The sequence below is a fragment of the Eupeodes corollae genome, chromosome 2 (assembly GCF_945859685.1).
Source record: "Eupeodes corollae chromosome 2, idEupCoro1.1, whole genome shotgun sequence".
Lineage (NCBI taxonomy): Eukaryota > Metazoa > Arthropoda > Insecta > Diptera > Syrphidae > Eupeodes > Eupeodes corollae.
Window position 1 is genome coordinate 120320930 of NC_079148.1, and position 144179 is coordinate 120465108.

A 144179-nucleotide genomic window follows, 5' to 3' on the forward strand; every position below is an offset into this window, starting at 1 on the left:
GTAGGGCGAGCTTAGGTTACATGGCTTTTGTGTCGTTTCGTTTCTTCGTTGAGCTCCTCATCTTTGGAGTTGTGTGTTAGGTGGTTTTGCAGTATACTATATGGGGTCGTGGGTGTTGTTGAGGCGGTGGCAAATTAAGATGTTACGGGAATATTATTTCTGCACAAAAATATGAGTGAACATTCGAGTTGTTTATGGCAGAACTTTAAATTAAATTTGTGTACCCCAGATTGTCCTTTTTCGAGTGATACACATTTGTAGGGAAGGAACATGTAAGTATGTGTATATATAAGTGTATTGAATACGTTGTGAATCATTTACTTTCGATATGGTACAAGATCAATAATTAGTTTAAACTTCAAACTAAGCATAGACGCAAGTTTGTCAATTTAATTGTACCTACTGTCAATAATTACTTCAATTTTCCGAAATATTAGAACATAAAAGTACCTACAGAAAAGATTCTCACAAGTTTCTGCTCGCTTGAAAGTTTCTAACTCAGAGATTTTGCAAATCGAACTATGTGTAATCAGGACTTCCGAAATTTAAATTTAACGGTATTGTAATAACTGAAAGCTTTTACGTCTTTAAAAAAGTAAATGTAATGTACTGGCCCTAGACGGATCTCCTGTGGTATTCCGTAGTTATGAAATTATTTTTGCCATTATTCATTATTTCTTAGTTCTAATGACAATTAAACTCTGATCAACTAAACAGTACTTATACTCAATTGAGTCTATAATTTTAGTATCGCTAAAAAAATTGTGTGCTTTCATTTTGTATTTTCCACTGTTTGAATTTTTTTTTAACTTTTCCTTTTTTGATAATTGAACTGTCATCGCCAAATGTAGACATAACTTTTTTTCTGAAGAAAAAGTCCAACTTTACAAATTATCACATGCAATCATTATTTAACGGTTTATTAGCAACATGATATAAGGTTAATCAAAGTTCAATCCCAGAGGTCAGACAGTATCTTCTATAACATTCTGCTGATTAATGTTGCTGAAAATTACCAATTTGCATGATTTATTATTGGTTTACGGATTTGTCAGTATGGTTTTATACATATACCTTAGCATATCCACTTCCCTCCGATTGTTACTTAAGTAAATATTTATCATGACTTTTATCCACATTCGAAACACACGAGTGTGTGTGTTTTTGCAGTATTCCCACCTTTAACTCCTTCACAAATAAAATTCAAAATAAAATAAAAAAAACAGAGAAACGTCTTGAAAGTGTGAAAATATTTTTATTGAGTCTTCTCGATGGGGGGGAGATTAAGATACCGAACATTTGTCAGCACCAATTGGTTTGTCTTTTCGATAAGTTTGTCGTTGTTCTTGCTTCTTGTGAACTTATGATGGGGGAAGAGCTTGATATATGTGGTGTCGAAGTGTCAGGAACTCTAAAAGGTATACATATGATAGTTTGGTTTTAATCAGGTGTGTATAGAAACTTTAAAACATTTATGAAAGGGTTGCAAAAATTTCGACCGTGGGAAATTTTTGGTTTGTATAATTTAAATCAATCCTGATCAATCTTATGAATGATAATAATTGAGCATTTATTTTTAAGTTAGAAGAAATTTGTACAAAATATCAACACAAGGGTAGGAGTTGAAGCACACCTGAGTAAATATATATTTAATATTGTTTTTGGGGGTTCGCAAAATTATTGCGAATATTTCAATATCATTGGTGATAAAAAGCGTGGGAAATTTATGATAAGAGTGATTTATTTATGAATTGAGCTTAGGGGGAGTCTTATGAAAAGTTTTGAAGAAATGAAGATATTGATTTGTAAAAAATAACCTAAAAGAAAAGTTTTTAGTGGAAGTTTTTGTTATTGTATTGTTTATAGGAACCAGCGCAATCTTTTTATTTTTTTCAACCCAAAATAACGAAAGCTGTCATACTGGTATTCTAGATTTTTAAGAGCAATAAATTGGTATGAATGAATTTGTTAAGTACTTTTTGAATTTTGATTTCATCAAAATATGAGGACCTGTTTTTAAGATATCGAATTTTGGAAAAACAAAATGTTGATCATCTTATTTAGGCACTATAAGGACCTGTAAAGGAAAAATTAATATTTAAAGTAGATCAAGCGTTCCTGAGAAAATTAAAAGAAACAAATTTTCAATGCGGGTACCCTCTTTAACCAATGCTTAAAAATACAAAATGAATGGAAAGATATGAATACATCGGACTATTTACGAAATAAAGGGGACGACTGGGCCGAAAGCTCTGCTAAATAAAAATATTTCGCGTATTTTTTAAACTAAAAAAGAGGTTGAGATGCGACCCACACACACTAATAACTTTCCATCCCTTCGGTCGATTTGTCTTGCTTAAAAGTTTGTAGGTTGTTGTTGAAGTTGAAAGTTGAATTATTCTTAAAAATTTTGAAATCAAAAACAATATTTTTCTTGTAAAGAAATAATTTATTTTAAAAATCTAGTTTTGTTAAAAAGATTTTTAGTCGACATTTTTTTTACAATTTAAGAACATTTCTTAAATTTTTACAAATTAAATGAATGAAATTAATTTGAGAAATATCAAGAACCGAACATCAATTTTTACCAAATTTGCTTACTATTTTTATAGATTTTATTTTTTATTTATAAAAAAACGGACTGTTGGATTTTTATAAAAAAATGACTCAATATCGAAAACGATATTTTCTGTGAAATAAAAAGAGTTTGAAGACATTATTTTTAATTTTTAAAAGCTTTTGGGTCGTAAGTAAATTTTGACCTAGTTTTAGTATTGTTTTTCTGTTAGGTTTTTGTTTTTTGTAAAAAAAACTGCCAATTCGATTTTTCTCAAAATTTTACTGAATATGGACAACATATAACATATTTCTATAGATTCAAGTAGTTTAAAGCCAATTTCTCAAAGTTTTGAGAAGATATTTAAGTCGAAATTCAATTTTCACCAATTTTGAGTAATGGTTTTTTATTTTTTATAAAATAACTGACATTGGATTCTTCTTAAAATTTTACGAGATATTTAAAACTTTATTTTTCGTTGCACGAAATTGTTCTGGACATAAAATCATTTTGTGTTCGAAATGCCAATTTTTTTTTCAATTTTTTGATTTATAAAATCAAATCCTAAAATCTTTTATTTCGACTCTAGTGACCTTAAAACGTCGAGAAATGTAAAAATTTTCAATTTGATAAATCGGAAACAATTCAATAACTTCCCATGGGAAGTTAAAAACATATAAATGTGCCTGCAAAAATGATTTATAATTTTTTTTTCGAAAATCGTTAATGCTTTTTTTAAATTAATTTTGTATAGGAATTTTTTTAAATTTAAGTTTCCAAATAGTTTAAGTCATTAGATAGTATTAATTTACGTTTACGTTTAATTTTCGTAAATATATGATGACCCATATCCAAGACATCGAATTTCGAAAAAAAATTAATATATTTTTTAAATCCAAAAAATGACATTTTAGATCATCAAATATTTTTAAGACAGTGAGCGGCTCCCGGAAATTACGCCAACATTTTTTTTTGGCAAAAACGCCAGAAAATGTTTTCTGCTTCAAATTGGTAAAAGAATTTTTTGTGGAAAATAAGAAACATTGGAAATTGTGCCAGACAGAAATGGAAAAAAAAACAGAAACCAAAATGGAAATTAGGCCAGAAAACCAATTGATATATTCTGGTCTAATTTCCTAATATCAGTTTGGAAAAAAAGCCAGAATATGTTGTGCATTTTAAAAGTCGCTACTTAGTCAATATTGTAGACATTTTATCACAACACGAAAAAACAGCCCCTGACATTCACCCGCGGGGGGCCGAAATTTTATTTCTGGCTTTTTTTCCAAATATTTCTTTTTTGCCTTTTTTCCATTTCTGTAAAAGGAAAAAACGCCAGAAATTTTTTAGGAAAAAATGTCTGAAATTCATAAATTTTGCCAGAAAAATTTTGGAGTTTTTCCTAGGAAAAAAAGCCAGAATTTTGTATGAAGAATTTTCTGGCGTTTTTTCCAAAAAAAATTCTGGCATAATTTCCGGGAGCCACAGTGAGCTTGTGCAGAAAAAAAATATGGAAATCAATTCTTTATATCTTGGGAAAGCTTAAAAACAAAATAACGGTTCTATGTTAAATACCCTTCTGTAGCAATACACAATTTTTTTGTATTGAAAGAAGGTCAGGACAGACAGATAGACAAACAGACAGACGGATGGAAACCACCCACATTTTTCGGCTTCTCAACCATCTATGTAAATGAAATGTTTGATTAAAATTCTCGAGTTAGTTGGTCTCTTATATTATTCGAATCAATAACGCTAGTCGTTTCAATTTAATTTTATATTAAATATTTTGACGTGATGCAATATTGATATAAATAAGAACTTGCAAGTTTTCGAACTACTAAAAGTTTTAAAAACTGATATCTATCTGGAATATCTTGAAAATAAATAAAGGTATTGACTTTATGTTCATTTCATTGCAAGCAAAATATTGTTGTTAACTTTTGGTTAAAAAAAATCCAACAGACATTTTTTTTTTAATAAAAAAGGAAGTCTCACAAAAAGAAGTAAAAACTGATATGAAATGGTTTTCGACGCAAGTATTTTCAGAAGAAAAGGATAATTCAATACACTTTAAACTTTTTTGCAATCTTGTATGTAGATAGACACGAATGGGAAATTATCGACGCAGGGGTTTTTTTTTTTTATTTTTAATATTGTTGTCAGAAATAGTACTAGAACTTTTTAAAAATTTACTAGCTTTTCAAAAATTTTAAATATTTTCTTCAAACCTTTTTTATTCCACAGAAAATATTGTTTTCTTTATTTAATAGTTTTTTTATAAAAAAATCATCAGTACGTTTTTTCATAAAAAAATTAAGTCTACAAAAAATAGTACGCGAGTTTGGTAAAAATTGATGTTCGGTTCTTGATATCTCTCAAATAAATTTCATTCATCCAATTTTCAAAATTTTAATACATGTCACTAAAATTGGTAAAAATTTGTTTTCTATTTAACAAAACTAGATTTTCAAACTAAACTATTTCTTTACATGAAAAATATTGTTGGTGTTTTAAAAAAATTTAAGAATAATTCAACTCACAACTTTTTTAGCAAAAATCGAAAACCTTTTAAGCAAGACAAATCGACAGACGGGATGGAAAGTTATATCAGTGTGAGTCGCATCCCAGCCTATTTTTATATACATATATTATTTTATAATATGCAAATTTGCAATTGCAACTCAAGTATTATGAGAACAAAGAAAAGCATTAGCTTAAAACTTTTTACAATATTGCACAAATAATGGTATTAAAACTTTGTCATATTGACAGAGTGGTACGGCAATTTAACAGTGTGCCTTGACTGACACAGACATCTCTCTTAAAATCATGGATTATGGATTATGGTTCTAAATGTCAATATTATTAATATATTCAATTTGACAAATTCGGGGAAAGATTTAAATGGAAAGGTAATTAATTATTAAAAGATTATTTGAATCGGTTCATGATGTCCTGAGAAATTTCAAAACAAAAATAACGGTAATGAAATTAAATTGGACCTTTACTAAACATAACTTATTGTCAAAACACTCGCGTTGCCAAAATATCAGCATTAAGGCTATCAATTCAAGGAGTGGATGGTATCGCGAATGGCTTAAATTAGCAGAAAATTGTAGAATGAATTTTGTTTGTAATGTCGAGGACCTTTCCAAATTAAAAAAGGACATGTATCAAATTATTTCCAAGGTAGATGAAGCAGCTGGAAACAAGTACATGGATGAAGCTTCAAACTCCTTACATCGTACAGTCTAATGCCACCTTAACCACAATCTGCAGCAGTTAAACTACTTCCGTGATTAGCTTAGTATCAGGGAAATAGCTATGATGGTCAGACGAGCTGAAATTCTAAACCTGAACAATGTACCTCACAGAGCAGATCTTCCAGTCATCTGTAATATATGCAACAGGATGGAGAGGGAAGACGTTACTCTAAGAGAAACGAGAAGATGTATCTTTTTAAAAGATTTTCTAACCATTGAGGAAGTCATATTCAAATTATATCAAATGAATGTTTCTAAAATATATCAGTTCTGTACAATTGCTTAAGATATCGAAATAGAATCTTACAAGGACTTTTTTGATGAAACACCTTTTTTATTCTTATTATTATGTGATAATTGTTAATTAAAATAAATTAAAAACCGCTAATTATAAAATTTAAAGTCAAATTACAAAATAATATTGTAAAAGTATATAAATAATCAATTCGGCAGAAGGCACATAGCCATGTCTAATGATTTTGTTTTATATTCAAATGTTATATTAATTATGAATAAAATCAATTCTAAAAAAAATAAAATCGTTAATGCTTCTTTTTCCGCCTTTATTATGGAGCAATATACATAAAAACATATTTTTTTATAAAAACATATTTTTTTTATATTGGAAGAAGAGATGTTAAAAATCAAAGTAAAGATACAATTTCATACAAATCAATCGGGCCAGAGACAATTTCACACAGCTACCACGTTTAGAGCTCAAGTTAAACGACTTCAAACTTTCAAAAACATAGATTATTTTGTTAATATTCCTCAATGTTCAAATGAACACAAAAATATCACCAAAAAAAAAGCTCATAGCCATTCAGGTAATTCATTCCAGCCTCGGCATCAACGGAGAGGCGGCGCGAAGCGGCGGCGTTGCGTTCCCTTCCACTATGGACTGAACACAGATGGATTGTGGAAAAATGTACGTAGAAAAATATTGAATTCCGAATTGCATATAAGGAAAGAAAAAAACATGGCCACCAAAAATATGATCGTATTTAAAATGGAATTATTTGCCTACTTTTTGGAGGTTCTTTTCAGTGTATTTTTAAACTTATTTTTAAAGCCGATTATATAATTTTAGGCACTTTTGGTTGCCGGTTTTATTTTCACATACTCTTAGGCTGCTATAACTTGTTCATAATTTTGTCAAAAAAGGTGAATAACTTTTTGCCAAAATAGTATATTTCAAGTTTTTATTAGCTTCCTTCAATAGTTTTTAAGGAATCAGTTTATTTTAAGGAAAATAGCTATACTGTTGTTTTTTTTATTTTAATTCAACCTTCCCGAGTGAATCCACAAACAACAAAAAGAAAATAAAACCAGGAAATATGTATAGTTTTGTTTTGCTTATGCATTTTTATATTTAAATAATAAATATGCAAAATATATATTTTTTCTCATTTAACATAAAATAATATCTTGCTATCAGCACAAATATTTAAAAAAAACATAAACTCTTGGCAAGGAACAAAACAAAAAGAAAATGTCACATTTAAATTTAAGAAGAAAAAAATAAATTCCATTATTAAATTAATAATAATACACAATAAACTAAAATAACTTATATTCTAACAATTTGGCATAATTTAAAAAAATTACTATCATTTTTAAAAACAGTTTCCAAATAATTTTGTTTTTAATAAAATGAACTACTTAGGACAACTTTACTAATTTTATGTTTATTATTATTGTCAAAATTTAGAAAAAAAACAATTTTTTATTTAGATCCATTCAACCGAAAGTTTTAATTTTTTGTTGTTGTTGTGTCTTAAACAAACATAACATATTTTTTGCGAGGGTAGTTATTTAAATAATATTTGCATGAATGTTCTAAAAAGAAAATCTGTTGAAATTACTTAATATAACAAAACATTTTATATCTTTTTAAGAATGTATTCATACATACAAATAAAATAAATTATAAAAAAATAATAAAAACTGACTTTTATATTCACAGATAAAGTTGCACATTTAAAATGTTAATACAAACAGTTTTTTTTATTGTTGTTTATTCTTTAAATTTGTTTGGTTTTTGTTCATTCAAAAAAATAAAAATATTTTAAGCCTAAAATTTGGTATTTTCCCCTTTTTTTGTTGTCTTATTATTTTAAAACTATTTTATTGGTACAGCCATGTTTAGTTTTTTGTTTAATTATTTTTTACATAATTAAACGAAATAATAATACAAATTAAAAATGAACAATCAAATAAAACAGATGTTTTCACAGCTTAATTTTGCATTTTCATTAAAATTAATTTTATATACACATACATGAATATTAACAAAAAAATATAAATTATTTTATTTTAAAATGAAATTATTTATAACGAAAATAAAAAAAAATAATAATAAACGAAACAGTATTAAAATAAAACTTAATTTTTAGTGTTTTATTAATGCGGTATTTATAGGTAATATCATTATATTTTTTTATAATTTTAGTTGTCCAAAAAAATACATATTTATAATAAAATCACGTAAATTTAATAACAAATTTTATTTATTTTGTTTTTTCTTATAAAAATAGTTTAACAAATACTTAGTTTGAAGTCCAAGGTACTGTTAATTTATGAAATAAAAAACAAACATTAATTAAACTAAATAAAAATAGATGGTACACATTGAAAGAAAATTTATGAACGGTGAGTTATTGTTTTTTTTGCCACCAAAATGGGTGACATTGTATGAAAAGTAGCGGAAATTATTATCAACCGATTACAAACGTCTTTTACCATCAATGATAGAAGGCACTTTTTTAAGAAGTTGAAATTAAAGTAAGTTTCAAAATTAGAGAGATGTCCCTTCTTAGTTTCTTAGGCTTTTAATTAAATACTTCTGAGCTTCTTAAGCTTTTAGTTAACTACTACAATCCTAGAAAAATTTAAATAAGTTATGGTGAAATTGGTTTTCAAAATTAATCATTATTATTTCGAGCTACAAAAAGTATTTAGATTTGATAAGCCACCTCAAGTATCAAAAGTTTGGTTTTCCCAAAATTTTATTTTTGAATCATTTACTTTTACTTTGATTTCATAATGTTAATGTATCATTCAGTCAAAAATTCTTAGCTCAAGGAACTTGTCTGGAGTAATTCTTAATACTTATTACTTCGAATCTCATAATATGAAATGTTTATAATCAAGACATTTGTAATGTAGTACTGATTTTAAAGTTGTTATCGGTTTGGTTAGCTATTTAATTAAATTACTTTCCTCAAGTTTCGTATTGATCTGCGTTTTTGTGAGTACTTACTTTAAATAATCGAAGGTTATTCCTAAGAACAATAAAACCAAGCATTTTTACTAAAAAAGTACTCGTTTTAGAGAGTACGAAGGAGATAAAAGCTGAATACTTGAATAGCGTAAAATCACGTTTAAGAGATCAAGCTTTAAAATGAAAAAAGTCCTGGTAGTAATAATGACCAAGAAACAACTTGAAATGTTTGACATTTTCAAGTACTTGATAGAAAATGTGACATATTCTTTTTTCTTGAAAAAAAACATGCTTATAAAATCTAAATCAGAAAATCTCTGGATTTTGAAACAACTTTAAAGAACAAACAAAGTTATGAATAAATCAGTTCAAATGAAGTTTTTGTATTTTCAATGCATATTTTTTTTTTGAATAATTGAATCAAACTGTAAAAAGGAAGACGTCTTATTAGAGGTATTAAGTTAATTGAAGATTTTATTTTGTTTTTTTTTCTGTTTAACTTATTGCTTTGGTATTAACTTAAAGAAATTCGTTGTAAATATACAATACAAAAAGAGTCTCAATCCTGTATGAAGCACGTTTTCTTTAATAAGTGTTTTAAGTCTTTTAAACACAAACGTCTGTTGCAATTACTGCATTTGCAGTAAGTAAAAACTGAAATGCTTCAAACCCAATAGGATTAAGAGAATTAAAGTCTTTTGTGAATAGAAATATACATTATATATATATTTTTTAAATATTTTAAGTCTTTTCGAATATTTTTTTCTTTTTTAAATTTGCATTCGGTTCCAGCCGAACTAAAACATTTTAACAATAAGCATTATTTTAAAACTTCCATTTCATAAATAATTTTCAAACACTTAGTACACCATCGTTATCATCAGTAAAAATAATTAATATTATTGCTTTACATAAGCTACTATCTATTTTCTTTTTTTTGTTTTATAAAATACTTAAAATTAGCAATGTAAATATTTATAGTGCTTGTTTTTTTTATTTTATTTTTTGAATTTGTACAATTATGTACTGTTTTTTGTTTGTATCAACTTAATTTAAGCATTTATGTTTATAATTTTGTTTCTACAACTTAAAACTAAATATTAATTTTATATGTAATTATGTATGTTTTTTTTTCTTTGTTTCTTAAATGAAATGTTTTAATATTTTTTTTGTGTTTACTTAGAGTAAAATATCTACTAATTTTTTTTGTTTTTTAATATTTATAATATTTATACGTGTGTATACTGGTTTAACAGTTAAATAATAATAATAATAATTTACTGGCCACCACCAACATGGCTGCCATGGAATTCTGCATAGAATTCTTCAATACTGACATATGTGCCCGTTAGAAAACCAATAACACCAAATGACATTAAGAAGCAATTCTTCCATAACCTCCAATTGTATGTTCCATAGCCGGGTTCTTCATGATAAACAGCAAGTTCAATTATTGATGGTACAATAAGACCTAGTGTACTTAAGCACACAGCACCAATAAGGGAGATGAATGGTCCAAGATTTGGTAGAGCAGCAGCAATAGCACCACAAATTATCTAAATTAGCAAAAATTCAAATGTTTAAAATTTGCTTCTTTTTCATGTTCAAATTTGTGTATCAACCAAATTTAATCTTGAAAGGTTAAAAGGTTTTTCTTTTTTCCCGAATTTGTAATATAATTTATTCAACATTTAAATTATACATAATGTACTGCATTTAACAATACGGAACGTACAAAAAGAACAAACACTTAAAGAAGGCACGTATACGCCACAGTGTACTATTTTTGATTTAATCACTTTCTCAATATTTGGTTGATATTAAGACTATTTCAGTAAATGTTTGTTACCAAAAATGTCTTATATACTTACAACAAGAACCACTCGCAATGCGTACTCAACGACATTTTGACTGTCAGCTGAGATCTTTGGTTGCAACCCCTTCCAGATAATACCCATTGGCACATAGAATTGTAGAGTAAAAGTGAAGAAAATTGCAATAGCAATCATTACTTTCACAGATTGAGCCAAGCTATAATAAGAAAATAGAATTAGTTAATGTTATTTACAGATATGAAAATAACTAAATTGGTTTTTAGAGCACGAAGAAAAAGTCAATATTTTTGATTATTGTGTTGATAGAGTTTATGAAGTTCTAAAAAAAATCTAACTAATGATTTAATTTGTATTGAAGTTCTTTAAAAACTTTTCCAAAAACCAACAAACAGCTTAGGTTGCTTAAAATACTCACATATCTTCAACGGGCAAATTCAGCGTAATACTGCCTTCGGTGTCATCACCATATTTCAAATATCCAAAGAATCCAACCAGAGCATACATACTAATCACAACAGCCATTCCAATATTCAACACACTTGGGCAACCAATGAAGTGATTTGGGTTCTTCATGTCGTTCTCCAATGACATAACTACACCAATACCTTCCAAAGCAAAGATGACAGTTCCGAAGAACAACGGCCATTGCACAAAATCACTAACACCCTGTCGCTCGGACACTTCGGGAGTATCAGTAAAAATGTACGTGAATGTAATGATAATTCCAACAAATATCAACACATTAGCAATCATCGAAAATGGCGTCAAATACTTGAGATTACGAATTAGACACATGAAGATTAGTGGCACCGTGAAGACAGCAATGTAAATACGAATATCCAAGGCATTATCGGCGCCCATATAATGATCGACAACTTGTTTGATGTTTTTCGACACAAAAACTAAGTAGATGCAACAACAACCAATTAAATCGATGACAAGGAAAGTATTTACAATGAATCTTATGAATCGCGAATATTTATTCAAATTTGGCGGTCCATCGAGGAAGGCTTGTTCGGCTACATCGGCAAATCCCATCGATGGAATTTTCCGCCGCCGACACAGAATGTGTGCGCATTTGACCAGGATGTGTACGCAATATGTGCAAATTGCACCAACTGCAAATGTGGCAATCAAACCGAACCATAGGCCGCCATTCATGAAGGCCAACGGCATGGCCAATATTCCTGAGCCCAAGGATCCCTTGAGTAAGTGCATGAAAGTTTCGAGATCGCTGTAAAAGTAAAGAAAAAAAAAATAAAATTTATTACTTGAATTTGAATTTAAAATAATATGGTTTAATATAAATATATTGCTTTTAGTTAAATTGTTATTAAAATAATTAACCCACTTAAGTAAAATAATCTAAACATCTACTTTCATCACTCTAAAGTTTTTGAGAGTACTCAATATTAAATGTGACTCAATTTGATGTATTTATTTTAAAATTTGTACTATTCTGATGGATTAATACTGTTATTTATCTTACGCTTAGGTCCTGGTTTAAAGACAATTTTGTATTTCAATTAAAACAAAGTGAAAAACTTTAAAAATTTAATAACCAAATCGCATATGTATAAGTTTTTTCTATTTTCAATGAACTTCTTATAATCATTTCACACAAACATAGCTCAGTTTTCGTTTTTTTTTCATAGTCAAATATTATGTTTAAAACAAACTTCTGGTGATATTGAGTTTGATTTTAAAGATATTTTTGGTCTTTTGAGTGCCAATTAGAATAGTCTGAATCTGATAAGGGCTTTAAGTTAGTAAGTTTCCATGCTTAAAACATATTTTCTATTTTTGTTTTCAACTAATAAAATACCAAATCGTCGTCGTTCTTTGAAAACTCAACATTATCCGCAAAAATGAAATAAATGCACCCAATTCATGCAAATGCCAAAATTTATATTTTCTCAAAACATCCTTAGCTCTACGATGCACCACATTAAAAATATAAAGAATTAAAACTCCCACAATCTATTAATTTGTATATTGATTTCAAACTTTAAATGCAAATATCTCAAAACACCAAAAATTTGATAGAATGGCGACGAAATATAAATATTTAACTCTTTGAGGTTTTATTTATACACTTTTTTAAACCAACATAAAATAAACAAAAAAAAAACAATAGTCTTCAGCAAATAAAAAAATAATGAAGTATGTATAAATTTATTTCCATAATTAACAAAAAAAACTAATATTTGTTTTGTCTGGTTCTTTTCTATACTATTTTTAAAACTGACAAAATATTGTCAAATCCTAATTTTTATTTTCATTCAAAAAATACTCATTCTTTGTTTATCTAATCTTAAGGAAAGACAGGTAAATTAGTTCAAGACATATTTACAATCCCATTAAAGTATGTAGATTCTTGTAAACAAGAAACGTAAATGCATGACTGGATCGCATGAACTTGCTCATGTATCCAAAGAGTCTGTTTGAAAATATTTCCTTTATTTTAATATTTCAAAATTTACCTGCAAAACAGGTTATCTTTCAAAAATTTAATTGCCATTTGATTTAAAAAAAAACTACATTTTTTTAATTTTGTATTTGAAAATAGTTAGAGCGTTTGTTTTTAATAATTTTGTATATAATTATGTTTAAATTTAGGTCGAGAAATATTTTTAGTACGCAGATATTAAAAGATTATTAATACAAGTTTTACATTTTAAATTCGTAAAAAACTGATTACCCTACCCGTCTTCGAGGTATCGTATTTCAATAAAAACGTGTAATGTTTTTGTTTAAATCAAAAATAAAAACAATTATATTTTATTGAGACAGTATTAAAGCTTGTGCAGAAAAAATTATTGAAATTAGTTCATTATTTTTTGAGAAAACTTACAATCAAAATAATGGTTCTATAAAGGGTAACCTCCTGATATAATACAAAAATATTTTTATATATTGAAAAAAGCCAAATTAAGAAACAAAATTTAAAAAAAAATTTAAAAAAAATTTGTTGGTTCCTTTTTGAGAAAATTCGACTTTTCGATTTTTGGGCAAAAAACTTAGACACTACTGTTATTTTTCCTCTTAAAAAAAAAAAAAAAACAAAACAAACGCCTAACGCGAATCGGCTTAAAAGCTTAATTTTCAAGTTTGAAGGGGTGAGGACAGGTGGACGGAATAGGGGGCCCACTTTTTTGACTCCTACACCATCGTAAAATCACGCTTGGTTAAAGCAAATACTTGCTTTATCTTCATATGTGTCGCAAGTAAAAATAAATGTTAAGTTACAAATTGAGTGAATTAAAGAAAACAATGCAATTATTAAAATTGATTTTACATTACAAGTTAATTTAACTTTTTATCTTTATTATCATAAAAAAAATTATAGAAAACACAAAAAGTCTTGGGTTTTTACTTTTTAATAAGAATGGTATTGAACTTTAAAAACTTTGACTTTTCTGTATTCTTATTTATCTATACGCAAAATTCTCAGTGGTTAACTTATTTGTATGCAAGATAATTTTTTATTTTGCGTTGCCATTCTTTTCACTGCAAATAATATGTATTTTTAACTAAAAATTTTATTTTCTAATATATAACTTGAAAAGAAATACTTTAATTTAAATGCAATATTGATAAATGACATTTGACGAGTAAAACCGACATCTGTTTTTAAAATGGTTCCATTTTTCTTCAACAAATGTTGAAAGTTTTGAAGCCATAGTTTTCCACCTTGCAAGTAAAGTCACATGACTATATATTTCTTGAAGAAGTGATTACAATACTTTGAAGACCTCCGAAAAAAGCCTCAATACCAATGCTCCAGAATCCATAGTGGACGTAGTGGATATTTTGCTAATATACTTTTTCCATTGTCAATGGACTAATCAAATAAAAATTCATTAGTTTCTGTTAAAATAAGTTATGTTTTTGTAATATTAAAACAAAATCTCTTATTTAAAATACTTCATAATTTTTTGGCAGTTTTATCTACTGGCACTTTAAGGATAAAATTGACAACCTATTTGAAACGATCAATTTGGTAAAATGAAGAGATATTTATTTAACTTTGAGCTAAAAAAAATCAAACCTAATAAGCTGCAGGAAACTAGATAATAATTATCAAATAAAATTGGGTGGCGCAACAGTCCGTTGAGAACTAGGACCTAGAGACTTACAACTCTTAACCATTCCTGTGTGTGAGTAATATAGTCAGGAATGGAGGGGACCTACAGTTTATATGCCGAATCCGAACGGCTCATTTGAGTAAGCTCTTTTTCATCACAAGAGTTACTCTTGACGAATTTGTCAATTCCTCGCAAGAGGCAGTGAAAAGACTTTAGATGGCATAGGCAGGGATCAAACCCAAGACCTCTGGCATGACAGTCCAACGCACTAACCACCCTGCCGCGGGTACTACTAATAATTATCAAGTACTCGCAGTAAAATAAAAAGATGAACGCTCACTGTTATGAACTGTTTATCTGTAAAACAAATCAATGTAACAATAACAATGTTAAAACCTTCCGTGATAAGCAACTATGAAAAACAATTTCCCACAAAAAAAGTATTCAATGACTTATTTATAATCAACATACTCTCTGGTTTAACAATACAAAAATTAATTATAATTAAAACATTTTTTTTTCCAATTTACGGGTCATAATTAAGAACCATTTTATCAACATCGGATCTGCCTGCCTAAAGTAAACACGAATTTACGAAGAATCTTATATAAAATTAATGAGTAGATAAATGTTCATGAATACAAATTTGTCTAACCACATAGGTTTAGTAATAAAAAAAAATTATTCAAATATCATAAGGTACATTAACCTGTTCAATTCAAAAATACAAAAGAGGCTGGGATGCGACCCACACTGATTACATTCCACCCCGTCTGTCGATTTGTCTTGCTTAAAAGTTTAAAGGTTTTCGTGTTGGGTTAAGAAAGTTGTTAGTTGAATTATTCTTAAAAAAATTAAAATTACCAACAATATTTTTCATATAAAGAAATAGTTCAGTTTGAAAATCTAGTTTTTTTAAATAGATTTTAGTCGACAACAAATTTTTACCAATTTAAGAAGCATTTGTTAAATTTTTACAAATTTGATGAACAAAATTAATTTGAGAGATATCAAGAACCGAACATCAATTTCTCCCAAATTTGCGTATTATTTATTGTAGATTTTATTTTTTCATGAAAAAACCGACTATTGTATTATATTTATATAAAAACTACTGAATACCGAATACAATATTTTCGGTGAAATAAAACAAGTTTAGAGAAAATATTTTAAGTTTTGGAAAAGGTATTTGAGTCGAAAGTAAATTTTAATAAAGTTTTAGTATTGTTTTTTGTTTTAGGTTTTTATTTGTTGTAAGAAAACTGTCAATTAGATTTTTCTCAAAATTTTACTTAATGTTAAAAACTTAATTTTTCGTTGCACAAAATTGTTTTGGAGATAAAATCATTTTGTATTCGTAAAATTTTCGAGGTGACAATTTTTTTTCAATTTTTTTTTTTTGTTGAAAAAACCGTTAATTGGATTTTTTTTCAAAAATGTACTTATTTGGTATCACGCTACAATATATATTATACAATTTATTTTAAGTCTCTAGCGTCATTGGTTTATGAGATATTTTGAATTAACCAAAATGTTCACCTTTTTTTTAAACTGCTATGCTAAAAAAACACAAACGACATTTTCTTGAAAGCCTTTTCTTCATCTTTCTGCTTATAATCTGTATAACAAAATTTTTTTTAAGTCGATATCTCTAATAGTTCTTGAGCTATAGACGACGAAAAAAACGTCGCGACCGTACGTAACGTACACAAGCACGCACTGACATCTTTCTAAAAATCTTTTATTTCGACTATAGGGGCCTTAAAACGTCGAGCAATCTCAAAATTTTCAATTGGACAAATCGGACCCATTACAGTTACTTCCTATGGGAAGTTAAAAATATTTTATACTTCATGCAAATGGTTAAAAAATAGAGTGGTTCACTTAGGTGTATACGCACTTTTTTCATTGTATTGAATTTGTATAAAAATGTTCATCCACTTTTTTTACAAGTGCAGAAACGTGCACTTAAATTTAATGATAATAAGTACACCTAAGTATTATATTTACGATTTTTGGTGATTTTTAAAAATAAGGCCAAGACAAAACTTTTCTTTTGTAAGATAAAATTGTACCTATTTTGTATTTAATTTCTTAACATGTTTTTAATAAACTTTAATTCAAAATTTTAAATTATATTTTATTAATTTTTAACTATAAGTCAAATTTTATTTTACTACACAAGTCTGTCAAAGAGTGTTATTCTTGAGTTTACAGGCTAAGATTCTCAGCTTTAAGGTACAAGATTTCTTAGTTATAACTCTCTAGATCATATATTGACATATGGTCCAACCATCAATAGTAGTTAAACTTAACATTATAATTAATTTGAAATAAATGCTTTTTACAATAAAATCATTTTTTTGTAAGAATGGAAACTGTAACTTTTTCTTGTAAACCTTTAATGGAATGTCCTGTATTAAGTCCTGTGAAAAGGTCATGCATAGAAAGTTAAAGACGTCAATACGTTTACTAAAAACATAAATCAAATTCTAATGCGCAAAATGTATATTTTCCTAATTGAAACTTTCTAAACAAAGATGTTTGTGTGTGCACAAACATGTCTTTGAAGTATTTTTCAAATTTTATGACAAAAATTAAAATCCCAGACATCAACAAAATAAAAATTGACATTTTTGTTTCTCCGCCAAAGCCCTTGAATTCTAATATTATGTATAATTGGAAAAAGAAACATCCGGTTAAAATTGATTTTTGCTTCCTTCTGGCTAAGTCCCATACACATATTATGTCCATTTCTAGGTCATTGTGGGGGAGTAGATGCAATATATATGAACATAAAAATAGGTTTTAATAAATAAAAACAAAACGCGACAACAAAATATATAATAACAATAAATAACAACAAATTTTTAAATGCCGCTTTTATTAGTGTTCATGGATATAAAGATATTTTATATAGCTACGTTAAGACAATGACAAAATTTCTACCAATGTTGATTTGACTTTCAAAAATTCTCCAATAAACAATATCAGAAATTTGATTTCGTTTGTGTTCTTCTTTTTTAATAAAAAAAAAGAGAAAATCTTTTAAAAAGCTAAATCATGCTTTAAGAATTTTTTTTAAACAAAACAGAAAATCTGTGCACACACAAACAAAAATGACGAAATAAAAACATTTAGTAGGAAATAATATTTTGTTGATTTTATGCCAAAAATATATATTTTATAGATGCGAAGTACTTTTTCACCTTGGATTGTCAAAAAAATTATTTGAATATATTTTTTTTGGTTTTTTTTTTAATGCAATCATGCGAAAAATATTGCTCATTAATTATAATTGATTTTTAATTTAAATGCGAATATTATAAGAATTATACCCTTAGAAAACCTTAGAAAATCCCAATTGACACAAAATTAAATTTAAATCACTCCTAAAGTCCCTAAGTATACCATAAACCCTTACAAAAATTATATAACTTAAATGAAAGAAATTAGTAAATAATTTAAAATACAATTTATACTTACGAGGTGGGATGATCGACCTTGCGATTCTCGAAGGGATTATAAGTATCTTCCGGATCATCGGTACCTTTTTTTCTTGCTGTTACCACTAGCGGTAGCGTTGATCCTGCCGCTTGTTGTGCTGGTATATCCGAAGCCGAACGGAATCTATCCGAAGAATTATACATTTCAAACATTTTGAGTTTGGATTTCTTTTTTTGTTTTACTCAAAAAAAAATTATTTTTTTTCTTTTTGATCGAGCACAAATTTGTTTTTTTTTTTTATTTTTTAAACTAATTAAAATAATTTTAATTTATTTATTTTTTATTTTAACTTTTATACTAAACGAACAAATAGAAAGATTGTAAATAAAATAATTCACAACATACTTTGATTGGTCGAAATTCGCGTTATTCTTCGCTCCGTTATGCTTCACTGTGTCATAGCCCGTAATCACTGTGGGGATTTTCTGCGAAAAAAATTAAAAGAGTGGAAAATTTTTAGGAAAATTGTTCTTTTTTTTTCTTGAGATTTTTTTTTTAGATTAAGTTTTATTTAAGAAAAAATCGTTCGTTTTTATTTTTTTTTATTCACCGCACATTTTCTCTCAAGTTCTTCGCCGCGGCCAAAAGGTGTGTGTGCGTATGGGAATAAAAGAAGACAGAATAAAGCAGAGATATAAAATCAAACACACACCAGTCTCAAAAAATTGTCAAAAATAAATTCGCATAAGATATGTGTATTAGGAATAAAAACAAAACCAAAAAATACAACAACAACAACAAAAAACTTTTACCCAAAAGGCTTTCAAGTATCGGTAGTTGTTGGTTATAGTATAAGTTTGGGGGTTGGGGGTTAAAATGATAAAGGAGTGGATTATAGGATCAAAATTTCATTGAAGAGACAAATAATAAAAATCGAAAACTCTCAAAGTTTGTTTTTGTAAGCAAAACATTTTTCAACTTACTCACTCACTCACTCCCTCCCCCACTCACCCCTCCATTACCTGAAATTGTGGGGGATGAAAGATGAGGGGGAGAAAGCTTCTATTTTTCGGATTGTATTAGGGTTATATGATGTGAAATGTGTAGTTTATAAATCTCGAAGATATAGCATTCGCTCTTCGGCTTTTTGCTGAAGCTTTTGTAGTGGGAAAATTTAATTTTATTCAACTACATTATTTTGTCTGCTGCCAATTTATACGGTATTCGTGTATATGGACGTATCTGAAGACATAGAGAAAGATCAGAGGTGATGGATGTGGCAAGTTGGTATTTTTGGGTTAATTTTAGAACATTAGATTTTATATATGCGTTGCTCTTTATTTTTTATTTCTTTGCTTTTTATGTGTTATTTTCTTTTGATATATGAAGGTAGGTAGGTACATATATGTATGCACATAGGTAAATTAAATATGTGCACAATGAAAATGTAAACAAGATCAAAATTTTTGTAGAATGAGAAAATGAAAACAAAACGATGAAACAGCACGAGACTTGATGATGAGTGCATAGTTTTTTCACTTTTCATTAACTTTCAACAAACCGTATAGAAAAGAGGAAAATAATATACATATGTATTTCATGTAGATTTGCAATTTATATACATTTATGATGGAACCAATGTTGTGAAACATTAGTTGTGGTTGATTAAATTTTAAATCATAGTAGAAACATTTAAGTGCGGAAATATACTTGGAGAATAATTTGCACGTTAATTGAGTTTAACAGGAAGATGTTTTCTTATACTTGCAAAAATTATTAAATAATATATACTAGCTGAAATATGTTCGATTTTTTGTATATAATAAAAAAAGGATTAGAAAGGATATAATGAAGAAATGTTCAGCCTGGTTAAGTATTCCACATTCGTGATGTTTGGCTTAAAAATTAATCTCTGTGAAAATCGGATTCAATGGAAAACTGATGAGCATTTTCTAATAGTACCGTTATTACGGTTAACATTTTTTAAGTTAAGGTATGTCTCTAAGCATTCTTTATGAAAATAGCGATACAGCAATGATAGGCATGGCACCTTGCTGTGGTTATCAATAGAAGCAAATGTTTTATGTATGACAACGATTGGATATCACTTTAAAAACTTTCTTTTCAATTCCATCAAAAATACTTAATTTCGTCTTTGGATCACCATCCCAAATTTAAGAATTACCATTTACACTAGTCTCGGACGGATAAAAGCTTGGTAAATTATAGCCAAATTAGAAGTGGTAGGAAACTTCTTGCACCATCGGAGAAAACTTGAACGATGTCAAATATATGATCACTCCATAAGAGATTGTTTGTGATGCACATACCTAGAACAGAGCTGTGTAGTCACCTTAATGTAAGTATCATCCATTTAAAGTGACATAGGAAAAGGGTTGCAATTTTGCGGCAATGGATTTTGAGGAGTTTTCGAATCATTAAATTCTTCCTTAGAAGTAGAATTGTAATACCAAAAATTGCATTCATTTGAATTATGATTAATTCAATCAATTTTATAAGTGCTCCAAATAGTTTGTTTATTGTGAGCGTAAACCAAAAAAACAATATTTGTTGGATAATTTCAATTTGAAATTGTTGTTTCTTCTTCTCTAACCCGAAAATATTGTCAAAATTGTGTAACCTATATTCGAAAACAAATTGAAATCATAAAAGGACTCCCTTTGAAATTTTGCATTAATAAGGATGATAATATGGCTGTTCATATAGTAGCAATCTATAAATGGATTTTGTCCAAAACACTATCTTTAATATTTCAATATAAATAATGTTAAAAAACTATTTTTCATTAGAAATAAAACGAAAACATCATTTTATCAAAAAGGTATAACAAAGACTTTTCATAAATGAGTCACAATCAAAACTCATCTAAAATTATAATAACCAACAAAACCATGACCCTTCCCAAACTAAATCAAAATAAGCGAAATTTTATTCAAGGCTTTATACACACATACAAACATACTTTCAATTGAAAAAAGACACAATTTTCATCCCCATAAAAGAAAGTGAGAGATATAAGAGAAAAAGAAGTAAAACTAATCTAGGACACGTCCTTGTATACTTTTGAAAAACAAAAACAAATCACATTCATAACTTTTCAACGAATTGTTCATGTTCCAAACAGTTAAAAGCTTCGCTCCAATTACAATATCCTTTATTGAATTCTATTTGTCTAGGTTTGGTTGTCTCCTTGATGTAATGTAATAATATAACAACAAAGGAAAAGAGTAAAGAAATTCTCAAACTGCTTGAATTATATACAAAGATGGTGATGACGAACGCCGCCAACAACGACGCGACATCTGACCTTCTTCCACAAAGTTATCTAACCCAAAAACAAGCATCTATAGCGTTTGTGATTACACCTAGACATAGAGTTATCAATATATAGCTACCGAATTCGCATGTAGTATACAGATACTCGTATCTTTTATAAGATAACTCATCCGTATTGACCTTATTCTTTTTTGTTGGGTGTTTTTTTGGTATGTGTGGGTTGTTACTTCCCATTTCATTGAGAGCATAACATTTGTACGTCACCATGAACTTCAACCCTCTTCAAGGACACCCACCTATCAAACACATCACCCACTAGATAGAAAATATTTAATTGTTTTCTTCGTAGGAAGTATAGAATAGGAAAACTTAAGACGTCATTTACGAAACCCCACATTCTCGCATCTCACACGTTCTCGAGAAAAGAATCTTCACGCACACTTTTTTACATAAATTGCGGCCTTGGACAACAAAATTCTCTCGCTACATACTCGTCGTCGTCGACGGCGGCGTATAAACGTACAAAGATAAAGAAGAATCTTAAGTTCACAAAACTAGATACAATGCCAAACACACGCAATTCACAATAGAAGATAGATATAGGAGTGGATACATTTTCCGATTATGCGAATTAAATTGCGTATAGGAATTTTCATCTTCGAACCTAATTCAAGAGAACAAAAAACGGTTCTAACTTGGCACGAATTTACGTCGAAGAGGGATTTTTGAATATTTTCTTTCTCACAACATGGCACACCACTTATATACATTTCTATAACACACAATCCGTGAATAAATAAAAATCCCACGCACTCCTTATTTTTGTATCTTTTTTTTTGAGATTCTTTAAGTAAAAATTTAAATTAAAAAAAATTGAAGACAATTTCGTCAAAAGAAAGCTTTTTTGTTTTTTTTTTTTGATTTTGTAAATTTTCAAGTTGAGGGATTTATTAACCTTATCCTTGTCCTTGTTAGCGGCCATTTTTTTCGACGCCAAAATTGCCGCGACGGTTTTTCGATTTCCGTTCGATGAGGATGTTGCTGCGGTTGGTGAAGTTTTGAGATTTAGATCGCGATTCATTGTTGTCGTTGTATTGACAGCAGACGCAGCAGCCGGTGGTAACTTGGGACTTTTTTGAAAAAACCCGCGATCGGGTGTTTTCAGTTCAATCGACGAAGTCAGTTTGACTATTTGACTGTTATTCGAAAATGGTCGAAAATTTTAAATTTCTTTCGGATTAAATATTATTTTTTTTTCTTGGTGAACTATCATATAAAATAGCCACCTACCTTCCGGGAATCCTGACCTCAACTGCTGAAACCACTGCCTTTGTACCGGTTCGGATGCCTAATAATGTTTTTTTTTTTATTTTTATTTTTCGTTCGTTTTTCAGATGCAGCCACAATTAATGACAGTGCCAAGTTAGTCTCCCCCGTCGTCGTGGCGGTGGTGGCAGAGGCGACGGCGGTGGACATCGCCTCATCCCCCCACTAGCTAGCGGGAGACATAAAGTATCTCAGTTTGAATAAAATAGTGTAACTTGGCAATTTGCGCTGCTCTATAATAGTGACATAACCAGCCGTTTATAGATCGCACGCGGAGTAGGTGTAGCTATACATATGCATACGAGATCATGATGCTTGCTCTAGCTTTTGTTGGTCGTATAATGGACCACAGAGAGTGTCTCTTTGTATAGGCACTATAATATGCTCTATCGTCGACTTGTGTTCCATACATCAGCTAGAGACAACGGACCGCCGGCCTACCTCTCTAATCAATTTTCTCAATGATACATACAATTTTGTTTTGTTGTGTTGTCTTTGTTTTAAGTTTTTATGGTCTTCCTGGACGCATGTTGACATTTTGCAAATATAGATAGGGGTTTTAGTCAGCGGCATAATGGAGGAAGCGACTATGATCGGAAGCTGGACATAAGCTGTCAAATCAGCAAGTGTTGTACTTTTTGAGTTTCTGATATACATTGTTTCTTCTTAAACACGGCTATTACAATCGTATAAATGATGTATTAAGTAAATCCGTGTTAGGTCCAGTGAACGCTCCAGCTGTCACACTATGTCAGGTTGTCCCTAATTGGACATTTGAATAATATTCCACAAACGGGGTTGTACAAATCGGCTTAAGGTTCATAGTTTTTGGTACACCAAAATTCAAATAATCAGTGTGCTTGTTAAATGCAAAATTAAGAGTTTTTAAAATTTTACGACCAAAAACGAGTGTAACAGAAATTTTCGAAAGAAAAAACCAATACAAATTAAAACTTTAACAACAATTTTCATAAGAGATCAATTTTTGAAGTGATATCTCGATAATCGCATTGGAACATATAATTCCTTTGAACCAGCATTCTCTATTGCATAAAAACATTGTAAACATTTCAGAATTTTGAACGATTTAAATCTCACGTTAAGGGTTATGAGAAGATTGTTTACAAAATATTTTTAATTTGATGTTGACAAATACAAACGAGAGGTAAAAGAGCGGCAACAAATGTCGGTGGATAAAAAAGGTTCTGAATCAGAAATAGACCTCCAAATGGCACACTGCCAACCTCTGCGGTTTCAAGATCTAGAAAAACCTTAAAAATCTTAAATAATCGTAATAAATTGGATTTTTTTGAATATCCCATTTATAAAACGTATAAATTCTAGCCTTAAAAAGACTTTTTCCCTTTCACCCTATAAATATTTAAATATTTAAAACAAGGTTTGCCAATTTTGGAAACTAGTCGCAACTATCGATTAGTGTATTGAAAATTATTAATTAAAATGAGTATCCCATAAATTGGGTCTTTATTTTAAAGAAATTCCGTGACCTTACGAAACTTAAACTTTTCTCTTGAAATAACCGTTGAATGACAAATTCGTTGACCTTAATCGAATATTATTATTTATATTATAATTAAAATTATTAAAATTAGGGGTTGCAGTAGCCCAATGAGAATAAGGGTCTAGTGAATAGCGAGTAAAGTTGTCAGGAATGGAGAGACCTACAGTTTTTTTTTAGCCGAATCCGAACGGCTCATTTAAGCAAGTATTTTTTATGACAGGAATTACTACTCGTGAAAACTTCAAACTCAAAAATACTATCTTTAGAAAAAAAATATTTTCATTCGAATATCCTATTTAAAGCTTTAAAAATCTATATCCCAAATTAGGAATTTAAATTCTATAAATTATAACTCCTATACATTTACCCTAAGAAACGAATTTAAATTAAGTTCAGAAACAAAAAAAAAGACTCAAAAACTCATTGACCTATAAGCAAATAAAAAGAATTACAAACAAATTATTTAGTTTGTTTAAATTAGCATGATTTTCAATTGAAAAATTACATTGTTTTTTATTACTCGTACACTATGTACCTAGCAACTATTACAGGCGTGTGAGTAAATTTGTCACTTAATTTTCAAATCAAACTAATGCTATATTTATGCAAATAAGAATACAAACAAAAATGATCATCACACGGTGGGATGCCGTTTAAAAATGATGATCGCCCGTGATTGATAAAATCCTTGAATAAAATTTACAATCACTTTATAGTAGATGAACACAAATTTATTTGTTTGCTTCTTGATTTTTTTGTTTTGTATTTTGGCAGTGAAAGCAGTTTAGTGGGACTAAATGATAACAATTTGATTACATTTTAAGGCAGATAAAATGAACCATAGCAATTTTGAAAAATCATTCCCATGAAGAGCTACACTCAACATCAATTGATTAATACCGTTATTTATGTAAGTTTGTCAAAAACAAAAAATAAGCAGTGATTTAAATTAATTAGATTTATTTAAAGCCAAATTATATAAATTGTTTTGTTGTCTAATGAATTTAATTCTGTGATTTTGTTGACCAGGAGAATTCAGAAACAATAATACATTTTCGACACCACTGATAATTTTAATATTTTTAAGGCTAACATGAACTGTTACAATACCTATCGGCAATTTATACTACAACGCACCTGAATAATCTAAAAACAGACTCTAAACAAAACAAACAAAAAGTTAAGTGTCAATAAATCAACCGCGCACACTTCTAAAATTAGTTACATAAAATAAAAAACAAAACAAACAATTCATTTTTATAGTTAACAATTGATTTGTTTCTAATTGTTATGAAAGTAAAAATAAAACAACAACAAAACTAAAACATTAACAAAGTTAGTTATTGAATAAAAATATCATACGGAAATGCAGTACCCCTACTAAATCACTTGAATAAACTTTAATTGAAATGTTTTCATCACACAATGAAAAATTGAAATAGAAAAAAATACAATATCATTCATAGGGGCTTATAGGGTTCACTAGACTAGTATGCAATGCCAGCACGAAAAACCAATCAGGTGGAAAAACTCTCTCCCTCCATGTGGCTGTACATATATAGTTAATAGTTACCTTCAAAATAATTGGATATAAAGGTGTATTTTAAGTATGTATTGTAAATAGAAAACAAAATTAAAGCTTCCGTGCACTTTACACTTTGTTTTTTCTTTGAACAAAGTTATTTTAATTTATTTTATGACTAATAATTATACTAATTTAAGATTTTTAAACAAATATAATGACTCTACATCAATGAGATGACATAACTCATAATGGCATTGACAATTTGTTTGTCATTAATAAATTACTATTTTCATAAATGAATTTCACTTGTGAAATTAAATAAATAATTTTGAATAAAATTTCTGAAGTGTACTTTTGTCCAAATCAGTTTTTTTTAATGCTTTTACAAACTTTAAACTAAAATTCATAGTATCGAATTATTTGTAAAAATTAAAGAAAACTTTAAACTTGTTTTCTCAACATTCAGTATTAAGGCACGTTATAATAATAAATTAGAGTCCTTCGAAACAAAACCGTGACAAAAGTCATAAATTAAGTTTGTGCTGTTTTATATTTGAATTTCCAAATGTAAAAACTTTATTAAATTTTTGTTAATACAAATTTTCTATTGTTATTTTTTCTGAACTGCAAGACGATTTCTGTACTGTTCTTCAGAAAAAAATGTATCTCAGAGTATTTTTGCGGATATACAGAGAATTAACTTGAATCATAACCGGCTAGTCATCAGACTATTTGGCAGCCAAAAATGTTGATGTTGACGAATTAAAAGTCCAGATACAACAGTTTTTACCAAGTGATCTGATGTCTTTTAAATCATGAAAATGATAGTGTACATTTTCGAATTAAATTTTAAAATTCATTAGAAGCCATCACATAATCTTCGATTAAAGATTTATTCACCTACTAGTCTCCTGCATAATTTGAATCCACCTCAATTATGCAACGGTTAAAGTTTGGTCATCAAAAAGATGACCAGAAATATTCTTGAAGCAATCATTTTAACTGGAAAGTTTAAAAGAAAATTGGTCTTGTTGCCACGTATTGCAATAATACTGTCAGATTCTACCATACCCTTGAGAAGGTTATAGTTCCCAATTGGTTTAGACTTTTAAAGTGTAGGAAAACCGTCGAATCCATTTGTGTTAGCGAACGTTTCCGTCTTCGATCATAAATACAAATTTCATTGAAATAAGGGGTATCGGTACTAAGAAATCAGTCATAAAGGTCGCCATTTCACCAGGAAGAGGCCAAAGGTGGTTATGACCAAGATACAGGAGTCCTGAGTCCTTGAACAACGGATCCCACAATCCATGGCTCTTGGATCAAGATAATGTCTTTCCCGTTTATTGCCAGACGGAGAAGAAGTGAAGCCGAGGCCTTTATGGAGTGTCATAGATTAATCTATACTAGCTGCAGCAATTTGGCTACAAATACTGTTTTGTTCTGATCCTCTGAGTCTGAGGATGAACCCAAGAATTCGTCTTCGGTCAGAAGAATCATGTTTAGATCGTCCTTAGTCTCCATTAAGGATGGACTGTCTTCGACTTTCTTAGAGGCTGGAGTCGTGATTGGAGAGGGTATGGGCGCATCGTCACCCTCTGTTGGTAGAGAAGACGACATCCCAGGCCCACTTACCACGAATTCACCTTCGGTTGTCGTAGGAGGCCCGCTATCCACGTTAACCTCATCTTTTTTATAAATACGAATTTTTATGGATTCGAAGCCATAGGTTATAGAGCCATTGGTCAGCGGTAGAGGAGCCAAGGATTCGTTATTCAGTACTACAAGTGCACTCCTATAAAGACTCTTCACTTTGTTTAGCTTGGCTATCTTCAAGGAAGGGATGGTTTACAAACTTTGATCATCTCGAGAATGCCCTTGATACCTGCAAGTTCGATTGGAATCCAAATTGGGGTTTTAAGTCTGCTAGAAAAGTCTTAATTAGCGACAACCTCGAGCTTCGCACCTGGCCAAACTTCACCTAACCGGCTGACAATGAGCTTGTTTAAGTCACAAGACCTCTGGTCGTCACAAACCATGAGTTTGACATGACCCTGATGCCAACCTCCATCTTCAGCTCTCTCAAAATGCTTAAAAAGCCATCCCAGAGCTTAACCTTAACCAGCTGCCAACGATCAGCCGATATTGGGCCATCATTATCACTCCTTTCAATGACCGCAACCAGGACTTTGCCCTTCTTGACGTCACTGAAGCTGGCTTCTTTCCTGATGGGATGAAGGGGAGTGCTGGTGTTGTGCACACGAGGCCATTTCAGTGTCGGTATGGCCCCCTCAAGAGACCTTTTATGTTTAGTCGTAGTCTTTATTGGTCCTTGTTGCAGCAAGAGCACTGTTAGCCCTTTAGCTGGTTAGCTGCGGTGTCCTTTTAATGCACCAGAGGTCTTTAAGATTTTCGCAGCTTGCCGCATTTGTCTATATAGGTGTTTTGAGAGTTTCCCCTTTCATTTCTGGATGTACTCTCATTGGTAGTGGTAGGGCCATTATTCACAACCCTGCCACTTCTTCGATTAGGTATCGCTACCTTCCTACTCTCGTTGCTACCAACCTCAGAGGATGGTCTATGGGTTGCCATTACTTCCTTCTCTGTTGGATTGTATGCCTTGTTTAATTGGGAAGGGGTGATGATTCTGGAAAGGTATAGGGATACGTCCTTTAGTTTCAGGACTCATCTGGAAAAAATTCTCGAGAATCATTGACCTTACTCAGCTTCTACAACTCGACAAGTTCGACGTTCACGTAGTAATGAACTTTAATAATTCTGAAACATTCTTTAGGTGATTATTATCAACCGTCGTTTTACTATCAAAAGATAAAAAGTACGTATACGCCTTAGTGCACCACCTTATATTGACTGTTTCAGCTCCATTCTGAGAGAGAATTTGAATACAAGGTTTATGGAACCATTTTGTGGCCACTGTTAATACATTTAAGTGACATTAAACCGAGTTGATATTAATAAAACCATGAATTATTTTAATTTATGCAGAAATTAATAGTTCGGGAATAATAGCTAAAAGAAAACGATAACCTTCAAACAATTAAAATATGAAACTTTATGATTGGAATCGACACACATTTAAACCCTTTATAATGAGCAAAAGTCTAGACACTTTTACGGGTAGTTTGAGTTTGTGGTATAGATGTGGTTGTGTTGGAGGGGGAAGTGCAAAGTTTATTATATTAATTTTGGTACAAAATAACCACATGGCAACTTAGAATTCTAAGTTTACCAAAACTGATATAAAACGTCAGACAATTGTACTCTTAAATGTCATCTGAAACATTTTCCTGGATAAATAAACCTATTATTGAAAAATAAATTATTTTGTTTACTAATTTCAAGTTCATACTTGGAAAAGTCACACATTTTTCTTATGCCAATCTTTGAATTGAGGCAAATTCTGTTTCATGTTCCTACTCTTAAGGTGATGTTTTTTATTTAAGAAAATCAATAAATTCCTTTCGGATAACATATTTTTTAAATTTTGATTTTTATAAACAAGTGTCTAAGCTTTGGATTAAATAAAAGAATTTTAATTGAGAACACATGTACTCAGTACATACACTTTGAGTTCTCGTGTTTTTATATCAAAAAATTTTCGACAATAATTTTTCTTCCGACAAAAAAAAAATTAAAAATACAATCTTCTCACGATTAATATCCACCCACAAAATACCATCAGAACAGTCACATTAAAATTTTTCATTTTTCACCGTGGGAAAAAACTTAAGTATCTTAAAATTAATTTTATATTTTGTTCCAAAAAAAATGAAAAATAATTTTAATTTTAATGTCAAAGACAACGTCTCTCGAAATAGTTTGCCAAAAAATAGAAAATCTAAATAAATAAAAATAAAACAAAAACAGAAAATCCAAAACAAAACTAAATAAGCATTGCAACTTGCGTCAAACAACAAAAGTGCACATTTGTTAAGAACAAAATTGCATCTCCCAGTTTTATTTGTTCTATTTCATCCCCTTTCAGTAAAATTTGTTTTGGGGGTTAAGGTTAACGTAGACGCCTTTCAGTGATGTTGATCACAGAAACTGATGTATGAATTAGACGCCAACGCCAACGCTAACAACAAAGACAACAAACGACGACGAAGACGACGCCATCCACCACTATCAACCGCTCTAAACGACAACAACAACCACGACCGTGAGTGCCAAAGAAGAGTCTCTCAGTGGTTGTTGCATGCGGCTTCCGTATGTTGGCAACATGATTCGTCTCGCATAGTTTGTTGCAAACTATGTATTTTAGCAGAAATTAAATAAAACAAGTAAAACAAATATAACGGAAAAAATCTCGGATACCTCCTTTTGATTGAATCGGCCGATTTCGATTCCGATCATGCTTCTCGTGAATGCTTTTCCATTTGTTCGAAAACTTAGGGATCTGTTTTATTTATTTATTTCGGTTCTTTTTTTGATTTTTCTTTTGAGGACTCATGCATCTTAATTGATTGAGTTGAGAGATATTTGTAGCTCAAAATTTTCCATTAATGACTATTCGATGTATCATCTCAATTGTCTGCCAAAATTTAAAGACACTCGCAATGATCGCGCTGTGATGGCGTTCATTGATGATGAATTAAACGAAAGAGGGGTCATGGCTTCTTATTTTTTTGTTTTATAAAAGAATCTTGACTCTTGATTAAACAATTTATGCAACAAAAAAAAAGTATTGAAATAAGACATCACAGAGAAGATAATAAAATGTTTTAGATATTGATAAAATGCTTTAAGAAATACCGACAGAACATTTTAATTAAACATTTTTAGCGCCTTATAAAGAATGGTTTAAAAATATATAAATAAATATTTTTAGAAGGTTTAATTTAGTTTAATATTTGGTGACATAGCCGCATATCAAAGACTGGAAAAAATACAATAGCTTCACATTTCTCTTTCAACTATCTGTGTGAATTGTACTGTCTTATTTAAAGCCTTAGTAGTTGTCCCTCAAGCAACAATAATATTAAAGCTTACACTGTTTTTTTTGTTTCGGATTAATCCATGGGTGGATGGACACAAAAGAGGCCAGGCAGTCTTTGAAGTGTTAAAACAAATTGTAAATAACTGGAGTTGTAGTCAAACCAATTTAATAAAAAAGAGGCTGGGATGCGACCCACACTAATAACTTCCCATCCCGTCTGTCGGTTTGTCTTGCTTAAAAGTTTGTCTATATGTACTCGTATCAATTTTTACCAAATTTGCGTACTATTTTTTGTAGGTTTTAATTTTTATGAAAAAACCGACTGTTGGATTTTTATATAAAAATTACTGAATATTGAAAACAATATTTTCTCTGAAATAAAATAAGTTTGAAGCCAATATTTTTAATTTTTGAAAAGCTATTTGAGCCGAAAGTAAATTTTTACCAAGTTTTAGTATTGTTTTTTTTTAGAGTTTTATTTTTTGTAAAAAAAACTGTCAATTCGAATTTTTTAAAAATTTTACCAAATGTTAAAAATAATATTTCTTATAACATAAAATTAGATTGAAGCCAATATTTAAAATTTTTGAAGAGATATTTGATTCGAAAATCAATTTTTACCAACTTTTATACATGTTTTTTAGGTTTCTATTTTTTGTAAGAAACTGTTAATTTGATTTTTCTCAAAATTTGTCCCAATATTCAAAACAATATTAATTATAAGAAAAAATTAGTTAGAACCTATTATCTCAAAATTTTTAAAAGATATTTGAGTCGAAAATCAATTTTTACCAACTTTTGTTAATTTTTTTTTCGGTTTTTAATTTTTTATAAAAAAACTGTCTGTTCGATTTTTTTCAAACTTTAACTAAATGTTAACAACAAGATTTTTTGAAAGATAAAAGTAAATTAAAGCCAATATCTCAAAGTTTTAAAAAGATATTTGAGTCGAAAATCAATTTTTACCAACTTTTATACATTTTTTTTAGGTTTTTATTTTTTGTAAAAAAACTGGCAATTCGATTTTTCTCAACATTTTTCAAAATGTTGAAAACAATATTTCTTATAAGATTAAATAAGCTTAAAGCCTTAATTTCAAATTTTTGAAAAGATATTTGAATCGATATTCAATTATTACGAACTTTGAGTAATGTTTTTTTTAGATTTTTATTTTTTTTTTTTAATCTGTCAATTCGATTTTTCTCAAAATTTTATCAGATATCAAAAACATTATTCCTCGTTACAGAAAATTGTTTTAGAGATGAAATCATATTTCAGACAAAAAATTTTGGAGTTGACAAATTTTTTGTTTTCAGTTTTATTGATTTATAAAAAAACCGTTAAATTGTTTTTTTTTTTTTCAAAAATATACCTGATTGGTATCACGTTACAATATATTATATAAAATTTAGTTCAAGTCTCTAGCGGTTATGGTTCGTAAGATATTTAGGGTTAAAAAAATGTTCACCTTTTTTTCAAACTGCTATGGTAAAAAAAACCACCCACGCAATTTTCTTGAGAGCCCTTTCTGCATCTTTCTGCCTTATTATCTGTATAACAAAATTTATTTGAAGTTTATATCTCTTCTGGTTCTTGAGCTATGGAGGACGAAAAAAACTTCGCGAACGTACGGACGTACGAATGTACGTACACACGCACGCACAGACATCTTTCTACAAATCTTTTATTTCGACTCTAGGGACCTTGAAACTTCGAGAAATGTCAAAAATTTCAATTTGACAAATCGGACCCATTACAATAACTTCCTATGGGAAGTTAAAAGAAGCGTATACGCACTGTTTGCCAGTTAATTAAATTTAATTTAGATTACAACATTTTTGAAGCGAATTAGCAAGTATCATATTTGTCCATTACATAAAACAGCTCAAAATTTAATTTTGTACACATAATATTGGGGTTTCCAATGAGAGGTTTAATATTGATATATACAAAAGGACTAATTTTATTTTAAAAGAAACCAATGTGGAAGTTTACTTTATTCTAAAAAGAATGTTATTTAATTGACTGCTTAGTAACCACTATAGCTATGTATGCAGCAGCATATATTTCCATCTTTAAGAAATTTAAATTTCCTTCTTTCTCGTGCTCCAAAAGAAGAAAGATCTTGAGAACCAATTATAAGTTAATATTCGGAAAATCATAACAATTCTTATAAAATAGATTTTTGTGTGTATTGTGCAATTTTTAGTAATAACGTAAATTTGTATTGTCAAATGATAAAAGATGACACCTTTAAAAGTGATATTTGCCGAAGAAGCGGGCTATCAAAACGAAACCTCTTATTGGAAAACGTAAATTTGATACTGAAAATTAACAGTTTTCAAGAATTTGAACTATAAAACGTGATTTTGTTCATACTTTTACAGTTATATGGTATAAAACTACCTATAAGTCATGTGTTATGCCAAATCCATATGGATATGAAGAATTATACCGTTTAACAACGAAGCAAAAATCTTCGTCTTTTCAGCCTTTCAAAAATTCAAATTAAAACAATTTGACTTTCTTTATTTTCAAGAAGAAAACAAAATCGTGTAATATAGCCGTTATTATGATCAAGTTATTGTCACTAATTTATAATGAACACATCATATGCATACAATATTAAATTCTATTCCTAATAAATTGTTCAAATAAATTCTTAAAGAAAAGTTGATTGAATTTACCTACTGCAATATAGTATTACCCATAATACATTCAAATTAATTTGAATTATTAATATGGGTTTGGGGCTTGAAAAAATTGTTATAAGTAAAAATACTCATACAAAATATTCAAATTGACATTTTTAATAACTTAATTGAATTAAAGATTTCTGAACATTTTTTTTTTAATGTCACAAAGTAATTTCTAAATCCTTGCACTTCAACCTTTTCCAAGGCAATTTAAATGAATTATTCTACTTTGTAGATTCTGAGGAATCTTCAGTCGGTTCAATCGAATAAATTAATGGAAATTGTATTAATCAATAAGAGAAAATCGTTATATCAGTGACACCTAGTTTTATGAAGTAAAATTAATTTTTCCCATAGACTCATCATCGGAATTGAAATGACCTAAGAACAGCCCACTATGGATTTGTTTTTTTTTTAATTCCATGAAACTTAGTTTAAGAATATTATTCATCATATGATGTACACTTGAATGTTTACTATAATTATTCTAAATACGTATGATGTATACAACATTATTGACTGAAATTATAATTGCAGACAATAATTTAAGAAATACAAAAATATCTCAGACAGTAATTGAAGTAATGCCGCGTCAATTGCGCCGCCACCGCCGCCGCCGCTACCTACCGATAAAATAATTATTATTTCAATTGCATAACTACATTCAACTAATGAGAATACTAATTAAATTACATTTTTATCTTATTTAAGTACCAATCCATCCATTTTACAGATACCTATAGATTGAATTTTCTGAATAAATTTAATATTATTTCACATTTGAATTAGTAATAAATAGCAATTTAATGTCGTAATGAATGAAAAAGGATTTTCATTGCAAGGTGTGCAGTGCAAGCTAAAAAAGTGAAGACAAAAAATCTCCTCCACACGAATAAATAAACTTAACTTCCCCATTTACGTCAAGTAATAAGTCAAGTGCAGCAGCAACAGCAATTGACAGTGAATATCTGTTTCTGTATATTAATTGAAAAGTTCTGTCTCATTCAAAAAATTTAAAATTCATAGATACAATTCTATTTTTATAGCTTGAGTTCGAGTGGTGTTGCGAACCTTTTAATTCTCATACTGAAGTTTTGACCACAATTTAATGAAAATATTTTATTCTACTGCGTTTCTGTCACGTCATTCATTGCTAATTTTAACTTTTTTTTTGTATCCAATTGATAACTCAGTAGTTGAAATGAAGTAAAGTGGACACGTGATGGAAAATGTTGTGCCGCCTATCACCCAACATTCAAACACGAGATATATACACATGTTTATACTCTCACGCATAGATACATATATTTAGATACACTGAATTCTGCTATAAACATGAGAATTGAGCGTGCAGCAGGGTAGAAATTACTTTGATTCATGTTTATCCATAATATTTATAGATTGATAGTTTTAGAATGACAGAGCGAAGGTGGGAAAGTCTAGAAGGAAACCGACCACTATTTAAAAGCTTTTTTATAGAAACTCAACTAAATACGACGTAACTCCTTACAAGAAAAAGTTGTCATAGTTCACACAGTAAGTGGGAAACCTGGAAGTAATTTTATTACGTAAGTTCAACCAAAACATGTTTATTTTATGTATCAACATTTTTTTTAAATAGTGCAATCAATAAAATTTTATTTCAAATCTGGAGTTATAAATATGTATACAGTATACAAATTCATCAACATGAATCCAGACACGTAGAAGTTGAAAGGACTCAAATATATTTTTGATTGTATTTATTTTTTGTTGCCACTTTATAGCATCATAATACATACATATGTACATACTAGTACATGTCTCGTATCGTAAAACCACATGAGAAAATATATACAAAAAATTAGTATACAAGGATGGCGTCATCGTAATGTTTAAGTTCTTTTATTCGTTTTCCTTTGTTTTTTTTCTTTAGTTTATTCTGAACGAAGAAGTGAAAGTGGAAATTTTATTTCCGATACGGAAGCCAAAACAGATAATATCCTTGGTTCTATTTCCTTTTTAATTAAAGCACACAGCCTTCGAGAATAATAAGGTTTAATCATGGTCAATATCCAAAATCGATTCAAGTTAAATAAAAGCAATTAGGTAGTTAGGTTTCTTTTTTCTTCTTACAAAAAATATGAGTAGATACAAAATTCAATGATAATTCGTTAAAATTAAAGCAGGCATAATTAGACACCTTTTAAATAGTTAAATGAAGCTTAACAGTAGTATATCCAAATCTAAAGTAAGATAATATTAAATTTAGAAAGAAACACTAGAAGTTTGTGTTTTAGGAATACATTTTCGAAAACTTAAAAAAAAAATTAGAATTCTATTTTTCCAAAAAAATGATTAAAAATATACTTTATTGCAAACACTAAAAATGAGTTTTAAAATAAAAATGAAAACTAAAATTTAAAAAAGAGACTTTTTATTTGTATTCTTTTATTTTTTCGAGATAAGACAAACATTTTTTTATATAGAAATGCGAGATGCATATATTTAAAAATTGGAGTTAAATCTGCCTTCCTTCGGGATATCAAAGGCATACAAAATTAAATAAGCATTATTTCATTTTTATTTCATAAAATTCACCACTAATATATGTTTTTCACATGATATTTAAAGCAATTTATTTTACTTACAAATTTTTGTTTTTGACTATCAATTGATTTTTTTTATAAATTTTTAAAAACAACAAAACATGTTTCTTCGTATTCAAAAACTATTCTGCAGTAAACACTTTTTTTATAGATGCTTTACATAAAAATAGTTACTAAAATAGTTGTTTAGTTACAATAAAACCCGCTTAAGAAAAACTAAGATTCAAAATGTTAGTTTAGTTTATTCATCAAACAAAGTTACAATAGGTACTTTAGTGATTACTATAAAATATAATACATACAATTTAAAATTTTAAACATTACCAGCAGCAAAGTTATTTAGAATAAACAATAAATTTGATTAAAATCAATAACTAATAACATTGAAATCAATCATGTTGCAAACAGTATTTGATTTTTCTTAAACAACTGGATATTGGTTCATTGGAAGCATACACAGTTCTATGATATGGAACATTAAAAAACGGTTGGTTTCTAAGCAATCTCGCAGAAACATTAATCCCAATTAGAGATAAAATTTGTGAACAATCAATATGAGTTGCTACTATGTCACGAATGAACATAACCTCTGTGAACTTTCTACTAATGTTAAGAGGCAAAATACCAAGTACTTTACACCTCGTTTCATAGATAGGAAGATCTATGTCCCTGTGAAGTCTTTTCACTACAACTCTCCCAAATCGTTTTTGGATCTTTTCGATTCTAAGTTAATGAAGAAAATATGAAGGATTCCAGATTACACTGCCGTATTCAAGATTACACCTTACAAACACAAAATATGAAACTTAACATTGAACTGCCTTTAGCAACTAAAAAATCTATATGCTTTCCAAAGTCAAGTTTTTTGTCAAAAACCACACCAAGGTCTTTTTAAAAGATTATAACGGAGAGTGGCATATGATTGATTTTATAGATAAAATTAATTGAACAACGGTTTGGAGAAAACTTTGGCTTTGGCATTTGGAAATGTTCAAATGTGAATAGTTAGCTAAACACCAGTTCGATAAAAGATCAAGATCTTGTTGCAGAAGAAAACAATCATGTTCAGATTTTATACAACGAAATACCTTAAGATGATTGGCGTACATCAAGCACTTTGAATTTAAAAACGTATCATAAATATCGTTTATAAACAACAAAAAAAGAAGAGGACCAAGATGGCTTCCTTTCGGGACACCAAAAAGCTTTAGAAAAGTCAGTATAGACAACATCATACTGCTAACCTTTCTCAAGGGTATTCAAGACTAAATTACTAAAAAAAGTGAGGTTAGTTGCAATGGATCTAAAAAAACCATGTCGGTATGGTAAAATCATTGCTTTAAGAGAAGGAGTTAATTTGTCATAGACTTACTTTTCAAAAAATTTGGGAATCGAGCAATTTTACAAATTAAACGATAGTTTAATACATCTTGCCTACCATCCTTTTGTAAAAAGGTGTGATTGTTGATCGTTTCCCAGTATTTAGAAACTCGCCATGTTCAATTGAACGATTAAAAATAATTTTTAAAGGAACAGCCCATGCATTAGCAAACATTCGTAAAATTATTGGTGATATTCCATCAATATCACGCCGCTTATCACCCTTAGGCTTAGACAATGTAACTCAATCTCAGAAGTGGAAATAAAAACTTTATCTGAATTACTTTTTTCATTTTGTTGGTTTTTTTCTTAAAATTTTCGACACAAAAATATAAAATTTTTAGTTACTATGAAACCCGTTTAATAAAAACACCTGATTATTTTCATTGAAAAAAGCTCACTTGAGCAGAATAGAACAATTTTATTAGATACTTTCATTTTTCTTAATGAAGTAATATTATTAGTTTTATTTAATTGTTATTTTTAATAATTTAAATTTTTGTGTTATAATTGTTTTATATTACACCAAAAAAATTTGTTTTTTTAATTTTAAATAGAATTTCCAAAAGAACCGAAGTTAAATTTGTGTCGCTTATGGACACTTTTTTAGTGAGTTTTAAGAGGGATGAGTTATAGTTTAGCCCCACTTAAATGAAACAAAGTTTGTAAAATTTTCGAATTTGTCTTCTGAATGTCATAAATAAACCTTCTAAATATCTTAAATTAAAGTAGTTGTACTAATAGTTTACTTATATTGTCTCATTCATTTTTTTTGATGTGAAGGCTTAATTGAAAACCCATTAAGATAATTTTATTTTCCTTAGAAATTTAGACTTATTTACCCATTCTTAGTTAAACTTTAAACAACATTGCTTATCTTTATGCCTTTGCCTTGATTTACAAAAAGTTCAAATCATTTGAAACCTTTAAAAACGTTTTCCTCTTAGAGGAATTTATCTACCAACTTGTTACTGACCTTGCACCTGAAAAAGTTTCATACAATCGAACAATCGTGTTTGATCATGCATATTGGCTTTCTGAATCCATTAATTTTCAAGGTAAAAGAAAATAGTTTCACAATTACTTCTAACAGTTTTTTTTTTGTTGGAAACCAAAAACTTAATTAGCTTCAGAAATGCAAAAAGTTGGAAATTTTCAGTGTACCTTATTTATTGGCGCCATATGAACCAATTATTTTAAACAAATAAAAATAAGTTTGATATTGGCTATTTTTTTACTGTTATTTGATCTTATAATAATTTATGTAGATTTCAGCAGAAATAAATATGCATGTGCCAAACGTGTGTTCACTTTAAATATGTCTGACCAGACGTTTGACTTATATTTCTTTTTCTCCCTTCCCTTTATGGGATATGAAGTAGTTTTGAATAATTATTATTAAAAGACAAGGTTTAAAAAAGGGTGTGCTATATAAAATTATATTATTCTTAACTTTGAACTGTGGGACAAAATTATAGGCATTATGGGAATAATTTGAAATCGTATTTTTTTTACGAAATTCTGCCTTGAGGGATACAAAAATACCCAATATAATATTTACAATGGTTTCAGCAGTTCAAGTCTATTAAAATTAAACATACAGAGGAGTTTTTATCGTAATAAAAAAATCCTAAAATCCTTGGATTTTAAACTTAAAAACATTACTGGAGTTATTTTTTTGTTAGGGAAAATTGTAATTTCACAAAATGAAAATATGTATCGTTTTTAAAGGTTCCTATGGAATCTAAATCCATGGATTCTTAAAGAGATTTTTGTTTTATGTATAAGTACGTTCGGGCGTTATTCATATATCAAAAACCATCAAAAGTATTAACTTTTTTTAGAAATAACATCAAGATGTACAGAAAAGATTTCCAATTAAATCCGTTCAGTGGTTTTTTATACCTAATACTATTTAAAATAAAAAAAATAAAAATGTAGTTGGTCCCAAATGCTGCTATCGTCTTGAATTAAATTTTACAGAGCACATTTTAATCAACTACACAATAAGTACGCATTTAAAAAAATGAAGAAAAACAATTTGTGAAGTAGAATTTGAAAAATAAAATGTAAATTGTTACACATTGTCAAACTGACAAAAAGATCTCAAAATTGGTAAATCTTGGAGGCAAAAATATGTTGACTTCAAACTTATTTAATTTTACGCAATATACTGTTTTTAACATAAGGTGAAATTTTGAGAAAAATTCAAATTTTAACAACGCCTCGACATCAATTCGTTATAAAATTGCAGTTTGTAAGATTCGAAACGTATCTTAGCTGTGGCTCTTCTTTAAAAATTTAGTATTCAGTCTGCAGACAGTATTTTGCCCCACTGTGAATATAGCTTTTTATTCGCGCATGGTTCGTCTACTCTGATGTTTAAACAGTCTATATGTGTTTATGGTCAAACATCAGCAATACAAAATAAAATAAAACAAAATACCCATAAAAATTGTAATTAAATTCAAACACACGACACAAGTTGATCATTTTATTTTTTGCTTCGTTTTCCTTTTTTTTCATTTACTGAACTCTTTTTTTTTTCTATCTTTCAGACCATTCCCGGACATCAGTAATATAAACCTTAAATAAATATGCGCAAACGTTTGAAGCTTATAATATTCTATCATATTCTGGAGGAACAAGAGGGAAAAGGGCAAGAACACAAATTCTACTGGGAATATTGGCCAAAGTGGGTTCTGACACTGAGTAGAGTAGAATACGTGTAGTGATGGAATTTTCCACTCCTTAACTTCTGTATGGGCAATTCTTTTGTTGAGCCGCGAAGAATTGAAGGCATAATTTGTTTGTATTTTTTTATTTTATGTTTTTGCAGCTGATTGGTGTTCTTTTTCTCAAGACATTCGATAGATTGAAATGAAATTATTTCAAATGAATAAATATGATATACTATATTTTAAAATTTGTATGGATGTTTTTTTAATGTGGGTAGTAGTCACACGGAAGATATGTAGTTGATGCATGAAGAATATATTAAGATATCAAATTAACTTGGTCTTATAAGGGAGTGGCAAGTTAGGACACTTAATAAATTCGAAATTGGGAAAATGCATTGATAAAATGGTATTTTAGTTAACTTCTTTAATCCCACTCGTATTGATTGAATTTTATTTTATGAAATGTAAATCCTTGAGTTAAGTTAGCTTTTGTATCTTCGCGAAAGTAATGTCAATAGCCAGCTGTTATTAAGTACTCTAAGAAATATTAAAGTTTCCAAGTTCTCTACTGGATTTTCATAGTATAGTCTGTACTGTATGCTTCTAGATCTTTTCATTCACAACTTCGATTAATGTTTTCTGGGGATTTTTTAAGTTCATGATTTGATTAAATTACAAATGTTACTTGTGACGAAAAAAATGGGACCGCTTAAATTTTCAAATGATATTTTTGTCATGATGTATAGAGATGTTTTTAAAAAATAAAATCAATAAAATAGTAACGGGTTACGAAATTTACTGTTTAAAAAGTATATGACTGGAATTTGACATTTGTAAAACTAAGTTCTTAAACCAATTTTTTTTTGTCAGTTGAAAGTCTGACATTTACAAAAATTGGATCGCTTAGCTAAGGCACAACTCATACAACTTGTTAAAACCTTCTACAAAAATAGTGATTTTGCAACAGCCACTTATTGTACTTTAAGGGGAGATTAACATAATCGTCCTACTACCCAAGCAATTGGCTAAATTGTGAAGAAATTTGTGGAAACTGGATTGGTTAAAGACAATGTAAGGCTTGTGTATCATTTCTCTCGTACTATTGAAAATATCACTGCTGTAATTGAAAGTGTTGCCGAAGGCCCGAATGGGTCGATTCCTCGTCGTTCTCAGGAATCAGGATTGTCTCCCGTATGGGACATTTTGCATTCAGATCTACACCTATGTATATCCATATTAAGTCCAGCTCACACAATCACTGAAGCCAGCTGACCATTCACAACATCGTAGATACGTCGAATGGGTGCTTCAACAACAGGCGATTTTTCAACAAAATTTACTTTAGCTACGAAGCACATTTCTCACTGGGTGAGTATGTTCATAAACAAAATTGTAGTACTTGGCGTTCTGAGAATCTTTAAGTATTTGAAGAGAAGACATTACATCCACAAAAAGTCACGGTTTGGTGCGCTCTTTGGTCCAGACGTGCGATTGGACCTTACTTCTTCGAAAATGGCGATTGAACGACTGTCACAGTCCATTTGGAGTGTTATCGTTATATTGTAACTGACTTTTTTTATTGCTCTCAATACAACTTGGAGAGTATGTATTTTAACAAGACGGTGCCACATGCCACACAACTCAAGCGAATATAGCGCAACTTTCCATTGAGGGCTTAGGGACGCAACCATTCCTGTGTGCGAGTAATGTTATCGTTCTATGCTCGAAGAAGAAAGTACGGATATATGGACGTTTAGAAAGCTTGAGAAAGTCTCTTGTTTTACGAAATTGCGCCCTTCAATAGTTTATATTCCTTATGTAACAAAATACAATGACTACAAAAGTTTGCACCTTCATAAAATTCAATAGAAACAAATTTTTTAAACAGTTTCAAATCTAAGCTTTTTGAATTTTGAAATTGTCATCTCATTAAAATATATAAACTTACAATATATTTAATTTCTATTTCTTTTTATAATTTGTTCACTATCAATATCAATCTTCAATTAAAAACTATAGTTAGTATATATGGAGATATCACCAAGGGGGCTCTTCAAACCCTTTAAGAATGTTCTAAAGTTGCATTGATTGTTTTTTTTTCTTCCTGATAACAGGTCATACGTTTATGTACATACACATTTAGAAAGCACCTCAACTAAATATTTTTCTTTAGTACTTATCATGCTTTTTATGAGTAAGGCTTCTATATAATTTAGAAAATAAATATAGGTACCTATTCATACTATCATCAACAGAGAAAAAAAAGACGATAAATAATGAACAGATTGTCCCCAGATAAGACCACCTTTTAGTGCAAAAATACTTGCCACTCTCATAAGTCATAATATTCTTTCCATATGAACAACACAATCAAGTTATTTCCGGAATTAATAGATGGCAATTTGTTAATCAAATAATTACTACCATCACGCCTACGATTTCATGCTTATTCTCTTACCCTATCTCACCCCTAGGCCACTCATTTTATTGACTTTGTTCGTAATTTTTTTTATTTTTCCATTCAGAAAATATGAATCAGTTGAGGTATTGGAGGTATTTGGTTATCATAAACGCAAAGCAAAAGATAAGAGATAAAAATAAGAATGAATATATATTTTTCTTTTAAAAAAGGTGTAAATGTATATAGTATACGTACACTAAAAAAAAAAACTACGATAACGGTAATTAATTTTGCGAAAAGATTTTGCACTTATGAAAAAAAAAGAATATCTTTGACTTTTTTACGACGTAATTTCTTTTTACTAATTATACAAAGTATACAAAGTTAAGAGAAAATATTTGTTTAAATTTACAGACGATGAATAATATTTTGTATTAATTATTTCAATCATGATTTTTATGACCAAAATTGAATTATTTTTGGCTTTCAAGGCAGAAAGAAAATGTAATGGAAAAATATCTCTTGTAAAATTAATTTTTAAATGTTGTTCTTACGAACAAAAAACTATCTATAGAGATATACTTTAATTTGTGAATGCGAAGCACACAGATAACTTTCCATCCGATTTGTTTTAAAAGTTTGTAGGTTTTCGTGTTTTGTTAAAAAAATTGTGAGTTGAAGTTTAAAAATTACCAACAATATTTTGCATATGATGGAATAGTTTGATTTGGAAATCTATTTTTGTTAACGAGATTCTTAGTGTAAAACCAATTTTATTAGCATTTCTTAAAAGTTTTTACTTCTTATACAGTGTCCGGCAAAAAGATCTCATATATTTTAAAAAGCAATGACAAATAAATAAACAATTTAACAAAAAAAATTGTTAATATTTTTAAATTAAATACTATGCCATTATACTTGGTTACATAATTACTTAGTTTTAAACATTACCATTTTATCTATAAATAGTTTTAAATATAAAAAAATATGGGAATTTTTTTTTGCCGGGCCCTGTATTAAAAAATACAATTTGGATGAATAAAATATTAATTTGAAGTCAATGGGTTCTATTATTCTAAAGATATCGAAAACCGAACATGAGTTATTACCAATTTTGCGTACTATTTTTTGAAGATTTTTATTTGTATGAAAAAAAAAATAGTTCGAAGCCAAAATTAATTTTCACTAAGTTTTAGTACCTATTGTTTTTATTTTTTGCAAAAAAAAATTGTCAATATTTCTTATAAAATCAAATTTTTTAAAAGATATTTGAGAAGATGAGTAGAAACTTACTTAAGCTTCAAATCTTACCAACTTTTCGTAATGTTGTGTTTTGGTTCTTATTTTTTGTAAAAAAGCCACCAATTTAATTTGTATCAAAATTTTGAATAAATGAATGTTGAAAACTTTATTTTTTGTAAGATAAAATTAACTGAAACCAAAATCTCAAATTAAAAAAAAAATATTTGAGTCGAAAATCAATTTTTACCAACTTTTAATAATTGTTTTTTTTTTAGTTTTAATTTTTTTTGTAAGAAAAAACTGTGTATTCGATTTTTATCAAAATTGTACCGAATGTTGAAAACAATGTTTTCGAAAGATGAAATTAGTAAGAAGACATAACCTCAAATTTTTGAAAGACATTTGAGTCGAAAATCATATTTTACCAACTTTGAGTAATGTTTATTACTTTATTTTTTGTTGCAAGACATTATTTTGGAGATAAAATCGTGTTTTGTTCGTAAAATTTTCAAGGTGACGAATGCTTATTTTTTTTATTTTTCAGTGTTTTTTAATTTTTAAAACGAGAACAGGTGATTCGATTCATTCTGCATTATTATCGGTATAAAAAAATGTATTTGAAGTCGATATCTCTACTGATTCTTGAGCTATGGACGATGAAAAAATGTCTCGCATTTGCGGACTGTCTCTAAAAAATCATTTATTTCGACTCTAGGTACCTTGAAAATGCCAACATTTTCAGTTCGAAAAATCGGAACGATTGCAATAACTTCTTATTCCTAAGTTTAAAAAAAAATTTACACAAAAATGTATCGGAAATTGCTGTGCTTAGATCATTAGGACAACATTTTTAAGAAGGAAATTGTTAGAAAACGAAAACCATTAATTTCGCCAAAGAACCAACATGACCTTCAAATGTAATTAGATTAATTAAAACGAAATACCAACTACTGTTTTTTCGTTTTTTTAATTTTTTTTTTAACTTCAAATCATTTTATGTTTTCAACTTAATAAATCGATTTAATATTAACAAAACAGTATATTTTTTTCATTGAAATATTAGTCAATAGAAATTTGTATTCAATCAAAAGAAACCCAAAAAGATGCAATTGGACAGTGTTTGTCGTACCTTAAATAAGCTTATTTTTACAACGGAACATGATATGAGCAATATCAACCAAACTCTGAAAGAGAAACGACATACCTTGACTCTTTTATAACTAATTTTCGTAGAAAAAACATTTAAGCTTGGAAAATAATACAATATTTGTAGGTTTTCTTATTAATTTTAAGACTACAAAGACTTCAAATCAGTGCAAAAAGTTTGAAACGATTGCAATCAACTTCTTACTGTTAAAAAAATGACAGAAAAATTAATACAATATTTTGAATACAAAATAACAGGCAACTAAATAGTTTTAATACACAATCTCCTTTATGGTTTTCAAAGATTTTATTCAAAAAAGTATTTCGTTCATAAAATTTTGAATTCTTCCAAACTGAACAGGGTACGAAGTCTAAACTTGAAAGGTCCAATTTAACAAATTTCACAAGTGAGCAACGAAAATCGAAACTTCTGCCTGAACTTTAATTCCATAAAACCTAAAATGTATGCTATGTGAAGTATGTATGTATGTAGTTCTTCATGTAACATAAAAAAATCTTTTGATTTATTTGCTGCAGAATTATGTTTCAAATTTGGACAAGACATGAAGCCAACGTACGATAAGTTCGTTGTATCAAAAAGCCTAAATGAAAATTAATCTTTACACAAGTGTACTTACAAACAACTTTAAAAATGACTTGAGATATTTGCATTTAGTTTAAATATTTAAGTCGTAGGATTATTTTTGCTAAGTGCTACTTAAATAATTAACATATTATTACGTCAGTACGTTTACTTAAGATAATAATATTCATTCTAATTTTATTACTTCCAAATTATATTTTAAGAAAAATGTAATAAAAACATGACGTAGTTGATTTGTAAAGAGGAAATGACTTTGCAAAAAAATGCAAGAAATATTTAAATAAAATTTATAATTTCCATTCGTTTTACGAACAATAAGTAAAATTTGTAGGTAATGAAGATTGATCAATTTTATACTTTTCTGAGGCTTATTTTTCATGCGCACGAGCCTTAATTAATAAAATTGATAAATAAATTATATTTACTCCACGACTCTTCCTTAAATTGTTTTAATCAATTTTTCTAGTTTAATGCTGTTTATCAATTAAAGGTCTCGTCAGAATTATTTAACTTTTACTAAATTCAGAACATGAAATCATTGATTGATTGCAATAGAAATCTATGGAAAATAACTGAATAAATATCAAACATTATGATAAATAAAACCGACAATAGACAATATTATGGAATGGTAATTAATATAACCTTGATAAAATTATCCAATAAATATGTATGTCTAGTCTGGAGTTATTTTTCCTCCACACTTTGAATTGATATCCCTTGCAAAGCTCAATGGAACGAAATCAGTTTAAGCTTGTTAGAATTGCAGTTTGTTAAGCAAAAAAAATAGCTGGACAAATTTGATTGAGAAAAAAACACTCAGAGGGAATGTATCTCTTTGTCAATTTTTCTGTAATGTTTTTTAAATGATTTAATGCTTGAAATTTCTATTTCAATAGGTGATTTCTCATACGTCAAATCAAAATTATTTTAAGGTAAGTGCAACCATTGTATTGATGAACAGTAAAACCCGGATGAGTGCCTCACCTTAAATGCCCCATTTTAATAGGAAATAATGTGTGCAAGGCAGTTATAAGAGAAACGATAAGTACTCGTACTTCTCCCTGTGTTAAATTAAAACAAATTATATAAAAATGGTTTCCATACAACAAAGTTATAAAAGTTATAGAGGAAAAGACATTTTTTTTCTTTTTTTTCAGCTGATTTTGAATGTGTAATTAAAAGAAGTTTTTGAAAGGAAAATTCGCTGAAATTGTACAAAATTAAAGGCACTTGAGCGTTAAAAGTCCTTAACCGGAAGTTGAATACAATATGAGTCTAATTTAAAAAAAGACTCAAAAACAAGAATTTTGTTAAATGGGCAAGTCACTTATCTGGGATTTACTGTACCTGCAATTTTCATTGCTTCAAATTATGTTGCAAATAATATGACTAACGTAGTTCATTGAAAATATAAGACAATTTAAATACCTTAGACTATAATGTTTAGTTTTTATTGGAAGTTAATATTTGTATATTATTTTATTGTATTGAAAACGGTTTATTCGATTTTGATGAAAAATGACTTGAGATATTTGCATTTAGTTTAAATATTTAAGTCGTAGGATTATTTTTGCTAAGTGCTACTTAAATAATTAACATATTATTACGTCAGTACGTTTACTTAAGATAATAATATTCATTCTAATTTTATTACTTCCAAATTATATTTTAAGAAAAATGTAATAAAAACATGACGTAGTTGATTTGTAAAGAGGAAATGACTTTGCAAAAAAATGCAAGAAATATTTAAATAAAATTTATAATTTCCATTCGTTTTACGAACAATAAGTAAAATTTGTAGGTAATGAAGATTGATCAATTTTATACTTTTCTGAGGCTTATTTTTCATGCGCACGAGCCTTAATTAATAAAATTGATAAATAAATTATATTTACTCCACGACTCTTCCTTAAATTGTTTTAATCAATTTTTCTAGTTTAATGCTGTTTATCAATTAAAGGTCTCGTCAGAATTATTTAACTTTTACTAAATTCAGAACATGAAATCATTGATTGATTGCAATAGAAATCTATGGAAAATAACTGAATAAATATCAAACATTATGATAAATAAAACCGACAATAGACAATATTATGGAATGGTAATTAATATAACCTTGATAAAATTATCCAATAAATATGTATGTCTAGTCTGGAGTTATTTTTCCTCCACACTTTGAATTGATATCCCTTGCAAAGCTCAATGGAACGAAATCAGTTTAAGCTTGTTAGAATTGCAGTTTGTTAAGCAAAAAAAATAGCTGGACAAATTTGATTGAGAAAAAAACACTCAGAGGGAATGTATCTCTTTGTCAATTTTTCTGTAATGTTTTTTAAATGATTTAATGCTTGAAATTTCTATTTCAATAGGTGATTTCTCATACGTCAAATCAAAATTATTTTAAGGTAAGTGCAACCATTGTATTGATGAACAGTAAAACCCGGATGAGTGCCTCACCTTAAATGCCCCATTTTAATAGGAAATAATGTGTGCAAGGCAGTTATAAGAGAAACGATAAGTACTCGTACTTCTCCCTGTGTTAAATTAAAACAAATTATATAAAAATGGTTTCCATACAACAAAGTTATAAAAGTTATAGAGGAAAAGACATTTTTTTTCTTTTTTTTCAGCTGATTTTGAATGTGTAATTAAAAGAAGTTTTTGAAAGGAAAATTCGCTGAAATTGTACAAAATTAAAGGCACTTGAGCGTTAAAAGTCCTTAACCGGAAGTTGAATACAATATGAGTCTAATTTAAAAAAAGACTCAAAAACAAGAATTTTGTTAAATGGGCAAGTCACTTATCTGGGATTTACTGTACCTGCAATTTTCATTGCTTCAAATTATGTTGCAAATAATATGACTAACGTAGTTCATTGAAAATATAAGACAATTTAAATACCTTAGACTATAATGTTTAGTTTTTATTGGAAGTTAATATTTGTATATTATTTTATTGTATTGAAAACGGTTTATTCGATTTTGATGAAAAATTGAGTGTCTTAAAAATTTTAAAATTGATAAAAAGCTCTTAAAATATGTTTACTGAAATACTTTTATATTTCTATTGGAAGTTATTGTAATTAATTTAATGTTGTCGAGTTAAAATTTTGACATTTTCCCGCATTTTAAAATTCCTTAAGTATTAATTCAGAGTTTTAAGAAAGATTCCTCTATTATTGTGTAAGAACCAATACAGACATCGACTTTAAATATTTTTAGGAAAATTTAATCGAAAAGCAAAAGTAATTTAATAAAAATAGTCAAATAGCTTTTTTTGAAAATAAGTACGTACAGTTCTCTAGAAATTATTTAATAAAAAATTATTTTATTATGAAATAAATTTTCCTTGACAAAAATACCATCAATTAACAACAATAATATTCTTTAGTGGGTATTCCCATGCGAAATATGAATTATCTACCCTAAATCATTTTGTTTAAATACATATAATTAATTTTAAATATTTGTATTTACTACATTCAACTAATTTATAGATAGGTTTTTATTTTTTCCCAGCATTACTAATTACACTATATACGTACTCTATTTTTGTTCATAAACTAAATTAGTTGCGGCTTCATGAATTTCACAACCAATACCCAATATGTTTATAGAAAAATTAGATTTAATTAGATTTAAAACTCATTCAAATTCCTAGCAAAAAAAAACACATGATATGAATAAGTTCGATTCTATACTTATTTATGTACTTTTACGTAGAATGCCGATATTATTAGCAATTTTTAATATTCTAGGAAGCTCTTCAAAAAATAATGAAATACAAGAAAAAACTTTCAGTTCAACAAAAAAACATGACAACCTATCAAAACTTATAAAGACAAACATTTCAATGAAGATATCATATTATAATGAATCTAGAATATAGGACATAAAACCAAAACCACCTTCCCCCTTCACCCTCTTAACTAATAACCATTCATAAAGTACCTACTCAATCATGAAAGAAGTAAAAATATACAAAAAAAACAACAACAATAACAATAACCGCCACAAAATCCATTAGCAATTCAAATTTCACTGTCTATATTCTTTTTCTCGTTCTCCTTTAAATAAACCAAAACCCTCAAAGGTCGAAACTCTTTACAACAGAAACAAAAAAAAACAAGGACTTCATTCTTTCATAAAGCACAAATTATGTTCCCACATTTCGTCTTGTTCGATGAAAAAAAGAACAGAAAAGAAAAAACAATAGAAAGAATATCAAACAGAAAAAATATAATAAAATAAAAAGAAATAACCGCCTTTTAAGCTCCATTCATATTATAAAAAAAAGTAAGCACTAAAAACATAAATAAATAAATAAAATCAACGTCAAACCAATAAAATTTTCTTAAACGCAACCGCAAACCTTCTCTTTAATATATGTACGTAGTAATAATTTGCTTACAACCAACATTTTTCAGTTTACTTTTTTTCTTAATTTAGTTTTTTTACTTTTTTTGTAAATGATTGTTTTTTTTTATATTTCATTTCGACATGAGTGGAAAATTCCACTGGCAAATTTCAAGCTTAACTTCTATCTAGAACTATATTCTCAAATCACACACAAACACACACACTTAAATGTAAAAATATACACACTCTCAAACACACTTCACACGAATTGCACTTTTCATGAATAGAAGACGACAACTTCATATGGGATAGGTACTTAACGTATACAATTTTTCTAGATAGGGGTTGTTTTTTTTGCTGCCAAACATTTCGTCCAAAATAATTCATATCCCTAGTAACGGACAAACTTAATAAAAAGAAAAAAGAGAATGACATAATTGTATGTGGGAACATCGTCCTTTTTTGAAAGGATATTTATCACGCAACATTAGAAATAAACTCACGGTTGTTGTTTTTTTTTTAATTCAAAAGCCGCTATGTAATTATCTCAAAAACTCCAACACGAGTTTTGATAATATTTACATAGGTACACCACAGTCACGAAAGAGGTGATGATGGCAGGGAGAGTGGGGGTTGGGGGAGGGAAATGTCATGTTAAACTTAACAAACGAACAGAAAAATTTAAAATATTATGTCTACTCACGGTGTATTCTGTTGGCGCCAGAGGCGTTCTTGAGTTACTTTTGTGAAAACTCATTTTTCTTTCCAAAAGAGATTCAATCCACAGATAATTTTTAGGTTAGAAAATGTTGATAAAATTTAAGTATCCAAGCTTGAAATTTTAATTTCTATCACGGTAGGTTTATTTCTTCGACAAAAAATAAAACTTATTCAAAAAAATTAAGTACAAAACCGTAACGAGAACAAATCTCAAAAACTTTTCTAAAAATCGCGTTTCTTACTTCGAAAAATGTGTTTAAAAAAATATATACTTTCTTTATTTATTAATTTAATTAAAATTGAATATAAGACTTAATAAAAATAATTATTAAATTCCTATAAAATTAATTCAATAAAATAAAATCGTTATAAATATTTATATATATATTTTTCTTTTATTGTTCAAATTGAAACGTTGCGTTCAGTGTATATATGTTTTTTTTTTTGTTGTTTTAAACTTCGTTCGTGCAACACAACCGAACAGTTTGCAATTCAAAGCAAGAATGCCAACATTGCCGATTTGTTGGAGAAAAAATATCTGAAAATCATTCGCATAACATACTTAACTTGGTTTGGTATATTTGCTAGGTATACACTTCACAGTTGAAACATCACAGTGAAGTTACATAGTTTAGATACGTTTAGGTTCGGTTTTTGATTTTCGGTTCGGTTTCAGTTTGCTTTTGGTAAATGAATAAGATAGGTATAGTAGATAGATATATGAATTTAATGCGCGAAAGTGCTGCCGCCTGTATGCTGATGGCTGACTAATCAATTCCAGGCAACCATCAGCAGTAAATCTATGTATAAGCACCTATATACATTTTGGAATCTTTTTGTTTTCTGTTCGACTTGAACTTAGAGTTGAGAGAAGACTGTTTTGTTTTTATTTTATAAAATTTTAAATTCTTTTCTTATATAAATTTATAAAAAAAAATTGTGGATTTTTTAAACTGACTCAGACTGTGGTGTTCCTTTGTGTTTGATTCGGTTTGGTTCGGTTGATTGTGAATCTAGATACTTTTGTTTAGACGCAAATGCTTAGATGTATGTGTTTATATACATTTGTGCGCATGTGTTGTTTAGAAATAAAATATACAAAAAATATAAAAAGTATCTCAACAGAGTGCTATGAGTTTTTAGTTTCTTCGTTTTTTTTTTGTTTAGTTTGTTATAAGTTTATGAATATCTAACGAAGCATTAGTTTACGAATGTGGAAATGGAGAAATGCTTACTAATGCGTATAATCTTTATTTTAGCATGAAGTTTTTCTCTTTTGTTTATTGTTGTTGGTTTTCGTTTTTGTTGCATTTGGTAGGTGTTTATAATTTCTGTTTGCTCGCTTAGCTGAAGCTTAAAATCAGTTTAATTTTTTTTGTTTTCAATTGAATCTTTATTTTTTGTTGAGATTCATGCATCTGATACATTTTAAATGCACGTGGTTTGGTTGTTTTTTTTTGTATTATGTCAGTATTATAAAGGTCAGCATCAAAAAATTTGTATCTTGATTTTATCCCAGAGCATTATTATGATGATGATGATGAGATGGTATATTAAAAGTGTATCTCAACTTAAACAGCTGCTTTTTGTTTACAAACGATTATGTATTTACAAAATATCAACTTATCTATCTCTTTCATCTTACTATCTTTCTTGATATGTTTTTTTTTTAATTTGTGAATGAAATTTTGTTGGTTTATTTTGTACTTATCAATTTTGTTTACATAAATAGGTAGATAAATTATAAAATGTTTTTGTGTGTGTTTATTTTCTTATACTCTAATTTCGGTTGTGCTCTAAAGATAGAAAAAAAACACCCATCGAATGGAATATTTTTGGCTATCCCCAAAATATTTTGGTTTATTACTCTTTTTGGTGTTTTTTTTCCCTCTAATTTGAGTCATTATATAAGATGTTTCAAAAAAGAGTAATTTCATAAAGTTATTACAGAAAGAGAAGAAGAGTTTTTTCAGAATTTTTGGTTTCGATTATTTTGTCGTTATTGTTATTTTGTACATATAACAAGAGACGGTTTGAAAATGCATGCCAACACGTTCGTGTTGTTGATTGTAGTCAAGTTAAGCTCAGGTTTCCAAAACGAGTCGAATATAGTTCATTAAAAATGTGCCATTCCTATAGATACCACAAAAAACAAATAAGCGAATATACAATGTTTGTAATGAACGGGAGAGTTCAAAACATTCCCTTGGTAAAAAAAATGTTTATGTCTCTGTAATAAAATAAAACAAATCTTAATGCGCAAATGGTTTTTAGGGAAGTCAAAGTGCAATTTACACATTGTATTGTACTTAATTCTTTAATCAAAGGAGATTATTATAAATTTAGTTTTTTTTTTCAAAAAATAAAAAGATTTAATAGAAACAAAGACTATTCTCGATTTTCCCTTTTTCATTACATATTTGAACTATACAGCAATTTTTTGAAACTTTATCCATACCTTATCTGATCTTCATGGAATAAGGCTTTTTTTAATACCTCACAGCAGAATTACCGATGCTTCTAAACTTGGTTTTTCGATAGAGATTATTTTCCAAACTTAACCCAAATAAGCTCCAAAAATTTGATCATACAGTTTTTTTTAAAACGTTTTTCTCCAATTTTTTCACTTGTTCAATGTGAACATACAATTTTTAACTTCCTATAGGAAGTTATTGTAATGGGTCCGATTTGTCAATATGAAAATTTTGAAATTAAAAAAGTTAAAAAAGTCACAAAATTTCGTTTGTTTTTTAACTATAACAGTTTAAAAAAAAAGGTTAACATTTTGGTTAACCCTAAATATCTCATGAAGCAATGACGCTAGAGACTTATATTAAATGTTATATTTTATATAGTAACGTGATACCAACTAAGTATTTTTTTGCAAAAAAAATCCAGTTAACGGGTTTTTTTATGAATCAAAAACAAACAGTGAACAGTAAAATTTGTCACCTCGAAAATTTTACGACTTAAATATGATTTAATCTTCAAAACAATTGGAGAAACGAAAAATAATGCTTTTAACATCTAGTAAGATTTTGAGCAAAATCGAATTGACAGTTTTTTTATAAAAAAATAAAACTTCAAAAAAAAGAAAAACATTACTCAAAGTTGTTAACAGTTGAATTTCGACTCAAATGTCTTTTCAAAAATTTGAAATTATGGCTTTCAACTAATTTTAGCTTAGAAGCAATATTGTTTTCAACATTCTGAAAAATTTTGAGAAAAATGGAAGTGACAGGTTTTATACAAAAAATAAAAGCCTAACATAAAAACAATTCTACTTAGTAAAAATTTTCTTTCGACTCAAAAAGCTATTCAAAAATTAAAAATATTGTCTTCAAACTCTTTTTATTTCATAGAAAATATTGTTTTCGATATATTCAGTAGTTTTTTTTGTAAAAATCCAACATTCCGTTTTTTCATAAAAAAAAAAAAACTTCAAGAGATAGTACGGAAATTTGGTACAAATTGATGTTCGGTTCTTGATATTTCTCAAGTTAATTTCATTAATCCAATTTGTAAAAATTTAAGAAATGCTACATTGGTAAACTAGATCAAAGCTAGATTTTCAAACTAAACTATTTCTTTTTAAGAAAAATGTTGTTGGAAATTACTAAATTTTTAAGAATAATTCAACTAACAACTTTTTTAAACCAACGCTACAAACTTTTAAGCAAGACAAATAGACCGACGGGATGGGCAGTTTTCAGTGTGGGTCGCATCCCAGCATATTTTTAAAATTTTGTTTCAAATGCACTTCATCCTTTTGTTGTCTTCTCTTCAAATTAAGTGTACTTTTTAGAAACTGTGTGACATATAATTGAAAATCTCTTCCAAAACATTCACCTTTTTCAAAATAAGGCCCTTTTTTATCATATTATTCTGGAACAAATCTCCTTTTTCGACTATTGTTTAATTAGTTTTTTATTAGTCAAAGCTAGAAAACTAGATACAGAAAATCAATGTAATCTAGGTGCCTTTTCTCCAAATTCCAAATTTCCTAAAGAATTACCCAAATTGTAAGCGAAAATTATCCCATTTATTTAGTTTTAATTTAATGATTTGAAAAACATAACTTTGAACCTAAACCATACAATTTTCTAGCTTTAGCAATATTTCAACTTTCGGTCTTTATTTTAATCAAAAAAAGTAAAACCTCGCCTATATAGTTTTCTACTTTTTCTTTATTATTTAAAAAAAGTCTCCAAAAATTGCTATTAAAATAAATTTAAAATTTGTAACAGTATTGGACAATATTTAAAAATTCCCCGTTTTCATAATTTTTCCTATTTCAATTTTGTTTATTGTTTGAATACTGAATGAATAGAACTTACATACAAATTTTAACACATTTAAAAATATCACAAAATAACCCAAATATTTGTTCTTTTCATTTTCAATACTTCTTTGTAATAATTGTAAGCAAAGTATAACTTTTAGATGCTAAATACTCAACAATATGACCATTATATGACTTTATTAGCACATTTATATCCCCATTTACGTCATTTTTATAGAAAAAAGCAAGCAAATATTTGTTATAATATATTTGCACTATTAATTAATGCATAAATAACACATTCTTTTTCTCCAGTCAGAAAAAAAAATATCCATACACTACAAAACCTAACCTACCACTATTTTAGTTTGAAAGATTGTTGGGACTTCTGTGAAATTCCTAGAATATATTTTTTACCGCTATGACTTGTTGGTTTAAAGTATTATCTATATTCATTCATTCACTGTCTAATGCAACATGTTAATGGATTTTGATGAATACGATAATGATAAATTAATTGTAAAAATTTAAAATTAAATAAAAAATCTATTTAATCGATGTGATTGGGTATACTTTGAGTGTAAATATGGAAGACTTTCACGACTTTTAGAATCATTTAAAAATGTTTATCCATGACATGATATATTTTCCAACAAAACCAACAATTCAACAATATTTAACACTTAATGTAGAAATGCGCAATTGCTAGAATTTTTCAATGCTAGTCGTCATCATCTTAATGTACTTTTAATACATATATCTACGTATACACGACAGTGAGTATGTTTTTTGTTTTTATTTTTCAAATTCATTATAATCACACAACAACATGTAAAATACTCGTAGTCTAAAAGTTCATATGACTACGAGTAAAGTTTTAGTTAGCTTAATGGAAATTATTAGCTGGCGCTTGGCGCCTACAATTCCGTAAAATCGATCAATAAAAAATGTTCTTACATGTAGCTAGTATACAAAGACTCAATGTTGCTTTGGCGAATTGGATAAGTAATAAAAGCTCAGTTTTAAAATGAATGATTTATGTACGTGCTGTTATTTTGGTTATATTCCCTTAAAATTAATATTTAATGTAGATTTAGCGAATTTTAAGAATATATATTTTTGGTATTTAATAAAGGTGACTTTATGGCACGTACTTATCCTTATCATGGCATTACTTCGAAAAACTTGAATAATTCCTAATTTCATGTACTAAAACATAGAAACATTTTAAAAAATTCACAGAAAAAAAACTTAGAAAATTTATTTTTTGTTTAAAGTTTCTTTTTACCGATTAGAGCCACAAAAATATAGATAGCCAGTAATACTCGGTTAGGTGTTTATAATGTATCAATCTTTTTTGACAACAAATATTCTATGGATTTATTAGAGAGAGTATTTTTAGGAGACTATCTTAAACGCTTGGATGAGCCTGGTTGAGCAACATCGAATTCCTTAAGTATTGGTAGAATTGAAATTGTAGAATGTATTTATGGTGAGGAAACTAGCCCTTTAGAGTTAAAATCGGCAACACCTTAAATAGTTAACGATTTTGGGTGTTTTTGTTAATTTTTGCCATGTTGCTTTAAGCCACGATGACAAAAACCTCTATAATTTATAACATTATCGTTAAACTTACTTAAACTTACTTACTTAAGGTGGCGCTACAGTCCGGGTTGGACCTGGGCCTCAACCAGCATGTGTCTTCAGCCAGCTCGATCCCTAGCTAGCTATCTCCAGTTTCCCACGCCAAGTTGGTTAAGATCTTTACCCACCTGCGGCGCCACCTGAGTCGCGGTCTTCCTATACTGTGCCTTCTCTCGGAATTGGATTCGAAGACCTTCCGGGCTAGAGCTTTGATTTCCATTCGCTCTACATGACCTAGCCATCTAAGCCGTTGGACTTTAATTCTGCTTACTAGGTCAGTGTCGCTGTACAGCCCGTACAGTTCGTCGTTATATCTTCTCCTCCATTCTCTATCTATGCGTACGGGACCAAAAATCATCGAAGAATTTTTTCCTCGAAGCATCCTAAGACGCTCTCGTCTTTCTTTGACAGCTTCCAGGCCTCAGCGCCATAAATGAGAACCGGGATGATGAGTGTCTTATAGATGGTGATTTTAGATGCTCGAGAGAGAACTTTACTTCTCAATTGTCTTCTATGTCCAAAGAAGCAGCAATTTTCGAGAGTTATTCTGCATTTTATTTCAACGCTGGTGTCGTTGTCTGTGTTAATATCGGGTAGACAAAGTCCTTAACTACCTCAAAGTTATAGCTGTACATGGGTTGCGTTTTGTCCAAGACGTCGTTGTTCAATGTCTTTTTTTGATGACACCATATAATTGTCCTTGCACTCATTGACCACTAAACCCATTTTCTTCGCTTCCGTTGCAATGCTCAAAACGCTCCACTGACATCACGCTTTGATCTTTCAATTATGTCAATATCATTTGCGTATCCGAGTAATTGGATTTACCTTTTGGAAGATTGTGCCTCTAGTTTTGACGGTTGAGTTTTGCACAATTCTTTCCAGAACAATATTCAAGAAGTCGCATGACAGTGCATCCCCTTGCTGAAATCCTTTTTTGACATCAAATGCATCAGTAAAATCTGTTCCGACCTTGAAAGAGCAGTGTGCATTCTCCATCGTCATTCTGCATAAACGGATAAGTTTTACAGGGATACCAAAACTAGACATTGCTCTGTAAAGCTCTTTCCTGTAGATGCTGTCATACGTGGATTTAAAATCGATAAAGAGATGGTGGGTATCGATTTGAAGCTCCTGGGTTTTTTACAAGATGAACATTTGGTCGATAGTGGACTTTCCTGGTCTGAAGCCACACTGATAAGGACCTATCAGGTTGTTGACGAACCTGACGTCATAATATGGCAGAGAAGTCCTTAAACCTAGACAAAAATCGTTATAAATCCCTTATTGAATTCAACTCAAAGATTGCATTCATTCTTCATGCATTCTTTGAATTCAGTTAAAGTCTTTGCACTCCTTAAAATAGTTATAACTATATTTTTAAAACCGTTAGGTCTACAGACACAGTTGTAATTATTTCATTTGCCTTAAGAATGCACAAAATGTAACCAATAAGTAGGACTCGACATTTTCGCAGTTTTTCGGAGTTTTGGCCATGGTTCATCGCTAGAATTTGGAAACTTAGACTATTAATTAGGCTAGCATCATACGAGAAACACAGTTCTACCTGATTTAAAGCAAGGTCTCCCCTTACTCAAACGGAAAAATGAATGGTCTTATAATAAAAGGATTTTTTTTGAATCTTTAAGAAAATCAACATTCATATTCTTTCTTTCTATATAAACTCTCGAATTGGTCAACTGCGGATTTCGAAATAATTTCAAATAAAGTTAAGAAAACGGATTTTATATGTATTATATTTGTAAGAATCATTAAAGAAAAATAAAATAAATACAAAAATAAGGCCAACAGTCCATTAAGGGATTGATTATTAAGAAATCTACAGTTTAAAGCCGAATCCGAACGGCTTATTTGAGAAAGAACTTTACATGACAAAAATTACTCTTTTTAAAAACTCTTCTTTTGATTTCGAACAAATCAAAGATTGCATTTAACGTATTTTAGTTTCAAGTGGTTTCTCTAAAACCTGTCCCATTTCTTCCTACCTCGAAAAAGCCTTGAACTACGCAAAAAAAAAACAAACCTAAAACCTTCCTATGACAAGTAGTTTTTATATCTAATCTTATCATCTGATAAATTAGTATGACGTTTCTTATAAGTACAACGATGATTAATATAGTTCAAATGTACGTATATTTATCAATTTTTTTTTATTATATGTACTTGGTTAATTTCAATGAATTACGAAATCAACCCTCATCATTGAAATAAGATCAAATTTATTTTTCCAGTTGAATAGACCAATTCGTTTAATCAACATACCTTCTGTAGGTTTACTCAAAATTCATTCATGTTTATTCTTGTTTACATTTTATACCTATGGTTTCTCCTTCTGTTCTCAAACTCTTGTGAAAGAAAAAAAGTTTGTTTTGAAAACCAATACCTAAGAATTTTTAAGGGGATCTAATAAAATAAAGGACGAATATTTTTGTTTTCCTTTCGTTTACTTTGTAAACTTGGAAGCTCAACTTTTCTCAATTTTATCATTTTGAGGCGTTGTCCTCTGAGAACATCTTGTGTGAGGTCTTGACAGTTATAATCATCATAAGTTTTTATAAAATTTAAGATGTTAAGCGTTCGATAGAGGTTAATGATAAACACTCAAAAAAATTATGAGACAAGAGTTTGACAGGTGTCAAATTTTAGATCTAACATTCTGAATGAACGTAATAAATTAATCTATATTTTGTTTTAAATGATTCGAAAAAATATTCTATTCCATTTTTAAAAGTGTCACTTAAAAATTATGACTGAAGATCCTCTTAACGTTTAAATTATATAACAAACTATCTAACTGCCCTCTTTGAAGAAAATTGTGATTGCATCTAATTTCTTGTATAAATTTCAATGAGACAAAGGAAATAGAGACAAAATGCATTTTTAATTATAAACCAATACAATTATTTGTTAACACTCAAAAATTGTCTGGATTGAATAAATAATTTAATTTTATGGCATGGCGTCTAAAAATCTAAAAGCACTCGGAAATTAAATATCAATTAGGAAAACCTATTATACATTATCTTTTATACAAAGTTGTAATATTAAAGCTTTTTAAATTTAAAAAAATAATTATTTAAATGTTATGGTAATTGAATAGATTGTATTTGCTGTTGTAGAGCTCTTGATAATAATAGAAAATTTTAATTGCTCTTATGAAATTATATATATTTTTTGTTGCTAATTGTTAAAATTGTAAATATATTTGTGTGTGCATTGACAAACTGATGAATCGAAATTTTGCACCTTCCCAAAGGCATTATATCCTAAGACAAACTATTTCATTACTAAAAAAGGAACGATACATGTTTTAACAATTGAAATTATCAAAATTTACTTTAAAAATTAAAGAAATCGGTTTAAAACCTAAAAGATTGATTTCATGAAGTTATCGAAAACATAGGGCCATACTTTCACGAATTGTACATGTAAAATTTCGTGAAGCGAATATGGTGCTTCAACCTTAGCCATGTCAGCCATTTGACTGATCTCGTTATTGTTAATTTATAAAAAAATAATCATAAATTCATGAATACTTAGACGGTGTTAATGTTTTAGAATTTTGGCAAAACTGTTCTAACGTTCTCTTGATAGAAACGTGTTGGCCAATTAACAACTTTGAATTTCAACAGTGAACAGATGATATATTAAAAAGTAGGTATACGCCATAGTGTACTATTTTAGTGTTAAGTTCAGATGTCTTGGAAAATTATAAATGAATTGCTTAAAGAAAGAAACTAAAAACTAGTTGTACAAATTTTGATCAAATTTATAAATCACCGAACAAAAAGAAACAAGTTCAGGCACACTTCTAAGACAAATATCGAAAAATAGTAATGAGATTCAAGTAAATCAATTCAGATTATATCAAGAAAAAGTAGAACATTTTGTATCTATATAAAATATTGACAACAATAAGATTATAACAAAAAACATCTTAGATCCAAAATGTTATTTCCGTTTTCTTATACAACACCACAAACTTTCCTTCCTCCCTAAACTTCAAGTTAACATCAATCTAGTTCAAACCAGTTTTGGAAGCAAATATTTGGAGCGATGAACTCCAAAAAATACGCTTACGGCTCTTTTGTTCCATTGAGAAAAAAAAATAAACAAAAGAAAATTGATGAAAAAATAACAACAAAACAAAACAAAAAACTATTTGCATATGTCTACCTTTCTATTTTTGCTATGTTTTTTTTTAATGTTAATTTTGGCAAACAAAAAAAAAACATAAACAAAAGATACGTTTGTAATTTGCTGAATCAAACGTTTTGAACAGCTGCGTCAAGAAAAAAAATATCTAGCTCTTTGGTAACTCTTTTTTCTTTTGGGGTTTAACTCTATTGTTAGTTGGAGGAGATTTAAATTTTGCCAGTCAAAAATTGTTTTTATTGTTACACACTTGTTTCAAATCCTTAATTAATCAAACCAAGCACGTGTTTTGTTTGTTTATTTCTTTTGAACTTCATTGATGATGTTCGAATGAAATTTTGTCAATAAAAATCTTCAATTAATCAAATCGAAATGGAATTTAAATTATTAATAATTGCCACTACCCAATTTGTGAAATTGTGAGAGAAATTGCGTAGTTAAATATTTATATTGTGTATTTTTATTTAAAAAAAGGGCTATGGACATTATAAGTAATCATTGAACCGTGTGGTTACTAACAGTAGGGTAGGTTTTAAACCACGGATGAGATATTTTGGTTAAGTGCGAAAGTTTGCCAAATACTAGCACTTTTTTTTAAAAAAACAACACACCTGCAAACCTTGAAGAAAAAAGTAAACAAGCATAAATTTAAAGAATTTTTTCTAGTAATTTTGATATTTAGAAACCCAAAAGTTAAATGGATTGAAAAATGAGTCTTTCTTATTTTAATATTAGTAAAACAACTTAGTTAATTATTAAAAAAAACTTTAAAGTTTTACTGAATTTTCTTTACAAAATCTGCAAGGGCAAACATTTTCAATGAAAAAAGATCATATTTTGAATCTAAAAAAATGATTTGAAATTTATCGAGTCTACAAAAAAGGACTCTCTTTCCACTGTATAACCAGTCAAAAGTCAAACTTAAAAAAAAAAATTTGATCGAGACATCATTAATCATTATCATACCATTTTATGTTGTATGCTGAACAAAGCTTACGAATACAGATTTAAATCAAAACAGTGTATAAAAATAGATTTATTTTATAAATTAAGAGAAAAGAACCTTAATTGATTTCAATTATTAAACTACGCAAAGGTAAATAAATGAAAATAAATTTAATAGACTAATAAACTACAAGCAAGATCAAAATAATCACATTATGTTACGTTTTTGTTTATGAAGTACCAATTTCATTCTTAAGAAATACTTGAGTAGTTATTTTCTTAATTTTTATTTTTATTTGCGATATATAAAAACTACATACACAGCTGGTAAAAAAAAATAGGTATGAGAAAATTGTTGATATCCACTCTTGACTTGTTGCTGATTAGCGGCTGGTTTGAATGCAAGCAATGTAACCAACATTTTTTTAAAAGAGAGAACAGTTATTCTCTCTATGAGCATGCTAAACTTTTTGCATTTAAGTAATGTAATGTTCTAAAAGTTGGCCATAAAAATAGGTGTGCTCAAAATAAAATCCAAGTTTCTTATAATATTCTTTATTGTATGGTATAAATTCTTGAGGTGGGTTGTTTAAAATCATTTTATTAGCTTTAAAAAAAGTTTTTCATTCGTTACTGTTTGAATATGGGTTGTAAAGTCCACTGGAAAGGAAATTAGTTTGTCGACTTAGAGATTAGGCCAAGACCTACAAATTTATTGCGGAGGTCCTAGGCAGATCTCAAAATTTAATAACAAATGCTCTCAAGCCCAGAGGAATCCGCGAAAATAGAGGCCGGCCGGAAAAAACATCAGCTACCACTGACCGCCTCATACTATTTCTAGATAAATCTAACACTTTTATTTCGTCCAGGACCAAAGGTGCTCAAATTGATAATGCTTCAGTGCACGCTCGATCTGAAGAAGGCTTCAGAGCGCGAATATTCCAGGAAGAATCGCCGGGAAACTTCTGTTCCGTAGGGCAAGCAATATAAGGTCCAGAAAATTATTTGCCTTAAACCATGCTAATTGGAACGAACCAGAGTGTGTATAAAAATGGCGGAATATCTTGTGGAGTAATGAAACAAAAGTAAATTTGTTTTTATCGGATTCTGGGAAAAACTTACCAAGATAACAATCCTAAACAACTGCATTACTTGTGAAAGATTGGTTTCGAGAGAAACAAGTATCCGTTGTCCCATTGCCAAAGCAATCACCTGATCTCAATCCTATTGAGAACTTGTAGAATGAGCTTAAGCGTTAGTTAGGGGTCAAGATTTCACTAATGGAAACCAATTTTAGAAAGCGGTTCAAAGAGAATGGAATTTCATACCCCAGCAAACATGCCGAAAGTTAGTAGAGTCAATTCCGTGACGACTTTAAAAAGTTTTGAATAATAATGAAGGATACTCAGATTAAAATTAATATTTAACATAAAAAATGAATTAAAACAAAAATTAATTATCACACTATTTTTTTGACCAGCTATGTACATGTATGGCAAGTCCAAACCATTTTTGGGTCGAATGAGTTCAAACTTTAAAGTCAAAGTTTCAATTAAATTCGCAATAGGCATTTTTCATTTTTTAGACTAAAAATAACAGGTACAAACTCTTTTTCCAAATGTCGAAAATTTTAATTTTTTTAAAAACGAAGGGTATCCCCCATAGCACCGTTATTTTGTTTTTATGTTTTCTCAAGAACTAATCAACCGATTTCAATAATTCCGTTTCAGTATAATCTCTTTTACACTGTTTTATAATTATTGATGATAAAAAATGTCATCTTTATTTTGTACTAAAAAATATTACATTTTTTCAAAATTCGATATTTCAAAAATCATTTATTAACGAAAATCAAATGTAAAACGTATATTAATAAACTCTAAATAACTTAATTCTACAAATATTTGTAAACTAAAATTTAAAAAAGGTAGTACATTAATTTAAAAAAAAACCTCTCTTACGACTGTCAAAAAAAATTGTTTAAATCAGTAAATAAGTTTTATTTAAGTTTTTGAAGACAAACTTATTGTATTTAAAAAGTGCACATTATATGCATTTATTTTTGCATACGTGAATTTCCCAATATATTTCTTATAAGCAAAATTTTCTTTCCTTTGAATTTTCAACTCAAAACTAAATTTAAGAAAATTAACCGATTTTAAGGTATTGAAATTCGAATAAAGGCAATTAGATTTATAAGTGAAATGCTTTAAAAAAATAATTGTCAAGTGTATAATTTTTAAATTTTGACAGTTGTTTGTGAACATATTCTTAAAACAATAACAACAACAACTTTCAAAATAGACGCCATGAAGATGTTTATAACAATTGCAAATGTAAAATATTTTATGAAAGTTTCTTTTTGTTCAACATTTGGTGTGCTTATTCTTTCTTTTAGAAAACTTACTCCTTCCTGTGGTAAAATAATTTCAACAGAAGAAAGAAAATTTTATTCAAATTTATCAAAAGAACCCTTTGCCTTTGTGTTTATTTTTAAAAATGTTAATATTCAAGGATTTTTTAAAATTTGTAAGAACTTAGTTTCCGTTTAAAATTAAGAAGTGAAAATCAAAAACTTGTTTCATCAACATAACAAAAGTGGTAAAAAAAGTTGCAAACAAAAAAATTTGAAAACAAACGAACAACAAATTTTTGCAATGAAATGAACCCAACATAAAATCGACCTTCATCTCAAATCTTTCGTTTAAACATCGCACATTCAAATCGTCACAGGATCCCTCGGGCAATGTTATTATATATTCTCGTAGATGGACTTTGTCCAAGAGATGGGGAAGACGAAATGGGATCCCATGGTTGAAGTGGAACCACAAAAACTTTTATTGCGTCGTAGTTTTTTAAAAGAAAACGATCAAATAATATTCAATTATGGAACTCGATCCGGAACAGTGCGCCATTACCGCGTGCGTGCAGAATTTCGTATTTTATTATTATTTTTTTTCAGTTTTTGTTCGTTTATTTTTTGTTTTGCTTAAAGTGTTGTTTTCTTTTATTTTCATTTCAATTTTAGCAAAATGCTTTCAAAGCAATTTAGCGCTTAATTTTTTACGTTGTTGTTATTTTTATGTTTGAAAGAGGTTGTTTAGTTTTGTTTTATTATATTCATAGGTACAAATTGTTGAATGGTTTTTATTCATTTTATTTTATTCTCTTTTAGTTTTCTTTTGGAATTTATATATAAATGTCCATCATAATTATATTTTATTTATTTAGTGGTGAGAGTATGACAAATTATGGAGCACCTATTTAATTGTTTGATGAAAACAAATGGACATGCCAGTTCAAGTTTTTGTTTATAGTCTGTTCGGGTGACTTTCTTGAGAATTAAGAATTGCTATATTTTTCTTTTTGAATAGACTTTGGTTTTCAACGTGCGATTTCATTGCAATTTAAGTTATTTGTTAAAAGGCATATAACTGAGAATAAACGGCAAGGATCCAGTCTGCCGTAAAATATCTTCTTTGTATTATCAACAAACTGTTGAAGCTTTTTTAAACATAATAAGAATTAACCATAAAGCGATTTTGAAATCAAAAACTTGCCAAATTATTCAAGTCCTTTTGACTTTTGAAGATAATTGTATATTTTCTAATTAAAACAGAACCTTTCCAGGATCTCTTAGTTATTTAAGTAATTTAAACAAAACGATGAACATTTGAACTGCAAAACAATATTTTCCAGCAAACTAAATTTGAACAATTTCTTAAGACTTATTTGTATCCAAAAATGAATTGCTGAAACATTTGAAATGAATACAATTTTGAATTCCAATCTTAGACATATCATAACATAAAAATTAATAAAACCATATATTAGAAGAAATGATCTATACATTAATATTTTCAAAAATTCCAAAATAATTAATTGTAATGGATTTTTCAATTTCTTTTTGTATTATATATGAACCTTAGTTTTAGAAAATTCTTTGGGGCATTTCGATGATGATAAACCTAATTTTACATATTCAAATTTTTATTCGGTTTGGGAAACAAAAATCTTGGATCTAGGGTTTAAAACAGCAGCATAGGTTCTTATTTTATCTTTTCATCAAAGTTTATTAGAATAGAATAACTAGATTGAATGTGTTTCTACCTAACAATATAGTTTTAAAGTTTCAAACTTTATTTTTTTTTCAGTGTACAAAGCTTTCATCGAAAAGTGCAGCTTTTTGAAATAAAAAGGGCTTTCAAAGCTTTTATCATGTACAACAACCATGGATAAAACAAACTCAACACAGGAAATTCGTCTAGTGGTGGATTTTTTATTTGAACAATATACGTTAAAATATTTTAATAATTATGGCGTTATTTTTTGTCTTATTAATTTAATCTTTCGGTTTAAAAAAACCTTATGATGGGAAAATTTATCAATTAATTGATCACATATTTAGTATTATACATATTGATATGGACTTCAAACTAAAATAGTATTGAAAAATACAAAGTTCAATTGATATTATTACAATTTAGATTTAATTAAAAAAAGTTTATAGTTGTTCAGTTTTTAGGTTGATCCAATCTAATTAAATTATAAGATTAAAAATTTGGTTAAAAAAATTAAATAACAACATTCTTCCGATACATTTGTTTTTCATTTTTAAAACACTTTGTTTTTTTTTATCAACAAAACAATCAATCAGTAGTTATTTTTTTTTTTCAAAGTATGGGATTTCATCCAAAATAATTCCTTTCAATTAAATTACGATCAACATTTAATTACAACAAATTAAATTATGTTTATCAATTTTTGTTTAATTGCTTTTATCATTTCATATTTAACAGAGTTCCCTTTTACAATTACTTTTTAAAACATCATTAATTTTTATCTAAAATTGTCATGTAGTTGGTTATAAACATCATTTAAACTATCATCATAATATATATAAAAATAAAAATGAAAATTGAAAGCAATAATTATTATTTGACGACAACTGCTACCGGGTTTTTTAAGTAGGTATTATCTTAATCAGAAGAGAAGAATTTCATTCATATTATGTATTTGAACTTGAGTATTGTATAAATCTAACGAAAGATAAATCTGTATAATTAAACAAGTGCAATCTTCTTATAATTGCAGATAAATTATAACAAAAAAGTGCTCATACGCCCCAGTGCACAATTCTCAACTTATATGCCATAACTGTGTATAATCATGATGACCTTCAGGTAATGAATTCACTTGACGCGAGCGATATACAATTTTAACAAAATTACGGCACATGGATGGAAGCATGCAAAAACATCTATTTTTTTTTGTATGACTAAACATCAATCAAAATTCAAGATAGTGATAAAAATGTTGGTATTTTAAAAAATGAATGTAAATTAATCATAATTTACATGATAATTATAATGAATAATCTGCAAATCTGCATGAATTTTGATTGTGGAAAAAATAAATTAACGTAATAAGAAAAAGTTTAAAATCAAAAAAATTGTTTTGTGACAAAAAGGAACGAGAGAAAATGAATTGATATTTCGATTGCATCTGAAATTAATATTGGAAGGCAAATTTGTCGCCCTGAAGTCTTCCTTATTAAATAATTTATAAATTAATTCTGTAAACTGTTTAGAATAAATAAATAAATAATTTTGGAATTGTAGCTTCAATTGGGGTATTCGTTTATTTGTTTTCAAATTTATTTACGAGTTCACCACTGCATCAAAAAAGAAGCAAGCTTAAATATAAATTCAAATTTTTAAAAATTATACAAAATACATTTTTGTTTGTAGTTTGAAGAATTTAGTAAAAAAAATCAAAACCTTTAAAAGTAAAAATCGTTCTAACTTTTAAACATTTCAAAAATTCTTTTATTTTTGCATTGTTCTGTTTTAATTTTAAAGGTTGGCTATAAATTTAAAATTGTGTTCCCCAAAATGTGAAACACACATAATAAAATGTGAGCAAATCAAACACACACAATCAAATGTGAGCAAATCAAATACACACAATTTTAAGAAGAGTTTTTACGTAAATAACATCCAACGGAGAAGAGCTCAAGGAAGTTATGGGTTATCCATTTTACGGTTTCAAACGCATAGGGCTGGAATTCGATATCTGTCGAACTAAGTTGTTAAACCAATTAAATTTTTTTAACTTCCCATTGGAAGTTATTGTAATGGGTCCGATTTGTCAAATTGAAAATTTTGACATTTCTCGACGTTTCAAGGTCCCTAGAGTCGAAATAAAAGATTTTTAGAAAGATGTCTGTGCGTGCGTGTGTACGTACGTTTGTACGTCCGTACGTCCGTACGTCCGTACGTCCGTACGTTCGCGACGTTTTTTTCGTGGTCCATAGCTCAAGAACCAGAAGAGATATTGACTTCAAATAAATTTTGTTATACAGATAATAAGGCAGAAAGATGCAGAAAGGGCTCTCAAGAAAATTGCGTGGGTGGTTTTTTTACTATAGCAGTTTAAAAAAAAGGTGAAAATTTTGGTTAACCCTAAATATCTTACGAACCAAAAACGCTAGAGACTTGAATTAAATTTTATATAATAGATTGTAACGTGATACCAAACAGGTATATTTTTTGAAAAAAATCAATATAACGGTTTTTTTTTTAATCAATAAAACTGAAAAAAAAAAATTTGTCACCTCCAAAATTTTACGACTGAAATATGATTTTATCTCTAAAACAATTTTGTGCAACGAAAAATAATGTTTTTGATATCTGATAAAATTTTGAGAAACATCTAATTGACAGTTTTTTTTATAAAAAATAAAAATCTAAAAAAAAAACATTACTCGAAGTTCGTAAAAATTGAATAGCGATTCAAATATCTTTTCAAAAACTTGAAATTAAGGCTTCAATTTTATTTTATCTTATAAGAAATATTGTTTTGAACATTAGGACAAGTTTTGAGAAAAATCGAATTGACAGTTTTTTTAACAAAAAATAAAAACCTCAAAAAAAATTTATAAAAGTTGGTAAAAATTGATTTTCGACTCAAATATCTTTTCAAAACTTTTAGATATTGGCTTTAATTTACTTTTATCTTTCAAAACATCTTGTTGTCAACATTCAGTTAAAGTTTGAAAAAAATCGAATTGACAGTTTTTGTACAAAAAATTAAAAACCGAAAAAAAAATTAACAAAAGTTCGTAAAAAATGATTTTCGACTCAAATATCTTTTAAAAACTTTGAGATAATAGCTTTTAACTAATTCTTTCTTATAAGAAATATTGTTTTCAACATTAGGACAAATTTTGAGAAAAATCGAATTGACAGTTTTCTTACAAAAAATAAAAACCTAAAAAAAAAGTATAAAAGTTGGTAAAAATTGATTTTCGACTCAAATATCTCTTCAAAAATTTTAAATATTGGCTTCAAACTAATTTTATCTTATAAAAAATATTGTTTTCAACGTTTGGTAAAATTTTTAAAAAATTCGAATTGACTGTTTTTTTACAAAAAAATAAAATTCTAAAAAAAAACAATACCTACTAAAACTTGTTAAAAATTTACTTTCGGCTCAAATAGCTTTTCAAAAATTAAAAATATTGGCTTCAAACTTATTTTATTTCAGAGAAAATATTGTTTTCAATATTCAGTAATTTTTATATAAAAATCCAAAAGTCCGTTTTTTTCATAAAAAATAAAATCTACAAAAAATAGTGTGCAAATTTGGTAAAAATACATATAGACAAACTTTTAAGCAAAACAAATCGACAGACGGGATGGGAAGTTATCAGTGTGGGTCGCATCCCAGCCTCTTTTTAGTTAAGAGTCTGACATTTACGCATACGCAACAATTGAAACCAGCTGACAATTCACAACGTGTCGCGTCGTAGATATATACGTCGTAACAATATTGTCGTATTTAAGGTTCTAAGAATCCTCAAGTAATTGAAAAGAGGCCATTACATTCACAAAAAGTCACTGTTTGTTGCGCTCTTTGGTACCAAGGTTTATTTGGACCTTACTTCTTCGAAAACGACGACGAAACAACTGTCACTGTCGATTCGGAGCGTTATGGTCATATGATAACCGACATTTTTTGCCTGCTATAGAAGAATACGACTTTGAGAATATGTGATTTCAATAAGACGCTGTGACATGCTAGATAACTCAAGCAAATATGGCTTTATTGAAAGAGACATTCCCTTGCCGCTTAATTTCTCGTCGTGGCGATATTGACTGGCCACCAATATTTAACACCGCTGGACTTTTTTTGAGGCTATGCGAAAGATTAACCTTTAACACTTGAACACTTAAAAACCAACATCTGCCAAGTTATGGCTGAGATACCGCCCAATATGTGTCAAAAAGTGGTCGAAAATTACCTCAAAAGAATCGATGGTTGCAACAATTCACGTGGTAATCCTTTAAATGATGTACATAATGTCAACTTTATAATAAAGAAGAAATGTTATGAAAAAGAAAATGTTCTATATATCTTTCAATTGCGTTTACTTTTGAAAACGCAAAATGGATAACCCTGAGTGTAAATAGATATTAGAGAATTATTTATACTGCAGTCAAAATATATAGTACTTTGTTTGGTCAAAATAATGTAAATTCTGTATTTTCAAATACTGAGCATAAGCTGAACAGGAAAATCGTTGTTATAATGTACAAAAATCGTCCTCTTTTCTTTTTTTAGTCTTTTAATAGAATTTTGAAATACAGCAAGATGTCACAAAATGCAACTTTTATTTAAAGAAACAGAACTATACACAAGTACATTTTTAAAGGTTTTTGAATTGTGGGGTTAAGTATTTTGAGATACAGTATTCTGAGATAGAGTAGTTAGTTTATACAACAGTAGAGACCAAATCAATACTCTACTTTGAGTTAACAGTATTTTCATATTCCTAATTAAAATAACATTGACCATCTTCCGTAAACAAAAAACTATATTGAACATAAGGCTCAAACTCACCAGGGTTGCAAATTTCTAAATTGGTTTTCTGACAACAAAAATTGCAAGCTAAAATGGTGACTTTTAGCTTATACTATTCTTAAATTTTAATATTAATAAACTTTGACAGGGCAGCGCACAGAATTCTATACAGACATTTTTTTTAGTATTAAATATTTTTTAGAAACGATCAATGCGGGAACGTTTTTCTAAGTTTGATTAAATCAACAAGAATACAAAGCACATATTTTAAGCTTTGATTTATAACATGAATGTATTATGTATCTATATTAAATAAGCATTAATGAATACAATACATACAAAATCTTTTACAAGGAAAATACGTCAAATCATGTCTGGGAACGTTCCCAAAATGACCATTCACGAAATGACGATTTCAAATAAGAGCGCCCTTTGATTATACGGCGGCCATCTTAAATGCGAACTGACTTTGTCAATGGGAACATATTTCTTTTGTTTCTTTGTTATTTCGAGTCCTAAAAAACAATTTCATCAATAATTAAATGTAATAAATACGTTCACGGAATGAAGGTCTATTGATGTACGCTCTACGAATAATGAACTTAACATTTATATATAAATTATTTGACGAAAAGTACTCTGACAGCCGGCTTTGTTATTGTTCTCTTCCTCAACTGACGTTTGACACCGAATGGCTGGATTTACTTGAAATTGTTTTTGATCGATTATCGATATGTTCACTGAAATGACTTGTGTGGTATTGGACAAACTATTTTTGCATTTTTATGGTAAAAAGTTAAAAATAAATAATCTTTTAGTAACCTTTCTAAAACTACATTTTGTATAAAGTATACGGTCTATTGAGTAATTTGAGTAATGACCGCGGTTAAATACCTTACATTTTTCAATTATATTTTGGACTTCTGTTGAAGATTGTAAATTAGGACGCGTTCCCGAAATGATTTTTTATGCTTGTATATTGATTTCATTTAAAATTCTCCTTATTAATAAATTATATTGTTTGATGGACACACAAAACAGGTTAGTTTTAGTATTTTATTCATTTTTTATGTTTAGTCTGACATATGGGAGTGGAACATTGATAGATTTTGAGATTGTTATAATTTTTGACATATCAAAGCTCAATGTGATTTTATTTAAGTTGTGAAGCCTCCTTTTATTCTTACTAAAATATTTCTCCAAAAAATGGTTATCAAATATTAATATAAAGTTTAAACTTTTTGGATTCATGGTCAGCATTTTGCTAATAGAGCTATGTTTAGTTTGAAAAATAGTGTCGTGAAGACAAAAATAAAATCATATGCAAACAAACTTCAGTTTAAAATATCTAAATCAAAAATTAAACAAATACAAGGGCAGAAAGAAGTTCAATATTATAAAGTAAGAAACATTTTTGAACCGAAGCAATACATTTGTATAAACTTTTTCACACCGTGTTCAATATCACATTCATTCAAATATCTATTGTATTATTAATAATATTTACAAAAACTTTTCAAACCTACCTTTAGCTATTTAGGATGCTTTTATTTGAAGCATAACTGCAAGGAAGAATTAAATTCGTGTATATAAAGTTTATAAGAAAAAAAAAATGTCTTCAATCAGCAAATTTTTCATTAAAAACAAAAATGTTTTCACCTAAACAAGATTTATACACTGAGACCGCCACGATAGAACTAAATTGGATTTTTTTTAAGTTTGCAAATTTGCACTTAAAAAAGCGTCAACGGAAGCATTGTTTTTCTGGTTGTATTAATTGTTTGTTGTTGCTTTTTTAATGATTATGTATGTATATTTTTCTTGGCTTTTCATTTCCCAGGTAAGTTAATTTAGAATATAAATTTTTATTCAACGGAATACTTTGTGCATGGAATCATAGCAACTTAGGTGCAGCAGAACGAATTAATGACTAAGATACAAACAAAAAATCTAGCTTTGCATCTTATGATGTGATTGTTTCAAGGTAGTGCATTGTTGTGTCTTGAAGAATCTTCATTATGTTGCATTGAAAGACTAGACACTTTTTATATCAAAATAAATTGATGGTCGAAAAATAGATTCAGTTATATTCTTCGTCCAGTCAACACATGTGTGCCCTTTGATTATAAAAAAAAAAAATTTTGATAAATACCCAAATTAAATGCACGTAACATAAACTTGCTCCTGCATCTAAAAAAAATATTAGGCCCTGTGAAAAAATGAAAACAGAAAAAAAACGGTTCAATGAGGGATACTTTTTTTGAGCAATACAAACATATAGTTATTCTATTAAAAGAACTATGTATATTAAAAAATAGAAGCAATTTCATACAAATCTGTCTGCCCGTTTTTGAAAAAATGTTGATTTTTGACCAAAAACTTTTTATAAGGAGCCTTATGTTATTTTTGGTCTTAAGACATTTGCAAAGAACACTTAACGCAAATCTGCTATAGACCTTCACTTTCAAGTTGGAACTTAATAAGCTATAGAGACGATGATGGACAGGCAGGCGGACGGATTCACCAGATTTGTTCGAATTACCTTACGTCGAGATGTCATGTTTTATTAAAATCTTGAGTCCGAAAATTTTAACCAATCAATGCAATATTTTTCATAAAGTTCCTTAAGTCGCAAGTAGGAAATTATTACAATAAGCGGGAATCATTTGAAATTTACAATGATAGCCCCCACAATATTTTTCAATCTCGAAAATAATTGCTTTTAATCGAGACTAAGTATAGTGAAACGGAATAACCCAAATCTTTATCGATGGGCGCCTTATATTTCGATTAGACAACACCTTAAGTGGGAAGATAAAAAAGAAACCTAGTCGGAAGTAATTACAAATAAAGTAGAATGGATTTATAAACAACCACTTTCAAGGTTTCAAAAAACAGACGGTTTATAGCCAAAGATATATGTACATCCATTTTTTCAGTGATATAGGAGTTTTACTGAAAGGGTCCTGATTGCCCTAAAAATACAAAAAACACATTTTCTATTTTGTATACAAATAATAAAAGCAATGGTAATCAATTTAGTGGTAATAAATAATATGACTATTATTTATAACCCCGCCTTGAATTGATTGAATTGAATTTCAGTACAAACGACTATTTGTTTTTGTTTACTATAAATTACATTTTTATGAGCTTATGACTATTTTTGTAGGATATTCCAAAAATGTGTTGTGAATGACAAGTACACTAATTAACAACTATAATGCCATAAATTGAAAATTAATATCAGTTAAGTACTTAGAAGAAAACCCGATTAGCCTGATAAAAATCACAGTTTTCATCACGTTTATTTCATAACCAAGTGAAATATAAATTAGATTTTGTTTATCATAAAATTTGACATCGCAAATAAAATGCATTGTTTTATTAAAAAATCATGACTGATTTAACAAATGAATTTTTGTAAAAGATATTTGATTTAGAATCAAGGTGTTTTCAAGGCAAATTAACATTTTCTTTATTTCTTCTTATTTAAATATAAAATGTTTCTTAATTATTATATGCTCGGGCAAATTTGTTTGAGGGAGCAGAAAAGAGAAATTACTTTAAGCTAGGAACAACAAAACAAAAAAAAAATAAAAAAAAATGTGATGCGACTCATACTGATAACTTCCCATTTCGTCTTTGTCTTGCTGAGAAGTTTGAAGGGTTGGGTTAAAAAGTTGTTAGTTGAATTATTCTTAAAAATTTTAAAATTAATAACAATGTTTTTCAAGTAAAGAAATTGTTAAGTTTGAAAAAATAGTTTTGTTTAATAAATTTTTAGTTGAAAACAAATCTTTACCAATTTGAGTAGCATTTGTTAATTTTTTACAAATTGGGTGAATGAAATTATTTTAAGAGATATCCAGAACCGAAAATCCATTTTTACCAAATTTGCGTACTGTTTTTTGTAGATTTTATTTTTTATGAAAAAACGGACTGTTGGATTTTTATAAAAGCAACTACTGAATATCGAAAACAATATTTTCTGTGAAATAAAAAAAGTTTTAAGACAATATTTTTAATTTTTGAAAAGCTATTAAAATTTTTACCAAGTTTTAGTATTGTTTTTTGATAGGTTTTCATTTTTTTGTAAAAAAAACTGTCAATCCGATTTTTCAAAATTTTCAGAATGTTGAAAACAATATTTTTATAAGAAAAAATTAGCTCGCAGCCATAATCTCAAATTTTTGAAAAGATATTTAAAAATATATTTGAGTAGAAAACCAATTTTTACCATTTTTTGTTAAATTTTCTTTTAAGTTTTTATTTTTTGTAAAAAAACTATCATTTTGAACTTTATCAAAATTTCACCAGGTGTTAAAAACTTTATTTTTCGTTGCACAAAATTGCTTTGGAGATGATATCATCTTGTTTTCGTAAAATTTTTGAGGTAATACATTTTTTTTGGTTTTTTTGATTCATAAAAAAACCGTTCATTGGATTTTTTTCAACTTGTTTGGTATCACGTTACAATATATTGTATAAAAATTAATTCAAGTCTCTAGAGTTTTTGGTTCATGAGATATTTAGGGTTATCCAAAATGTTCACCTTTTCATAAAACTGCTATGGTAAAAAAACCACACATAACAAGAATAACTCTTGAAGGATTTGTGAATTCCTCGCAAGAGGCAGTAAACGCGAAAACAAAAGCCGTAATATTATCAAAAATTGATTATCGCCTTGTCATATATGGCAAATGTGCAAAATCTAACATGTTCAATCATCAGCCAACCTCAAAGCTTTTAAGACAAGTCCTATAAAAAATGTTCTAGCTGAAGGAGGTTTTTCGTCGATAGTAGAACGAAAAGAAGTCGTTTCATCAAGACCTGTAGGAAAAATACATGAATCGTATGACCTCCAATTCTTTTGGACTCTACGAAAAGCTTAAAACTCTTAAAGATACCGAAAAAACCATCAGCCGTCTACATGCGAGAAAAATAGACATTGAACCAAAAAAAAAAGATGTCGAGTGTAACCCTTCTTTGGTTATTCCCGAGTGAATCCATTAACACTGCCCTTGCTCAATTTAAAAGAGATTTAACTCCGACAGCATTTTCGCGAATTAATGATTCTTTTAATCAGTAACGATTGGAATATCCTCTTTACTGATGGTTCTAAGTGTAAGGAATGTACGCTGCCACCATTTTCCATCTGTATCCTCAGCCGAAGCCTTAGTGGTTTTAAAAGCCACGCCATTTGCCTACAAATCCAAGAAAAAAAACAGTGATATGCACGGACAGTCTTTCAACTTCAGCTGCAATCGAACTTCGAAAACGTCAACAATCGATCATAGTACATTGGTAAAATCAGAGATAACGTCATCAAACTTGGAAAAACAATAAAGATTTTTTGAGTACCAGATCACATCGTAGTAAAAAAAAAACAATGAACACGCAAACCATGAAGCCAAAATAACCGCTGCAACTTTACAATATCAAAATACCAACCTACCGAAAACGATGTTTGAAAATTGAAACAGTCACCTTATAAATAAAGATCCCCCACCCATTTACCATCTATGCCAACTCAATATCCAGGTCACCATCAACCATTTAAATACACACTGCCCAAAAATCAATGACATTTGTAATAAACCTTTAAAAAACAATTTAAAAAATCTCCTTTTGGTTCCTTGCGAACAAAACATACAAAATATTTTCAAAATTTTAAAATAATTAAATATACTAGTATATCAGAGTATTTAACTCTTATTTATTTACAACATCTGCGGTGGTGGTTGGAGTAAGTCGAACCTACTATTCTTACTTACTCCGACCGCCTCCTTGCAGCTGGCATCTTCAAACATCATAACGATAAAAATACTTCTTACATTATTTCAGCTAGAAACCCTGGTAGCTATTAGCTCTTAAGTATTATCTTGTTCATGTATGTATAGTTCAATAAATAATAATAATAATGATATATGGTCAATGAAAAAGGATTTCCCAACCTAGGATCATGTAAACATTTCAAAACCTAAAAACATCGAAAAGTTTTATTTTTATAAATTTCCAAATTAAATTATGTCTTAAACACAAAACTTAGATTTTTTTAAATTGACTTCCTGATTGTGTACAAGATACAGTGAATCGTTTTGAAAGATATACAACATTATTGCACATTAAAACACCTCGTGTTTACTCTTATAATAAACGAATCTTATTTTTACAACATGTTTATTAAATTGTATTTTATATTTTGTTTGAACAAAAAACATGTGTACAGTAAATAATAAGGGATTTCTATATCATTGAACTTTCAAATCATCGTAAGTATCTATAATCTCAAGAAGAAATTTCATAAATTCTTAATTGTTTTAACTTTTATTTTAATCAATACTTTTCAACATATTAACGGCAGATAAACCTTGAAATACTTTTGTTTTTATATAATTAAACCTTCCTTTGACAAATAAAAATAAAAAAAGTGCTCCAGATAAGATTAAATCATCAATTAAATTAAAAAACAAAAAAAAACACAACACACACAATTCGCTATATCACATTGTTGATTTTATCTAAAATTGTATTTCATCTTTCTTTATTGACAATCAAGCACGGATTTTGATCTTAACAATGGCAAAGTGTACAGTCTGGGTCTGGGCCTTTTGTGTAAATATGAATAGTGAAATGTACATAAAGCGAAAGAATTTACTGATACACAAAAAAGGTTTGTGACTTTATGAGATATTGGCAGAGCGTGTCAATTGACAAAAGAATTTAAATATTTTTAACTTCGGCAAAATCACCACGATCACACGTTTTGGAGAGTTTTTATTTTTGAATTTTTCGTGGTGACATTTAGACGTTACAATAGATTGTTTTTAAATTTAACAACAAAGTTCAACTTTTTAAATAATTAAAACCAATGTTTCAAAATGCATTCCAACACATTTAAACTATTTGGACATTCCGATAATAATTACAAACAAAGTGAAATGTAATGCAACATTAATTATTTGTTAAATAAATCAAATACAAACATTTCACTTGTTTTAACTTTTTTCTTAAGTCTTGACCACTTCTGATTTAACAATTTTGAATATTTCATAAATTTTATCACTTACTGGAATCTCAGCTGATGGTGTTTCTGACATTGTATTATCCAAACGAGTATTGTTTTAGGGAGAATTAAAAATTTTAACAATAATTCGATTCAGCTAACAAAAGTAAACTGAATTCAGCTGTTGCTGCCAATTTTGGATTTGTATAAAATCAAGTGTGGCGTTTGAGTGTTTTTGTTTTTGCCTCTTATTTTTATTTTTGTTTTAAATTTAATCAAAATTAATCACTCATACATAAAAGACACCACATATTGAACAGAAATTTGATAAAAAAAATTTAATTGATCAAGAATAACAGCATTGTGAGTGGTTTTAGCATTAGAAACTTTTTGCACTTTTGTGTCTTAGGTTAGGTAGGAGCTCAAAGACACTCATAATAAAGTTCGTAAAACCTGTTGCAAGTCTATTGAAATACAAATTAACTTAAGCCATTATGTGCTCGATGCAAATACACTTAACGTATGCTTTATTTTGATTTTTTTATATAGAGAAAAATAGTAATTTTTAGAACTGAATTCAAGGACAAGAAATGCAACACTGTTGTTTTTAGAAAATATAATTGTTAAATACGAAGTAAGCCACGTTAATATTTTTATCAATAGAGGGATTGAATAAAACAAAAAAAAAGTTATAATTCGTAGATAAAGTTGTTGTTATCGGGCATTCTTGTTTTCTTTCAAATAAATTTTATGATTTGTTTAAGAAGTCTCATCAACTATCTTGTCAATAAGACAGTCGGGCGTGCAGGTAAATATTGAAATAATTATATTAAACCAAATTTCTTTAAATACCACGTTCTGTCTTAAAACTTTTCCTAAACAATTTAAATTTTTTCTAAGTCTAACAAATTAAAGAATACTTGGGTGAATTTATTTAACTTCTATTTCTAAAAGATATTTATTTCGAGAATAATTTACTATTATTGAAAAAAACGCGTAAATATAAACATTTTTTACGTGTGGGCCTTGACCAATTCTTTACCTATAATAAATAAGACAAACAACTTTGATTTCACAATATTTTCGTCTCTAAATCTGTAGATTAAACAGCTTAGTAGATTTTAATTCAACATACACAAAATTAAAAAAAATGCGAAACACACTGAAAACTTCTTTTTGCACATGATATTTTTTATAATAATTTCAGTTTTCATTGAAACATTTAAGAAACATTTTATAAAAACATTTAAATTTATTTTTAATGCAATATTGTTTCTTTTTCTCAAGATGTTTGAGTAAAACAATTTTTTTTATAATTTTGAGTATTTTTTTTTATTAAATAAAACATGTCATTTTAATTTTTCAAAAAATGTACTATGTGACAAAAATGTTTTTGAATTAGAAGGACTAGAAAGAAACAATTTTATATAGTTGAACACATTCATATTGCTTTGAATTTATTGTGTGGTAGTGTGACTTAAGTACTTCAGCTATTTGGCTCTGCAAATCTTGGAAAGAATCGGTGTTGGTGCTGAGTCGGGAAATCGAGCAAATGGCAAAAATGTGCCAAATAGAGAGAGGCTCCCTACAATTGGTACATTCATCAGGTAGGACCTGTGAGAAATAGTGCTAACTGGAAAAAATGAAAATTTTTTTGTTATAAGGAATGCGGCGGTGTGATGGATGGTGTTGTCGCAGAAAGTTATGTTATGTTATGTAAGGATAACGAATTGCATTTTTCGCTGCCATATCTGCAACCTCATTTCCTTTAATGCCTGAAGGTGCTGGTATCCATGCTAAGGCTATGTTATTATAATATTATGGACGATGCTCCGGATATTGTTTAGGGCAGAACAATTATTCGTTGCATTGTTTAGTTTACTAAGTACGCTCAAGATATTAGTTAAAGGATCAGTGTTTTGACTGCCCATGTTTGTGCGATTGAGAGAGCTTTGAGTATTGCGGTTACTTCTGCAATGTAGCTACCACCTGAGTCAGTAATGAAACCTTGGCAAGTGATGATTTCCCAATTGTCAGCGTTTATTTCGACGCCTGCAGTTGAGTTGTTGGCCTTGGATGATCCGTCAATGTAAAGCCTTCTCATAGGCTTGATAGTTTCCAATAGTTCTCTTCGAAGAATTTTGAACGACAGATTGAGAGTTGTTCTTTTTATAGTTAGGTTGGTATTGAAAGATAGTAGGTGTCTTTTCCAAGGTGGAGGATAAAAGGTGTTTCGGTGTACTGGAGTATCTATGGGAATACATTCGCAAGCCTTCATAATGCTTAGTATTTTGCTGAGAGATGATATAGAGTTTTTCGTGTTTTGTTTTTTTTTTTATAGAAATAAGTTATACCAAATTAGAGAACTCAGAACAATAAGAAATACCAAAATATTCACTTTAAAAATCGTTCCGAACGCAATAATTTCTAATTCTAAATTTAAAAACCACCTCAAATATTGTATTTTATTTTACCACTTTAATACATTCAAAACTTACCTTTGACAAACTTAAAAGAATTTAGAATTGGGCACTATATTTCGCAGTGTTTAATAACTGTGCAACTGTTTCAAAAATCCTTACTTTTTATTTTAAAAATGTGTGATTTGAACTCTTTTTAAATATTTTAAGATCAGTTTTGCCTTGATTCCTTCAAATCTTCTTAAACACAAAACAATTTTTGAATAAAATGTTCAGTTTTTTAAACTAGAAACGAAGAAAATATTAACGTTAATTTCTTACGTCAAACAAGGCCAAATGAAAGTTAAATACGTTTAAAAGCTCTTTACATAATCAGTTTGTTTTATTACAATTATGATGAAGATAAACTTTTTTTCAAAAATGTATCCTTTTAAATGAAATAGATTTCATTAAATTTTTACTCAAAATCCTTAAATCCATAAAATTAAATAAAAAAAAAAATCAAATGGGGTGGCGCAACAGTCCGTTGTGAACCAGGGCCTAGTGACTTACAACTCTCAACCATTCCTGTGTGCGAGTAATGTTGTCAGGAATGGAGGGGACCTACAATTTTATGCCGAATCCGAACGGCTAGTTTGAGAAAGCATTTTTTCATGACAAGAATTACTCTTGAAGGATTTGTCAATTCCTCGCAAGAGGCAGTACCCGCGAAAATTAATTTTTTTTTTAAATTAAGGTGGCACAGGCAGGGATTGAACCCAAGACCCCTTGCATGACAGTCCAACGCACTAACCATCATGCCACGGGTACTAAAATTAATTAACCTAAATTAAAACAAACAAAAAATAAGTAATACAAATTAACAGAACAAAATATAACTTCCTTTCTAAAGTAGGATGAAGCAACGTAACGTGTGGAATACATTTTTTTACTGATTCATAAGAATCTATTTCCTTTGAAACAATTGTTACAATGTATCTAATTTGCCCTCTTAAGTGATTTGGATATACGCTTACGCAGTATTTCTACTCAAAACCTCTTAATTTATTTATCAAATCAAATCAAATACTTAGTAAATATTTTTCTATTGGTCATTTCAAAGCTTTCCTTGGAATGTTTGTTGAATTTTGCAATAAGTAACCCATAATGATGATATAAAGATGCTGTAAGATTCCTCTCGTACACCTTAAAGCCTCCGTTCTTGCTCTTGTTCCAACTTACAGTGTGGATTTCACAATAAATCCGTGCAATTTATTTGTTGTTCCAAAAGCTTTAAAGTACAGAATAGAAGTATCAACCGTTCTTCACCGTATTTCGCTTATGTTTATCTATAGAATGTGATATCAACTCTTTGATTATCAAAAATGAAAATGTTTTTAAATTCAGTTCAATTGGAAAATTGTCATAGCTTAGCTAGAATATACGTAGGTCCGGTGTACATAGTACGTAGATTGTCTCCTTGGCTAAAATAATATAATGTACATTCGTACGTAAATCGGCGTACGACCTTAATGGGATCCCCAACTCGACAGTATATGGGTAATTTTATTTAGGTATACGACAAAAGTCAAACACCTCAGATTTTATGGAACATCGTCGGTCGTCGTCGTCGTTTATGTTGTTCTGCCATTGATATGCAAAAAACATACAAAATATTCAAATTTGTGTGGGCAAAAAAATTGAGGAATAAAAACCTAAATAAAACTAGATGATCCACGATATAAGCTTTTGAGGCTATTAAGTAATTCAATTGAATGAAATAAACTTACTGTCAAGTGGTGTCATGTTGTGATGTTATTTACTCAAATCCGTACAATTGTACACTTGTAGCACAAATGTCAGAGGACTTGTTGGTTGACGTTGAGTGACAACGGAATTTGTAAATCATTTTACCGGGGGCTTGTTTTATTGTAATCATATACCTACTTAGCTTCTATTTTGAATATTTTTGACCTTTCTCAAAGAATATAAATCAACATTTATTTTTTTAAGCAACTTACACACTTGAGCTTTCGATGCTTAAAAAATTTCATGCAAAAAATCACCTTAAAATTGGGTTTAATCCAAAACTTGATATTTGTTAACTGGCTCAACTCGAACGACAATTATATCCTTCAAACTTTTGCATGTATTTATTTCGTATCTATCATTTATGAATTTTTAAACAGAAAACAGCCTGATGCAAAAGGTTGTTTTCTACTCAAACTATATGACTCAAAATAACTCCCCATTGATGAAAAAAAAGTACTCATTTGAATAAACATCAATGACATGCAATATAATAATATGACCTTGTCTAGTTAGACTTACTTTAGCCTTTAATATCTAAAATACTTCCACTTACGAGTAATGAACATTATGAATGTGTAATACAGTCATTTCCCTCTAAATCGATTGTACCTAAATAACAGAGTTCCTTTACAAAAATGCTTATAAAATAAAAATACAAAATATCTACGTTCTTACTTCGGCTCTGAAAAGCATTTATATAACCTCTTTCGCACATTGACATATTTTTATAGCAGTTGAATAATATAGGGTGTTCTTATGAGAGTTGTGGAAATGTATGCATTAAAATTTAAAAAAGAAATGTATTTAACAACTCACAAATTGTATGTCTTTTAAAGTTTGTAAATTATTATTTCATTTTCATGTTTTTTCAGCAAAGACCAGAGATTCGAATTGTGTTTAAAGTCAATTTTGGTGTTCCTCAAGGGAGTCTCCTTGGCCCATTGCTGTTTTTTATTATTTTGGTTTTGTTTTTGTTTTTTCCAAAGTTTACTGAAAAAAAAAAGTCAAAACACTTCCTTGACATTATTTCTAACTGAAATTCTATACGTTTCAATTAAACACCCTATTTATTTTATCTATTTTACTACATATTGCTAGATTTTTGACATTTACTTAAGTGTTGAAATATTTATTACTGGTGATTGATAGCACGTGTGTTGTTTTGCATATAGCCAAAGATAGCAATGTGTACTTAGTCTACAACAAAAAATATTCCTAAGAAAGAGGGTACATTAAGGATTCGTAAAAAAATGTAATTAAAGTTGTGAGGTCTTAAAATATTTTTTTTTATTTTAAGCTGGTTTAAATTTTACCATTGAAGATCTATTTCGTAAAATTGTATTAAGATACCATTTATTGATAAAAAGTTATAAGGGTCTGACCTTTTATTTTTCGAAATGTTGACAATAATATTTCTTATAAGTAAAATTAGTTCGAAGCTATAATTTTAAATTTTTGTAAAGATAGTTGTGTCGAAAATCAATTTTTAATAAATTTTGTTAAATTTTCTTTTAAGTTTTTATTTTTTGTAAAAAAAAACTGTCAATTCAATGTTTGTCCAGATTTTACCGAACACTGAAAACAATATTTTTTATAAGATATAATACCTTTGAAGCCATAATCTCAAGTTTTTGAAAAAATATTTAAGTCGAAATTCAATTGTTCAGAAGTTTGAGTAATGATTTTTCTTAGGTTCTAATTTTTTATAAAAACAAATTGTCACATTGATTTTTCTTAAAATTTTACCAGACGTTAAAAACATCTAGCGTCATTGGTTCGTGATATATTTAGAGTTAACTAAAATATTCACCTTTTTTTAAACTGCTATGGTAAAAAAAAAACCACCCACGCCATTTTCCTGAGAGCCATTTCTGCATTATTATGGAATGTAACATAAATTTTGTTTTCAAATTTCAATATTTATAACTTAAAAAACCTTAAAATTAAAATGTACGTTTTCAGAGCAAGAACGTGTAACCCAGCCCTTCATAAAGTATATGATCGCAGAAATTAAAACCATAAAATAAATGTATAAATACAATAAATGAATATGATAAAAAAACTAAAACAAATAATAAAATATCTATTTCACTTCGTCTAGTAGGTTTTGTGTACAATAAATCCAATTTATTGCTTTTGCTTAGTATATTAATCTATGGGGCAAAGTCGTGAAATGTGCAATGTGATGGGACAACTCATCATTTTAGAGGTTCAAAAAATGTAGGTACCTTGAAATTGAATTTGAACTTTTGAGTTATGGTTTTAGGGTAAAATGGAGCAATTAATCTATAATTTAAATGAAATAAATTCGTTTAAAATACCATTTGAGATGATTATTTGTTTTAAATAAAATTATAAATAAAATTGTATTCGAATTTAAAAAATCAATCAATTTATATTTTACAGAGTAAAATTTAAAAAAAAAGTGACAGATGAGTTTAAAAATATGTGTATGTGGACTTGGAATATTAAATTTGGGAGCAGTTCCTGAAACATTGTATATTTCAGTATTTTACTATCACAAAAAATCATATATTTATATAAAGGTAACATTTTTACGAAATTGGAACCGTATATTTATTTATATGTAATCTAAAAAGTTTCAAGATTTTTCTTTGCTTTAAAAATAAGGTAATCTATTCAAATTTGCAACCCTTATTTCAATATTCAAAAATTAACCACGTCCTTTTCTAGGTTTTGGAGTATCTTTGAACCAAATTTCATTTAAATCGGATTAGTAGTTGAGACATTATAGCAAAGCACACAGATTTACCTTCGCATTCATACTTTTACTTTTAGTAAGGTTGTTTAAAAGTCAAAACAATTTATTTTTCGTCATGATTTAAAGAGCTTCAACTGTATTTTTTTTTAAATTGTTTCTACCGATGATGCATCATTAACTTCGACATCTACATCTCTTCAGGGCATATGTCTTGAATTCATAATCACGACTTCAATCGATTAAGTGTTGGCATTTAGTGGCAGTGGCGGTTTTGTTTAAACTTTTCATTAACATTATCTTTTTTCGAACTAAGCCATGAATGCTAATGAAGCTTAATAGTAGCTTATTAGATGTGGTATGACAGGTGATTTTTATGAAATCAAAATTAATTGCTATAAGTAGATCATAATACATACATATTTGTTAAAAATCATACAAACAAAAACGTACTGTATGAAAATTGTTCTGGGAAAAGTACCAATTACGAAATGAATGAGGCAATAATTATTTGACTCATTTTTGTTTTCTATGAGCTATGCCAAGATTGTTGACTTTGATAGTGGGAGGTGTTTTGCATTTTGACATTCGATATTTTGTTTTCATAGTTTTGAGGAAAACAGGAAGAGGAAATTATTTACATCAAATTCGATCGTTATTTATTTAAGGAAATCAAGTTTTAAGGACAAAGTTTTCTTGACAAACTCGAAAATTAGTCACTTTTTTCACATTTAATTTTTCCAATGAGACTAAAAATTAGAGTGAAGAAGACTTGAGTTTGTATTTCAGGAAAATTAGATAGTAAGATGTGCTTTGTTGGAAAAATATTTCGACAATGCTACATTTTAATACAGAACTTCATTTACACGTCATTAATGCTTACTAAATAGTCCTTTATAATGTATCAAACTCTTTCAGAAGGAATAATGTAGTGCATTAAAAGTCAACAAATTTAATATAACTAAAATCCAAAATTAATTTTTTCGTCTAAATGAAAGTATGTTAACTTCAAATAACCCACCTCCCCCCCACCCTGAATTTTTATCTCTGTGGCATGTCTAATTTTCCTCCACTATTTTAAACGTTTAACCGGACATTTCTTTGTTAAAGCATTTGTCGCATTCATTGGAAAATCAGGCCGTCCAAACATTTTTATAAAATCTTATAACTATATAGGAAGTTTTGTTATGTGAAACATTTTTTGTAGTTAACGCTACGTCTTAAAAAAATCCCCTTAGGTTTTTCCCCCAAAACAACATCGAATCACCACAACGATCCACGAACATAAATTCCAATGTATAACCTTGATTAAACCCCTTTTTTGAATTGCAAAATCATTTCTCATAAATATCCTTCTCTCAATTATATCAACTTGTGTTCATTGCTCCTAATGTTGTAAAATTCTCAGAAATATATTTATTTGTGTACCTGTCTCATGAAGACAGCTTGAAAGAAAACAAGTTAATTTTAAAATCAATACAAACCCTGTCCAGTGTCTACATTATCCACTTTGAACTGGTTTACCAAAATAAAAATAACAAACCGTGGCGAGAATTTTAATGACCGAATAAAACAGGGTCTGACAAATGAAGATCGGTAGGTAACCTTTCTTTCGGAAGTGCAATTACATGATTATGAACCTTTCTCAAAATAAACAAAACAAAACCAAAACTTTTTCACGTTTTATAACGAATTTACTTTTGCAATATATTCTTGATATTTACACCACCTCTTATATACATAGGTTCATTATTTATTATTTACTGTTATATGTAGAGGCTTGTCGGGTTATCGGTTATGGTCAAAAAGGTTTTTCTTCTTTATTTTTTTATTTGACAATCAGTGTGGGAAGTGCAAAAGAAAGTAGGTAAGTAAGTATTAAGCTATACCCTACATAACATAACCAGTTTTGATTACATTGAGTATAAATTACGCAGTTTCTCACTCACGACCTAAAAGTTAAATAAAAAGAAGGAACCTACTTAAAGGACAAGTTGTGTGCTTGGAAAAGGTTGCAACATCAGATTTTAATTAATAATGGCACCTAAAACGTACATATATGAATTAAGAAGGAAAAAACGGCATCAAGTATTTGGGTCCTTTCGATCGTTCTTCTTTTGATGGATTTGAAAATCTGGTAGAAAATTATCGGAATAGTGAAGTATAATAAAACTAAACATAAGTCCAGTAAAATAAAATAAAGTTCAGTAAATCATTATTATGACCACATTCACATCATGTAATAAAATAAAAAATTAAAAGTTGATAATATTTCTCTTATTGTTTTAGTGAGAAACAATAAACGCATATTAAGTTCTTAAATTATACACCAAACACAATTCACGAACTGGATTCTTTTGATAAAAATGTTTCACATACGCCACAGTATACTTCTCAAAGCTTCATAGCTATTATACATTTTGTGTTTTGTAGTAAAACTGAAATAGGAGATTGGTTTTCGCGAAGTGTGGAGTAATTCTGAGTTGAAATTGTGCCAAAAGATACCGCTTTCACTTCTTTTTGACAAAATAAATAAAATGTGTACATTATTTTGAAGAAATTAAGATGATTGGACTTGATGTTTCAAAGCATTGAATAGAATTAAGCATGAAGCTATTTTATCGAAAATGCGTGCTTTTGCTATTATGAATCTCTTCTTTGTTGGATTAAAAACAGCATTGGCCAATTAAGAATTTAAAACTTGTAGAATTAAATTCCTTAAAAAACTCAATGCTGTCTTGTGTCGTCAGAACTGAACTTACTCCTATCTTTAATACTCGTTATGATATTTAAAACTATATTACTAATGTTCCCCTCTCCTCTCCTCTCCTCTTAAATCCTTCTATTTGCGTAACGCTTAAACTGTGTTAAAATAAGCATATTAAGAGCGTATAAATTATAAAAAAGGTCTAAGTTTTGACACTTACTTAAAGATGTCATATACATCAAACAAATCAAATTGCCATCTTTTATTTGTGAGACATAGGAACTACATATATAGCATGTTTTGCATTCCTAAACAATTTTGAACTCGAGATTTTAATCAAACATGACATTACAATGTAAGAGAAGTAGAACAAAATGGGTCCCCCGATATCGTACATCTGTCTTTCCTCGCGTCTACAGGCCAAATAATTGGATTGGGATTGGGATCAAACATAAATATTAAGGTTTAAAGCAGATTCGCTTAAAGGTTTTTTTTCATTTTCTTTTTAAGATCAAATATAATGATAACACATTTTTATTAAGAAGTCGAAAATTTTAATTTTCTCAAAAGCGAAAGTATAGATTTTATTATTAAATTGTCTTTACAAATTTGTTTCCAACTCATCATCTTTCAATTGAAAAAGAAATAATTTTGTATTGCTCCAGAAGGGTAGCTCCAATTGAACCGTTATTTTGTTTTTGAATTTTTTTATAAGCTCAAGATCCGCTTTTAGTAATTTTGTATATTGTCAACAGTTTTGTTTTGGATTTTTAAAAATTATATTACATTTTTTCAAAATTTGAAAACTCCAAAACGGGTAGCAATTTTTTTTACGAAAACAAAATATGAAATGTATATTAATATATTCAACATTACTGCATATCAAAAATAGTTTTAAACAAAAATTGAAAAATTGTATTTATAAAAAAATAATTTTAAAAAAACACGCTCTAACGATTTTCAAAAAAAAAATCTGAAAAATTGAGTTTTTTTGAGGAATCATTTAAATTTGTGAAGACATTTTTCCAGGTATATTTTTAAATCTTAAATCATAGGTACTATTTTAAAATAGACTCTTTGAATACCGGAACAAGTTCCTGCATTTTATATTTATCTTAACGGTCCAATTTTTTTTAAATTTAATATTCCTTTAATATGACTAAAGTTTAAAAACTTACCCTATAATACTCATATGCCAAGTTAAAAAGAACCCATATGCTCAAAACGATACTTTATCATTTTAATTTATTTATTGCTACTAAAATGCTTATCAAAATGTTCATAGCTTCACTTGCTCCAAAGTATAACACGTGGACGAGTTTATCAAAAAAAAAAAAGAACTAACTAACTTTACCCTCACACTATATCATCGAATTTACCAATTTCCTCTCATTATAAACGTGTGTCTATATGGGATGCGCAATATCTCCCTCATCAGTACAGCAGCTTCATATAAGTAACACTTATAAAATTCCACAAGATTCTCACATTCAATTTAGTTTCATTTATGTATTTTGCATATACATAAAACCCACTTATTTTTCTCACTGTGGCCTTTACTAGGTTCTAGATAAACAAAAAAATAAATCTCGGACTAACAGAAGTAGTATTTACCATAATTTGCACAACGCATTCTAAAAACTATGCGGTGAACTAATTTAAAAGTAATTGAAAAAATTGAGTTTGTGTACCATCCATGTTCATTTTAAGTTCCTCAAAATTAACTTCCTATTCATACCCCAAATATAAACAAGCCAAAGCAAAAATTTAAATAATTTATTTAAAAGCTATTTTGATGGACTTTGATTAAACCGATTGTCAAAATTTTAATTTAACGATCGTAGGGTAGAAACATATACGAGAATGAGCATTCGTCACTTTATACAATAACTCATGTATTTAGAATTTATTTTGCTAAAAATAAATTCTGGATGGCAAAATTTGATGCATAAGACTTTATTTAATAAATCCCATTTCACATGCAGAAACAATTTTCTGGATGCTTCCTTTAAGTTCCCTAAAAAACATTTCTACCTTTCACACGAGGAAACAAAAATTACTAGTGAATATTTTCGAAAGATTTCCTATATTTGCACTTTTAAACTAAAAGTTTTTGCTAACGTAGCTTCCTTATGATACGATCTTGTTGGCTTCCTGTTTTGTTGCATCTTTTTTGTATCTAATAACATTCTAAGATCACAAGCAGAAGACCTCAAAAGATCACACCTTATGTGACATACACAACAAAAAACAACTTAATCAAAATGTCTTGCAAGCATTATAATATTTAAATTAATTCACACTTCCTCCATTAAAAAAAAAAAACTATTACATTGTACTTTGCGTCAGTAAAATTGATAATACACCTACAATATACAATTATCACATATAGGATAGACTCAAGACTGTGATGATCGTCGCCAACGACGTGTGTCCAGTTTTTACATACAATACTCTCTTTTGTAGATTTGCAAAATTAGTCTCCTCATCTTCTATGTCTATAGGTATCAAACTATAAAAATCCGTGTAACAATATTCAGAATCAGAACACAAAAATCATCCCTCAAAAAAACATATTTAAAGCAATAAAGTGGCACTCGCCTACCTACCCACAATTTGTTGTTTAAGCTTATCATCCACCGCATCCGTATTAAAATAAAAATCACTCCAGATGCCCTCAAACTTAAAAAGCATCTGAAACATTCTCATAAATTCACACCAACAATAAGCCCCTATCCTGTTTATTAAGTAAATCGAGCAACATAAAAGTATCTCAACATCAAACATAATGTATATAATCATCTGAAGTGTGTTGCTGCAGACAAAAATGCGCCAATCTGTTGTGCCAAGTGCCAAGTTGTGCGAATGTAGCTCATATCTTTTAGCTCTTCACGTTCATCACAGGTGGAAGAGTGCTCGGAGTCGATAGCATTTTTTTCATTTTCTGTTGGTTCGGATCGGATCGTGCGGATACTTTTGCTAGTCCGGAATATTATATTGTGACTTGTGAGTTGTGAGTTATGTTTACTTAAAAACTAGTATCCCTTGTATTTAAGGTGTTAGTCGTTAACGGGCGGCCAACGTGATCACTTCGTTCAGATATAATATCGACACAAAATTTGTTGCTCAAAAAATAATTACCCAATTTCTGATAATTCGTTACTTACATTCAATGCAAATCACGTTTATCTGAGCGATTTAATTTTTTAATTAATTCATCTCTTCTTCTGTTTCTGTTTTTATTGTTGACACGATATTTCGAAGCGCGATTAAGAAATTTGAATTTTTTTTAAAACCAAAATTTCAACCGATACCAAAAATAGTAAAAAATCAACAACAAAAAAAAGTAGAAAAGGAAAATTACCTGCACATTGTGGAAAATTTTCAACAAGTAGTGTGTCGTAACGGTTTTAATAGTGTGTGATTTGTGCGTTAGCGTCTTAGATTGAGTGCAAAGATACGCATTTAAGGAGAAGATCAATAAAAAAAATATAAAGAAATAAATACAAAAAAAATACAATATCAGCAACAAACCAAGAAGACACTAATTTCTCTTTTGGATACAACTTCACTTAAGACCAACCGGCTCCCCCGTTGTTGTTGGATGAAACAATTTATTTCGATAAAAGGTATGTTATGGGGACATTAGATACATGAACTCAAAGATACTTTGTTTCTTGTTTTATTTTGTTTCTTATTTATTCATGTTTCAATGAAATTGAAAGTAGGGTCGGTGCATTGCACATGAGATAGGACCAAAATGGGACATTATAAAAATCAATAAGTCATAGTCATATAATGTATATAATATCGATTCGATATATTTATCAATGTGTGACGTAGATACGAACGTATATTTTATTGGGAAAAAAAATATTGCCAACGTTCGCAGGAAAATAGCTACAATAGGCGACTATAGATAAAAAAAAAAACTTTATATAAAAATTATAGAAATTTTTTGTGACAATCTGTTCTTGTTTTTTGATAACATGAGTCCATGATTAAGTGCTTTTTGTATTAACATAGGTTCTGATTGAGATTGATAGGGATAATATAAAGTACTCGTATTAATAACAAAATCATTATAAATAATATACAACAAAAAACATAATACTTAGTTATAGAGATAAGTTTGAAACCTAATTAAGATTAAGGTATAGATATTCATATTACTGTTTCGAAGAATCTTTAATTTGAAGATTTAGTATCTTGTTTTTTAATTATAGTTATAATTTAAATGCTATAAGAATTGAATACCTCTAGAAATTTAATCTGAAGGCGAAATTAACTGCTTTTATGCACGAGCTAAAAATGATATTTTTTATCACTCAAGGTTATAATTATTTTTAAATTGATATGTGGCACTGTTAAACCAGCTAGTGGCAATAAATTCTTAATTTGAATGTGTTTATGCTGTTTTTTCTTATTGTTACAATACTAAATATGAAATATTTTTAACAGAAAAAGCTGTAACGTTTCAATTTTTTTAAAGATTTTATAATTTTATAATACTATTTTTTTAATGCATGCATAAAGTTTAAACACATTTCGTTGTACTTCTGGAAATTATAATGAAGTTGTTCGGATTTTAAGAATCGACATTGTCCCAGGATTCTAGGTCATTAGAGCCTAAATCCGCATATCTTAAAGATGTGCGTATGATGAAAAATCCATTTTGCACATACACAGTTTGTACACATTTAAAAAAATCAGAAAGTTTTTCAAAAGATTTAGCAAATTCTATTAATTTTTTTGTTTAGGTTTTTATTTATAGTAAAAAAAAAAACTTGAGCTATGTACAACGAAAAAAACATCCCGAACTTACGGACATCTTTCTAAAAATCTTTTATTTCCACAATGGGGAACCTGAAACGTCGAAAAATGTCAAAATTTAAATTTTTAACAAATCGGACCCATTACAATGTTTCCTTCAAAATACTCGTACGCTACGAAAAATTATGTTTTGAACATAAAATTGTCAGAAAAATCCAAGTGACATAAGAAAAAAACCTACACAAAATATTTGACTTCAGTTTTTGATAATATTGTTTTCAAAGTACTTAGTACTCTTAGCCGTTCTGCTTAAAATCCTTTTCTTTTTGAAAATTAGGATTTTGTTAACACTGGGGATGGTTGAAAAAAGGATTTTAAAAAGCTAAAATTTGGTTGGAATACACATAATAAAATAACTTTGGAACTGAACTAAGTAAATCGTTAAAACTGGCTTATGGTGTAATTCTCTCTTAAACCGGTGCGTGTGATAAGGCTTCAAAATTTTTAAGTTTTAATATATTTTTTTCTAAAAACTGTTATTAAAAATAAATTAGCGTGAATAAATCATAAAATGCAATTGCAATTAAAATTTTAATTACTTAACATTATAATTTAAAGTTTTTCTCTAATTTCAAATAAGCAAATAACATTCTTCGTCTGAAAGTTTTCTGTTTGCTAAACAACATCCATAAGTTCGTTAAAAATATGAGTCAATCATTTTTGTAGAAAATATTTAAATTTCATGGATAAATATTTAAATAATATTTTAAAAACAAGACCAAACAAATTTTAACACTAGTATATACACACATGTGTCTAGAAGTAAATTCAGTAAGACAATGTACTATAGATAAAGTTTAAATACCTTCGCATGAATGTTTTTAACAAAAAAACAGTCAATGTTAAAATTTCATAATGGAATTTTTTTTTAAATGCCAAATTTTGCATAGGTGTTTAACCTAAATAATTGAAATAATTGATTTGTGCTTTTACAAAATGCTTTGTACATATTATTTTCTACTTGAATTAATTTGAATCAAATACGAGTCATGATTAATTTAAAACAAACAGGACCACAGTATCGACAATATTGACATTGTTTGGTAGCTTTATTTACATTTTTACATCTGTGAATTGGAATTATTTTTTTGTTTGAGTATAAAGTAATAACTTATTTTTAGATTTTTTAGTTATAATTACATATAGGAATAGAAAGTGGAGATAATTTATATTAAAAAAAAAAACAAATACAAGAAAACTTAAAACCAGCTTAAATGTGCCTTTGACAATGACTAAATTATTAAGTGATAACAACAGTATGGATATTTTGATAGATGGGTATTAACATAATATGTTCTGAATGGTAAAGCTGTTAAATTCGATATTGATTGACAATCTTTCATAAGTTTATCTATAGAAAAAAAAACAAGTTTAATATTTTTCATTTCAATCAAAAAAAATGTACATACCAACATTTAAGGCAGTTTTATTCACCTTTTATGAATTTTTAAATTAAAAATAAATTAACAGAAGTGGACTAAGATTCCACTCTTGCCTTTTGCCAGTTATTTTCAAGTTAATATTGCTTTTTTGCAAATCTAACTCAAATGTAAGTATCTCATAAGTAACACAATTTTTTTCACGTATTTTGTTATATTTATATTTTGGTCAACATTTTTACTGACACACACAAAATTCAAAAATTTACAATTATGTTTTAGTTTTTTTTTTTAATTTATTTTCCACAATTTTAATACAAATATTTTGCCTAAGGTTCTATTAAGTTTTTTTTTTAAATATTTTATTTTATGGGAATTCAATGTATGCATATATTTTTTCATAAATACTTTTTGTTTTGCTTTAAATAAATATAAAAAAATTTCAAATATTTTTTTTAAAAAAATCAACAATGTTATCTTCTGTTTTAATTTTGTGTTTTCTTGTCTACAGTCCATAACATATTCAAGATACTAACTTCCATGTATGTTTTTTTTTAGTTTTGCATTCACTAATTTATTTTTAATGATATTTCCCTTTTACATGTCAGCTTTTTGTTCGAATGCATGTCATCAGTGTTTGGCATAACTTTCGTGTAGGAGGGATATTAGCCTTGAAATGCAGTTTATTGTATAATTTAGTTATATTTATTTAGCCAAAGTGAAAAGGAAACTATTTATTTAAGTTATATTTTCTTACATATTAAAAAGGTTTTATTTTTCATTAAATACAATGAAAATAATCATCAGTTCTTAGAAAATACATTTTCTCTAAGCAAATGGTGTTTATTATAATTACACCTGGAAGAAAATTTGTAAGTGCATTTTTTAAAAATGAAATCGAAAATATTAACTATAACCTAACTATTTACATCAACAATTAAACGCGCATGATTTTGTTTTATCAACATTTTGATGCATATGAAAAAAAGTAAACATAATTTATTCGTAAGAATCACGGTCTATGCCAGTCACGGACTACTTCGGTGGTTACCTATTTAAGTTTTATTATATTTGTTTTAATTGTAATTACGTTGAACCTACTCAATTGGAACAAATTCCACAAGACGTAGTATTTTTATAAAGATTCATTAATTGTCTTTTTTTTATTGGTGGCACTGATATTGTGAATGAAATATATATAAAAGAAAAATTCAAGTGAATAAATTGCTAAAAATTAAACTGCGTAAAAAAAGGAAAAAAAAACATTATAAATAGAAATAAAACAAAATCACTTTTTAAATTAAAAGAAATTTATCAAAATATTGCCATTTAATTTATTTATAGAATGTGGTCAGTGCATAAAAAAACTAGATTTTTGTAGACAAAAATCAAACAATTTATTAATTTATCAATCAATCAGTTTTGTGATCAAAGAACAGTTTAAATTACCAGAGATAAAAAAAACTGATGGAAATTTTGTGTTGCAATACAATATTCTATTAATAATAACGTTGAAAAAAAGTCTAAGCTTTCAGGATAAATCAAGCTTAACCTAGTTATAAGAAATTAAGTCAAAGTCAAACACAAGACATGCGATGAGACGAGACAATCTACAATTCTACATATTGTAGTAAATTAAATATTATTTAAACGATTTGAACTTACTGCTGAGTGTTTTTCTATTAAACAATTAAAATCAAGTATAGAATAGGAGTGTTGCCATTTTTGTGCAAATGTACTTTTTGAATTGAATCAACACAGTTTTGCATTATTTTTGTTTGTTCACTATGGCGTATACGCAATTTTTGTAAGTTATGAATTGTTGTTCTTCTTTTTTGGACTCAAAACATAATTTTCTTCTAAAATAAAGTGAATTAAAAAATGGCCGCTAACTACCATAACATTGATTGACATCAATCATCTTATTTTTTTTAATTCACTTTATGTCAAAACATGCTAAGCAAGGAATTAAAATGTACTCGTGTTGTGTACATTTTGCGAAAATTTTAAAAGTAATTAAAAAAGTTTGAAGCGTCAGAATTTACAAAGACTAATAGTTTAATTTAAGGCTATAAGTACATACATAACTAAATTTTATATTGTCAAATTTTATCTTAACACCTCTCACATACTTCCTTATTTTTACAAACTTTTCTTGTCAACCTTTTTATTAAAGACATATGTATAGGAACTATATGACAAGTTTTGCATTCGTAAGAAATTTTGTACTCGAGGTAGAAAAGCCAGTTTGTCTATCCAGGGCCCTACATACCAAAGCATTTGTTCGATGAACTTTGTAAATGAAGGTTTTGAGTAAATTCGCGTCTGGCGTTTTTTAAATTTTTTTAAAACGAATTTTTTAGGCCGAAAATCAAAAATTCAAATTTTTCCAGAAACCAATCTATACATTTTCAGTAAAGTATTGCTCCCGAAAGGTTTTTAAGTTTTCTCAAGAACTTATCAACCGATTTTCATAATTTTTTTCTGCAAAAGCGCTTACACTGTCTCAAAAATATTTGATGATACAAAATTTCATTGATTTTCATTTGATTTTTAAAAAAAATATTACAATTTTATTTTCAAAATTCGATATCTTAAAATGGTTTATCATTTTTTACGAAATTTTAATGTAAAACAAATCAACGTACCTTTTTTAAATTAAGGTTTTTAGAGAAATCAAATCGAATTGAACATTTTAAAACAAATTTTTTTTAAAGGTACATTTTTAAATCTAAAAAAAACAGGAAATATTTTTAACAGACTTTTAGGTACATTAGCAAGATTATACTACCTAGTCGTGCACTCAGAAATGCTAATAATAAATTTTAAGTTTATTCGCGCTCAATGTGCCTTTTTTAAAGAAAGTTTTATGAACAAAGTTTTACAAGTTAAAACACATAGTTTAAGTATTTAAGTCAATAACACAGTTGCAACAAAATCACTTTTGCTACTTTTTAATTTTGTGAATAACTTTCACAAATATTGTGGTATTTTTAAACAAACACTGCAAAGGAAAAAACATGTTATTTAAGTTCCAATTAGATCTTATTACCATAAAGTCTGAGATACCAAGTAATATACACTAATTATTACAGTTGATATCAAATAATGTTTTCATCAATTTTATTTAAAGTACCAAACAAATATTTACCTATTATTGTCAAATAAAATGTTATAACAAAACAAGATTAACAAACAAAACTACTATATTGCGCATAGACTTTGGCACATAAGCACACAAAGGCATCCCTTCTTATTTTTGTTGCAATGCATTAGTACAAGTTTTTTCTTCGGTTGACTTATGTTTTCTTTTTAAGTGTCCAATTCCTCATTCCCATATCTCTTTATTTTCCTTATATACGCGAATTTTTTTTAGTCAATAAAAATTAAATAAAAAATAAGGAATTTCAACATGGAAGCAATAATACACAATACAAGTAATTCCTACTAACCTATCTCTTAAATATACCATACTCATTCATATACGTAGATCATGTTTTAAATAGAGTGCATTTTGTAAAATTAACTCTGAAATAAAAAATCAAACTAACAAAGTACATAAACAATTCATTGGAGCACATGTTTTATCTTTATAGTTGAGAAATAGGACACCATCAACAAGCAACTTACCATCAACATTTGGTACTATGAATCAAAGAAATTCGCGTGCAACAAAATCTTAAAGACAATTTAAAACATTTTCTTTCTTGAACATAAGTTAAGTCAGATTTTAAATCAATAAAGTTTTGTAAGATTCATATAGTATCGGGTTTTAAATAAAACCTAAGTATTTTTGAAAACACAGACTATACAACAATTCGACTTTTTTCAATTTTTGATTCCTGGACAAAACAAACCTACTTTAAAACATTTCAAGATGTCAAAACTTCCTTGAAAATATAATCATACCGGTCAATTTTTGATGCAATGTTGTTAAAAACTCTCCAGTCTGCACCTTCTTGCAATAAACCAAATAAAAAACCACTCTATTCTTGTATTCATGTTGTCGTTGTTGTTGTGGAATGAGATAAAAGCTTACAGTGCCAAATGCGCTCAAATATTTTTACACTTGACTAGTTATTTGCTAATAAACAAAAACAAAACATTAAAATAAAATTCATGTGCGAACCATGAGCGGTTTTAACGTAGTAAGTAGCAAAGTTGTTGGGGAATTTGATTTGTGGTCTATAAAGTAGATAACCATCAGTGTCTACAAAATGAAGAAAATCAACATCATTATGTCTTGGGGTCAGTGCTGCTGCTACATTCGTTTTTGTTGTTGTTATTGTGTTGCTGCTGCTACTGCAACTGCATTTTAAACAGATGTTGAAGAGCATTTTCTTCGTAGACTATTGATCGCCATACTAACGACCACGACACAGACTATGCACGCGACTACTTGTTAACGTAACCAGCCAGTGGTAAAGCTACTTAATAGCTTCCACGACACCAGCTGTTTATTGTTTTTGTATCTGGAGAAAATAATTTAACAAAAAAAAAAACATTGTTAATGGTAGTTTAATGTGAGAGAGCAACATGTTGCTGGAAAGAAAATTAACTATTTATCGAAAAGTTGATTGGGTGGTTTGGTCTTGTTTTGGAATTTTGGCATGAGACTCATGCTTTCATAGAAAGATACGTTGCTAAAAAGATAAGATATTTAGAGTAAGAATTGTCTTTCTAGACCTTAAACACCACAAATGTCAATACTGTGCCTTTAAAGCTTCTTCACACTTAAAAAGATAAAGAGTTTAGGAATTTTCTTAAGTTTTATCGATTTTCAGAGTTTATAAACAAAATGGTTATTTTTAACTTCCCATAGGAAGTTATTGTAATGGGTCCGATTTGTCAAATTGAAAATTTTACATTTCTCGACGTTTCAAGGTCCCTAGAGTCGAAATAAAAGATTTTTAGAAAGATGTCTGTGCGTGCGTGTGTATGTACGTTCGTATGTCCGTACGTTCGCGACGTTTTTTTCGTCGTCCATAGCTTAAGAAGAGATATCGACTTCAAATAAATTTTGTTATACAGATAATAAGGCAGAAAGATGCAGAAAGGGCTCTCAAGAAAATTGCGTGGGTGGTTTTTTTACCATAGCAGTTTAAAAAAAAGGTGAACATTTTGGTTAACCCTAAATATCTTACGAACCAAAAACGCTAGAGACTTGAATTTAATTTTATATAATAAACTGTAACGTGATCTCAAAGAAATATATTTTTTGAAAAAAATCTATCTAACGGTTTTTTTTTCTAAATCAAAAAAACTGAAAAAAAAAATTTGTCACCTCCTAAATTTAACGACTAACATATGATTTCATCTCCAAAACAATTTTGAGCAACGGAGAATAATTTTTTTGAAATCTCATAAAATTTTGAGAAAAATCGAATTGACAGTTTTTTTTATAAAAAATAAAAATCTAAAAAAAACATTACTCAAAGTTCGTAAAAATTGAATATCGTTTCAAATATCTTTTCAAAAACTTAAAATTTAGGCTTCAAACTTATTTTATCTTATAAGAAATATTGTTTTCGACATTCAGTAAAATTTTGAAGAAAATCGAATTGACGATTTTTTTTACAAAAAATAAAAACCTAAAAAAAAAATGAATAAAAGTTGGTAAAAAATGATTTTCGACTCAAATATCTTTTCAAAACTTTGAAATATTGGCTTTAATTTACTTTTATCTTTCAAAAAATATTGTTGTCAACATTCAGTAAAATTTTGAACAAAATCGAATTGACAGTTTTTTTATAAAAAATTAAAAACCGAACAAAAATTAACAAAAGTTGGTAAAAATTGAATATGGATTCAAATATCTTTTCAAAAACTTAAAAGTTAGACGTCAAACTTATTTTATCTTATAAGAAATATTGATTTAAGCATTCTGAAAGATGTTGAGAAAAATCGAATTGACAGTTTTTTTTACAAAAAATAAAAACCTTAAAAAAAAATTTATAAAAGTTCGTAAAAATTGATTTTCGACTCAAATATCTTTTCAAAAATTGTAGATATTGGCTTTTAACTACTTTTATCTTTTAAAAAATATTGTTGTTAACATTTAGTAAAATTTTGAAAAAAATCGAATTGATAATTTTTGTACAAAAAATTAAATACCTAAAAAAAATTTAACAAAAGTTGGTAAAAATTGATTTTCGACTCAAATATCTTTTCAAAACTATAAAATATTGGCTTCAAACTAATTTTATCTTATAGAAAATATTGTTTTCAACATTCGATAGAATTTTGAAGAAAATAGAATTGACAGTTTTCTTACAAAAAATAAAACTCTAAAAAAACAATACTAAAACTTGGTAAAAATTTACTTTCGACTCAAATAGCTTTTCAAAAATTAAAAATATTGGCTTCAAACTTATTTTATTTTACAGAAAATATTGTTTTCGATATTCAGTGATTTTTATAGAAAAATCCAACAGTCCGTTTTTCATAAAAAATAAAATCTATAAGAAATAGTACGCAAATTTGGTAAAATTGATACTAGTACATATAGACAAACTTTTAAGCAAGACAAATCGACAGAAGGGATGGGAAGTTATCAGTGTGGGTCGCATCCCAGCCTCTTTTTTTTTGTTAGAGATTATCTTCAAACTACGAGATTCTGACAATTTTTTGTGAGTGGAAAATTTTTAATTAAAATCCCTCACTAAAATATTACATGATAACTAGAAAATTTAATTTGTTTTTCTAAAATTATGCATATTAATTACATTTTTTAGAAGGGAAGTGAGAAATTTCGCACATTATTTTAATAATGTTTCCTTAATTATTTTTTATTTCATTTTAACCTGTTTTTATTGATGGAACACATTTATCTTTGCTAGTTAACGTGCTTTTTAACCGGAACGTGAAATAATTAGCAAATAATAATATCAAACCCTTAAATTGTTAAACGAAAATTGTCAACTAATTAAAATGCCATTTTGATCATTAAAAAAAATCTTTAAACAATAACAATAATTACTTTTTGTTATTTTGGATATTTTAAACAACAATTTGATTATGAAATATTCATGCAATGTTATAATGCAGACATGTAAACCCATTTGTGAGATAAATTTGTGTTAGGAAAAAATTTCAGATAGTTTAATATATGTTTTTATTATGCCTTCATGAACTTCACAAGTAATCTAATTAACAAGTTCGTTTCGGGTCCTGATCCAGAATATCTATACTTTGTGTTAAGGTCTTAATTTAATTAATATTTTCTTTTTCTATTCTAGAAAATTTTTACTTCATATTCGATACACAGATCAGAAATTGAAAATTAAAAAAGAGGCTGGGATGCAACCCACACTGATAACTTCTCATCCCGTCTGTCTATTTGTCTTGGGTTAAAAAAGTTGTTAGTTGAATTATTCTTACAACTTTTAAAACTACCAAAAATATATATATATATAAGTTTGAAAATTTAGTTTTGTTAAATATATTTTTAGTCGAACAAATTTTTAGTAGCATTTCTTAAATTTTTACAAATTGGATGAATGAAATTGATTTTAGAGTTATCAAGAACCGAACATCAGTTTTTATAAAATTTTATAAAAAAAACTACTGAATATTGAAAACAATATTTTCTGTGAAATTTAAAAAGTTTGAAGACAATATTTTTAATTTTTTTTTAGTGATGTTTTTTTGTAAGGTTTTTATTTTTTGTAAGAAATAGATTTTCCTCAAAATTGTACTGAGTGTTGACAACAAATTTTTTTTAAAAGATAAAAGTAATGTAAAGGCAATATATCAAAGTTTTTAAAAGATATTTGAAAAAAAAACAATTTTTACCATCTTTTATTAATTGTTTTGTTTAGGTTTTTATTTTTTGTAAGAAAACTGTAGATTCAATTTTACTCAAAATTTTTGTAAATGTTGAAAACAATATTTTGTGTAAGTTAAAACTACCTGGAAGCCATAATGTCAAAGATTTGAAAAGATATTTGAAACGAAAACAATTTTTACCAATTTTTGTTAAATTTTCTTTTAAATTGTCAATTCGATGTTCTCAAAATCTGTCCCAATGTTGAAAACAATATTTCTTATAAGTTTAAATTAGTTTGAAGCCATAATCTCAAAGTTTTGAAAAGATATTTGAGTAGAAAATCAATTCTTACTTACTTTTGTTAAAATTCTGTTTAAGTTTTTATTTTTTGAAAAAAAAAACTGTCGATTCGATTTTTCTCAAAATTTGTCCCAATGTTAAAAACAATATTTTTTATAAGCTAAAATTAGTTGTTAGTCATAAATTTTTGAAAAGATATTTGAGTCGAAATCAATTCTTACCAACTTTTGTTAAATTTTCTTTTAAGTTTTTATTTTTTATAAAAAAACGTCAATTCGATTTTTCTCAAAATTTTTCAGAATGTTGAAAACAATATTTCTTATAAGATAAAATTAATTGAAAGTCATAATCTAAAGTTTTTGAAAAAAAATTTGAGTCGAAATTCAATTTTTACGAACTTTGAGTAATGCTTTTTTTATTTTTTATAAAAAAAAACTGTCTGTTCGATTTTTCTCAAATTTTTACCAAATGTTAAAAATCTTTATTTTTCGTGGCAAAAAGTTGGTTTGGATTTTCGAGGTGACAAGTTTTTTTTCAATTCTTTTGATTTATAAAACAACACCATTAATTGGATTTTTTTTTTTCAACAAATATACTTGTTTGGGATCATGTTAAAATATATTATAAAAAATTTAATTCAAGTCTCTAGCGTTTTTGGTTCGTAAGATATGTAAGGTTAACCAAAATGTTAACCTTTTTTAACTACTATGGTAAAAAAAACCATCCCCTCATTTTTTTGAGATCTCTTTCTGCATCTTTCTGCATTATTATCTGTGTAACAAAATTTATTTAAAGTCGATATCTCTTCTGGTTCTTGAGCTATGGAAAACGAAAAAAACGAAACGAACGTATGGACGTATGGACATACAAACGTACGTATACACGCACGCACAGACATCTTTCTAAAAAAATTTATTTCGACTCTAGGGACCTTGAAACGTCGAGAAATATCAAAAACGTCCTATGGGAAGTTAAAAATGTTTACAATATGAAACATACAGACAAATGACGATAATAGTTATAGGACTAGGTGAACCATTTGGCTTTGCTCCAAAAAGTTTGTTTGATGCTAAAAACAAAATTAAGTTATAATGAGCCAATGATTTCTTATTGGTAATGACTGCTTTGGAAGTCCGTAAGATTTTTGTCAAAATGGACAACTTCTTTAATAAAATCATATATTAAGATAAACTCGTTTAGATGTGAGTTGTAAAAATTGTGCATTACTTTTAATACTTAAATTCTAAATCGTAGTACTTAAAGTTTTAGATTGAAAAACATCGATTTTTTGAAAATATAAGGGTACTAAAAGGTCTTAACTGTAAAAATTAACTAATTGTACTTTCGACTTGTAATATTAAGAGGTATCTGTTTTTACCCACCTTAGTTACAACAAACACAAATATACAAAACATTGTCACTAACGTTTTCTCGAGTCTTATTGTATACATTCAGTCAAACTTTATTTTTGAAACTATCATTCTCCAGGCAATGCATAATTTTCAAAAGAATCAATACAAACAAATATGAATATAAATTTCATTAGGTAAATGATCAATTTTTAAAGAACAAAACAAAATATACCAGACATCAAAGCCAATAAAATTCAAATGATCAAGCAATCAAACAATTCAATTTTTCTATTTTTAAATAACTCATCAAAAAAAAAACTTTTTATCACCAGAATTGAAGAATATTATAATTCATTAAATATCATAGGTTCATTGATAGTCAAGTTTAATTGTTGTTGGTTTTATGTTTTTTTTGTTGGTTCTTTGGTTAACATAAAAGCAGTTTGAACTGGCTAAAGACCTCCAGATGGAAGTTAATTTGATAAGGTTGGCTTGTTTCACACATAATTAAGTTGAAATTAGAATGATTTAGGCATAATAATAATTCAAAATGGGAAGTCATTAACATCAATTCAGTTCACGCACATTTGATAAGAAATAGGTAACACGTTTCAATATTTGCTTTATTTTATGATAATCATGTTTAATTTTGTTTTAAGTTTAACGAAGGCTTTTTCGTAACTTTGGAAAGAAATGCATCGGAAATGTAAATTTTGTATGGAAGAAAACCGTATAATTTCTCTCAGTAATATTTTTTTATTAGAGAAATAAGTTTTTACTAATGGATGAAATAAATGTTTTAACAAAAATTACGGTCTTCTATGCTTTCAAGGAATCTCCAAAAATCCGTACGAAAATATTTCCTAAACCTTTTTTTTGAAAATATATAAATAATAAGTCGTAGCTTCTTTTATTAAGGAAATCACTTCTTTATATTATGTCTAACATCCAAGAGCTCACTAATTACCTTCTTTACCACTACTTTACGTACTTTAAAGCTTAAAACTTAAAACACGCAAAAATATATTAACTATAATTTGAATAACAAAAATGTTGCATCCACAAGTTTCAACACCCAAAGCTATCATCAAATCACCACAACACTGTTGCTCCAACATTACCTATTGCTCGCATGATGTTAAATTAGAAACATAAAAATTAATAACCATAATTCCATCTCAAAGCTAAACGTCCTTTAACTTATCATCGATAGTTGGACATCGCACATCACATCACGATGGTTGTCCAAACAACTTATAAAAAAAGACCCCACACAAACCCACCTTTTGTATACTGATTGCTGTGTCCGAGGTTCGACTCGACAACACTCACAACCAGTCATTTATGACCCAAATTAAGACTGCGCTGCACACCTTGATGCAGCACCAGCAGCAGCAACAACAGTAGTTGTAGCAGCAGCAGCAAAAAAAGACCAACCAAACAACACCGACCAGAGTCAATCGCCTCTAGCTAAATTATCTCACGACCAGACTCTGTATATCTTATCTGACTTTGAAATGTAGTTAGTCCAATAGCCTGCTGCTTTTATATTGAGTACTTACTCGTTTATATGTAAGTAAGAACTTGTAATTTATCAATCATTGAATGTGCGTACGTAAAAGAAAGAAATACAAAAAAAATAAGAAAAAAGACTACTAACAAGTGAAAAATCTACCTGATGTGTTGACTATTGAGAGCACTGTCCGGTCTTGAGATTATGCCTTTCACTTTTTCAGCCAATTGCGTCTTAATTATTTGCCAAAAGGTTCCGTCACCAAAACGACCTTTAAAGAATACTTCTTCGTCTAGTTTTTCTATTCCTACAAAACCCCAACAGACATTCTGAGTTAAAAAATATGACATTTAATGACAATAATTAATTCAAGATAATTTCACTTACATTTTTTTTTAGATGACACAAATATGATAAATGCATTTTATGAAAATATTGGCAACAATCCAAAGGTAGTTTTCCTAAGTTTATACTCATACTAAGTTTACTTAACTGACAACGAACGAGTTGACTGTCAAAATAATTAAACTAAAAATCACGTGTTTTCTTTTGGCATCGTTGCGACACTCGAAAGTCATTATTCGTTTAACAATTTTCATTGACATGAAAAATTGCGGAAATTGGAAAAATACCCCTTGTTCGTAGTCGAAAGGCAGATTTTCTTCTATTTCTGAACTTAAATTCATCTTCTAAATTAGTATCATTTGGCCCAGTTTGGTGGCAGTGGCAGTGGCCGATCAGGATCGTGTTCTTGAACTTGACTTTAGTATTTTCCACCACCAACCTACATCAATACATTTGCGCTACCGCCCGCTGATATTTCAAGTATCCAAGTATACTGACGACAATAAATGCCGCCACAATTTTTTTCGTTGTCGTCTGATGAAGATTTAATCTCGTGAATTTACAAACAGAGACAACTTATAAGATGAATCGTCCTAAAATATGTGCCAACTGTTAAGTAATTTGCTAAAAATAACAAAGAAGAAAAGTTTCCTTTTCTTTTGATGGTTGATTTCTTTCAAATGTGTCATCTAAGGCTATGTACACACCATAAATTAAAACAGATTTGAATCGAACTCAAATGTACTTGTCGCTGCAAAGAGTCATAACTAATTAATTTCAAAAACTTAAGCCAGCAAGTTTGAAATATCTGAGGTTGGCTGTGTTACATTTTGCTCGAAAGGATTTATTAATTGGCACTTAAGGGCATTTTAAATCGACTGCGCACTTAAAAATGTTTTATTCCTAAAATTCGTTTGTATATCATTGATACCGTTAAAGTTTCTAGGAGTTATTGTGTGTGATTTTTAGTGATATAGACCTGTAAGTTGTCAGATGTCGATGATTTATTTTGAAGATCATGGTTATGTTTGAATACGTAACGCACGAAATTTGCTAAGCGATAAATCTGACTTTTGATTAAATGAATACGTCAATAAAATGTTTGTTTAGAAACCTTAACATCCACAAAAACAGACTTTTTGATGTGCTTTCTGTTTTGGTGGAATACTTGGACCGTACTTCTTTAAAAACAAAGTTGGTCAAAACGTAATAGTCAATGGTGACCACTATAGACCCATAATTTCTGACTTTATCGTACATCCTACCTTATGGTAGGGGAGTTGTAGTTTCAAAAACTTGAAGTAACATTCTACACAGCTCGTGCTCCAATTGATTTATTATTTATTGAAGGAAACGTTTGGTAACCGCATCCTAGTTTTAAGTTACAGACTTTTGATTGGCCTCCAAGATCATGTGATCTAAAGCCGCTTGACTATTTTCAGTCTGATATGTAAAGTAGCTAGTCCACGCCGGTAAGGCCAAAAAGATTGACCTCTTGGAGGATAATATTTATAACGTTTTTCCCGTTACATCTTTAGCTAGAAGAGTTGAGTACGTCCAGATTATAATACAAATTATATTTGAAATGCAATGTCAAAAGATTATCTTTCGAATAGAGTAAAAAATCATTTTTTTTAATTTTAATGTTGTATACTTGACCTTATGAAAAAATGAATATGAATAGTTGGGAACCACAAAATTTTAGTGTATATGCACCCTTAAAAGCAATCACTATATAAATTTTTAAATTTTTAAATTAAATTAATGACTTTGTGGAAATGTAGCATTAAATAAAATGAAAATAATACAAACATTTAAGAAAAAAAATGTATAATTTTTTTAATCACTTTGAACTTTTCAATTGTCTTTCGGATCTTAAATTAAATTTGAAATTTAAATAAATGCAATAGAGTGTTTTAATATGTTCAACAAAAGAAATTTGTACATTACATTTTTGAATCTTTTCATATATAAATAAACAAATATTAACGTAATGATTGATAGAATTATAAATTTTTATTGAAAAAGTAACCAAAAATCAATCAAAAGAAGCTTTCAATTTCAGCTATCAATCATCACATCAATAAAATTTTGTTATTATTTGTTCTTTCTTAAGTAATTTTTTGCTTTTTATTTGCAATTATGGATAATTGTATAATTTATTATTATGAATTACTTCAAATGAAGTCAAAACAAAAATTCAATCACGTTGTTTTTAATTATGCAATTAATCTTAAACTACGTAGGTTTTGATATTTTATCTTTAAGTTGGTAGTTAAATAGCTTCGATAATTATTAATAATAAGAATGGGAAAAAGATTAATCTTATAGCTTGAAAAATATTACAGCAATGCAAAGAGCAATGTTAAAAACAAACAAAGAATTAGGTTGTTCACTGTGACGTATACTTACTATACAATGTGGAAAATGCATTTTATTTTTTCCTAAAAGATATACATATTTTATAAAATTGTATAAATTTTTGATTCAGCTTGTGTTGAGTTTCACGAACGGTAACCTCATAGTTCTTTTTCACCGGGTCAATAGATCAAATAGTTACACGGAAAATATTTGTAAAATTTATTTCACGTTTTTTATTTTCAGCTTTCACGCAGATTAAGTGTGATATAACATTTCAAATAAAAGAACAAATATTTCAAAATCTTTGCCAAAATTCAATGAATGGGAATACATTGCACTCTTTGATGTAATTTTTTCTTTAAGAAAAAAAATACTTGATATAAAGAGAAAATAGTTTTTTTTGCTTAGGTTAAGAATTAAAATAAATTATCTAAAGAAAGATCTTTAAAAATAAATTCAAAAATGTTCTGTTGTTAAGGAATCAATTAAGGGTATTAGCCAATTTAGTTTGGTTGGTTTTAATCATTTTCATCATTATAGAATAAAATATGCAGGTCTTGCATTAATCGAAAAAAAGAGGCTGGGATGCGACCCACACTTCCCATTTTAAAACTACCAACAATGTTTTTATATAAAGAAATATTTTAGTTTGAAAATTTATAAAAAAAAAACTACTGAATATCGAAAACAATATTTTCTGTGAAATAAAAAGATTGAAGATAATATTTTTAATTTTAAAAGGCTATTTGAGTCGAAAATAAATTTTTACCAAGTTTTAGTATTGTTTTTTTGTTAGATTTTTATTTTTTGTAAAAAAAACTGTCTATTTAATTTTTCTCGAAATTTTACTGAATGTTAAAAACAATATTTCTTAAAAGATAAAAGTAGTTTAAAGGCAATATCTCAAAGTTTTGAAAAGATATTTGAACCGAAAATCAATTTTTACCAACTTTTATTAATTTTTTTTGTTATTAAAAAAATACTTTCAATTCGATTTTTATCAAAAATTTTCAAAATGTTGAAAACATTAGTTCTCATTAGTTAAAATATATTAGAAGCAGTAAACTTAAATTTTTGAAAAGATATTTGAGTTGAAATTCAATTTTTACCAACATTGAGTAATGTTTTCTTATGTTTTTATTCTGTATAAAAAAAAAACTGTCAATTCAATTTTTCTCAAAATTTTACAAGATGTTAAAATACATTATTTTTCATTGCACAAAATAGTTTTGGAGATAAAATCATTTTGTGTTCGTAAAACTTTCGAGGTGACACATTTTTTTGTTCAGTTTTTTTATTTATATTTCTATTTATAAAAAAACGTTAATTGGATTTTTTTCTAAAAATATACTTGTTTGGCATCACGTTATAATATAATATATGATATACAATTTAATTAAAGTCTCTATAGTTTTTTGATTCGTAAAATACTTAAGGTTAACCAAAATGTTCACCTTTTTTAAACTGCTCTTGTAGCATTTATTTGAAGTCGATATCTCTTCTGGTTCTTGAGCTATGGACGACGAAAAAAAACATCGCGAACGCACGCACAGACATCTTTCTTAACATCTTTTATTTCGAGTCTAGTGACCTTGAAACGTCGAGAAATGTCAAAATTTTCAATTTGACAAATCGGACCCAATACAATAGCTTCCTATGGGAAGTTAATAATGAGGTCTCGCGTTAATCGAAAAAAAAAACAAAAATCTCTTCGCATTTTCATTCTATCTTAAATTTCAAAATGCAATTTAATTAAAATTAAATTAACAACGTTTGTTTTTAGTTGTTTGATCTTCGAGACCAGGTCTTTCATTTTGTTGGCCTTAAAATTAGGATTTAAGTCAATGAACTAGATTCATTTAATTTGTGCAAATTTAATTTTGCTGATGAAATAAATATAGCATCATATCAAGTATTTAAAAAATTATAATAAATGGGAATTAAATAAAGAATAATAAATCGATGAATGTTCTTCCCTTTAATCCATAAAATTAAAAATATACTACATTTTTAATTTACTTCATAAATTATAAAATCTTCCCATTCCAGTCATTCAAAAAAAATATCACGATCACGATGCTGTTGGATGTAAGTATATTAATATATTTTTCGTTCCGGTTTATACAGTGTCAAAGAAGTTGCTTGGCTTTTATATAAATAAAATTAAAAATACCACACGCTAAAAAAAAACAATAAAAGTTTAAAGTATTTTCAATAAAGACTTCTGACTCAAACTTAAAAAAATTCGATTTTGTTTGCGCTTTCTTTTTGAAACATATTTTAGCTTTAAAATTAAAAAACAAATAACAATGAATTAATCTTTTTCATCCTTTTGCTTAATTGATGCTAGTTTTTAATACAATAGCTGGGAGCAACTTGTTTGTAATCAGGGCAAAAAAAATCGAGTTATTTAAGAAAGTTACTTAAATACGATTTGATAGTAGAAACACAGTTTTTAAATATGTAAAGAAAATTGGAAGGTTATAGTTCGAGTATTGACACAGGTACCAATTTAATTGATACTTCATAATCCTTAATATCGTCATGTTTCTTTTGGATCAAAAAATACTTTGAAGCTGATTGAAGATCTTAACTTATTTGTAAATTTGCTTCCTTAGGTATGTATGTGTGTAAAGATGAAACTGAAAAAAAGTTGATTTAACTAATCTTCCCTTATCCGTAGTGTTCAGGCGTTAATTAGCAATTTTGTCATATTTCTATATATATTTTCAGATACTAAACCTTAAACTTATAATTATTTTATTCAAAACTTGACCTAATACTCTTATTACCATTTAAATACAAGTATTTAATAGAAAAAAATATATTTCTTACAAAGCATTTTTTTCCATTTAATGCAAAAATGCCAACTCATCTTAACTTAATGTTCAAATAAAATATGATACCTGTTGCGAAATACTTGAGCTTAAAAAATGTATACAAACAAAAAAATGACTTCAAGCCGCTTAAAACATTATTCACAACAATATCATGCCAATGCATTTGACCTTAACTAAAATAATGTATAAATGTTAATAAAAATTACAAAACTAAATTAAATAAAAACGCATCAAGTGTGAAACTGTGAAAAATGTAAACAAAACAAATTCCTTTTCCTAATCTCCCCTCTCTCTCTTTCTCCTATCTTTTGCACTGTCTTACAATTATTTAAATAGTTAGGTATTGTGAAAAATTCAATGTCAATGAAATTCGAAACACTATACATTTCATACTTAAACAAAAAAAAGATATAAAATCTACTACTTGGGCGTATGAAGTTGTATTAACAAAATAAAAAATCACAATTCTTACGAATATAGTTGAGAATATGATATTATTTCTACAAACATTTTATACGACATAAACATCCTAGATAATGGTATAGAGATACTTCGAGTACAATGTATCTACTTTAATGAAATTTCTATGATTCAAATGGTCAAACAGGTAATGTTTGCGCAAAACAATTACTTACCTTTTAGAGTTAACAGAAATAAATAATACATTGTTGACGTGTGTTGAATAAATTATAAAAAAAATTATTGGTACATAACCAAACAGAAAAATATATTTAACAATTATTAAATTGACTATAATGAAGTGTAAATTTGGATTAAAAAAGTACTTAGATTTGTATAAAGTCACACACGTGAAAAAATAGGGTCTGGTATTGATTTATTAACAAGAAAATGTTACTTTGAACGTACATTTTGTGTGATACATGATTTGAATAATAGTTTTATTTGGTTAAGAGGGAATGTGACAAAAAAACAACAATCATCTTTGAATACGCTGAACTTTTGTAACAGTTTTAAAAGTACGATTAGTTCGGTCTTATCCAATTTATTCAAAAATTGTAAAGGTATTTTTGGAAAAAGTTCTGAGTATACGAATTGTACGGATCCTATCATTCTTCACAAAACAATTTTTTTTTTGTACAGTTTAAAATGTATGGTAAAAATGGTCAAATATTTGGATAGTAATAAAATTGTATTTCATTAATTTATATTCTTTTTTAGATAATTGTATTATTTTAAAGTTGGGCTTAGTTTAATTTGTGCACAAATAAATTTATCGAGACAAAAATTTAAAAAACCTTTTTTCTATAAATGCGATTTTTCACTAAATATATTTTACAAATATTTATGACTTTTAATTTATTAATTATAAAAAGTATACAAAAATGTTATACTCTTTAATTGTGAAAAATTTTATGAGGTGTTTACTCTTAATTTTTTTTCGAAAATAAACTGTACAGCCCGTACAGCTCGTCGTTCCATCTTCTCCTCCACTCCCCTTCGATGCATACGGATCGGAGATCACACGAAGAACTTTTCTCTCGAAACGACCCAAGGTGCATTCATCCGCTTTTGTCATAGTCCATGCTTCTGCACCGTATAGCAGGACGGGGATGATAAGGGTCTTATATAGCGACACTTTGGTTCTTCGAAAGAGGACTTTTACACTTAATTTCTTTCTTAGCCCAGAGAGTTATTCCTCGTTTGATATCAGCGCTGGTGTTGTTTTCTGTGTTTACAGCAGAGCCTAGGTAGACGAAATCCTTGATTACCTCAAAGTTACGTCTGTCGATGGTGACGTTTTGACCAAGATTTCGGTATTGTAGGTCCTTTCTTGACGGCAGCATGTACTTTGTTTTGCCTTCATTAACCGTTGAACTCATTTTTGCTGCCTCTGCCTCAATACTCACAAAAGCCCCATTCATATCACGCTGAGTTCTTCCGATTATGTCAATGTCATCAGCATATGCTAGTAATGGGACAGACTTTTTAAAGATAGTGCCTCTAGTGTTGACGTGTGAGCTCTGCACTATTCTTTCAAGTATGATATTAAAAACATCGCATGACAGCGAATCACCTTCTCTAAAACCTTTTTTTGACATCGAAAGGTTCTGTAAAGTTGTTTCCAACAGCAGCGTAAATTCTCCATGGTCATCTTGTGGACTTTCCTTGTCTAAGACCGCAATGATAAGGACGTATCCGATTGATGACGATGGGCTTTAGATGTGCACATATTACTGCAGAGAAGATTTTGTAAGCGATGTTAAGTTGACGGGAGCGTATCGGAATCCCGCTTTTTATAATCGGTTCTAGGTTTATTAACTTGTTCTAAAGAGTAAATCCTTTTTTTTAAATTTGTTGATATTGAATATATTTCAACAAATAAATTTGTTTGTTTCAAATAATTTCTTAAAAACAATTTTGTGTTAACGTTTTTGACACTAGTTTCAATTTTTGAAGCACAAAAATTGCAGTTTTTTTTACAAAAGTACAATTTTTAATAGTAAAAAATGAATAAACACACAAAATACTGCCAAAAATTGATAAAATTATTTTGGTTTGTTATTAGTTATTTTTGTCTATAATATTGACCTTGGGTCCACTAGTATTGGTACTTAAAAAAAAATCTTTTTTAGAATGTTACTTCTTAGCATTTTTGTTGTTTAAAATTTTTATTTTCCTAGGTTAGATTAGGTTATAGTGGCTTTCCAAGAGGGAAACGGACACACTTAAGCCATTTAAATGGCCCATTGTGATACCAGATGAATCTTGAGGCTTCCTCCTAAGCTCAATGGAACCAGTTTGAGTCCCTTACGAAACGTGAGACTCTTATTTTCCTAAGAGTCGTACAAAATATTTACAGTAATATTTGGTATAAGAATAAAAAAGTTTATACCTTTTTCTCAAGATAATTATTTATTCGAAAATCATTTTTTGCCAGGTTTTCGTTTTTTATTAAGCTCAATGTTATCTATGCAAAATATATAATGAGTTTTATTTCAATATCTTTATTTTTTTATTCCAGAGATTGGTTCGCCGAAACCCAATCTTTAAATATGTTTTTTTTTTTAATACCGTCAATTGCCAATTTCTAAAAAGAATGTTATAATTTTAAAAACAATATTTAAATAGAATAAAATTATTTTTATTTTGTTTTAGAAGCCTTCAAGCCAAAAAATATTTTTCATCAGTTCATACTGTAGTATTTTACAAAAAATTAAATTAGTTTGAAGCTAACATGCGTATATGTTGTTTAGATAGTTGTTACTAATTTTTAGAAGTATTTTCTTAGTTGAATTTTTAGTTTTTCCAAAAAAGTTTTCGATTCGATTTTTGTACAAATTTTACCAAAAGTCACAAATACAAATATTTTGAAGTTAGTTTTGTTAGTTTAGTTAGTTTGTTCTTTCTTAATATTAACAGCACAAAATATTAAAATATTTTTAATACAGTTTTTGATTTATAAAAAAAATCATATATTTTTAAGAGTTTGTATTTATTTGGTATCACTTTACAATGTAGAATAAAATGTTGATTAGTGAGATATTCGAGTTCAACTGTAGTTTCTACCTTTGCTTAAAATTTCGTTGTAAAAAAAAAACACTATCAAAAGGTCTTTCTGCATGTTTTGATGTTATTACCTGTAAAAAAAGTTTATGTGTAGTCCATATTTCTGCTAATCCTTAAGATAAAGCTGACGAAGATAAGTATCCCGAACGTAAGAACGTACGTTTAAAAACAAAACACATTCCATGACTGCCACCTTTATTCCTAATTATGAATTAAGTTTTGACAAACGAACTGTGAAAATGACATTATTGATCTATCAAACTGAAAAAATGGAAAAAAATCAAAATTTATAATAATTATGGATCCTTAACTATGGATTAATGCACTGTTAACAAACTGAGCCTAATCTAATACCCATTATTTTAAACGCAACGACTTCTAATTTTGTAGTAATAGCTTATTGATAAATTTGTGAATTCTTATTTCATTTTTAATAAATTAATTTATATACCAATATAGCTTTTGAGTTGCATGACTTGGCTTGAAAGAAAAAAACTATTATTATGCACTCGCGTGCATTTAAGAAAAAGTGAATTGCAATCGCAATCAATTGTTCTCTGTATCTCCTTCATTACTATAAGAGAGGTTACTTCATCGATTACTTAACGATTCTTTACATTCACAAGTGTTAAGAGTTCCAAAGACAAAAATAAATGATCAATAGCTTATACACTTACTTAGATTCTAGCATGCTAAACATTCAAATTCACTTTGATGAGAAAATAATATCTATCAATCGTGTCAATATCGGATGTATTATGTAAGAGTAACTGATACTCTGGGGCATTCATTTGCTTTGGTTCCTCCCCCGCCCCCTTTTCCTCAACGCCCAAATACTCTCCGCAAAAAATTGAAAAAGAAAACACAGCTATAAATAAAAACGTACTATAATAGATTCGAATCGGAAATTGTTGTTAATGAGATGTTGCTACAAACTATAAGCTTACGAGTATACCTATGCATCATAAGTCTATTCAACAACAAAAATGATGACGAATTGTTTTCGTTGACGGCTAAGTTGCTAAGTTGGGTCTTGATTCGTCACATTGTCGTTTTTTGTTGTTAAATGTCGGATATGGATATGCCAGCAGAGCAGTGTTTCATTTAATTGATGTAATTGAAATGATTGTCTGCTCATAGTGTGCATGGATTCACTTCATTGTGTTCTGTGATTGGAGTATAATGAGGACGAGGAGGGAAAAAGGGTGGGGGATCTGTTTTTTTGTGGGGTAAACTTAAGTAAATTTTAATAACAGACATTAAATAGATACATCCAAACTGACCTCGAATTGAAATTAATTAAAATGCGTCTGTGATTTTGAATAAAGCTTATAAAATGCTGGATATGCTGGTAGATAGTGTAGGAGTATGTCAAGATTTATTTTAAAGTAGTGTAGATTATGACAATAAGATATTTTTCGATAGATTTTATATATAGCTTTGTACATATATACTTACTCAATTTATGATCTTGAACTCGGAATAATACCGGGAAGATTTTTTTTTTTTAATTTCAAATAAATAGAGGTCAATGTTATAATTTATAAAAGTCAATGGCGTGAAGTTTTCTGTCAATTTAGTGAAGGCACGGTGTAAAAGTATTTTTAGCATGAAGCTAGTATTGAAAAAAAAGAGAATGTTTTTTGGGATCCAAGAACAATATATTGGTATGTTTTTTAAAGGCATGTAACTTCCTTTTGTTTTTTAGCTTTTTAAGCTTAAAAAATGCATAATTTTTTCCTGCATGGTCAATTTGACACACATTTTTCGAGAAAACTCGGTCTTTTTTTCTAAACGATCAATCATTGATGATTTATCAACACAGAACCCTCACTAAAAGTAGTCCAAAATTATTAAAACCCTTCACAAAATTTTTTTTCTAAATAATTCGGTTACCTAATGTATGACTTCCAAACTTTACAGACGTAAGGCAGTCTCTAAAGTCTTATGAGAATTGTGTTTGCTTGTGTTTTGGAGAAAGACTTTCCATAGATGTTTGCTAAGGTATACTTATGTTGTTACAATTAGTTTCACAGAAATTTCAGATAGAATTTTCACTGAACCTTTAATAGATTTTTTTAAAGAGAAAAAGTACACGACTAAGAGTCCTTCCTTGGGGCACTCTTATTTTTAATTAAGATTGAAGATAGTAAACAATATCAACCATGTGTAGTTTTTTTTAAAGGCATGCAAATTATATGAAAGTCTGAAAAAGAGGACGTCACATTTAGTTTCTGTCTATTTTCCTACATTTAAGTTTATTATTTAAAACTATCCTAATTAGTTTTCCAGAAGGAATAAATCATTTATTAAATTTTAATAAAAATACCAATTTCATTTATCTTAAATTTATTTTTCAGATAATATATAATTTTCAAAGACGACGAAACTTACGTTATGAGTAGAAATCTAAATGGACACAATAATGCGGCTTTTGTTAATGACAATGACAAAGCAATACAAGCTGGCGATAAGCCACGATTTAGTCTTGAGCTGACGGAAAAAGGTAAAATCTCTCTCGATGATGACTATAATCCCTACGAGCAAAGGACCGTGGAGCATCCTACAACGTAAGACCTCCAACATATGATATCAATTTTAAACACAAACTTGACTTATATTTTCTTACAGAAATTCTGAAACAATGTTTCATTTGTTGAAAGGATCACTCGGTACCGGAATATTAGCTATGCCAAATGCCTTCAGAAATGCCGGTTATGCTACAGGAACAATAGGAACACTTGTTATTGGAGCAATATGCACATATTGTATTCATTTGTTGATCAAAGCTGAATATGAATTATGTAGGCGGAAAAAAACACCAAGTATGAATTATCCTTCTGTAGCTGAGGCAGGATTTGGTGAGGGACCACCAATTTTCAAAAAAATGGTTCCATATATTGGGTAAGTTTTTATAAAATATTATTAGCAAATACTATAGCATTTTATTTTAATATTTATTTGTTCTTTGATATTTTCAGTCATACAGTCAATGTATTTCTATTGATCTATCAGCTAGGAACATGTTGCGTGTATGTTGTGTTTGTTGCTTCAAACATAAAATCTGTTGTTGATGCCTTTATGACTGATCCAATTGATGTTCGAATGTATATGGTATTTGTTTTACTGCCTTTAATTTTAATTAATTGGGTAAGTTAATTTTAAATTGCCAAGTTTTTCATTCCTAAATTTAATTTTTTTTAATTTTAGGTTCGAAATCTTAAATATTTAGCACCATTTTCAACAATTGCCAATGCAATTACAATGGTTTCTTTTGGAATTATTTGCTATTACATTTTCCGAGAACCAGTTACAACATCAGGCAAAGATGCATTTGCTAACTATACAACATTTCCATTATTTTTCGGAACAGTTTTATTTGCTTTAGAGGCTATTGGTGTGGTGAGTAATCAAAAATATATATTTTTTTATAATATTTGACCAAAAAAATGTCAATGAGTAGATTATTCTCGTTAAATTTGAACTTATCATTAATTAAAAGAAAAATATAAAGTAAACTATACATATTATAGAAGGAAAAATCACCAATTTTTTGTACTAGTGCATTATTCTAGACAAGATATTGTCTTCTTAAAGAGTATAAGCTTTCAAAATAAATCAAACTAGTTAAATCTATTTAGCAAAGGAAAAGTACCAAAAGATTTCTATCGATCTCATATAACGAGTACACTTATCATACAAATCCATCCGAACAGAGTCAAGTGGCTATTAAAACCATCAACGTCAAGATTTTTATCTTTGAAATGATTTTTTTTTAACTCACAGCTAATCTATGAGGAAACAATTTTAAAATGTCGTTTAATATCGATTGATGACCGATAACATAAAGGATACAATTAATAGTAGAAATAATCTGATAAGAATTGGACACATGTGATTTTTTATAAGAAAATAAGGCATAGATACAAATCATACAATAATGTCTTATCGATTCTGCGGAATGCATTTTTATTGAAAAATTGACTCATAATAAACACGGGGGAATTATTAAACTATTATTATTTTGGAAATTGATTTTTGGCAACCCTAAAAGAACTTTTTGACATCTAAAAGTTGCTTTAGGGTTAAATTACAGCTATTAAATAATTACACTAATTTAAAGAATAAATAGACTTTAAATAAATGCAATTCTTCATTCAAAATCATAACAATACCAAAAAAGTAATTTCCACAAGCTTTTAGTAATAGTATATTTGTTTAATTAGTTTTAAATTAACAATATACATATGTATATAAATAAGTTGCTAATAGTTGCATCCATTGCCCTGCCCAACTCCGTATCTGTACCTTTTTTGTAAATAATTTATTCTTAATCGATAAAATTCATTTTGTACAATGATATTTTATAGAACACTTATTTATTTACCAGTTAATTCTAATTAGTTTTCTTATGAATAATAGCTAAATTTTTAATCGCTTAGAATTGTACTTGTTAGCTATTCCAAAATTTTAGTAGTTTTGATAATTAGTAGAATTCTAATTCACTTCTTTTTTTTAATACATCTATTCACGCCTAAACATTGAACGTTTTTGAAAAAAAAATCTCTTGTCGGAGAACGTATCTGTCAAAAATTCTGAAATCGGATTTAGAAAATTACTAAAAATTAAAGTACGAGTATATTTTTATTTTAACGTTATTAAATACATCTTCTTTATATAAGTGCTTTAAATGTTATGGCTTTTAAAACAGTATCTATTCTAAATGTTAAAAAGAAATCTGTTCAAAATATGCCCTGACACGTTCCCCCATCTTAATCCCCCATAATAATTCCAAAAAAATGTATAATTAACTTTCAGATCCTTCCGCTTGAAAATGAAATGAAATCACCCAAATCTTTCGGTGGCAGTTGTGGAGTTCTAAACAATGCCATGGTTTTGATTGTCTTTTTGTACGTTGGAATGGGATTGTTTGGTTATTTAAGATATGGCTCAGAAGTTGAAGGATCTATTACCCTGAACTTACCTGAAAAAGAAACGTAAGTCAAGCAACTTATGTCGTTAAATGCATATCAATAAAAAAAAACTTTATTTTTTTTTTATACAGCTTAGCACAGTGCGTGAAGGGAATGCTGGCATTCGCAATCTTCATCACTCATGGTCTGGCTTGTTATGTTGCCATCGATATCACATGGAACGATTATGTTGCCAAAAAATTGGGTCCCCAAAGAAAGAAATTGTTCTGGGAATACTTCGTTAGGACTGCCTTGGTTTTGGTCACTTGTAAGTTTATAATAACTACTCTGTAATTAGTCTCAGAGAATAATTCAATTGAAAATTGTTCTTTCAGTTCTTCTAGCTGTTGCCATTCCAAATTTGGAACTCTTCATATCTCTGTTTGGAGCGCTGTGTTTGTCAGCTTTAGGCCTTGCCTTCCCAGCGTTAATTCAAATCAGCACCTATTGGTATCAAAAGAAGGGTATTGCTCGAGTCTGGCTGATAGTTAGTAATTTCTTCTTGGTGATTGTGGGAATTCTTGGACTTGTCATCGGCACGTACACGTCACTATCGGAGATCATCAAAACTTTCTTCGTTGATGAGGAATAAAACAGAATGACTTCACACTAACCAACCAGATGTGCACCCGTCTAAAAATACTGACGGAACGAGGAATCAGATAATTAAATATAAAAAAAAAAAAACTTACACAAAATAAGACATTCCTGTTAATAGAAAAGTATTATTATAAATGTGAGCTCGAGAGCTGGATAATTTTTTTAATGTAATTTGTTGATTTAATTTCTTAAAATAATGAGAAATGTGATAAACACCTTAGAAGACATTATTATTTATTTTTGTTATGTAATTGTTTTTAAATTAAATGTAAATTAATTAGTTTTTCCTGGGAAGTTAAAAAAAGCAATAACTTTATTATTTTCATAAATTGTATGAAATTTTTTATGTGAAGGTGTTTTTTTTCTAGACATCTTTTATTGCCGTATTTTAAATTTTATTTTTATTTAAGCCATTTTAAATCGTAAGGTTGTGTTAGAAGTTATAAATTGATTTTATAACTTTTAATATTATTATTAAAAATTGTTAATTGTAAAATTATATGTTTTTTTCAATTAATACGTTCCTATATTGAATATAGGAATTTTGCAATTTTGTATACAAACGATTGTTGCAATATTAATTATACATTTAAGTTATATAATAGAATTTTAAATAAAATAATAAAATTATAAAAATCTTGTTTTAATTTAATTAATACAGTTATTTGGATGAGGATTTTAAAAAGACCAACATTGAATGTCAGATAAAGAAGTGGAACAGACAAACACACACAAATGTACGAACATTCGGTAATAAAGGGTATTTTTTAGAAGTATAGAACTTTCAAATGGAATTAACACAACAATGATGATTTTTTTAAATTGTTCACGAGCTGCTGAGCCGTAAACTTAACAACTTTCGAAAAAAAACATTTCAGGTGGTCAGCAATAATATAAAGAAAATGTCACGTATTATTTCTTATCCTTAAAATAAAGTTTTTCTATATGTCGTTTTTTACAACTTTTTTATCTATGTTTTTTTTTTTATTTTACAATAATACAAAAGCATATTTGTCAAACTAAATAAAATACATTTATATTCATTTAAATTAAAATACTTAAAACTTAAAGCATAATTTTATCACACTACTATTTATATGCTTCTACTATTTCCGATATGCTAACATAAGTTCCAATAATTCCACCAATAATTCCAAAGCAAACAATTAGTAAATCTTTAACCAAATGAAATTTCCATTTTCCATAAGTTGTTGAATATCTACAGCAGAGTTCCAATAATGCTGGAAAAATCAGTCCCAAAATTGACAGACAAAATGCACCAACTAATGACAGGAACAACGATAGATCGGGAATTGCTACAGCACATAAAACTGTAAAGGAAGTCCAAATAAAACTTTATAACATCCTGCACTTCTTCTATATATAAATATTATGCTTACATGTAAGAATGACAATACAAGCTCTCACAAGCAACTCATAAAGTACTAGATTAGACTTTTCGGATGTTTTCTTTATCAGATAATGGTTCCAGATAATATCAGCTGTTACATATCCTTGCAGCGCATATGAAATTAACGTTGTAACAGCAAAAAATATCTTCACTACTTGAGCAAGACTGTTAATACAAATATTTATGATTTAACAAGTTTTTTTTAACATTGAACTTGACTTTTAAGTATTTACATTTCATCCTGAGGTATATTCAATGTAACACTGCCTTTGGAATCATTACCATACTGCCAATAGCCGAAAAAACCCAAGCCCATATACAAAGCCAAGACAATAAACATTCCGCGGTTCATGATGCCAAATTTACCTGTGTATGCTTTAGGAGTCTTCATATTCTGCTCAATGGCTATAACCTTCAAGAAATGGTCTTGATTAGAAGAGACTATTTAAAAAGAATGTATTCAAACTTACCACTCCGACAGCTTCAAGAGAAAACAGAACCGTTCCGAAGAATAGTGGAAGTTTGGAAATTTCTTCGAAAGCGACTCGTTCCGAAATTGGTGGCAAGTTAGAAAAAATGTAATAAAGCACAACACCAAAACCTAATAAAAACAGTTTTTTAAGAGTCTTTTAAGTTTTAAGAGGTCTATGATTGCTCACCAATAAACATTAAGACATTAGCAAACGATGAAAACGGCACGAGATGCTTAAGCTGTCTAATGCTAAATATTAAGAAGAGTGGTACTAAAACAAAACACATGTGTATCCGAATATCTAGGACAATCAAGTACTCATCTACAATTTGTTTGATACTTTCGGCAATAAAAACAACATAAACACAGCAAATTCCAAAGTGATAAAAGGCTAGAAAACCATCAACAAAGGGTCTGCAAATAAAAAAAACAGTATTAATTTATTTTGAAAAAAATTAACATTTTCATTTCAAATAAAACTTACGTTGCAATTTTGGCAAAAAACCTTAAGCAAGGCGGTCCTTCTTCAAAAGCCACGGTCATGGCTTCAGGATATGTTAAATAAGGAATTCGTTTTCGTTTGCATAATTCATACATGGAATTTATCTAGAATGCAAAGTCTAGCTTAATTTTTACAATTTTTGTTTACAAATTTGTATATCTTACCACAAGATGCAGACAGTAAAGTGCAATGGATCCAATTACTGTTGTTAAAATCAAACCATTTACATATCCAGCGTTGCTGAAAGCACTAGGCATTGCCAGGACTCCCGTGCCGACTGATGCTTTCAAAAAATGAATAAAGGTTTCCGTGTTTCTAAAAATTTTATTTAAATGAAATAAACACAATTATATTTACTTAACCACATTATTGGCTAATTATCATTTGTATAACTTTTAACCAAGGTACGGCTTCAAGATCTAAACTTAAACAAGGAAATACTGTAAGAAGTTAGACGGCTAATTTAACAATAGATTGCTCCAACAAAGCTACTGGATCTGATGGCATTGCTGGCGATTTATTCAAAGCAGCAGGCGATGACTTAGTAAGGAGTATGCGACAACTCATCAGCAAAATATAGTCGGATGAAAACGTGCCCGATGAGGATGCTAAATTCTCAAGAAAGGAGACACTATATCTATGCATCGATTTCAAGGCAGCATATGACTGTATCTAATCTAAAGAGAAGAAAAGATGTCTAGTTTCATTCCTGTCAAACTTGTCAATTTGTGCACAATGACGATGAAGAATTCACGCTGCTCCAAAAAGGTCGGGAAAAATCTCACTGATTTAAAGTCAAAGCTAAAAGGTTTTAGACAAGGATATGCACTGACATACCACTTCTTAACCTTGTTCTTAAAAAATTATGAAAAACTCAATCGTCAACACTACAGGCACAATCTTTCAAATATCTTTCCAATAACTCAAGTTCGCCGATAATTTTGACATAATTGGAAGATCAGGAGATCAAAGCCTGATGTCAGTGGAATTATTTTGAGCAATACGACGGAAGCGGAGAAGATGTGTTTAGTGGTTAATGAGGGCAAGACCTAGTATATCGAGCACTTCTCGCAAATTTATCGTAAGCACCAAAATAAATTTTATCGTAAACGACAAATCAAAAGCTTACTGCTGGTCCTTGAAACAACTTGTACCCATAGTCGGTATTGGAAATTATTAATTTTGCTTAAGTTAAGAGATAACAATAGCCTTTAAGGCTATATGTGTTGTTAGCAAATTTTAATAATTAAGTTTTCTTTTTTATTGAAAATTTCGCTTACGACATTGAACGATGAGGTCTTTTCGTCACAATGGACAGCTATAACTTTAAAGCAATTAGTGACTTTTTCGACATATACCGAGCCCTTCCCGCCATTTTATCGTAAGCGACATTTTCAATAAAAAAGACAAATTTTTTAACAAAATTTGTTAATAACACATAAGTACTTAGCGCCTTAAAGGCTATTGTCATGTCTGAACTTAAGCATAATGTATAATTTCCGATACTGGCTATGGTTGTTTCAAACACCTTTTGATTTGTCGTTTACGATACAATTTATTTTGGCGCTTACGATAAATTTGCGGAAAGAACTCGATAAATTAAGGCAATGACACAGCGATGAAATCAAACGGAGAATAACTCTTGCATATTCTTTGGGCTTAAAGGCTATTGAGTAGTAAAGTCCTCTCTTGAGAAACTAAAGTCAACCTTTATAATTACAAGAGTTTACAAATAACCTGGTTTTAGTTTTGATTTACTACTACTCCAGCAGTGTGCGCCGCGACAAGCTTTACTACATCAACGCATTGGCGCAAGATGCAGAAAATACTGCAAACAGGTGCGACAGCAGGACACACAACTCAAAGCAATACCTGGTGAAAGAAGTAGACTGTACTGTGATAAGTTCGATGGATGAGCAAGAGAGCAAGACGGTGGAAAGAACACTTTTTCTCGGATTTTAACCGGTTGCTTGCAAACAACGTGCAGCCGATACCTTCCGAAGCACCTGAAGAAACTAATCCCCGAATCCGCACCGCACCTCCCAGTAAAGATGAAATTGTTGCCACAATTAATTCACTTAAGAACAAAAAAGCGGTGGGACTTGATGGAATTCCCGCAAAACTTTTACAAGCAGCGCCAACCTCATCAAGCGAACTGCTTGATCCGCTCATAAAAGAAGCCTGGATCACCGAAAGCTTCTCCCATGAATGGAAGAAGGGAATTATAGTCAAGCTCCCAAAAAAACAAGATCTTACAAAGTGCCAAAACTGGAGAGGAATTTTCGTTCTACCAGCCGTTGCCAAAATAGTAGCAAAAGTTATACTGGAATGCATCAGAGAACACCTTGAGCCCACACTCGATGCCGAACAAGCAGGATTCCGCACTGGATCCTCCTGTATTGATCATATTAACACCCTGCGGATCATTATTAAACAGTGCGTTGAATATCGATCACCACTACACCTGCTGTTCCTCGACTTCGATAAGGCTTTTGATAGCGTAAACAGGGAGTATATATGGTTAGCTTTGTGGAGGAGAGGCATCCCAGAAAAACTAATTGTTATTATTAAAGCAGCATATGATGGATCCAAGTGTCACGTTCTGCTCGAAGGTAGGTTGTCAGATGATTTTTAAATCCGAAGTCGAGTCAGACAGGACTGTATTCTATCGCCATTATTGTTTTGTTTGTGATAAGCAGTGTACTGCGCTCAGCTCTGTCAGGTAACGGAGGGATCCAATGGACTTTGACATCCTATGTAATCCAAGTGATTACGCGAACGATGATTGCTCACTCTTCCATAGGATCATGAATCTCCATCAAATAACAACAAGTGTGGAGAGAGAAGCAGAAGTTGTGGGGCTTAAAATTAATTCCGGCAAAACAAAAATAATCAACCTTGAAACTCGACCATTCTATCAAATAAATATTTTCTCGCAACCGGTGGAAAAAGTGGAGAGCTTTCAATACCTTGGAAGTATCGTTTCCATCGAAGGCGGAACCGAACAAGACGTCATGGGCCAAGCAAAAGCGGCGTTAGGTATGCTGTCAAAAATTTGGAGGAATAACTTTATCAGCCTGAGAACAAAGCTACGACTGTTTCGCACTTGGAACTGGGACTGGGTGCAGCACTTGGAAGGCTACTTCAGCCATAACAAGAAAGCTGCAAGCCTTCGTAAATAGATATCTTCATAACATCCTAAGGATTTTCTGGCCAAACCGTATTTCAAATAAGATCCTTCATAGAAGAACAGGTCAAGAACCTATAGAATCTCTAATACGAAGAAGTAAGTGGCAATGGATTGGACATACGCTTCGAAAAGGTAACGACTGCATTGCAGGTCAAGCAATGCAGTGGAATCTGCTCACACAAGAAGAAAGAGGAGCTGGACGACCGAGAAGCACATGGCGCAGGACAATCGAGGCGGAATCAGCTGCACTAGGCCAGAGTTGGAGGGAGCTGAAACACATCTCCGAAAACCGTACACGATGGCTCGTAGTCGCAGTAGAGGCCCTATGCCCCTTAAGAGGTTCCCAACGAAATAAGCAGATCTGAGGACCTAAGTTAGTACTAAATTTTAGAATATACTATAAAAAAAAATGGTATTTTTAGCAAAATTAAGACCTTTAATTTTGTTTTGTTTTTAAACTGTACTTAAGGTTCACTTTTTTTAAAAGATGTAGGGCCATAAATTGTTTTCTTTTGTTGTTATTAATAAAATTTAAAAGCTTGACTAAGAAAAAACTTTGTCATAGTTTAAGAACGCTGACGTTGAACTTAATATATTTGTTTTGTTTATAAATGTATTATTAATCTTATCTTAAGCTTTATACTTACGTTGTTGGAATTTTGACAACTCTATGTTCATGTGGATCATAATCATCCTCTTCTACTTTTTTGTTTCTAAAAAAAATATTGGAAATTGGTGAGCTGAAATATGAACAAATAACTTACACTTCTTTCGTGGCGCCCATTTTGTTTGACGCTATTGCTTAGATCGCATTAACTTCTTCTTCAAATGGAAACTGATGACAATCTAAATGAGATAAAAAGTATTATTTAGAAGAAAATTTATCATTTCATAGTTTGTTATCTTTGTATTATCTTCTGTATCTATACATACTTTAATGTAGATTGTGTAGTTTTATGTTGCGTTTTCGCCACAGTGAACATGTTAACCTACATATGTTTCAAATGTCAATAGCGCCAAAATAATTTAAAAAAAGTTCCTATTTTTACTGGAGGACTGCTTAAGATAGGATAGTCTACTTAGATAAAACAAAATACTAAACATATGATGCATACATACAACAGTGTTAATTTCCTTAATGTGTAATTATTATTTATTGTGTTATTATTATTGTACGTATTATATCTGTTAGTCATTATATTAGAATGAATATATCTAAAATGTTTATTTTTATATTATCTATTGGGAAATCCATAACAAAACTTGCTAATAAACAATTGACGAAGAATTGTGATTAATTGCGATTAGACCCAATAATTAAATTACAAGAATGTAAACACAAAATAAAAAACAATGTTCACTATTGATTCCTGAATTTGAAAATATTATTCAGAAATTATTATTTACAAACTATTCAAAAAGAAAGCTACCATAAAATGTCTTATGTAGGCACTTTTGAAAGAAAAAACACATCACCTTCAAAATGAAGTGGTTTACATTTTAATTATACTTACGAATGACTTTAACTTAAGTTCTCTTGATATTTTTAATAGACCAATTGAAAGATTACAAAATAATGGACTCTTGGAAAAATTATAAAGCTAAGATCATGTGCTACCGCTTTAAGATTATGTGTAGAGCCTTTTTAATCATCAATATGTTAAGTAATTTTCGAGTGATATTAATTCTTGTTTATATACACCCTTAGGTAATAATTTCAGTAGCTTTAAAGTTGTTGAAATTATAATAATAATCTGTATTAACTAAAAGTAATTACAGGTTTTTCGTATTTAAACTTATCATCACCATCATATCTTAAGTAGTTTGTTTTTGAACTTTAACCGAACAATATTGTATTCTTAGAATATTTGTTTTATTCTTGTATTAAGGTTTTCCCATAAGAGGTTATATTTTGAAAATAAGAAAAATGACTATTTTATAATATATGTTTATTTCATATCATTAACCAGATTTCAAAAGAATGCAATTTTATGGCAAAATCTTTTATGACTCCAATTACAGTTTTGAAATCACCTTGAAAAAAATGCAATCATTTTTGTCTCCAATCAATGGTCCAAATCATTTGTGATTCAAAAGAATGCTAAGACTTCAAAAGAATGCAAGGAATGAATAAAGTCTTAAATGATTGCAGTCATTATAAGTTCAAGTGATTGGTGGTTGTTAAATTCAAGTCCCAATCTATTGGTGAATTCAATTTACGCAATCTTTAAGATCAATTCCATTAATAATTTACAAAAATTGTATGCCCAAAAGATTTCAGTGCTTTACAAGCTTGAACATTAGGCGTTTTTTTTTTGGAATTCCATGTATAGTACAGTCAGAAATTGCCAACGAAACGATCCGCATTAGCCAGAGTTTTGTATTTAAAAATTGGTACAACTGAAAGGAGATCTGTCAGAATTGTAATAAAAAAACACACACACAAATAGAAAAAAGTTTGGTGAAAAACAAAATTTAAAATTAACTTAACTAAAAAACTAACTTAAACTAATCAAAAATACAATTTTCAAGAAAGAATGGTAAGAAAACATCTGGAAATTAAGATTCTTTAATAAAAGTTAATTTAACAATTGTTTTAAAGAAGGGGTTTGTTCGTAGACTACTGCATTAACATGCATTAACACGCCTCAATTCTTTATATACCTGAATCCAGTTGAAATGAGCTTGATTCACCTCGATTCCGGTTGGAGATCGGAGTCGAGTCAACATTTGTGAGGAAAAACTTATGTGGAGGAGTTGGTTCCACAGATAATGTGTTATTGTCTGTTTATTTGCATGTTTTTGAACAAAAAATATATTTTTGTTTTAATTAAATTTTAAAAAAATGGATTGGTAGCAAATTCTTATATGGTGCTAAACTATTCAGTTTTTCATTGTTTAACACGAATCAAACTATCTCACTCACATAAGAAACATCGAAACACCTAAAAAATGCTGTCAAACTTAATCATTTTTAAATTGTCTTGTGCGTGGAAGCACTCAAAAGATTTATTTAATCTAAACTGAGATTAACCTTTGGAGGAAACATAACAAAACTTAATTATAGTTTCTATTGTTTTCTCATGCAAAATAAGCCCAAATAGTCCATTTTCACTAACAAAACTAAGTAATATCAACAGTAACAGAATGTTTTTTTTCCCAATGGAAAACACATGATTCCAAATGTACAACTACTCAACGAACACAGCCATCGAGGTACAAATGCAACATCAATCGTACCAACATTTGATAACGAAATCACATAAGATCCATTTGAGACTCGTATAAATGTCAAAATTCCATCTGTAGTAAGATTCTAAGTTAAATTCATGTCCCAATCTATTGGTGAATTCAATATATGCAATCTTTAAGATTAATTCCATAAATTATTTATAATAATTGTATTCCCAAAATATTTCAATGCTTTACAAGCTTAAACATTAACAATTTAAACAAATGAGCCAAATGGCCTTTTCATAAATTTGCATGATAAATTTGCGCATTGTCCTCTATTTCTTCACGCATTCCGTCCTTAAGTTTTTAAACCGATTTTCGAGTATTGAAATAGACTATTATTTCATGAGTGCCCAAAAAAAAACAGTTTGAAGAAATAAAATCTCTCGATGGTCAACTGTTTTCACTTCTTTGAGATCGTTTCTTGCAAAATTACGATTGTTCCATCATATTTCTGTTGGAACCACTTTATAGCGTCTTCCTTAGTCAAGCGGTGGGGAAATCTGACTGTGAATGATTCTATGAGCTGAGTTGTAACCTAGTCTTCCCAAGGCTACGTAGACATCAGGATCGTAGATCGTATTTGATACCTAAACCGAAGTTTCCTGTGGAAGAGAAGTTGTCCCTCCTCAACTCGTATTAACGAACTTTAAGACCACGTTCCAAGATCTTTTCGGCCTTGGCACCACGTACTGTTTAATGTCTAGCAATTTATTCATTACGTCTGATACCGAATGAACGCACGGTAAAGCGGTCCTTTGAGAACAAAGGCTGTTGGCCAGTCAATTGTTCCAAAACCTTAGCAGCTCGAGTAATCCTTTCACCAGATTCAATCACACAAAAATTCAGGCCGAGTTTTCGGATGTGCAAGTTCCACATAGGGTTCTTTGCGGGATACCTCTTAACCTGCTTAGGGGCTTCCTTCTTTTCAACAGCGGGTGACATAGCGTTATTCGGGGAAAAAAAGCCATGAACAGAAAATGATACATTTTGAATAGGTTTGTTTTATAAACGGTTCCATTTTAAATGGCACACCATTTGGACATTTCTAACTTTTCAAAATGTGCAAGTGAAGTGGAATTCCTTAAAGGGAATTCCTATCAATCAAGGCATCTGCTACTTTTCAAGATGTCATGTTTTGACATTTGTTCAAAAATATCCTCAAATTGCTTAAATTTACTACAAATATGAACCTACCACACAAGCAAAAAAACAATCGTAATTTTGCAAAAAACAATCCTTTCTCAAAGAAGTGAAAACAGTTGACCATCGAGAGATTGTATTCCTTCAAACTGTTTTCTTTGGGCACTCATGAAATAATAGTCTATTTCAATACTCGAAAATCGGTTTAAAAACTAAAGATAGAGGACAATGCGCAAATTTATCATGGAAAATTTTATGAAAAGGCCATTTGGCTCATTTGTTTAAATTGTTAATGTTCAAGCTTGTAAAGCATTGAAATATTTTGGGAATACAATTATTAGAAATTATTTATGGAATTAATCTTAAAGATTGCATACATTGAACAGCAAAATATAACTTTCCTACAACGACGTTCCTTTTCACATAGAGAAATAATGTGAAACTCAGTTTCATCGTGTTGAAGAAGCCTTTTAAGGACATGAGTTATTAGGTCCGTTCTTACCAAATAAAATCACAAAATATTTGACATTAGCATACGTAAAACCTAATGTTTACCAATAGTTAAAAAGTTTATTGTTTTAAAGAGCTACTTTTCCGTTTTCTTCAAAAACTGTAGTTCTACACAAAGGTACAACAATTGTTCTTCTATATTATACATTGAAATATGTTAAAATTAAAGAATTTCGGTGAAAACAAAAAACCAACGAATAGTTGACAAATATGTATTACATTAACTTTTGACTTCGAAGTAATGTTCAATAACAAATTCAAAATGTTATAAGGGCTATTTGCTGCTACCTATCCTAGGATAACATTTCCTGAACAGAAATATGTGCTAATTTGTAAGAACTGCCACTGTTACTACTTTGTTCAGTAGACATTCTATGTATTCCCGATTTGTTTAGGTTTGCTATTGGTATTAATCGATGAGTCATTTATATTGTGATCTTTAAGTTCTATGGCGTGGTAAAAGTTTACTTAAATCTTAAGTTGATTCCATTAAAATGCAGGTTAAATTTGTTGACATAAAATATAAAATTAATTCACGAATATTTTGAGAAAAGGCTTCGCGAAAAATGACTCAAATATTGTTTTTCATGGCTTTTGTTATTTTATTCCGAAATATATGAAAAGAATTCTCATTTATCTAATTTTAAAAATGAAAAAAATATGGTCCAAACAAATCTGAAATACTATACGTTGTTACTTATTTTAAACTTTGTGAATAAGTATGCGAATTCGAAATAAATTTTGTGTTTTAGTTCCCAGAAAATAAATTCCTTATGTTAAACTCTTTACAACTTTTTATTTTTGTATAACCCATTTGTTAATTTGTTCACAGTTCCAACACTATGTTGTCTTTAACTTAAGATCATATATTTTTTAACGATTCAAACGTGCCTTTGCCATAATTTTTTTTTTTCAATTAAAAACAGTCTTGTCAATATTATAACCTTATGAAATGAATCACTTAAGAAGTTAAAGATTAACGCAACACACCAAATGGAATTTTTTTCTTTGATAAATTAAACAAATTCGGCACTCACCTTTTATTTATTATAACTGTGTTTTCAATGAGTTAAAACTGTGTCAACTTTGTTTTAATTCTTATATTTGTTTTATAATTTATAAATAATAAGTAAATAGATTATTTATTTTGTACTGAAAATTGTATAATTGAGATGCAAAAACATATAATTAACTTTTTTGCACAAAATTGAGGTTCAAGTAACTTTGTTTAAAAATTGAATTTAATTTTTATCCGTTTGGAAAAATTGTGCAATGTTTATGCCTCTAAAGTCAAGATTTAACTAACTGAATATAAACTCAGGTACCGCTAAATTGGATGCATATGAGTTTACTTTTTGTTCAATATTATTTAAACAAACAGTATAATTATCAAATGGTAATAAAACAAAAAAGATATGACAGTAATTTTATTCAACTAAACGTTACTGTTTTAGGCAAAACGCTAAGAAATTATAAAGATAAGAAATCTAACAACAAAAAAATCTTTATAAGCCTTTTTTATAGGCAAAATAAAATGTTTATAACTATAAACAAAGATTTTGACTTGAATTAAGAAAACAGCACCGAATCACAAAAATAGGAAGAATTTTTTAACTAAACCTCACTTCAAAAACAAATACAACTAATTAATATTGGGGCCATTTTTAAAAAAGGTGTGTTTTAGTATCAAATGGCCTTGATATTTCTTACTTCTTCCAATTATTTGATATAAATATAAGTATAGATGAAAATGACAACGGTAAAACAAGACACAGAGGACTTAATGTAGTCTCTGTCGAACGCAATGTTTCTGCAAAGAACGACAATCCAATAGATACATTTTACATCATTGCCTGCGTTTAATCAAGTGAATTTTAAGTGAACTTATTAAATGAGTCTGATACTTAATTAGTATAGCTGTCAAAAAACAACAACAACAGATAGCCCTTTATGCAGCAATTACGTAATTAAATTTATTAAAAAAACGATTTCCAAACTCTCGATAGTGAATGGACTTGAGTTTTGACATTTCTCTATCTTCCTCATGGCTGCTACGGATGTGAAACTTTTAGTTTAAACGAATTTGTAGTCTACTTATTTTTATAATGTGCCTTCATTTTGTAGATTTGTAACAATTTGGCAGTTGGATTTGTTAAGAAGACTATAATTAACTAACTTACGTGAATGTGATAATTCAAACCGAAATACGCTCAGAAATTAAAAGCAAAAAAGTAAAAATACTAGAAACCAGAGTTATATTCCATTTATTTTCATTAATTTATTCACAAAGATAATATTATTGTTTTACGGCTTTTCCAATGAGGAAAACAAAAAAAACCAAGAAATAAACTTACCTTGAAAATAAAACAACCCTATATTGGAAATAAATAAGTTCGTAATAATTTTTCCCAAATATAATTAACTCAAACAAACCTACATTGGCGTGTAGTGGTGGCGCTGATGATTTACTCCCAAGCTCAATTCCACCAGAATAAGTTCCTTATGACTGCCCAGATGTCATATCGTACGATCCTTGCGAGCACTAAAGATTTTATATACAATGATTAATCTTTGTAAGGGACAAATAAAAACTTAATTTATGCACATATAAAATTGTAATGTTTTCAATTGCAATGGAGACTACATCAATGTAGTCTTACCTTAACTTTGATATGGAATGAACATTTTTCTAATACTACTGAACAAACCCTTCGCTACCATATGTAAACCCATAACTTTCGACAAAGTTTTTTTTAATGGTATAAAAATTCTTGTAAACAAACCAAGGCCATTTTGACATTTCATTACACTTTTAAGTTTTAAGATTTACCTTTGCATCATAAATAAATAAGCCATCTGCTTTTTATTTAGTTTTTCTCCATTTATCGGCAGGAAATTCACTAAAAAATGGCTTCAATTAAAAAACTTCTAGTGTTACTTTTATCGCTCATAACTTTTGTGTACTCATTCTATGTAATCGGCAAATTAATGATGTTTTTATCACAACCCAAAAGTATACCCACAATGTATACTTGGGTATTTAATTTATTGGATAATCAATCACGAATTGCAACAGCCTTCCCCGCCCTTGTGTGGAACACTCTTTACATAATTGCATTTATCTTCCAACATAGTTTTATGAAATCTGCATTTATAAAAAACATTATTCAAAATATTGGTTTGGGTGTTGCAGAGCGTTCTATTTATAGTCTGACGTCATCGCTGTGTTTACATGTGAGTAAAATGATACAAAAGAGTATGCAACTTGAATAAAAAACTAATGTTGCTGGTATTTTCTACAGTACATGATCAAAAATTGGAACTACGCCCAGTCCATCGTCTTATGGCAAATTGATGTTACGTCGAGTAATGTCCTTTGGTGGACATTTATGTTGATTCATGGATTTGCATGGATGGTCATCTATGGAGGAAGCATCATTATGGATTTACCTGAAATTCTAGGAATTAAACAAGTAAGTTGAAGATTATAAGATTTGATAGACAATATCATTAAAAGTCTTAAAAAACCGAACCGATATGCGGTAGCGATTGCTGTTTTAAAATGTGTATTGGTCATTCTGATTTTAAATGTATACGATCGCTAGATCATATCGCATCATTTTCGTCTACAGGCTTTATTTTATAGCTTTTGAAAGTTTTTCATATGCAAATATTTCATTGTTTTTCAGGCCTATTATGACTTAAAAGACTATGCACCTCCCATGGCGTATAAATCCTTTGAACTGAGGCATTTGTATTCGCATGTTCGTCATCCATCGTTTGCCGGACTAACAACAATTTTATGGGCTGTTAATTTGATGACCATCGATCGACTTGTTTTAGCTTCTCTATTGACTACTTACATGTATGTGGCTTGGTCGACTGATCACAACGACATTATCTATCAGAAATGTCAACTTAAGCGAAAATCTAATGAACTTAAATGCAATTTTCATTAAAAATTAAACCTTATCAAATATGAAATCTCATCATAAGTTTAAATTCAGATTAGTTATTAGAATAAAATGTTTTGATTAATAAATGGAACAATGAAAAAAAAATCTCAATTTATTAATTGTTTTTTCTAAATTTACTATATTATAGAACTTTACTAATGTGGTTTTCGAAAATGGGTCTTCTGAGGCGACACATTTAAGATTTATCGTTCTATCTGGTTCCCAGTCAATAGAAATATTCGGTCTTATGTCTTTCTTAGATGCGGGATAAAATGATTAGACATTAAAATGAATGCCCTCTAAGAGGTTGGTTATAAATCTCGTTAATGCACATGTTGAAAATCAAGATGATAAGTCGGAAAACCAAAGACGATCTTTATAAAGAGGCTTTAATTCCTTTTCCAAGTAAATTAAAAAGTTGATACATATATTATCCATTATTATTATTAAGGGCTAAAACAAGTAATGGACGTATACACGGACCCTTATTTCACTCTTCCACTGTAGTGAATAATGTTGCAGATTCATTTTAATTTAAAATAGCCGACTTTGTTTTTCTTTTTTTGTTTTTGTTCTCCAGGTTGTCCAACCTGCTTCGAAATGTCAATTTTTATTGTAAAGATTAAAGAAATAAATAAACAAACACATTAAAAAAGCTGAAAATACAAGATTTTTCTGTGATTAAAGTAAAACTATAAAAACAAACCCAAACAAAAAGAATAATTAATAAAAAATCGTAAAAATGGAACCGCAACGTTTCGATGGCATGTTGATGGAGATTCTGCAAGACCGCAAAACTATTGCCGGCTTCTTAGATGCAATATTCGGCTTCTTGTCCAGGAAGTAAGTGCAAACCATTCTCCAGTAGAGTTTTCAATATATTTACCTATTTTCCGAATTTTCAGTACAGATTTTTACTATGAACAAAAAAACAAAGATGATAAAATGGGATTTCCTCCTGGAATGAAAGAACAAATTGTCATGAAAGTGAGTTTATACTTGCTTCGGATAGACACAAAATTAACACATCACATTCCATCTCTTTTAGGTTTTACAAAAATTCGATCCTAAATATCGATATGTTACTGATACCATGGAAGTTTCACCAGCTATTCAAGAAATTGAAGTCACAACTGAAGAAGACACAATGCAAACAGATCAAGAAGTCGAGGAAATCAGTGGAAGCAAACCAGAACCATCAGAAAAGATTGTAACTGAAAAAGACTTCTTCGCATCAAATGAATTTCATAATGGAGCTTGTTTTGATTCTTATTGCTGGTCACAAACTTCTACTGAAATTGAATTGCACATTCGTTTGCCTGAAAATACAAAAACTTCCAAACAAATAGGCATTCAAATTGAAGCTAATCATATTAAAGTTATTTCGAAACTAAATTCACAATCAGCTCCAATTTTTGATGGGATATTGAGTGCCAAGTGTAAACACAATGACGCTTTATGGACAATTTCAGAGGGGAAGTTACAAATCACTTTAGGTATTTTAGTCACTTTGTGATAACCTTAAACGTACCATTAAATTAAAATACTATTTTAGATAAGATGAAAGAAGCTTGGTGGGATCGTTTAGTGGACACTGAATCGGCCATAGATGTTAGTAAAATTGATAGCACCAAATATATTGATGAACTACCACCAGATTCGCAGGCAGCCATAGAAAAATTTCGTTGGGAACAACAACAAAAAGAAGCTGGAATTCCCACAGAAACGGAAAGAACTAATTTGGCAAGATTGCGTGAGGCATGGGACGCCGAAGGATCACCGTTCAAAGGACAACCATTTGATCCATCTATGGTCAAGTTCAATTAGAACTTAAATAGTATTCCCTCTGTTTTTTTATAAAGCATAATTCTATTTAAAATAAAAACCAGCTGAGACTTTCCTTGTCTTCCGTATTCGATTTTTGCAACAAAAGCTTAAGTATAGAAGTGGTTTTATTATTCGAATTTGAATGGTGTGGTGGACTTCAAAATGAAAATTATATGATCATCAAATCAAATAGGACCACAGGCTTGATATATCAAGAAGATCATTATTCAAATAAAATATGCTTAAAGTTGCTTTTAAACCTGAAATTTTCGAAAAATAAGAAAACCATTTATAAATAAAGGTAGCACCCGGGGCATGATGGCTAGTGCGTTGGACTGTCAAGCGAGAGGTCTTGGGTTCGATTCCTGCCTGTGCTACCTAAGGTTTTATTCACGGGTACTGCCTCTTACGATTAATTGACAAATTCTCCAAGAGTAATTCTTGTCATGAAAAAGTGCTTTCTCAAACTAGCCGTTCGGATTCGGCATATAAACTGTTGGTCCCCTCCATCCCTGCAATTACTCGCACACAGGAATGGTTGAGAGTTGTAAGTCACTAGGCCCTGGTTCTCCATGTATGTATGTAAATTGAACGAAAAAAGTTAATTATTTTTGAAAATCCGTTGATTTTACAGATTTTTAGAATATAGAACTTCTGAAAATGAAATATATTTTAATTAAAGAAACTAAAAGAAAACTTCAATAAAAGCTGATTCTCATATCTCCAATAATACTTTTTACAAAAATGTTGCAGATTCATTTCAATAGGTTGCTGTCAAACACTTCAATGTTGTTCAACCTTATAGTCCAAATGTCAACGATTTTATTTTAAAACACAAACAAAACACACTTCTGTGCATACTGATTTTGAGAACTGCTATAATAAGTTAAAAGTTAAGCAAACACTTACAAAACAAAACTAAAACGAAAAATTTTATATTATTTAACAATGACATTGGAAGTTGAATGCTTCTATGCAGGTTTGAAAGCAATCTTAGATGACAGGAAAACCTTTGCCGGCTTCTTGGATGTTATATTCCATTTCTTGTACAGATAGTAAGGAACTACATCTTCCTTCATACGTCACAACTTTTTTTTAATATTGTATTTAAAATTCTTTCTCATTTAGCACTGATTTCTGTCATGAAAAAAAAACACGAGTATGGTTCCTATAGGAATAAAGGAAAAAATAGGTTTGAGAGTGAGTATTTCTTATAGACATAATGTACCTATCTACCTACTTCCATATCGTTAAAAAATCTTTTTGCAAGGTATTGCAAAGATACGATCCTAAATATCAATATGTTTCTGATGATAGCTTAGTTTCGAAGGCAATTGAAGAAGTCGGAACTGAAGCAAACAAAAATCAATAACAGCAAGAAGCAAATTGAAAATGACGTGAACTTTTATATGTTCAAAGAGTTTCAAAACGGTTATGTCCGTAAAAACTTCTGCTGGATACAAACTGCTTCCCAAATTCAGCTGAAAATGCACTTGAGAAAACCCATAAATTCTCCAAAACACATTCGAATTAAAATCGAAGAGAATCACTAAGCTTGCAAAATGCAAGCTTAGTGACATCCTTTTAAGGATTACCGATGAAAAACTTAATATCATTTTAGGTATGAATCTTAAAATGTTTTCAGTTCAAATCATAGAGAACCTTTTTTATAGGTTCTTTATGATGCAGATACTAAAGTTAAAGGGATCATTTCCTTGCGTTAAATGTGCCCAAAACTGGCGTACCCTAACAAATGATTCACCTTCCACCAGATCCTCATAACATGGTCGTAGAAAAATATTTGAAGAGATTGAATAAGGAGTGGGTAGATTACAATATTTAACCCAAGCAAAAAAATGCTATGATCTGTTGATTTCAATTTAACTGTGTGATTTTCTTTCTTTGAATTTCCCCATGGATTCAATAATTTTGTTCATTATAATTTATTTTGCCTTTAAGTTGCAAGAAAAAAATTAAACAGCCTTGATTAAATTTAATATTATTTATTGTTAAAGTTTTGGTTTGATCTGGTCACTATCAAAAATCAATAAACTTCAATTTTAAAGCATAAGGATCATTAAATATTAAATAATTTTTTACTTAATGCTCTATGAGCATTGCTAGATGTGCGGGTATTACGATTGAATTGAATACAAACACCTAAATTTGTTTTAAAAATATTTATATTTTTGAATAAATTGCAAGCTTGAACATACAAAAATCAATACAAGGTAACTTAGCGTTTTGTTATTTTATGTGTGAGTTTTGAAAACGAAAAAATGCCAATTGAACTCCAAAACACTCACTAAAATACAAAATATTTTTGTGAATTCTTTACATTTTCTTTAAAATGTTTCTGGTTTATTTCATCTTGTTCGTGTCTTATAGTGAAAATTTGTCCAACCTATATTTCAATGCGTCAACGATACTATTTGTTTTTTAAAAACGAACAAAATTAATGTTGTTATTGTTGCGACTGAGATATGCCTTAGTAAGCGGCGTTGCATTAATTCACTTGTGATATATAGTAAAAAAATGAGTTATGTACATTTAACCTAAATACTAAATTTTAAACTAAACCCAATACAATGGAACAAAAAAATTCTAATCTAATGCTGGTCTTAAAAGAACGCAAAACCATTTCAGGTTTCTTAGTTGTAATATTTAACTTCCTGTTCAAATAGTAAGTTCCTACCTACCCAGGCCCGGATAAATAGGGGGCTAGGGAGGACATCCCATTAAGAAATTTAAACCGTAAAACCGCGATATTCAAACTGTACAATCTAATAAACCCCAAAAATAAAAACCAAAATTAGTTGACCCCACAAAATGCAAACTCGAAAGCTATATAACCCAAAAACGTTAAACCTACATATGTAGCCCAACTCGCAATTAATCCCATAAACTTCAAACCCACATAGCTCAACTCGCTAGTATCTCCAAAAAGTCAAACCCACATAGCCTAAGTCGTTATTAACCCAAAACTTTAATCTCAAAAAATATTAAATCCATGCAACCTAACTCAGCAAAGGGTTTCCTGATTGAAAAAAATGTAATCCTATGCCTCGTATTTTTTTCGACACAACGTAAGTACATAAAGTTGAATTTTCCCTTATGCACAATTCAACTTTACGCGAATTACGCGTATCTAAAATTTAAAGTTCGAATTGAAGTATTTGACTACTAGTTTTTTTAAAGAGGAAATAAAAAGCTATGTATTTGTATCGACACTCGAGAAGAAAAAAAAACAAACGAATTTTACGAATACATGTCAGATCATGTTATTGACGCCGTGAGAATATATAGCGGTAAGGTCTTTAAGTCCAGTCGCGACTCGCAAGTGTTCAGACGTACTCTGCTGCTTTTCTTTTTTGACGACTACCTCTGGCAACTACTTGACTTCTTTAATTGAATTTCATTAAAAGTGATTAGTACTTAGTGACAAATATTTAGTGATTTGATAGCTTTTTGGATTTTCGATGCATCAACTCCTCGGCGCATCGTCTCTGAGAGCGTGGAGTTCTAGCGCCCCGGGTTATTGGGTTGGCTCTCTTAGGGCTTAGGACGTAATGAAGGGTTGGCTAGATTGGGTTTTATATCTTTTTAGGAGGCCTCAAATTTGAAATATCCCCGGGCTCCTCTTTCCTTTAGTCCGGGCCTGTACCTCCCCACAAATATGTACCAATTTTAAATTTAAATTCTTTCCCAATTTGTACGGATTTATATCATGAACAGGGATAAAATAAATCAAAATTGATTTCGTCTAAGAATGAAGGAAAAAATTGCCATATTATTTATTTAGCTGTTGTATAGATACGATCGCAAATATAAATATATTTTTGATAAACATATACAGTCTTATTTAAAAACGCTGTATAGAGCCTACATAAAGTTATGTTATCTCTATAATGCCTCTAAACGCAAAAATGCTATTTATAAAACTTATACAAGGTTGCATAGTCCCATAATAAGCTAAACGCGTTTTGAGGTTGAATAGAGCCTACATAAGGAAATTATTGTTATTATTATTTCGTAAATGTCATTTTGATTTCTCTCCTCTCTTTTTGAAATTAAAATAAAAACAATAATGCCTCTCGAGTTTAGCTCGTGAGCCGAAGAAACGAAGAATCTAAAAAAAATATAGATTTTCGAAAGAGAATATCATACAAATAATTGGAATTATTTTGTTATATTTTAGTTGCTATGACAACTAGCAGATTTTATAGTACTTTTGGCACTTTTTTTGATATAAGCATTGTATAACTAAAATTTATAGCAGATTTTTTTATAAATAGGAATTTTTGCAACGTTACATAGAGCCTACATAAATCCTTATTCACTGTATAACTATTCATCTGTTTAGCGAATTCTATTAAATAAGACTGATAGTATGTGAAACTGAAGTCAATATTTAAATAGCCAAGTTTAAAACGAAATACAACCCTTAATGTTAAAAATGATTTGGATTTCTATACATTCAAAGAGATTAATAATGGAACTCAAACTTCTACTTACATTGAATTCTTTGGTAAACAACATAAATCGACCCAAAAGATTGATGTACACATTGAGGGCAATCGTGTTAAGTTTGTTAATAAACAATATGCAAAAGCTCACCCAATTTTCAATGAGGTATTGAGTGCCAAATGCAAACTATTATTGAGTACGAAGAGGAGACATAATCAGAGGCTTAAAATTTGAGTTAAATGCATTATTTGAACACTTATTTAGATAAAGGCAACTATTTGGTAGGTCCCTTCCATCCCAGACAATAGTACTCGCACACAGGAATGGTTTAGAGTTGTCAGTCACTAGGCCCTAGTTCTCAAATGGACTGTTGCACCAACCAATTTATTTATTTAACTATTTGGTTTTTCTTATATCGTTATTTTAAAATCTGGAATTTTCGTTCATAAAGCATATTTTTCAGTTGATCATACAGATAGAAGTAGTATTGTTATGGTAAACAAAAAACAACCATACAAGCAATAAATCCTTTATGAACTATATAAATTAGTTAATTATATTATTGAATAATGAAGCCCTTTTAAAGTAAACAGACAAACCAAAAAAAATGAAAAAACATAATCAACATGACTTGATTTACTGTAAACTTTTCAAAAATGTAACCTTAACTGGAAAGCAATTTTTATATTGAATATGGGATTAAGAATTTGCTCCACCTTCTAGTCCCTAGTTTATCGTTTGATCCTTATAATTTGTTAAACAAAATTGTACTAGTAGTTAATATTAGATATTGGAATAAACTTTCCTAAATGGAAAATGCCAAAATGGTTTAAAAATTCCAGAAACTTTTTTACAATGAAAACTAAGACATTCCATACGTTTCAATAAATATAAAATAATTAATAAGAGTTTCATTGACTGAATTCTAATAGTTGTCCGTTTAATACGAATAAAGGGGGTGAAAGCCATTTAATTGTTGGGAATGAACTCATTCTAAAAGATTGTTTCAGAGTGTTGTATGCTTCAAATCAGTTCAATATCAGTTTCTTTTTAAGAATCTTGAGAAATGACAGGTATTGCAAACCTAATTTGTTCATATTTATAAAAACTGCATTGTATTTTGGGTTTCGAAGTTGTTTAATATAAATTATTATAAATTGTGATCCGTTGGAACCTTCTTAAAGTTTGGATTCGATTGCAAACCATATCAATTCTCAAAATTAGACATGTGTCCTAGCCCTTAGTAATTAATATGTCAATATAATAAAATATACTTATTGGCATCACTTAAATCGAATCCCGCGCAAATCTTTCCATCCTCGAACACTGGTTGAGCCTAGGCAAACTGTCACTCTTCCGTCAGTCGCGTAAAATAAGAAAAAAACGAAAGAAAAAACTTCAAAACGTTCAAGTTTCTCTTCGCGTAGACAGTTTTTCCTAATGTGAACTCTGTTCTTCTGCTTCGACTATTATTACGTTTTTTTTTCTTTTTGCCACAAAACAACGAACAACAGTGCGCGCCAATCCCAACTTAAAAGTTAAAATCACCTTAATTCCTCGCTCGTACCATAAGGGCAGTGAACCATCATCAAAATAATAAATCATCTTTCCATTGAACAATCCCCGAGGCAAAAATAATGCTGACAGTGTCAAGGGTGTCGTCGTTGTCGTCGTCCATGTCCACATTACAAAACGCTGCGTTGTGAACTAGAAATCGCTTCGCTCCTCCTCCGCTATCTCGCTTCTCGCATTGAATAATGTTCAATTTTATAATTTCCATATTTACAAACACTCGCATTGGTCAAGAATTGTTCGACTCCCCGGCCTCCTCCGATCTAGAGTCGTTCTCCATGTTCATAGTATTTTTTTACATCAAGTTGCTTTATATTTTGCTAACGATCTATCTAACCCTGTACCACATCAACCTTAACAATCTCTAAAACCAAAAACAGACTTGAAAATATACGGTTTGCCTGGTGCTTGTGGTGTGTGAGTGTGTTTTGCGGTTGCAAGGATGCCCCAACTATTTCATTTCGTAGCTGAGCACTTCAAGGAGAGCCTTATGTTAGGCGGACAATCCCAGCACATGGTCGCTGGTCGACTGTGTCAATATTTGAAACCCTGGCAATTGGAGGGCCTAAGATTTCTCTATAAGAACCACGAAAAGGGAGAAGCTTGTATTCTGAATGACGAGAGTGGCCTAGGAAAGGTTGTCACTGTTTCAACGTTCCTAGGATCAATCCTAACCAATGACACCACCAAAAAGTGTTTGATTGTGGTTCGGGACGAGCAAGTTATAGAAGAATGGCGATTCCATTTGAGTGTGCTGACACATTTGACAGTTAAAGTGATCGAGAAAACAACTGGTGAGTCAAAATTGTGTTGATATAGCAAGTGTAGTGGGGTGGGGTGGGCTGGTTTAGATACCAAATTATCTTTCACCTCCTGGGGGGTTGGTTGTTCACGTACATGTGCATTATCAACCATATACCGAGTGACGAAACGACTAAGCAGATACTTTTTTTTTTATAACAACTTGACTAAGTCTGCGTTCTGCGAGCTTGTATGCATTCAACGCGTGCTATGAAATGTGACCAATAAATAAAATTTTTGTTATTCTCATTCTCGCGCTCACGGAATAAAATTATGGAGGGAAAACTTTTTATCGGTTTATTTTTTTGTATAATGAATCGACATATAGACATGAAACGGGTTGCGGACGTCATTATTTCTAAGCTTATTCATTTTGCTTATTTCTTGGGTATTTGTTTAGTTTAGACTTACAAAAAATAAGCCCTACAAATAATACCTAATTATTATTGTTGGAAGTCTTGTGGTTTCCCGTATAATAAATTTCTTAGTTTTTTTTTTTTTTAAATAAATTTCTTAGTATTTTTTTGCTACTTTTAAAAATTATTTTTAGATTTGTTTTTTTGTGGCGACAAGTTTTAATCAAATCAATAGCTTGTTATGGTTTTGAAAGATCTGCAGTTTTGTTTGAGTTTCATTAGAAATTTGAAATATCTAGAAAAAAAAACATTAAATAAATTTTCTTCTAATCATAAGCAAGTATTGTAAATTCTTTAAAAACACAAACGATAACTCACTAAAACGTTCAATTTATTGTTCTTCTATGTTGAAAAGTTAACTTATTTGACATAGTAAAAAAAAGTACAAAAGGGTGTATGGTTTTGATAACTTTCAAGATAGTAGAATTACGATGTAACCAGGATCACTGCTTCCTTAATAATTTATCAGTTAATTTGCTTACTTACCTTCGGTGATCTCTCATCAAAATACCCGACCCTTTGAAACCACCTTCTTTTACAACTATTATCTACAGCAAAGTGTTTAGACTTCTAAAAATGTTATAAAATTCATAACTTAATAAATTAAGTAAGAGTAGCATTAAGTAGAATCTTCAAATGGTTTTATAACCATTATATTATACAGTTCTGCATGATAAACGCCGTTTTATTTAATTTAGGTGTTCCAAACGATGAACTTTTGTATATTTGAATATTTTTCTTTGCTGATAGATTTGATATGATATTATATTTTGTCAATGGCTATTCTTCATTTAAATGTTTTATATTTACAATAAATATTATAAAATTGTTGTATATAAAATTAAGGTAATGGATTTAATTCAATCGCGGGATCAGGAAAGAATAAAACCTGCAAAGCGATATCAACTGTTATTAAGTGTCTTAAAAACAATAAATGAAACACAATATATTTTTATCTTCATTGAAAACTATAATATATTTTTTTTCCTGAAGTTCAACATTTGTTTGCTTTTCTTTATAAACGTTCAGCAAGTTTTACAGGTTTGACTATATGCATCGAAACAAAATTTGCATAGACAAGATAAATATTTGGATAGATAAATACAAAACAAATATAGACAGGCTTAGTTTAGTAAAAATTAAGAAATACTGTGGTCGCCATAACTATTTTGAGAGATGTACATCTCTTACTCTTGTGATAATAATTTATAACGGTTAAAGTTTGAAGAGGGCAAATCGATAACAAGTTAATAAGTATGTTATAATAGATCACGAGATGGTCAAACTCAGTCATTTAGATGGTGTTCTTATTTTGTTTACAAATTTACAGCATATACCGTAAGAAAGGTACCATTTATAAATCCTAAGAACAAATTAAAAAGATTCAAATTCGCAAAGGGATATGTAAATAAGCCTCTTAGCTTCTGGAACAAAGTTTTTTGGACTGATGAAAGTTCCTTTGA

The 144179-nt window shown here is 29.0% G+C and overlaps 6 protein-coding genes, 3 long non-coding RNA genes and 1 pseudogene across 14 annotated transcripts in view; 5 read left to right on the plus strand and 5 right to left on the minus strand.

Annotated features, from left to right (window-relative positions):
• Nucleotides 1–7163: 7163 nt before the first annotated feature.
• LOC129948300 (proton-coupled amino acid transporter-like protein CG1139) lies at nucleotides 7164–78324 on the minus strand. 5 transcript variants are annotated; one of them, XM_056059253.1, is made up of 7 exons: nucleotides 50849–51349; nucleotides 19032–19046; nucleotides 18822–18901; nucleotides 18456–18599; nucleotides 11297–12115; nucleotides 10918–11077; nucleotides 7164–10602 (listed from the first exon to the last, which is right to left on the minus strand). In XM_056059253.1, exons 1-7 carry the CDS (start codon nucleotides 50900–50902, stop codon nucleotides 10324–10326), a joined length of 1551 nt encoding a protein of 516 aa, XP_055915228.1. In that variant the 5' UTR covers nucleotides 50903–51349; the 3' UTR covers nucleotides 7164–10323. The 5 variants fall into 5 exon arrangements, with proteins under 5 accessions (XP_055915228.1, XP_055915230.1, XP_055915229.1 ...); XM_056059255.1 differs by lacking the exons at nucleotides 19032–19046; nucleotides 50849–51349 and adding an exon at nucleotides 77851–78324; XM_056059254.1 differs by lacking the exon at nucleotides 19032–19046 and having other exon boundaries at nucleotides 50849–51348.
• LOC129948302 (uncharacterized) lies at nucleotides 34371–40638 on the plus strand. The gene is made up of 2 exons (XR_008781853.1): nucleotides 34371–35310; nucleotides 40269–40638. It is a non-coding gene; the product is annotated as an uncharacterized LOC129948302 (long non-coding RNA).
• Nucleotides 78325–90341: 12017 nt separating the features above from the next.
• On the plus strand, nucleotides 90342–119215 carry LOC129944574 (proton-coupled amino acid transporter-like protein CG1139). Its single transcript, XM_056054104.1, has 8 exons — nucleotides 90342–91052; nucleotides 116003–116212; nucleotides 116274–116546; nucleotides 116624–116792; nucleotides 116853–117044; nucleotides 118461–118639; nucleotides 118708–118883; nucleotides 118951–119215. Exons 2-8 carry the CDS (start codon nucleotides 116040–116042, stop codon nucleotides 119205–119207), a joined length of 1419 nt encoding a protein of 472 aa, XP_055910079.1. The 5' UTR covers nucleotides 90342–91052; nucleotides 116003–116039; the 3' UTR covers nucleotides 119208–119215.
• On the minus strand, nucleotides 97902–98379 carry LOC129944577 (uncharacterized). The gene is made up of 2 exons (XR_008781462.1): nucleotides 98275–98379; nucleotides 97902–98107 (listed from the first exon to the last, which is right to left on the minus strand). It is a non-coding gene; the product is annotated as an uncharacterized LOC129944577 (long non-coding RNA).
• Nucleotides 113667–114275, minus strand: LOC129944576 (uncharacterized). The gene is made up of 2 exons (XR_008781461.1): nucleotides 113997–114275; nucleotides 113667–113843 (listed from the first exon to the last, which is right to left on the minus strand). It is a non-coding gene; the product is annotated as an uncharacterized LOC129944576 (long non-coding RNA).
• A 209-nt stretch (nucleotides 119216–119424) lies between the features above and the next one.
• LOC129944575 (proton-coupled amino acid transporter-like protein CG1139) lies at nucleotides 119425–130969 on the minus strand. Its single transcript, XM_056054105.1, has 10 exons — nucleotides 130715–130969; nucleotides 125555–125636; nucleotides 125438–125503; nucleotides 121765–121915; nucleotides 121583–121704; nucleotides 121286–121512; nucleotides 121097–121227; nucleotides 120860–121038; nucleotides 120616–120791; nucleotides 119425–120546 (listed from the first exon to the last, which is right to left on the minus strand). The coding sequence occupies exons 2-10, from the start codon at nucleotides 125572–125574 to the stop codon at nucleotides 120305–120307; spliced, it is 1314 nt and encodes a 437-aa protein (XP_055910080.1). The 5' UTR covers nucleotides 125575–125636; nucleotides 130715–130969; the 3' UTR covers nucleotides 119425–120304.
• Nucleotides 128428–128969, minus strand: LOC129945217 (60S ribosomal protein L11-like; annotated as a pseudogene).
• A 1488-nt stretch (nucleotides 130970–132457) lies between the features above and the next one.
• LOC129945894 (nurim homolog) lies at nucleotides 132458–133744 on the plus strand. Its single transcript, XM_056055852.1, has 3 exons — nucleotides 132458–132911; nucleotides 132980–133150; nucleotides 133367–133744. Exons 1-3 carry the CDS (start codon nucleotides 132585–132587, stop codon nucleotides 133634–133636), a joined length of 768 nt encoding a protein of 255 aa, XP_055911827.1. The 5' UTR covers nucleotides 132458–132584; the 3' UTR covers nucleotides 133637–133744.
• A 497-nt stretch (nucleotides 133745–134241) lies between these two features.
• Nucleotides 134242–135533, plus strand: LOC129946101 (nudC domain-containing protein 3). Its single transcript, XM_056056138.1, has 4 exons — nucleotides 134242–134476; nucleotides 134539–134620; nucleotides 134682–135129; nucleotides 135189–135533. Exons 1-4 carry the CDS (start codon nucleotides 134376–134378, stop codon nucleotides 135458–135460), a joined length of 903 nt encoding a protein of 300 aa, XP_055912113.1. The 5' UTR covers nucleotides 134242–134375; the 3' UTR covers nucleotides 135461–135533.
• A 6261-nt stretch (nucleotides 135534–141794) lies between these two features.
• LOC129945609 (protein suppressor of underreplication) overlaps nucleotides 141795–144179 on the plus strand; it is a 7347-nt gene continuing 4962 nt past the window's right edge. For both annotated transcript variants that reach the window (XM_056055446.1, XM_056055447.1), the window contains exon 1: nucleotides 141795–142293. In XM_056055446.1, the coding sequence (XP_055911421.1) occupies nucleotides 141942–142293 (352 nt within the window). In that variant the 5' untranslated portion in view covers nucleotides 141795–141941. The remainder of the gene's footprint in view (nucleotides 142294–144179) is intronic.

What these genes read in the sequence shown, in the direction of transcription:
- LOC129948300 (XM_056059252.1), bottom strand. Translation starts at nt 22,794, where the DNA reads ATGAATCGCGATCTAAATCTCAAAACTTCACCAACCGCAGCAACATCC. An exon ending in GCGAATTTCGACCAATCAAA is followed by an intron (nt 18,600 to 18,821) that starts GTATGTTGTGAA and finishes TTCTTCGGATAG; the next exon opens with ATTCCGTTCGGCTTCGGATA. An exon ending in CATTGCGAGTGGTTCTTGTT is followed by an intron (nt 10,603 to 10,917) that starts GTAAGTATATAA and finishes TTGCTAATTTAG; the next exon opens with ATAATTTGTGGTGCTATTGC.
- LOC129944574 (XM_056054104.1), top strand. Translation starts at nt 116,040, where the DNA reads ATGAGTAGAAATCTAAATGGACACAATAATGCGGCTTTTGTTAATGAC. An exon ending in ACCGTGGAGCATCCTACAAC is followed by an intron (nt 116,213 to 116,273) that starts GTAAGACCTCCA and finishes ATTTTCTTACAG; the next exon opens with AAATTCTGAAACAATGTTTC. An exon ending in CTTTAATTTTAATTAATTGG is followed by an intron (nt 116,793 to 116,852) that starts GTAAGTTAATTT and finishes TTTTAATTTTAG; the next exon opens with GTTCGAAATCTTAAATATTT.
- LOC129944575 (XM_056054105.1), bottom strand. Translation starts at nt 125,574, where the DNA reads ATGGGCGCCACGAAAGAAGT. An exon ending in ATGGGCGCCACGAAAGAAGT is followed by an intron (nt 125,504 to 125,554) that starts GTAAGTTATTTG and finishes TATTTTTTTTAG; the next exon opens with AAACAAAAAAGTAGAAGAGG. An exon ending in TTTTTTGCCAAAATTGCAAC is followed by an intron (nt 121,513 to 121,582) that starts GTAAGTTTTATT and finishes TTTTATTTGCAG; the next exon opens with ACCCTTTGTTGATGGTTTTC.
- LOC129945894 (XM_056055852.1), top strand. Translation starts at nt 132,585, where the DNA reads ATGGCTTCAATTAAAAAACTTCTAGTGTTACTTTTATCGCTCATAACT. An exon ending in CGTCATCGCTGTGTTTACAT is followed by an intron (nt 132,912 to 132,979) that starts GTGAGTAAAATG and finishes TATTTTCTACAG; the next exon opens with TACATGATCAAAAATTGGAA. An exon ending in AAATTCTAGGAATTAAACAA is followed by an intron (nt 133,151 to 133,366) that starts GTAAGTTGAAGA and finishes ATTGTTTTTCAG; the next exon opens with GCCTATTATGACTTAAAAGA.
- LOC129946101 (XM_056056138.1), top strand. Translation starts at nt 134,376, where the DNA reads ATGGAACCGCAACGTTTCGATGGCATGTTGATGGAGATTCTGCAAGAC. An exon ending in TTCGGCTTCTTGTCCAGGAA is followed by an intron (nt 134,477 to 134,538) that starts GTAAGTGCAAAC and finishes CCGAATTTTCAG; the next exon opens with TACAGATTTTTACTATGAAC. An exon ending in GAAGTTACAAATCACTTTAG is followed by an intron (nt 135,130 to 135,188) that starts GTATTTTAGTCA and finishes ATACTATTTTAG; the next exon opens with ATAAGATGAAAGAAGCTTGG.